The sequence below is a fragment of the Uranotaenia lowii genome, chromosome 1, assembly GCF_029784155.1.
Source record: "Uranotaenia lowii strain MFRU-FL chromosome 1, ASM2978415v1, whole genome shotgun sequence".
In the NCBI taxonomy this organism is placed as follows: domain Eukaryota; kingdom Metazoa; phylum Arthropoda; class Insecta; order Diptera; family Culicidae; genus Uranotaenia; species Uranotaenia lowii.
In genome coordinates, this window is record NC_073691.1 from 176,531,521 (window position 1) to 176,662,012 (window position 130,492).

At 37.5% G+C, this 130,492-nt stretch overlaps 3 protein-coding genes across 3 annotated transcripts in view; all 3 read right to left on the reverse strand.

Annotated features, from left to right (window-relative positions):
* Nucleotides 1-1,221: 1,221 nt before the first annotated feature.
* Nucleotides 1,222-72,083, reverse strand: LOC129737543 (synaptic vesicle glycoprotein 2C-like). The gene is made up of 11 exons (XM_055728708.1): nucleotides 71,513-72,083; nucleotides 57,234-57,431; nucleotides 40,505-40,667; nucleotides 40,011-40,192; nucleotides 26,076-26,260; nucleotides 25,788-25,987; nucleotides 24,176-24,428; nucleotides 23,910-24,021; nucleotides 13,915-14,074; nucleotides 2,715-2,842; nucleotides 1,222-1,514 (listed from the first exon to the last, which is right to left on the reverse strand). The coding sequence occupies exons 1-11, from the start codon at nucleotides 71,577-71,579 to the stop codon at nucleotides 1,459-1,461; spliced, it is 1,704 nt and encodes a 567-aa protein (XP_055584683.1). The 5' UTR covers nucleotides 71,580-72,083; the 3' UTR covers nucleotides 1,222-1,458.
* A 1,480-nt stretch (nucleotides 72,084-73,563) lies between these two features.
* On the reverse strand, nucleotides 73,564-80,683 carry LOC129738174 (uncharacterized). Its single transcript, XM_055729366.1, has 4 exons — nucleotides 80,545-80,683; nucleotides 80,126-80,306; nucleotides 74,743-76,156; nucleotides 73,564-73,632 (listed from the first exon to the last, which is right to left on the reverse strand). Exons 1-4 carry the CDS (start codon nucleotides 80,681-80,683, stop codon nucleotides 73,564-73,566), a joined length of 1,803 nt encoding a protein of 600 aa, XP_055585341.1.
* Nucleotides 80,684-97,801: 17,118 nt separating this feature from the next.
* LOC129737563 (tachykinin-like peptides receptor 86C) overlaps nucleotides 97,802-130,492 on the reverse strand; it is a 264,810-nt gene continuing 232,119 nt past the window's right edge. The window contains exons 8-10 of the mRNA XM_055728725.1: nucleotides 106,950-107,146; nucleotides 106,392-106,525; nucleotides 97,802-99,650 (exon numbers count right to left, since the gene is read on the reverse strand). Of these exons, the coding sequence (XP_055584700.1) occupies nucleotides 99,280-99,650; nucleotides 106,392-106,525; nucleotides 106,950-107,146 (702 nt within the window). The 3' untranslated portion in view covers nucleotides 97,802-99,279. The remainder of the gene's footprint in view (nucleotides 99,651-106,391; nucleotides 106,526-106,949; nucleotides 107,147-130,492) is intronic.

A 130,492-nucleotide genomic window follows, 5' to 3' on the forward strand; every position in this document is an offset into this window, starting at 1 on the left:
AATTGTCCAAAGCATGTGGAGAACCAAAACAAACAGTGTTTTGGTTCTGCTCGGTGCAGCAAATAAGTTCTGTTGGTGGATCGTTCCGATCCACAAAACCCTGCCTGTCGAAGATTCCAAACGGTGAGTATAAACAGATTTTTAGTTTACAGGCTTAAAACGATTCATACAATTTATAGTTTTACAAAGGTTCAAAATTAACACTTAAACATTTCCGAAATGGTCCAACCCGAGGGATTGCAGTGGAGAGAGAATTCTTTGCATTTGGAACGGTAATGATCAAAATTCAACAACTGCTTAACTCTAACAAATCGCAACAATTTGCAACAATCAGCACATTTTCATTCTCTCTGAGCACCGGTTTCTCTCATTTTAACTTAAACCTTCTAATTCTCTTTAACAAATTGTAACAAATTACCACAAATTCAATCATTGGCAGGAAAATTTGTTTGATCATTGACGATGATTCTCCGTTTATCTCAGTCCCCTGGTCCAACCTATTCCTCTTGTGAAGCGTAGACGTGGTTGATATCGATCGACGTAATAAGAATAGGTACTCTCAGGATAGTTTAGCAATGATAATGAAAGCAATGATAATGAAAGCGATTTGCCCAGAACCCACCTACATACCATCTTCTTCGACTTTCTAATCCATTCAACAGCTGACAACATTCTCCGGGCGTTGTTTCTCCGGAATGTTGTTTAGTCAAATCATTAGCATTCGAGCTTCTTTTTAACTAGACCGCTCATGGTTCGAGTAAGGGATTCAGTCGCCAGGATGAAGAGGAAAAATTTGCATCCAACTTTCGCAGCCCTCCGGCTAGCTGAGTGATGCTGGGTTGATTCCATTTCCGAAAAGAGCTCTAATTATGTTATCGTTTTGGGAAAGTTTCCCGCTCGGGTTTCGTCTTCGTCAGATCCCAGGCTATCAGTTGAGCAGGGTTGAAGGAATGTTGGCCCGGAGTTAAACAAGCTATTTGGGTTGGCTTAATGGAGAACGACGAAGGATTTCGTCTTGTGTAAATACAACTGCCAAGAGTGTGCTGCGCCGACCAGGGGAATTATGCAAAACGTATTAACTGAAATATATGTTAATTTGAGGATTACCGCGTTTTTCTGTCTCATTACCACGGGGTGCTACCGAGTGCTAAGGAAAATCTAGGTGAAGGATTTCTTTCGTTGATTAAAATTGAAACTGCTACAAAAGGTGTATACTAACAGAAAGGGCTCTAATTAAAGTTTACAACAGAACTACGTCGAGCGCTGTAAAGATATCACACTTTTTTTTTAATTTACGAAGGATTATGTTTACCGGTTTTTTTCTTTCATTTCTCGACTCCCATCCTGGTGCCGGATTTCAGAACCAGACACGCGTACGCGGTCTCTGCTTACGACTGTTTAGCATAATGGGAACGTGCTTGGTGCTTTTCCACACCGGAAGTAGTTATGTTGCTAGAGCTATTGCAGAGGTTTTTTCAGCGTCTTGGGAATCGTCGTGGCAAGGAGACTCACGGCTGCAATTACAAGCAATGACATCCGCATCCGGCCAAACACGGGTTGGATGGGTGAGTTTTCATTTTAGTAAAAGTTAAAACGCATCTGAACGGAATGAAGCAAAACTTTGCTTATAGTTAGTTTGACGAATGGGCCGTGAACTGATGTGAACTTTTTAATTAATGATAAATTTTCATGTTGGATGGTGAAAAGCCTATTTTCATGATAAGTTTAAGTTAGGTGGGGTTAATTCTATAAATAACAACTTTGTAGAACATTTAAAATCATTTTGACGCACGTGAATAAAAGTTACAGGGATTTCCAAAAACCTACATTTTTTTAATAAAATATCAATGGAAAGATAACAGCAAAACCATTTTTTATATTTTCATGGTGACCTTTTTATATTTTCATGGTGATGGAAAATTTTAGAGAAACATTAGGGTTAAAGAAAAGTAAGAACATAAGCCGCAAATAACATGAATTTCTCAAAACCCTTTTAAATTAAAAACTACAGTGACAGTGACAGGGACACTACTTTAGACCCTTTAAGCGGTGGTTTTTAACTAATCAGGTTTTTCTCATTAATGGACGGGAGGTTGATATCCTTCAAGAAATTTGTTTATAGTTCAAGATCTCATCTGAAAGTTCAAAATGAATTTTCAACATACATAGGTTTCGCCGTTATTGAAAGATTTGAAAAGATATGGATGATCTAAATTACCATCTTTGAACTTCCTGTTTCTATTTTGGTACTGTTCTGGTACCTTTCATTGGACCTAGAACTAAAATTTCTATAAAAAGTATGAATTTTCGAAAATACATAAACAAACAAATTCTCAATCAAATGTTCTCATAAAACAATATTCAAACACTATATTGAAAAACACTTAAATTTTTGTTATGAATATCTCAAACATTTTCCCTCCTCACTAGCTCTGTCTATTCTATTTTGTTCATTTATAGAGAATTTTAACCAACTTGGCCATTCGTCCTCTGAATTGGTTTCAAACCCACCCGGTGGTTTGGGTAGAAGCAATTTGCATGGGAAACTATAAAAATTTGTCTAATGGAATGGAACAAAACGAAAAACAAAAAAAAAAATATGAAAGTTAGTTCACAGTGATGATGGAAGCGATGAACATTCTGATACTGCATGCTGATTGACGGATGCCATCGCCCCGGTCAGGGTCCGATATTCTCGTCTCGCTATTACTCACCAATTTGTATGGTGCCAATCATCAGGAATGGCGGCCAACAGCCCAGGGACATCAGGTACGGAAACAGCACGTTGCCAATGATGGATCCGGTCCGGCCGCACATCATAGTCAGCGAAACGACCATCGTCCTAGGGAGAAATTGTGGGAAAAATTCCGGGGTGTTAACTTACATGTTAAACTAGCTAGGCAACGCATAGAGCCTGGAAATTGACGGGTGTTCACCAAAAATACCTTTCCGTAAAAAAGGATAGAAGTTATTTAAAATGGGAAGTGTATTTCAACACAAAACAACATTTGAATTCAGTCAAACTTTTTTGATAACCATAGAGGAGAGTGAAAAACCATGTACTTTGTTTTAGCAAGATTCAGGGTCAGAAGGTTGGCGGAAAAATAACTATTAAGAACTCTTATATCTTCTTCCATTTGTTGTTCGTTATTCGTTGCTTAGGTTTTTTAGTAGTCACAGGCTCGCAAGGCCCGCAGCTAACCCCACTATCTCGCAGGAGGACCGTCGTGATGTTGCTGTTTTGGGTCCCGAACACCACCAGGACGCTGTTGCACTCCGTACGCCGCCCCTAACATGGAGAACAGACGCGTACGAAGCCCCCTAACTCATTCTGCATGCGACCAAAGCATCCACCGGGGTTGGGTACCCGATCTCCGCTAAGGTTGCTCGCACCCCAGCTAGCACCACGGGGAGGTAGAGAATCGGAGTTGCAGACAAGAGGTGATATGACCACTACCCGAAGGTTGGGTGTATGGGGTCTCGAGTTGCACATTGTCTACTTCACTAGCCTACGTACCTACGGACCTACGTACACTCGGAGTATTCGAGCGACGAGTGTTAAGAACCATCTTTGGCGGCGTACAGGAGAACGGAGTGTGGAGGCGAAGGATGAACCACGAGCTCGCGCGACTCTACGGCGAACCCAGTATCCAGAAGGTGGTGAAGGCTGGCCGGATACGCTGGGCTGGACATGTTGCGAGAATGCCGGACGACTGTCCTGCAAAACAGGTGTTCGCTACGAATCCGGTAGGAACAAGACGAGCGGGGGCGCAACGAGCGAGGTGGTTAGACCAAGTGGAGCGTGATCTGGCGAACGTGGGGTGCCCGAGAAATTGGAGAACGGTTGCCATGGACCGAGTGAATTTTAGGAATTATGTTCGTCAAGTTATGTCGTAAGACGGAATACTATGTAAATAAAAAAATAAAATAAATATCTTCTTCCATATGGTTGATAATGATATTGGAACAGTTTGCGGGATAAAAGAGAGCTGTGTCATCTTCAAACAGGCGAGGTGTACCGTGTAACGGCAACTTACCGAGATCGTTTAGGTAAAGTAGGAAGAGTAAGGGTCCAATATTGCTGCCTTGCGGAACAGCAACCTCCAGCTTTTCTAGGGAGCTCTTTTCTTCTCGTAAGCAGACGGATTGCTTTCTATTTGACACATAGCTGCGTATTTAGTCGTTGACTAAACCTTTAATGCCATAGCACTCAAGTTGTTCAACAATATTTCGTGGTTTAAAGTGTCAAAGGCTTTTTTAAGGTCGAGAAAAAGACGGCCGACATTTTTTTTCGTGTCTATTTCTTGAACGACAGAATCCATCAGCTCGCAGATAGCTGTAAGCGTTCTAGATCCTGATTTGAAACCATATTGTAAATGGTGAAAAACGTTGTTTCGTTTAAAAAGCTATGCATTCTGCTTATCAAATGCTTCTCAAAAATTTTGCTGAAAACGCTTAAGGTTGAAATGGGTCGGTAATTATTTACATCGAGTTGATCACCAAAATAGGGTTTACTCTTGCAGTTTTGAGGCGTTCTGGATAAACTCCTGTCTCTATGATTTTGTTGAAGCATTTCGCAAGAATTTTGGCAAAATGTATGCAGTGATTTTTGAGTACTTGTGGCGAGATATTGTCTGGACCACTACTTTTTTTGTTTTCCCAAGATTCAATGGCAACAGTGACCTCGTTAACTGAAGCAGGTCGCAGAAACAATGAGTTAGAAACTCGGTTAATATGCAAGAAAGTGTTCAAATCAGGGTTTCTAGTAATAATGTTTGCGAGAGATTTTCCGATGCTGGTAAAGTAATTGTTAAATGTAATATAAACTTCATGTTGGTTTTCCTCGACGGTGTTATCAACTCTCAAGAAGATGTCGGATTTAGTCTTCGACCTTCCGAGTCTTGAGTTTATTTTTTTTTTTCATAGTTTTGAATCGGATGTATTGCTCAAAATATTTTCATAGTGAGTACTCTTGCATTTCCACTTACAAACTTCTACTTTTTTCTTTCAAATGTGTAGTTTCCGAAGTGTCCAAAGATCAAAATTTATCCACGGACAGTGATTTTAAGCTCAATCGATTTCCTACCTTTTTGCCTTTCTAACAGAAAGGTTTGGTTATCGGTCGATTTGAGAGATCATTAATTATGGGTCTTAGACATACCTTTATAGGTACCTATCGACTCAGCTCGACGAGTTCTGTTGATGTCCGTGGATTTGTATGTGCCATTTTAAAAATGTCAAGAACGTTTTTGCGAAACTGGGCTGCACAATTAAAATGATTTTAGTCTCAAAAGAATGCTGGTTTTTCTACACAACCCTTTCAAAAACGGGAAAAAACAAAATAGTTGAAACCGTTTTCTTTACGAAATACATATCATACTTATTATGGCATAAAAAAAAGTTGCTAGTGGCGCCTCGAAGCAGCAGCACCAGCAATCATTTATAAATTAGAGATAATCAAAATAAAAAATTAAAATTTATTGACTCGGGAATCGAACCAAAAACCTTCAGATCCCAAGGCTCATACGCTATCCAATAAACCATCAGCACGCTTGACATAGAATGGCTCAAACTCAAATACGTAAAAGGCATTACTAAGACGCACCGTGGTCTGGGCAGTTTCTCAGTCTGCTGGGGCAAATACGGCAACAGTGTTTATATCTTACACTTCTTGCTTTGCAATGCAGCAAATGGCGGATGGGCGTTTCCTTCAGAGTCCGCCATGCCTATTAGACACTATAATTTCATATATGAAATTATAGTGTCTATAGCCATGCCGGGTGTCAACAAAATGCAGAGCCGTACAGAAAACTGCGTTGGGGGGGGGGGGAATTTATATGAAGATTTTATGACCTTCGTTTTTTTTAACCCGTGTTGAAGAATGAATTTATGTTTTTTTTTTCATTTCTACATACTCATACATAATTTAGATTCAATTTCAGATGCAGAATTCAGATTCAGTTTTCAAATTCAGAATACAGGTTTAGGAATCAGAATTCAGGATTCAGAATTCAGAATTCAAAATTCAGAATTCAAAATTCAGATTCAGAACTCATATTCAGATTCAGAATTCAGATTCAGAATTCAGATTCAGAATTCAGATTCAGAATTCAGATTCAGAATTCAGATTCAGAATTCAGATTCAGAATTCAGATTCAGAATTCAGATTCAGAATTCAGATTCAGAATTCAGATTCAGAATTCAGATTCAGAATTCAGATTCAGAATTCAGATTCAGAATTCAGATTCAGAATTCAGATTCAGAATTCAGATTCAGAATTCAGATTCAGAATTCAGATTCAGAATTCAGATTCAGAATTCAGATTCAGAATTCAGATTCAGAATTCAGATTCAGAATTCAGATTCAGAATTCAGATTCAGAATTCAGATTCAGAATTCAGATTCAGAATTCAGATTCAGAATTCAGATTCAGAATTCAGATTCAGAATTCAGATTCAGAATTCAGATTCAGAATTCAGATTCAGAATTCAGATTCAGAATTCAGATTCAGAATTCAGATTCAGAATTCAGATTCAGAATTCAGATTCAGAATTCAGATTCAGAATTCAGATTCAGAATTCAGATTCAGAATTCAGATTCAGAATTCAGATTCAGAATTCAGATTCAGAATTCAGATTCAGAATTCAGATTCAGAATTCAGATTCAGAATTCAGATTCAGAATTCAGATTCAGAATTCAGATTCAGAATTCAGATTCAGAATTCAGATTCAGAATTCAGATTCAGAATTCAGATTCAGAATTCAGATTCAGAATTCAGATTCAGAATTCAGATTCAGAATTCAGATTGAGAATTCAGATTCAGAATTCAGATTCAGAATTCAGATTCAGAATTCAGATTCAGAATTCAGATTCAGAATTCAGATTCAGAATTCAGATTCAGAATTCAGATTCAGAATTCAGATTCAGAATTCAGATTCAGAATTCAGATTCAGAATTCAGATTCAGAATTCAGATTCAGAATTCAGATTCAGAATTCAGATTCAGAATTCAGATTCAGAATTCAGATTCAGAATTCAGATTCAGAATTCAGATTCAGAATTCAGATTCAGAATTCAGATTCAGAATTCAGATTCAGAATTCAGATTCAGAATTCAGATTCAGAATTCAGATTCAGAATTCAGATTCAGAATTCAGATTCAGAATTCAGATTCAGAATTCAGATTCAGAATTCAGATTCAGAATTCAGATTCAGAATTCAGAATTCAGATTCAGAATTCAGATTCAGAATTCAGATTCAGAATTCAGATTCAGAATTCAGATTCAGAATTCAGATTCAGAATTCAGATTCAGAATTCAGATTCAGAATTCAGATTCAGAATTCAGATTCAGAATTCAGATTCAGAATTCAGATTCAGAATTCAGATTCAGAATTCAGATTCAGAATTCAGATTCAGAATTCAGATTCAGAATTCAGATTCAGAATTCAGATTCAGAATTCAGATTCAGAATTCAGATTCAGAATTCAGATTCAGAATTCAGATTCAGAATTCAGATTCAGAATTCAGATTCAGAATTCAGATTCAGAATTCAGATTCAGAATTCAGATTCAGAATTCAGATTCAGAATTCAGATTCAGAATTCAGATTCAGAATTCAGATTCAGAATTCAGATTCAGAATTCAGATTCAGAATTCAGATTCAGAATTCAGATTCAGAATTCAGATTCAGAATTCAGATTCAGAATTCAGATTCAGAATTCAGATTCAGAATTCAGATTCAGAATTCAGATTCAGAATTCAGATTCAGAATTCAGATTCAGAATTCAGATTCAGAATTCAGATTCAGAATTCAGATTCAGAATTCAGATTCAGAATTCAGATTCAGAATTCAGATTCAGAATTCAGATTCAGAATTCAGATTCAGAATTCAGATTCAGAATTCAGATTCAGAATTCAGATTCAGAATTCAGATTCAGAATTCAGATTCAGAATTCAGATTCAGAATTCAGATTCAGAATTCAGATTCAGAATTCAGATTCAGAATTCAGATTCAGAATTCAGATTCAGAATTCAGATTCAGAATTCAGATTCAGAATTCAGATTCAGAATTCAGATTCAGAATTCAGATTCAGAATTCAGATTCAGAATTTAGATTCAGATTCAGAATTCAGATTGAGAATTCAGATTTAGAATTCTGATTAAGAATTCGGATTAAAGATCAACCTGGAATTTGAAATTGGAAATTATATTAAAATATTAGACCAAGTGTTGTAACTCAAAATTCAACCTTCAGAATAAGATTTCAGATTTAGTTTCCAGAATGAGATTAATCATTTAATAGTCGTATTATTTTCCCCTCCTTTTGTGAGAATTTTTTCTTTTATGCATGGTTGAGCTCTAAAAAAGGTATCATGCTAGGCCACGTGTCACGGCTATCCATCAATATTGTAGTTGGTTTTACTTATTCAGTAAAAAAAAGCATAAAAAAACAGTAAGATTCGAACCGTGACCAGGATCGTGAAAGATCTGGTTGCTACCACGGCACCATTTCAGCGTGTTATAAGTCTTGGAAATTCAACTGTTTAAATACCATTCTTTCCATACATAAAATGAACTCCTTACATACCAGTTCGCTTTTCCCCAAAAAACGTACTATGCATCATTTTTTTATATTGAGATTGGAATTTTTCGTGTTTGAATATCTGAAATCATACTTATATGATGCAGAGGGAAGGAATCTATCATGTGTATTCTATATTATTTTATATATTTCCAAATATAACTTACACTCTGTTAGAAAGGCTCCAATCCACTGTTAAGTGTATTAAATCGGGTTTTTTTAACAGGCTTTGAACAAGGAGTTGTAGGTGGAAGTGATGTTTTGAATGCACAAGTCTGCATCATCTACAGCACTAATTCCTCTCATATAACTTTCAAACCCCTCGTTAAATTCAGGGTGGTTTGTAATAGTTTTAGTCAATGTTTTAAGGAAGACAACAAAGAATCAAAGTTGTCATAGAAAACATTAAAAGGGAATGAAGGTGGTCTGTAAATACCATGTATGTCAATAATTTGACCGTTTATGGACAGTGCGGCAATGCTGTGGAATCCGTCGATAGTAATATTGTTGTTGGTTCTGGGTATTGAGGAGCTCTTGAATTTGAGGTATTTGATGAGCTCTTTAATTTATCAAAACAAACGTATTGCACTTCTCATCTTTTTCCTATCCCTTAGGGGAACCAAATAATTATAGAATTTTTCTTGTATTTCAATAACCTTCCAAATTTGTTACCATCTACCCGAGAGTAGCACTCGAGATACTAAAAATAAAATGTATGGGAGCTCCTTTTCCCCCTTCTTATCAAATCAGTGAAAGGTGGAAGAAGCCTTAAACAATCAAAGAAAAAAATTCTACTCAAATGCCCTCTGCTATTAAGTTTGAATAATAAGTTGGTTCAAATTGGTTCGAATGGTTCAAAAATATTGTATGAAAACCTCTCTCCTCGATCCTCTCTTCCCGTTGGAGAGAGGGAGGGATCTCGAAACATATAAAAAAACATTTCTCGTACTCAAATATACTTCCATGATAAATTTGATTTGTTTTGTTCTATTAGTTCTCGAGTGATGTATAAAAAGGAGACATCCTCCTTCTTCTTATTCTCCCAGTGAAAAAACAGATGGGTCCCAAACATGGTCGAAATTTGACTCATATACCTCATTTCTACATCATTTTGAGCCAAATTTCATCAAAATAGTTTGAAAATCGTTCGGAATCTGTATGAAAAAAATTGTAAGAGACCCACCCCCCATTTCATTTTTCAACAAAGGGATTTTCATTACAATCACTCATCCAAATATAAAAAAAGACTTGTCAACCAGTATAATGAATCATTTAATTGTGCCGCCAAAGCTGTTATAAATCTTTTATTAAAAATGTTAGCTGTTATAAAACAAAAAAAGCAATATTTAGACCATATTTTAAGCATATTTTCTACTGCCAGTCAAGATTTTAGGTAAAATGTGTATGTAATAATATCCTAAAATAAATACGCCCCGTCAAATCTTTAGAATAAGGAAATTTCAATGAAATGTTTATTTTAATGGGAAAAATAAAATTAAATATATTTCGCAAAAAACAATTTTCAATAAATATCATTGAAAAACATGACATTGCAAACATAACGGAATTGATTGAAAATAGGCCTGACAAAAATATTTTGAAGTACTGGATATTGTGAATCCATTAACATGCCGTCATTTTGGGCCCTTCGATTTTGCAACCAACATGGCGTAAGTCAATTCAATGCTTAAAAGCTTTATTATGAATGCCAGACGAATGGCCAACTAGTTTTGTAAAACTTTTATGAGAGCCATATAAAAAGCTAAAACTTGACGTTTCTTCACAAGCCACGCGTTACGTGTTACACGTATAAGATGAGTTCCTCATTTCTGAGTTGTTTATCATTAGTACAGTAAATGAGAACAGACTTTTTAAATGAAATAAATAAGGGAATGATTGTGAATGTCCGTTACCATAAGTTGAAGTCGAATTTAGTTTTGTTATGCCATCTTGATATTCAATAAGGCGACTTACGCTTAATTTTAAAATTACTCTGAAGGACTCAAAATCGCATGAAACCCCCACAATATGGTATTAGGGTGAAAGAGCTAAACTAGAAAATTTAAATTTCAGTAACTGACGCCATCTTGAAATCCCAGATGGCGACTTCCCCTGAATTTAAAAATGCTGTTAATAACTTAAAAGAGCATGGAAGCCACTCAATATGGGTATTGGGTGTAAGTGCTAAACTAGAAGGAGTAAAGTTTCTCTTTCTGACGCCATCTGGAAATCCAAGATGGCGGCTTACACTTAATTTTAAAATGTTCTAAACGAGAAGAAACAAAATTTAGTTTTCTGTCGCCATCTTGAAACCCTAGATGACAGCATTCGCTTAACTTTAAAGTGCTGTTAATCCTCGAAAATCGCATGAAATCCCCTCAATATTGGTATTGGGTGAAAGAGCTAAGCTAGAAGACATAAAATTTAGATTTCTGACGCCATTAAGAAATCCAAGATGGCGGCTTCCGCTCAAATTCAAAATACTGTCAATGACTAAAAATCGTATGAAACCTTTAACATATGGGTATTAGGTGAAATGGCTAAACGAGTAGAAGTTAAATTTCGCTATCTGACGCCACCAAAAATGGTGAATTCCGCTGATCATTTAAATTTCATGCGATTTTCAGTGATTCACAGTTAAGTGTAAACCGCCATCTTTGATTTAAAGATGGCGTCAGAAAGCGAAATTTCACCTCTACTCATTTAGTTCTCTCACCCAATACTCATATTGTGGGAGTTTCATACAATTTTCAGTGATTTATAGGATTTAAAAGATCAGCTAATATCAATATTCCGGGGGTTTCATAAAATTTTCAGCCATTTACAGCATTTTCAAGTTGAGCGGATGAAACCATCTTGGTTTTCAAGAAGGCGTCGGACAACCAAATTGAACTTCTAACCTAGTTTAGCCCTTTCATCTAATACCCATGATGTGGATGTTTCATGAGATTGTCAGCCATTGGAAGCTTTGAAAAGAAAAACGGAAGCTACCATAAGGTTGCCAGAATTTTTTTCACTCCCATCCGGGCCTAGCAATTCCGGGCATTTTTTCAAAAAAACCTGGCAAAATCCGGGCATGGATTTCAATTTTTCAAATCCAAAAACCGGGCAAAAACCGGGCAAAATTTAGGTGTTATTATACATAAAAGCAAAGAAGAAATGCAAAAAATATGATATTAATATTTTATTAATGTGATTGCAGACTTCCAAAAACTTTTTGGAACACTTAAATATTTAAAGGTTTATAAAAGTAAATCAGCGAAATTATTTGAAACAACCGTTGAAAATTTCCATACCGTTTATCGATTTTGCTGAAACTTACTCAAAAACTTTGATTTTTTTTGGGTTTCTTTGTGAAAATTGTAAAAAAATCCGGGCAATATCCGGACTTTTTTCACGATATCCGGGCAACCGGGCCGGACCGGACTTTCTCGAAATTTTGCATCAAATATCCGGGCAAACCCGGATAAAACCGGGCAATCTGGCAAGCTTAAGCTACCATCTAGGAATAATAATGACGTCGAGCAATAAATTTTTTTCTCCTACTAGTCGGGCCCTTTCGCTCAATACTCACATTGTAAAGATATTTATACGACTTCCTGTGATTTGAAGTATTTTGAAGATTTTTATATATATTTTATGTAGAACTCAAAAATAACACACATGACTGTTCAAAAATGTGTAAAAATGGGAATTCCAATTCAAATATGTGCAGTCTAGTCTGAGCGTGTCCTATTTTGGCATCCTGATCACAACTGTCACCTAATTTTAATACGGTTTTAAAATCATGCACTGCGTGCCTTTATAAAACAGGCAAAAAAAGTTTGATATAAATTTCTTAGTTTATGTTTTATTGGAGTTTTAATAAAGCATTCAGAACTCTTCCTATATTTAGTGAAAGCTTTATTAGCGAATTACATGAAAACAAATAGTTGAATCAAGAATCTAAGCATTTTTCATGACCATAATAAAACATTTATAAGACTAGCTGCTTATAAAACGCCAGAATAATACCATAATAAAACTTACAAATGCCAGATGGTAAATCTTTGTTACTTGGAATATTATTTAATTTTTGTACAGGAGCTCCCCTTCCAGGAGGGCTCTGAAACAATTAAAGAACCCATTACCGGTCACATGCCAAATTTCGGTCTAGTAGTTTCTTAGTCTATAGAGAACAGACAGATAGAGAAACATTCACTTTCATACAAACAGACATGATTTTCAAGTATCCTTCATACATATTGAAGGGTGCCATGAATATTTTAAATTTTTTCAGTACATTTCTCTATTTTAAAAAATTCAAAAACTAGATCTGTTGAGAAAAACTGGCTGAATTTCATATTTACATAGATCTGTAAATTTTAGAGATCTGAATTTTCCAATGCGTTTTCAATGAATGTTTCGAATGTCGAAGTTTGATAAAATATCCTGAATATTTTTAAACAATTGTTTTAAAGTCTCGTCGGGGGATGAAATCGGTATAAATCGACTTGGACTTGAATGTGCTCAAAGTGCATACTGAAAAGATAACGTTCATCAGCTTTGAATAAACCCATGACTGTACAGGATGGTGGAGTTCTATTTCAAAATCAACGAAGATAGAAGTTGCTTTGCAAAGTAGGGTGGGTCGTTTGGCAATTTTTTCAAATTTCAAAAATTTCCGTTCTGGTCAAAACGAACGAAAGAATTTTTGCAGATTTCTAAAATGAGATTAAGAAACCCGGGTTTTGATTTGAAATTTGCATGGATAAAAACGCACAAATTTCTTCAGAGAATTTCAGTTCTTGGTTTTTCATAAATATTTTGTTCTCACGCAGTGAAGATGAAATTCCAATATATAAAGCCTACTGGAAAATTTTCTGGCTACAATTTTGCCGTAGACGGCAAAGCGGTAGGTGTAGCGAGAAAATAGTTATAACGCCCCAAACAGAGCATTCTTTTTTCATGAAAAGAACCTAGCAACACTGAAAGATTTTCCGTTCAATTTTCGGAAATATTTTGTTAACAAGAAAATTATTGACTTTAGAGCGTTGAAATGCTCTGATGAAGTGATTTTCATAAGATTCTCTATCACTAGGAAATAAAATAGGGTTACCAGAAGTAAAGAGTCACCAGATGGCATGATTCCATACAATAAATTTTCCATGCTAAATTTCTAATCAGAGTCCGGGTACCTTAAATCTCATTTTAAAAATCTGCAAGAATTCTGTCATTAGTTTTGACCAATAAGAACACTTCCAAAACTACAGGGTTTTTGAAATTCAAAAAAGTTGCAAAACGACGCACCCTATTGCACAGTGTTAGGAAACAAAAAAATAGAATCAAAAACCTACCGCATCGACGTCGGGAACATGGCAACTACCGATCCGATGAGGGCCGTTGAGGCGATGCTGGCCAGCGTGATGTAGGCGGATGACAGGGCCAGGATGCTGGCGGATGTTTTCGTCCAATAGAGGGCTAGCCCACAGAGACCGGCCATGGATAGGCCGTAAACTGAAATGGATTATGGGAGAGAGCATCAGAAATATTTAGCTGCAAGAGTTTGGATGTGCGGTTGGTCAGGATGAGATTCCCAGTTTTTTGTTCTACAAATTTCCCTCGGTTTCGATCATAAAGTGTAAAGGTCTGCATTCGGTGGTTTTCTCGGTAGCAAAATCGAAACGAGTGCTCGATTTCATAAAAAAAACTGCTGCTGCTGCAAATGTTCCTGTCGTCGCCTGAAAGCCACTCCATCGACCGACCGGATTTGATTGATGAATGTGTTCTGGTTTTTGAAAGGGTTGTTATGGCCATTGAGTTAGAAATGAAAACCAGCTTTGCCCTCCCAAAGGTGATAACCTCTGAATGGCATAGTTGAAAATATAGGAATAATACTTTCCAAATAGGTCAGCTTTCATCAGAACAATAATATTCACACTTTGTTCATATGATTCAATTTTTTGTTGTTTCAAACTTCTAAATAGGTACCAAAAAGGACCAATTAAGCATGGATAATAAATGAATTCATCATCGGTTGTTTCCATAGGAAACAGTCAATTGCTAGTTATGAATTCAATTAATATGTGCCTCAAAGCTCACAGTTATTTCGAAAATGAATGCAACGCATCACGTGGCTCGCAACCGGAAGCTGGCAGTGGCGTCGATGCCGAATTTTCTGACCTTATCAGTAAAACAAAAATTATTCTCCGTATTAACCATGCAACCGGCCTTGTTAAAACTTGAATCGCCAGAAAACGTCGAGTTAACTGTCAACTAGAACAATTATTCAAACTAAACAAGAAAAATATTTTATGGAGGTTTATTCCAATTGGATAATTTATCCCAGAAACAAGAAAATTATTTAAAAAAAAACTGCCATCAATGAGGATCGAACTCTCAACAATTTTCTACCTTCAGCTTGACCCGTCTTACAGCTTAACCAGTGTACAATCTGAGCCAGATAATGAACGAGGGTTAATTGTCAAAGTATTTCTGCACGGCTCATCACGGGATTTGGCCGGCGATTTGCCAATATGATGGGAAAAGATATTAGAAACTAGAAACTGTTTCTTGTTGTCCTATTTACTGCCTGCTTACATACACACGCCCAGCATTGACCAAGCGGATCAATTCATTCATTCATCGTTTCCATCAGTGCTGAAAGTTATATGAAAGCACGGATGTAAAAAGCTCAAACTGAAATGAAAACGAAAACAAATAGAAAAGCTTCTGATCAGCCCAGTCATTCTCGTATTTACGGCAAGCTTTGTGAATATGTCTATCAGTCGGTAGATAGCTTACTCTTAAACCAGAACAAACTTGTTTCACACGACTGCTACGAAAGCGTCTTTCGCATAGGCATTTCTGTCACTCACTGTTTTCGATCAGTGAATGCAGCTTTAGCATTCAGTCAGTGTCAGCAAAAGTTGTTGATAATTGCAGCAGGCATTTTTCAGGCCATTTTTCCAAATTGTGAATTTGGACTCGAAAAAAAAACACTACTTGAAACCCGCTACTGAAAAACGAGACTATACGATTATTGAGAACGGGAACGGAAGGTTATGAATATGAACTTCTTTAGGTCCATAAAATCGGATAAATATGACAAATTATGACAAATGTGGTAAAAATATGACCATAAAATGACAAAAATTTGACAAATATGACATATGATAAATATATTATGACATAACAATATGACAAATATGATAAAATTATTATAAAAAATGGAAATTAAAATGATAAACATGACAAAATTACATATGGCAAATTTGGTAAAAATATGAAAACAATCTGACATATACCATATTTGTCATATTTTTATCACTATGTCATATTTTTCCATAGTTTTCTCAGTCGGAATTGTGTCATTTTATTTTCAAGTTTTTCTCATATTTTAATCATAATTTTGTGATATTTGTCAATTTTTTTTCATAATTCTTTCATATTTGAACCACATTTGTAAAATATAGCAATGTCGTGTTTTGTGATTGAATTGTCAATTATATGTCCTAATTTCTTCTTGTTTTGTCATTGTATTGTCTTATTTTTGTAAATTTTTTTTAGCTTTACCACATCTATACATATTAAAATGAATGTTTGTCTGTCTATATGTTCTCTATAGACTTGGAAACAACTGCATCAATCATTGTGAAAATTGGTATATGAGGGCTTTTCGAGGCGGAGATGGTTCCTGAAATACTTTCAAATGGCTCCGAATTGAAGGAAGGGGATCTCATACAAAATTAATAAAAATATGACATAATTCGAACAATTTAGAGAAACAACTAAACCGATCAACGTGAAACTTGGTGTGACGCTGTTTCCAAGACTGGGGATGGTTTTCAAAATACTCTCAAACCCCTCCGAATCCAAAAATAGGGGGCTCCTATACAAAATTAACAAAATATTTACATAATTCGAACCATTTTCATAAACTACTGAACCGATAAACGTTAAATTTTATGTCTAGCCATTTTCAAGACCGGAAATGATCTCTATAGGGGAAAGGTTTCCTAAACGGGCCTATAGGGTTAAATGACCCTACGGCCGTTTGACGAAATGGCTGACAAGACAACAAATCTAATCAATGCATTTTGAGGGTGATACGCTTTGAACAAAAGGCAAGAAAAAAATTTATGAATAAACTAACTCAAAAAAATTTAAAAATTCGTGCAAGGTTTTGATACCTTTTGATGTAATATTTTGACTTTTAAAATTTTTTCATAAAGAAGCACAAAACAAAAAGTTGGGTGGATTTTGTTTCTTATTCAAATGAACCTCAGAAGTAAAACAAATTTAAGACATAGATTTTTATAAAACTTCAGCTTTGTCGTATGAATGTTATCAGTTTCTAGCAATTCCAATGAAATTATACGGAAGTATCGCAAAAAAAACTGAAATTTTACCTAAAACATAAATAGGCGCGTTTAGCCCGCACGGTTTGAGGTTCGGCGTTTTTGACAACAGTTATAATAAAATCAATTTCTCAAAAACGGAAAGAGATTTCAACATAAAAATAACTCCAATGTATAGAAAACAGATGTCTGCTCATGTGTATATAGTTTTTGTACACATATTCGATATAATATTTGATTAAATCATTATTCTGCTTAATAGGCGCATATAGCCCGCTCCTCCCCTAATACTTTCAAACCCCTCTGTTAACGCGTAAATTCAAGCCACGCTAAGGCGTGAGCCACTTTGAAGAGTATCTTTAGCACCAACTGATGTGTGCTCTAAGTTTACACACAGCTGATAAAAACCCGATCAGCTGACGACCAATCAGTCTTAAGCAACCATAAAAGGAATCGGACATGTGGATGCTGGAGGGAGCAAATAAAGTTTAAGTCAAAACGTTTAAGTTCCGTTGTTTAAGTTTAGTAATAAAATGACCAATCATTGAAGACATAATAAAAGTGTTATTCTAAGTCAATCCGTGCTTCTCAGTTCGATCCGAAAGTGCAAAATTAAGTTGCTTCAAATCTCAACACCCTCCGAATACTAAAAAGAGGGGCTCCCATACAAAATAACCAGAAATTTTACACAATTCGAACAATTTTCGGAAACTTCTGAACCGATCAACGTGAAATTTTGTGTGTAGCCGTTTTATAAGTGTTGGTTTTATAATAGAATCCAAGAAAAGGAGACCCAGCAAACATTTCAGAGGGTATATCGCAGAAACAACAGAATTATTTAAACAAATATACCTGTTGAAAAGATTGTATTAAACTTGCCAGAATAGCATATAGCTACAAAAGTGGAGGCGATATATCTACAATGACAAGATTTTAACGATTCGAATTCCCCCACAAGAAGCAAAATATACAATTTTAAGTAATTAGAGTAAAACGAAAAAAAAATTTCGGACCGAGATTTGAACACCAGTCCTCCGAGTTGGCTGTCCGGTATCTTACCACGATGCCAACTCATCAGTTGATATGATTCGCGCTATAGCTCTATATGTAAGATTTCCTGTTCACGAACTGGTCAAAGGAAAAAAGAAGGAAGGATCGCCCATTTATCGTAGGTAAATCAGTTCACTCAAATTGTAAATGTCGAATTAGCATATTCTCAACTATTTGGAGACATATTTACGAGTTCACTCAGCTGCTATCCGATTCAACTTTTTTCGGGCGAAGCTTGTCGTAAATGAATGATAGAAAATAACTCAATGCCAACTTGTTTGCGATGGTTATTGAAAATGTCTTAATAGGGTAAATGTACCTAAGACAACGGCTTAAGGAAGCTTTTTTCATCAATTCAATAGAATTGCCTTCCATGTAGATTTAAAACTGATATTTATTCATTGAACTATATTTCGAATACTGTTTTATGAAACTATGAAGGAAATAGATTAATCCATTACGTACTTTTGAGTCAATTTATGATTTATTTTCCTCATTCAAGTTCCTTCATTGTCGTACCAGGTTCCTAATTCCGTCGTACAAGGAGACCGAAATTGTCTCAATTTATTCCACCCTCTTCAGAAATACATTTGAAACTTTGCGGTTCCGGTTCACGCAATTGGCATCAGCTTACATCGAACGGTTCAACCGCGCAGCATAACAGCAGAAGTTCTCTCGAGTAACCAGTCGCAATAAGCTATGAAACTAGGATAGCTTTATTGTAAAAAGGTCTACCATTGCTTGGCTAATGCATCTGCAGGCAGCAAAATATTATACCTTCTATTCAATTATACCGAAATTGTCTCAAACTATTCCTCCCTCATGAGGTATAGATTTGAAATTTTGCGGTTGCGGTTCATATAAATGCGATTATTTACTTCGCACGGATCGACCGCGCAGAATAACTGCAAAGTTCGAATAAGATCTAAGTCGCAATAAAATTGACTTGCCAAGAAATCCCAAGGTAGCGTTTTTGTAGGTAGGTACCATTGCTTGCCTAAGGCAATTGCAGGCAGCACAATATTAGACCGTACAAATTGAATCCACCCTGTAAATGTATTTTGTACCAACACACTCTCCAACGGACAGAGCTGCCATGATCCAAGATTTGTCTGTAAAATATGATTTTATAACATTCAAACAGACATTTTTCACAAATTAAATGGCACAAATTTACACAGTAACTGCATATATTTAAAGAACATCAACATTTGTAATAGTACTATATGTTTTTCTACGCAATGAGACTGAATAGTAAGACATTTGAAGAGAGGCAGAATCACACTTGCGTTTTGTCAACATGTGTATTCTTATGCATGTGGGAACCCTGGCGAAGGATATCGACACAAAGCAAAGCCACGTTGATGCGAGTAATTAGACTGGTTCAGCTCATCTAGTCAAGTATTTTTGCGAGCGATAAAAATTTTTGCAAAAATGTTTTTGGAAATTGACGCTTCGTTATTCCAACATTTTGTTGTTTGGGTTCAAATTTTTGGGAAATGACGTAGAGTAATCCAACTGAAATTAAACTTTTCGACTTTTTTCATTCAAATTGTAATATGTCAAAAACGACAAAACATCTTTTGTTGAAAATTCACCGAGAATTTCTAAAAATGCAGCAAATATGAGTCAAGTATTAAAACTTATACGGTAGAAATCAGAATATAAGCGGGTTTGATTTTGTTGAATTTTGAACGATTATATGTACAAAAAATCATATCTACCGATTTTTTATCCAAACTTGTATTTAGATCCAAACCAGAGACTCATGAACTCTTATTTCAAAGTTTAAATGATCCATTCGTCCAAATTCTCTTGTCATTTTGACCTTCAACGGGAATTTTTTGCATCGTTTTTCTATGCATCGTAAAGATTCAATAAAAATCGAGGTTTTCGGTCCAGGAATTGAAATTTTGTCCTCGAGTTGATCCCAATTTAGAGAATTTCTGTAAACTGCAGACCATTCTGTAGAGCAAAGCGTTTGGTCGTATGTGAGATATTGCAGTTTGAATGCAAAAAGTTTAAAAAGTCTTATTTTTAAACAATTGATGTATCTCATGTTTCAAACACTTGAGAAAGGTTTAGTGCCATCAGATAATAGAACAAAAAATAATCAAATCTTAAAATATGAAATAATTTTGAAGAAACAATGTCATTGGAGTTGAATGTTAGAAATGTGAAAGTTGGAGATATTCTTGCGTGCACCCAAACGTCTATTTTATAAGGCACGATACTGTTAGTAAATATTTTGTAAAACACCAACCACTAAGCTAAAAAATCCATCAATTCTTTGTTAATTTGAAACCATGCATCTAAGCAATGCTGAATACATTCAAGTAATTTATTAATATAAATAGACTTTTTGCACTTATCTCCCAGCGCATCAAGTTCCTAGCTTCAAAATAAACAAAATTACTGTATTGTGTTGTGATTACTTGGAAACCCATTATGTTTATACTCTATGAGTCCGACTGTGTTCAGCAAATAGTAAAAATGAACCGGTCTAATTCCAATTCTTGCAAAACGGTTTCCTATTCCTGTCGCCAAATTACGACGAATGATGGGGCCCGAGCGGTTCGATTTCAATCGAATATTGGCAAATTTATATAGCTCAGATTAGTTTGAAATCATTTTTCTAATTTTATTTCAACACATATCTGTCGAATTTTATGATTTTGATCGTTATATGCATTGACAGGAAGCGATAAAACAAAGAAACACGTTGGGGGGATCACTAAGTTCGTTTTACAATATGGCGGAGTGCGTCAATAATTCAATTCACTTCGCGATTTCAATATCAAATAAATTAAGAAATAGTTTTAAAAGTGACAAATTTGTGATAGAAAATAAATTCACAAGCTTAAGTTTATCAAGTGAAGTAGCCAATTAAAGTGGAAAGTGATTTTTCGGCTCTAAAACATGCATTCTTGAATTGCGACGAATCAGAGGGATACGACGGAGGGGGGTACACCTACCCTATATTCGATTTGGATTATCATTTCGATTATTTCATGTTAGCTGGGGGGAGGGGGGGGGGGGGGTCTCGTACAAAATTAATGAAAAAATTGACAAAATTTTAACAATCCTCGAGGATTATGGTTAAAAATTGATACACGTAAGTGTTTTGACTTCATGAGACAATCTATTGAATCTACAAACAACTTTTAACTAAATTGAATTACATATTGTATTGATAGACGCTTCCATTTTAATAATAGAAGACCCTCATATTCAATAAATGTAACATACATTTTACTAATAAAAACAATGTCTTAGTGTTTTAACATTTAGTGTCTTAGATCCCTCCTGGTTCCTTCCTTAGATGCGATGAAAAGTAGTTCGCTTTAAATTTTGTTAACATTCAGTGCCGATATTTAAATTCCAATAATTTGAACGCACCTAATTTTTCCATGGAAGGGAAAGCAAAGTATAACGGGTCAGCTAGTTTTTTATATTTTTGTCATATTTGTTACAAGGAATATAATAAAGAAGTGCCGAGAACCATATTAGATTTTTTGTGACGTCACAAAAACGATTATATTGACATTTTAAAGAAAATCACATTTTAAAACGAAAATGAATTCAGATTTCATTTTTATTGTGTTGTGTAAGGCTTCTAATTGATTATGTTGCGAAGTTTGTTTATCCTTTAAAGATTGCATTTTTTTTTTTACTTAGTCATTTCGAAGCTAAAATTGCAAAAATGAATAAAAATCAGCTTTAAAAAGATTAAGCTGGTATTTATTGAGTGTTGAACTGATTGGTATGATTTTTATCCAATCGATTCACAATAAAGAAATCTTATGTAGAACACTTAACATCGATAAATGATTGTTAACTCAGTTTACTAAAAAAAACCAATAAAATATTGCGGTTTTGGTAGTTTTTGATTACTTTTTGAATTGAGGAGCTATGACTGAACTGACTCGATAAATTTCATGGAATATTTTGAACTTATTTTAAGGTTTTACAAAATTGAGTTGGACAAATCCACAAATTTCTCGAAATTCAAATGTCTATTTTATAGAAAAGTTATTCAGAAATCCACATTTTTTTGTACTGATCTTGAAAAACAACAATCCTTCATTCTTCTTAACATGCTTACAAAGTGGAAAATTTCCAGCAGATTCTCCGAGTTATCAACGAAAAAGACAAGTTAAGTTTAAAGATTTGTCGTAATTTCGTCGCAGACTCTACCAATACTAGAGTAGGGCTGCTTTGGCACTACCTTCTTTAAATACTCCTTGTATTTGTTAAATTTATTTTTAAAATTTTGTCATACTTTTGTCATTTCATGAATTACTTGTGTCGATTTTTTTTTTCATTATCATATAAATTATTTGTCATATTTGCCAATGGCGTTGAAACATTTAGAACAAATGATTAGAGTAAGGCTGAAATTTGGGTGCAGTGGTCCTGTATTATTTCGTCCGAGAGCTCGCGTCCCACGTTGGGCGCCAAATATAACGAGAGGCTCGACACGCTTCCGGTTTAAGCAGGTGGCTTAAGCGCCTCTTCCGCTTGGAAGACCACTTACCCTTTTTTATCTTGCCCAGCTTATGAGACTCGGTCGCGAGTTCCTTTTGATTTTCTATTTTGGGAAAGAAGCGGAAGGGACTCCAAAAAGGGATCCGTACTTTGACCCTTAAGTGCTGCCCCGAAGTCTAGACAAAACCCGGGATAAATCCGTGGAAATGGGAGTTAGCTGTTCGTTACGAAAGCAATCTAGGGGTTCGAATCATCGGACAAGACCAAACCCATTACCTGGACCAGAAAAGAAGGATCAATTGGATTCACGGCCAATCTCAGCAGCAAAGTAACAAAGCAAATTTATCCCGAAACAACGAACAACGTGTGACTCCCTTCCCAGTTACCCCAATCAGACTATCATCGTTAAAGTATTCAGCTGTAGCTTACAATTATTAATTCGATTTATTGTTGATTCATGTGTGTCGTGTTGGTTTTACATTCTACAGTTAGGCCTAACAAATTCTTTCCTCTATTCGAAATTCAACCTAGCAGTGCATTTTGGTGGAGACGCTTAGTTTCTCCCAAAATGTCTTAGCGATTTTACGTCGAACAAATCGTTTAATATTGTTTAGTTTTCGACTTTGTGTACCCGTAACAATTTTAGGCACATTATTTAGCTTCTATCGGCATTGAAATTCTGCAACCTCTTCTTCGGGAGCATATGTATTTATTGTTGAAGTCCTCTGTTTCTGAAACTGAATAATTTCGTGGCAAATTGTACGTCTGCGTAGCTTGGATAAGTCAGTAAGTACACCCATAAATCAGACTCTACTCCACTAATAATAAACTTCCTTGGAGGTGGAATTATCGGTATAAGATTCTATACCGTACCGGCATTAACAAACTTTCTTATAAAGGACAGTGTCCTCCCAGCGCAACCGAATTGCATATTTCTGAGAGAAACCAATTAAAACATATTCCATACCCTATCTTAAGACAAAGCAGGATGGAAACAATCAGCCAGAAAGGATATTGTCGAATATTGTACCGATCGCAGTATGTGCATGTAAACCCGCAACAGAAAAAAACATTTATTGTTGCCAAGATGAGCTGTGCGTGTGTATGTAAACCGGCCGGCAAAAGAAAACAGTTTCTAGTTTCCCATTCCTGCCCCATTCTCATCATTTCATTTTTGGCACAGAGATTTGCTAAATTGGCATTGGATTTTTCCAACCTCTTTTATGGGTGTAGAGGCCCAAAAGACAAGTTCAACTTCTTTAGACGCCCTCCCTTCAGGCCAGGATTTCCGGCTGAACTGGACAACGGTATGCAGCGTACGTTCGCAAACGGCATAACTGCCGATGATGGTGTGTATCAAGAATTAATGCAGTTCACGTTTACGGCTACTATACAGTTAGCATCGGCATCGCAAGGATGAATCGTTCGATATGCCACTAAACCAACTAACTTACCGAGGATGTTCCGGTTGCCGATGGCATTAATCAACACTGTCGTGACCAGGTAGGCAAACAGCCCGACGCAGCCGATGATTAGTGACTTCAGGTACATGCTCCCTTCGGTGGTCTGTTGTTGTGTACTTCCGGGAAAACGGGCGCAAAAGAGAGAAAAGGAATATTCCCCTTGAGTAGGTTTCAGTTAGTCATACGCCAGGACCCGGATCTGGTCCGAGGGTCTTGTCCATTTGCATAGAAAGTCTGAAGCAATTAGCAATTCATACCGCTTCGCACAGTATAACAGTGCCCAGGTCTAGTTCCTCCATGTCGAAAGCCGCCAGTGGTCTCACTTCTAGTGTCGTCGTCGTCGTCGTCGCAGAGCTTCCGGTTTCCAGCAGCATGTTTGTTTTGTTCACTTTGTAGGCCAACATCTCGCACAGGCTGGCACTGTCTCTCGAAAATCCGGCATTCCGGTCCTGGTCAAACTCATCGATGATTGTGAACAGCTGAGGCACCCATAGCCGGAACGTATTGAGTCTGTGAAATGGCACCAGACAAGACAAACGTAAAATGGCAGAATTAATTTACCATGTCCTTCAGCCGACTGGCCTGCCGGATTGTGCCGATGCACTGAGGCCGGTTTTCCTGCCGGCTTATTTAGACAGGGAAAAGTTGAACCCGGATGAGCTGTCTCCAACCTTATATTGATGGTAATCAAAGATTGGCTACTGAATGATTTGTTGATTGAAATTGATGAAGACGGATGGAAAAGTTAAGTAGTGGATTATTTGCCTCTCTCAGAATTTGTGCCGGTTGAGTAATTGAACACTGGAAACTTTGAACTTTCCACCTAAAACCTGTTTACATCAATTCCTATAATAAAGCACCCTCACTTTCACAAATTAGTTCCGAGCTAGTCCTCACCCTTCCTGTTTTTTTTAGTAACGTGAACTTTTCAGTCAGCTTAAAATAAACAAACAACCCTTTTCATTTTCATCCAACTCGAGTGACTTCAAAAGGCTTAAGAAACTGAACGATATTGGATCGTTCATAATTAAAGACCGGAGTTGCTTGCACCATAGCAGCTGATGCTGTGAGCTGACGTTGCAGTTTTTCCTGGTCTCCTCATCATGGTAAAATGATATCACACAACTTGTAGCGTGCATTTTCGACTTCTTATACCGTTTGAGAAGCTTATGCCGGAGCAAGGAAAAGAAACGACACAATTCTAAGAATTTTAAACTGACTGGAAAGTTCAATTAAATATTTGAGGAAGGCACAGATCAAAACCCATGGTCAAAATGGTCGAAATTGTCAAAATTGTCAAAGTTGTCAAAATTGTCAAAATTTTCAAAATTTTAAGAATCGTCAAAATTGTCAAAATTGTCAAAATTGTCAAAATTGTCAAAATTGTCAAAATTGTCAAAATTGTCAAAATTGTCAAAATTGTCAAAATTGTCAAAATTGTCAAAATTGTCCAAATTGTCAAAATTGTCAAAATTGTCAAAATTGTCAAAATTGTCAAAATTATCAAAATTGTCAAAATTGTCAAAATTGTCAATATTGTCAATATTGTCAAAATTGGAAAATTGGAAAATTGACAAAATTTTAAAAACTGTAAAAATTGTCAAAATTGTCAAAATATTCAACTTGTTGAATATAAGATTTTTAATATTTTCAAATTAAAATTAAAATCTAATATTTTTCAATAGAGTAACAGCTGGAAGTGTCTTCGAATCACTCACTCAATTAATGTTTTACGATGCTATCTGCCCATTTCCGGAACGGAAATCTTGAAAACTTTCGAGAGCTGCAAAAAAGCAACTGAATGAATTCTGCACAGGACAAACGAGATTCGAAGACGAAAATGGGAAAAAGATACACTTAACTTCTTACCCTAACAGGATGCCAAATTGGATGCTGTACGCTAGGAGCGAGTTTCGAAGATGCGGTCTCCGGAACATGACCGTCAACAGCTGGAGCCCACCGGATGGGGCCTTGGGCTTGGCCGAATCTTCCGGACCGGGTTTGCTGTTCGAAACTGATGTTGGTTCCGGCGATGGCTGCAGCATCAGCTCGTTGACAAGTTCCTTGATCTGTCCGAACGAGGGAAAAAATAGAGATAATCGACAGAAAAGAAAACTTTTAAGTTATTGCTTCCGACAAAAAGTTTCGCCGCATTACCGGATACTCGTGGCGGCTTCGTCCGGAGTTGAGAGCATACAGCGTTCGGAACACTTCCAGAGCCCGCTCGTTGTGGCCCTTGGACATCAGGAATTTGGGACTTTCGGGCAGGAAGAGCACCAGGATGCCGCTGAGGAGGCTCGGCACACAACTCACAGCCAGGAAGATTTGCCACGAATGAATCACTGGAAGGATGATGGAAAAGTGGAGATTAGATAAGTTTCGTGCATAATAGTCATAATTAAGACCGGCGTTGAATGAATTAAAAAAATATATGTAGAATAAAAAATATACAAACAATTTTTGAAGTTATCGCATTATTTTCAATGTATCTGTACCCCAAAAATCCCAAATCATTCCATACTTTTGACTTGTGAAAAGTGAAATATAGTTAAGAAATGTCCATTGAATAATTTGCCTTGATATGGTATTTGTGAGAACTATTTTTATTTTTAACGAAGGCTAAAGGTAGGAACTAGCAAACGGGCAAGATTAGGAACAGGGGCCAAGATTGAGAACATCTCAATCAGTATTTTGAAGGTATTTTTTATTAATTTCAAAGAAAGTTATTTATGCAATAGAAGGAAAGATTTTACCAGCGCAAGTGGAATAGTTATCCAACGAGGCTTGTCGAAATTTTAAATAATTTGAACAGCTTTGTAAAGTAGGCTGGTGTTTACTTCAAATAATACACTGAACTCAAATTCACTCTAGAAATGCTCATGAGAACTTACTTAAAAGTGAGGGAAAGCGAATTTCGTCCTTTCAAGTGGCTCTTGTACATTGCACTTGTCTCTCACTAAAGTTTCAAGTGAACGATCCGATAACACTCATTCATCACTTGAATTTGAAGTGACTTCAAATTCTATCGTCGGTATGGGAATTTTGGTTTCGATTGAACTCAACGGAGCATGTAAGTAAAGCAAAATAATAATTTGTTGGATTTATAGCAATGAAATTTTTTTAGAGCTTGTTGAAAATATTGCTCAGAACAATCAGCGATTCACCAAGCAACTAGAACTGGAGATAGGGAAGAGCTGCAATTTTCATGAGAAATGATCAACCAGCGTGGCGAGCATTGCAATGTTTGTTGAATGTTGTTATAATAAATCAATCAATGCACAGTGGTGCAGAACATCAATCTAGCTGTACGAAATTAATAGCGCCCAGGGATGAAGAGATAGACATTTGATGTCTTCAGCAGCAATGTTCAGTTTTACATGGAGCATATTCTAGTATCAAAATTTCTGCCGAGGGGTCCACCGACACACTATGGGGCAGTTTCATACAATGAGGCGGTAAAAAGTACGCTTAGGTGTTTTGGACTCCTTTGTAATTTTTGAAAGTTTTGTATAAAAATTCCTATTTTAACTAACTTATAATAAATTCATACAAAAACTCTTTATAAACAACTTATAAAGAAGGATGCTTAGTGTTATTTTTGACCCTACTTTTTATTTCTTTTGAAAACCGAATTTTGGTCTTATTGATCATTAAATGATAAATATCATCGAGACATTTCATAAAACTCAAGAGAAAAATATGTGAAATGATTGATCAATCATGAGAAACATTTTTATTAACAAACCAACATCAACCTTGTTGAATTTCTACTTATTAATGGGTTTACCCATTTGCATGATGTTTTCAGCTCTATTTGACTATAACTAAAAAAAACGGTGCTTTAAGGTGCCTGGAATCTTTTTCATTGTATTTTATGGACCTTAAACTAGATCTTGATATTAAAAAGAGTATGGGGATATGCGGGGATTTTTTTTGGCAAGGCTTTAAAGTTTTTGACTTTTGAAATAAATGATTATTTATTCATTTTTATCATAGATAAATTTAGTGTGCTAAAACTTTGAATAATTCAAATGAAAGCTTTTAATTTAACCTTTCAAATGGTGTATTTTAAATTTAAGAGAAAAAAATGTTTTGCCTAGAAATATATGTGATTTAAATTTTTTTTTTTCACCATTTTATTATTACTATAAATTATTCAAAGTCTGATGTCTGTGGTGCGTTCAGTATCCAAGATAATGAGTTGAAAACTGGGAATATCTTTGTCAAATATTAAGTTATTAACTAGTAAAAATAAAAAAGCGATCCGATAAAGTTCAGTTTTTGACTTTTTGCCGCCTCAAACCCCATAGTGCGATAGCGAAATAATAATGCGACCTTTTTCGATTTTGAAATTAGGGCTTTTATGTCTTCGACAAAGTTGTTTATCTGATCAAAATACAATTGCTTATCATCAAATATAATCACAAAAAAGGAAGTGTTGCAAAAATGTGCACTTTTCGATGAACGAGCCTTCCAAAATTCCCAATAAAATACCCTAAATGCTTTCTACAGAGCTTCAGAAACTTCTAAACCCATCATAATGTATGAGACAATTGTAAACGTTGTTTCAAAAACAGCGAACCATTTTATCCAATCTACAACGTGTCAGGTTAAAACAACTGTTTTTTCATGAGATTTTTTTTAACATTGAATGTAACTCCTGAGGGTGATGTGATAGGACTTTGACGTATTCAACAAACTTATGTATTTTGATCAGATAAACAACTTTGTCGAAGACGTAAAAGCCCTAATTTGAAAAACAAAAAAGTTCGCATTTTTATCTTGCCTTCGCACTAAGGGGTTTGAGGCGGCAAAAAGTCAAAAATTAACTTCATCGTAATGGCATTTGTAGCTTTATATTTTACTAAGATATCCTCAATTTTTCAGACCATTATCATTAGCACTTATCGTTTCACAGACATCAGACTAAGAAAATTTTGAAAAATATACTTTAGATCGAATAATATTCAAATCAATTTTTGTCCTTTAATTGAAATGCTACACCAACTTCCAAAACATCGTTAGAAAGCTTATTTTCTAAGCTTTTTTTCGAAATCTTTTTTATTTTTACACGGTTAACAAAAAAGTGTAAAAGTGAGTAATTTTATGATTTATTCAAAAGGTTTAAACATTTTGTTCTCTAAGAAAAAAGCCTTACGTTTCCCAAACCTTTTTTTGACTTTTAAACATAGCTAAAGATCTGATAATTCGAATGCAAGAAAAAAAAGTTGCATATATTTGCATCCTTCTAAGTAATAATAAAAACAAAAAAATGGGTAATTTTTGACCATTTTGGAAAAATAGTATGTTTTATGTTAAACATCATTAAGCAAACATTGTTCATAACGGGTGTTAAATATAAAATGAGATTTTTTTCAATCACATATAAAAAAATTGTTATTTTTTTTCATCGATTTCAGTATTTTTTATTAATAACATAATGTATTTTCTTCAAAAAAATGTCAGTGAATGTTTGAGTAAGGGCCGTGGTCTGATGTTCGACGCAACATTGTCGCGATGCTCTCAAAAGAACGTTGTACGGCACTTACGTCCATTTTCCGGAAACAATTCCGGATTCTTGTAGTCAGTTGCTTCGTGTCCTTGGCCCTCTAATTGTTTTTATACACTAGGGCACTGAGTGAGCCAAAGAAATCCTCTATTGGGCGGCACTGGGGCAAGTTTGTTGGGTTACGATATGCGTTTTGGACAGCGGAAAATAGCTTTCGTCATCCAGAACAAATGACGTCTGGCGGTATTTTTCGGTGATCCACCGACACTGTGATTTAACCGTCTCAATCTGCTCCTCCGTGTACTTCGGCGACCTCGTCTTCTTCCTACAGAAGATTCCTTCCATCTTGAGGGTACGATGGATCAATACGTGGGAGCAGCCATATTTCCGACCGGCGTCACGCAGGCTGGTTGCGTCCTTGTTGTCAAACAGCTTCTTTAACGATGTCTTCCTCTGCTTCGTCATTATCGTCACCGGACGTTCAGGGAACCCAGGATACGATATACCGTACTGACAGGTACATTTTCTTCGTTAAAATGTGCCACCGTAAACTTTTTTCCTTGCTGGAAATGCTTTTCGTAGAACCGTACAATGCGTTCGCGGAACACGTGCTGTTTCGAAGCCATCTTTGCTTTGACTAAATTCAAACTAGCAAAACCAAACACGCCTACTGTTTCTAGGGAGCCCAAAGAGCAATTTTCTTGGAGAAAGAAAATTTTACGCTCTTTATTTGAATTACTGAAAGGTATTGAAAACATTCTCATTTTTTATTTAACACCCGTTACATCGAATTGCGATGAAAATTTGTACATGAGTGCGCAAATGCGTGTTTTAAGGGACGAGCAATCAATGCCAGGTTTCAAATTAAGGGTTAGGGTCAAAGGGGTCGTCCATATCAACCTTTTAATGTTTTTTTTAAAATATTGACGTTATTCTACATTGCAATGAGATAAAAATTTCCTCATATGAGTTTTGAGGGATGCTCTATAGATTTCAGGTTTCAAATTTTGAGTTAGGGGTCGGTTAAAAGGGGTCGTCCATATTATCAGTTCACAGTTTTTGCAATATTATCTTTATTGTGCATAGGATTGTAATGAAAATTGACACATGGGAGTCTTATATTAAAAATTATTGATTACAGGTATGAAGTTTTCGTTCGTGGTTGAGAAAGGGGTCGTCCATGTTAGTTGTTCTCTGATTTTGCGATATTGTCGTAATTATGCATCGGATTGAAATGAAAATTTGCACATGGGTGTTTTGAACAACCAGCAATTGATTTAAATTATCTAATTTTAAGTAAGGGTTCGACCAAAGGGGTCGTCCATACGAATTTATCACTATCTTTGCGATATTGTGGCTAATACAGATTAGATTGAGATGGAAATTTTAACATGGGAGTTTAAAGGGACGGGTAATTGATTACAGGTGTCAAATTTTGGATCAGAGATCGGCAAAGGGGGTCGTTCATATTAATTGTTAACTGTTTTTGCTATATTGTTGTGATTACAGTTCAGATTGAGATCAAATTTTATACACGGGAGGTTTGATAGACGGGCAATTGATTTCAGGTCCACAATTTTGGTTAAGGGATCAGAAAAAAGGGGTCATGTATGTATGTATGTATGTATTGGTCCCCCATCGGTAGCAAGGTCTAGCCTATGTCTGTGTGGCTTGGCCTTCGAATTGCTTCTCAGGCTTCCACGGCCGATGGTTCGTCGAGGGAAGTCACCCAACCTTCAGAGACCTACAATGATTGGCAATCCACTCCGCTTGCAAAAGTCTCTTCAGATTAATCCCAGATGCATTCCCTCTGAAATATATAATTATTTATACAATGAAACACATCTTACCTGTCGGCAAACTTATGGGATTCGAACTCAAAAGTTTTTCTTTTACCGATACCGGGAATCGAACCCAGTACGCCTGGGTTACGAGACTCGCGCCTCCTATCCACTAGACCACATCAGCGCTCAGGATCGAAAAAAGGGGTCATCCGTAAGAAATATTCACTGTTATCGCGATATTGTCATGATTATACATCGGATTGTGATGAAAACAAGTACATGGGAGTTTCACAGCACAATTGCTCGTGATTTCAGAAGTCTAATTTTGGGGCCGGGCTTAGCAAAAAGGGTCGTTCCTATTAATTACTCAATGTTTCGGTAATAATTACCTTACTATGCATCGAGTCGAGACGGAAATTCATACACGCAAACTTAAAGAATAATCGATTTCTGATTCCAAATACTGATTCAAAGGACAAAAAATAACGGCATCACTGATGAAAAAGTCCTAAAATAAATTTCTTAGGCAACGTTTTATATTTTGGCAACACTAGGCAAAACAAACAAAACAAAGTCAGTCATTGATCTATTTTTGTGAGCGCCAGACGTGTCCGAGTTAATCACGACACAGTCAACGTCTGTGCCCATTGCTGTGGCTTTTCTCTTAGCTTCGAAGAGAGTCAACCGGTTCATCGGAAACTAGACCCTCATCGAAGCGGATTTGTTACGTGACCGCTAACATTGGAGCAACGAATGCCGACAGTGTTGCCAAATAAAATCTGCTGATGCCGTCAAATAATCTCGGAAATCGATAGCCTCAATTTTTGTTTTGATAGTAAGTTGCTTCAAAGCTAAAATTTAATAATATTTTATTATTGTGAACTTTTATTTTAGTGCCTTTGTAATCACGGAAATGCCAGCGGATATAGATTAAGGTAACATCTATTATTTTCAGATCGGTCGTTTGGGGTTCAATCAGCGCTTTCTAGTTGATTTTGAATGTAAGATTAATTAAATCTGACTGATTCAATTTCATTTTTGGTGGAAATCTTACCAAAATCTATTAGAACAAGTGGCAATTTTCCTCGACTTGCTGTTACAGAGATTGTGGCCAAAACTTCCAACTATAAAGAGTAAAGTGAAGTTAAAAATAACACATGAATTAAGTTCTCTCGAATACCTACGTTTGGAACTCACATTTCATTTTCAACCAGCTTACGCTGGGCTTCGTCAATAGCTTTTGTTCTATCAAATTAATTTTTAAAAATCTACTTCACTTTTCCTAGCTAGTACACAAAAACGGGTTGACCCGCGGAGCAAACAAATTTTCCCTTGCATCAATGGCAGCAGCAAAACCGTCATCTGCAGCGGTTCAATTTTGCTGCCGGAAATGCAAAAAAAAATCTTGATGCAAACATCAACAATCGCTGCAGGAAGCAGCGAGTGAAATAAAATAACTTCGTTCAGACCGGATAAAAAAATGGTTCGCTCTCCTCAGGTAGCTTTGCATAAATTTTATGCAATTCAATTGAATTGTATAATGTCTTAAAATTTATGATATAGAGGGTTTATTATGTTTTTTTTTTAATTCAGTCGGGAACAAACGCTGTACCCTTGCCTTTCTAATTTCATGAATTGAAGCTTTTCAAGAGCAATATTTGAAACTAATGCTGAATTTACCTTTTAAAATAAAACCACTGCAGCCCAAACGATGGCCATTTACGTTTTCGTTTTGATAAGAAGCTTCCATCTTTTTTTGTAGCTCCACTAAAATATGATGTGAACTGCTGCATTCCTACTCAGATCCTGAATCTTGAGTTTTTTTCAGGTAGAAACCTTTAAAGCAAGAAGTGCAAAAAAACGCACTGATGCAATCTTGACTCTTTTTGATCGAAATCTGTAAACACCCACACAGGAATAGTAAAAAGCTAAGAGTGAGATGCATGGCTATCAAGTTTTTCTTCAGCTCCAGGGATGATGGAAAGGATGCTTTTTTCAAGCTTCCATCAACACCAGCTTGTTCATCGTTGAGTGGAAGAAAAAGTGACATCCCATCCTATCCTTCAGTCTGTTTTATTAACCAGTTGAAAGTTGAAGGAAATTTTGTTTTTTATGCTGCCTTTGCTTGTTGCTGACATTGATTGAACCCAACAAAGCTCATCGAAACAGAAATTAATAACATATGGCACCTCTCCAGTATGAGATTATAGAAGATCTAAATAATATCTTACTTGAAGAAAATTTTCTCAAACACTTTCAGGATGTCACGATGAGTTATTCTTGTGGAAAATTATAGCCGAGAGAATTGCTTATCTAATGTTCAAGCGTTTTTCCTAAAACCATAAATTTTCAAAAGAGTCAGAAGTGTGAAAATTGTGAAATATTCGACATTTAGAAGCTTTTTCCAAAGGTTAAAAAAAACAGTAAGTTTGTCAAAATTGTCCAATTCTAAAAATTGTCTCAAATTTGAAAATTATGACAATAGTATCAACTGTAAAAATTGTTGAAATAATCATAAAGTTCTGAGATTTTGAGCACGATTTCTTGCAGTTGTTGAATTGTCATTTCTATTCTAGGGTTAATTTATGAAAAGAATTCCAACAAACAGATTGATGACAAATGAAATACGTCAGTCGGGTTTTGAAACGTTTTTTTCTCTCTCACCATTCATTCGTGTGGAGTTGCGTCCATCAAATTTTCTGGAATCGCGAGCATGAAAAAAAGTAAGAGGATGCTATAAAATGGTTCCGAAAGTGGAATAAATTGGCCCACGGGATTTACATTGCTGTCGCTGAGGCAATAAATGCCAATTTTGTACTTGGGGGTGCAAAAAAATGACAAACCAACGAAAGGGGCAGCGTGAAAATCACTGGAATTGTCATTTGGTTGACAGGTTCATGGGTGGAGTGGATGGAAAGGGAAGGGAATATGATATTTCTACGTCAGAAGTGAATGAAATCAATTTTCATGTGCCGGGCACAAAGTATGGATGTGCGGAATTTTCTCACGCTTGTGCAGTCGTGCCAGTATTAAAGGGCTTTTGAATGAGATTGAATTTCCCACCCGGATGCAATCTGCCGATCGGATTTCCAGCATAATTTACCGGTGACCATGTGGAAGTTCCTTCGAAAACCAAAAAAAAAAATTATGGAATAGCGGGGGAAATAATTTCTGTTTCCTGTGGTTTTACCCAAGAAATATGTGTCGATTTTTTGTGACGCAATTTTCATTGATATCATTGAAAAGCAATGCCGAACAACAACAAATAGCATTTTTAAACAATATTCTTGGAAAAAAATCTATATAATTACCAAGCTCATCAAGTTTTCACGAATAATAGTTAGAATTCAAAGAAAAATATGGGCATAAATATGTACAATTTTAAAAATACTAACAGAACAGCAAAGTTCTGAGAGTCTGTGAAAATATTCAAAATTCTGTGATCTGTGACACAGATTCTGTAATGAAAATTTGCTTCTGTGAAATAACACATTTTTCTGTTATCATGTAGACAGACAAACATTCATTGATACGTTCCAATTTTTCTAAGCGGCAGTTCATTTTGCGCTGAAACGTGTCCTCATCGTTTCAAATATATGTAAGACCAAGGCGTGATTCTACACCTCGTCAGAATGAGGACACTCTTGAAACTTACTTTACTGACGGAAGTTGATTCGGCGGAAGTCTGCATCGCGCAAGGCTAGGGACAATACTAACGGAAGTCTGCATCGCGTTGCATTTTCAGACTCCAATTCAGCGGAAGTCTTCATCGCGCGAAGCTAAGAACTTTTCTGACGGAAGTCTGTATAGCCTCAGATTTCACCGAACAAGGTGGAAGTCTTCATCGCGCCAATCTAAGGACAATACTATCGGAAGTCTGCACCACGTTAGATTTTCGAACTCCAATTCAGCGGAAGTCTCATCGCGCCAAGCTAAGAACTGTACTGACGAAAGTCTGCATCACGTCAGATTTCACCAAGCTAGGGACAATACTATCGGAAGTCTGCACCGCGTTAAATTTTCGAACTACAATTCAGCGGAAGTCTTCATCGCGTCTGTATCGCATCAAACTTCACCGAATAAGGCGGAAGTCTTCATCTCGCCAAGCTAGGAACAATGCTCACGGAAGTCTGCATAGCGTTAGATTTTCGAACTCCAATTAAGCGGAAGTCTTCATCGCGCCAAGCTAAGAACAGTACTGACTGAAGTCTGCATCACGCCAAGCTAAAAACAGTTCTGACGGAAATCTATATCGCATCAGATTTCAGCGAATGAGACGGAAGTCTTCATCGCCCCAAGCTAGGGACAATACTTAAGGAAGTCAGTGGAAGTTTTTATCGCGCCAAGCTAAGAGCAGTACTGACGGAAGTCTGCATCGCGATCGATTTCACCGAATGAGGTGGAACTCCTCATCGCGTCATGCTAGAGAAATATGTATTAACGGAAGTCTGTATCGCATCAGACTTCACCAAATAAGGCGGAAGTCTTCATCTCGCCAAGCTAGTGTCAATACTTACGGAAGTCAGCATAGCGTTAGATTTTCGAACTCCAATTCAGCGGAAGTCTTTATCGCGCCAAGATAAGAACAATACTAACAAGTCTGCATCGCGTTAGATTTCATCGCATCAGGCGGAAGTCTGCATCGCGCCAAGCTAAGAACAGTACTGACGTAAGTTTGTATCGCATCAGATTTCACCGAATAAGGTGGAAGTCTTCATCGCGCCAAGCTAGGGACAACACTTATAGAAGTCTGCATCGCGTTAGATTTTCGAACTCCAATTCAGCGGGAGTCTTTATCGCGTTAAGCTAAGAACAGTACTGACGGAAGTCTGCATCGCATCAGATTTTACCGAATAAGGCGGAAGTCTTCATCGCACCAAGCTAGGGTCAATATGTACTAACGGAAGTCTGTATCGCATCAAATTTCAGCGAATAAGGCGGAAGTCTTCATCGCGCCAAGCTAGGGACAATACTTACGGAAGTCTGCATAGCGTTAGATTTTCGAACTCCAATTCAGCGGAAGTCTTAATCGTGCCAAGCTAAGAACAGTACTGACAGAAGTCTGCATCACGTCAGATTTCATCGCATAAGGCGGAAGTCTGCATCACGCCAAGCTAAGAACAGTACTGACGGAAGTTTGTATCGCATCAGATTTCACCGAATAAGGTGGAAGTCTTCATCGCGCCAAGCTAGGGACAACACTAATGAAAGTCTGCATAGCGTTAGATTTTCGAACTCCAATTCAGCGGAAGTCTTCATCGCGCCAAGGTAAGAACAGTACTGACGGAAGTCAGCATCGCGTCAGATTTCATCGCATAAGGCGGAAGTCTTCATTGTGCCAAGCTTTGAACAATACTTACGAAAGTCTGCATCGCATCAGATTTCATCGAATAAGGTGGGAGTCTTCATCGCGCCAAACTAGGCACAATACTAGCGGATATCTGCATCGCGTTGGATTTTCAGACCCCAATTCAGTGGAAGTCTTCATCAAACCAAGGTAAGAACAGTAGTGACGGAAGTCGGCATTGCGTCAGATTTCATCGCATAAGACATAAGTTTTATCGCTCCAAGGTAAAAACAGTACTGACGGAAGTCTGCATCGCGTCAGATTTCATCGCATAAGGCGGAAGTCTGGATCGCGCCAAGCTAGGTACAATACTTACGGAAGTCTGCATCGTGTTGGATTTTAGAACTCCAATTCAGCGGAAGTCTTCATCGCGCCGAGCTAAGACCAGTACTGACGAAAGTCTGCATCGCGTTTGATTTCATCGCATAAGGCGGAAGTCTGCATCGCGCCAAGCTTAGAACAGTACTGACGAAAGTTTGCATCGCGTTTGATTTCATCGCATCAGGCGGAAGTCTTCATCGCGCCAAGCTAAGGACAGAACTGACGGAAGTTTGTACCGCATCAGATTTCACCGAATAAGGTGGAAATCTTCAACGCGCCAAGCTAGGGACGATACTAACAGAAGTCTATATCGCGTTAGATTTTCGAACTCCATTTCAGCGGAAGTCTTCATCGCACCAAGCTAAGAACAGAACTGACGGAAGTCTGCATCGCGTCAGATTTCATCGAATAAGGTGAATGTCTTCATTGCGTCAAACTAGGAAAATCTTGAAACTTACTTTACTGACGGAAGTCTGCATCGAGTCAGATTTTTTGGAAGTAATTTTCTTTATTGCGTCAAGCTTAGAACTCATGGAAATCTGCATCGCGTCAGATTTTATGAAATAAGCGGAAGTCAACGGAAGTCCTTACTGGAAGGGGGAGGGGGTCTCCAAAACAAAAGACAAATGTTTGCATATCTCGAGAACCGATCAAGCAAATGGTAACAAATTTGGCATGGTTTGGTATTTGGGTACGAGCAACGCTTCTATCAATAATTTGAACCCCTCCATTCTTTCATAGGGAAGATAGGAACCCAGACAACCAGAAGTCGTATTTTCTTTTACAGATTACATCGTATAGAATGTTATTTATACTCATTTTCGTATATCTGCACCTGCAATGTGCGGTCCATGCATATTCTTTATCGTTTTAAAAGCATTGCATGATTTTATTGTGACAAGAAGTATTTATGTACATATGAACTCGACCTTTGTGTACGACAATTCGCAAAAAAATCCGTGACACGACCGATATACGGTGATCAGCCGTGATTGAGAGATTTTGTCGTGCTATGCATGAAATAATTCGAAATAAAAACGTATATAACTGCATTGATTCGTAATAATGTGCATGCAATCGTATACCTTTGCAAATTAATTCGCCCGTCTGATTTTCGTAAAACGTATTTGCTGGCAATCGTAAAAGAATACAAAAAAGTTCAATAAAATCGTTTATGATAATGGGACATCGATGATTGGACTCATATTAAAGGAGGCTTCAAAATGTTGGTCTATTTTTAGATCATCGATGACGTGTTCTACGATTAAAAAGATTTAAGTTATAGAAATATACGATTTGCTTTTGGTTTAATGCCTTTGAAGCAAATCCCCTTGAATTTATATATTCCAGATAGCGTCGAGGAACCATCATGAGCTGCTGATCGAATCGTCAGGGGATCAAGTCCAGGCGCTAACAATAAATTCATGAACGTGGAAAAAATAAGCAATCAGGCAAATAATGAATGTGTACGATATAAACTTGAATTTGACAGCAAAAAAACACATTTCTTTGAAACAATCTTATTTTTATTATTTTTTGGGGATGATTAAACCAATTGGTTTAAAATCCCAAAAAAAATATATATTTTTTCAACTGACGGAAAATGGGAGCCCTGCACTCAAGTCGCAAAAGACGACCAAATAAGTCGTCAAACTTTCCATATTGTTACGAAAAATGTCGTATTTTACAACCTCAATCATCTATATGATGATGTGAATTGTCATAGTATATTCCAAATAGAATCAGGGTAGTCGTAAATGATGCGCATGACAAGTCGTGCAAATCGTAATTTAATACAATCCAAATCAAGAATATGTTTGCTAATGTACCTATATGGCCTCCAAAATGATACGTATATCAATGATCCAGAAATCAATCAAAATAAACTTTCAGGATGCGATTCTTGTAGGAAAAAATCTTATTTAACACTGCAGTATTACCAATCATCACAGCGTCGGCAGATTGTCATGCAAACGCTTCGGTAACTAGATTTATACATGCAAACTAAAGTTAAATGATATGGTTACAAGACGACGCAAGGCGACGTCTATCAGAGGTGATTGAGATGCCTGCTGATAGATTCTGAACGTCGATCACTCAGTTAACATTGGTTACTTGACTACAAACTTTTGTTGATTTTTGTATCGGTGAAGCTTTCAATCAGTTTGCTATCAGACGTCCAGAAGAGAAGATGAATGTATGTAATGTAATGAGCTGACAGAAACGTTACCAGTGCTACCCCCTAGAACCGGAGTGCCCGGGGAAATTGCCCCCATTCCCCCCCCCCTTCCCCTCCCTTAATCCTGCCTTGCACATTTATCTGGGATTACATTTGCCTTTAACATTTTGAACCTACAAAATCAAAATCTATCTCGTATCTGGCAGTTGGCACACGGGTTGGAAGGTTATGAAAGTTACCGAAAAAACACCGTCAATCAGTTATCTTCCCCTTTCCACCTAGTAGAGCCTCGGTGCATTTGAACCGCAGTAATTCTAAAAGTAATTTCAGTACCTATAAGGTCGTTAGAACGATGCATAACAATTTACAGGTTAAAAACTGACATAGTAACTTGGGGGAAGAATAAAGAAATGACGGATGATAGCTTTCAAGAGCCGATCAGTAATCATACCTATCAATGCTGAGTGTGGAAGGCTATGGACGTTGGAGGCGCCTCTCATTGCTGAGATACTCGAATGCTACTGGTATAAATTTGTTTTCACTCCGAAGCAACGGCGCTGTGTATTGGATATCAACACGATGCTAACTTAGTGACGAACGTTTCAATCGCACTAGCAACGAACGAAACAACATGACTGCTTTGCTTTAATCATCGATTTCTATTTGTCAGCTATCATTGAAAATGAGCGATTTCCAAAACACTGACGTATATACTGGTTTTGCTACATTATATACGATATGTTTACGCGTATATTTGCACGTATAATTGCGTTGCAAATTCGAAATACCCACCAAATGGTTGTCTGGGAAAGGGAGAGTAGAGCTCCCTCAAAAAAATCATAGCTCGAGAGCGAATCGAACAAATGGAAAAAAATGGCGTTGTAGAGTATTTTATTACGAGATTTGAGTGAATGATTATTTGATTAAATATATGTTAGTTTTCTTCACTTACCAAAATTTCCACCGAACAACATGAAATCCCAGTTTTGCGGAATGATAACCCAGGCCAGAGATGGCAGCAAAATGTTGGCGATGCTGTAGAAGATGCCGACCATTATCATCACCCGGGACCGGTGCTCTAAGCTGTGGAATTCCGACAGGTACGCCATCAGCACCGCAAATGGACCACAGATGCTGTCCAGATGATGAAAAATCGAAAGGGTCATTTACAAGATGATTCAAGAGAATTGGAAATATTTTTTGAACCTAAAGAACCTAAAGACAGACCCCAAAAGCTAGTGGTAAATCACTTTCAATGAACGAACGAATAGTAACGATTCCATCAATTTTAATTAAGTTAGCCAATTTTACTCCTAATAAAAGATGGTTTATAAATCAAATTTTCCGCTTTGTTTGAAACCCGGAAGCATTCGTGTGGCAGAGAACGGGGTCATAAGTAAGCCTGCCCTTATGCTAGTAGCGGCTTTAACCTGTTATTATACTCACACAAAGCCGCCCATAAATTTAAATATCATAATGGCCAGCACGGTCTGGCTGCTAGCGCACAGCAGGTTCAGGGTCGCGTCCAGGAAAAATCCGTAAATGAGCAACTGCTTCCGGCCGTATGAATCCGACAGGAAGCCCCAGAGAAAGGCGGACGAAATCATACCTGCAAGTAAGAAAAAATAGGGTAGAAAAATTCAAGATACATAGATATAATAATAACATGGTTCTGTAACGGAAAAGTTCTAGAAGTACTCTGCAGGAAACTGCAGGATGTTTCGTTTGAGAGGAAACCCCACCGACAGTTGTAATGAAAAAGCGAACAAAAGTGGCTGTGAAGGTTTTGCTTTGGACTGACATCTCACAGATCTCGGAGTGATACTGCTTTTCGAAATCAAAAACCAACATTGCTACAACACAAATCTATTGAATACACCAATTTCTATGGATAAAACAATTTAAATTTCTAGATATCCTAAAGATTTTATGTTGTTTGCAAGTTTGCATACCTCATATTGTGAGCAATATTGCATATAAGCTGTTTTGACAATTTTGACAATTTTATCAGTTTTGACAATGTTGACAATTTTGACAGTTTTGACAGTTTTGACAGTTTTGACAGTTTTGACAATTTTGACAATTTTGACAATTTCGACAATTTTGACAATTTTGACAATTTTGACAATTTTGACAATTTTGACAATTTTGACAATTTTGACAATTTTGACAATTTTGACAATTTTGACAATTTTGACAATTTTGACAATTTTGACAATTTTGACAATTTTGACAATTTTGACAATTTTGACAATTTTGACAATTTTGACAATTTTGAAAATTTTGACAATTTTGACAATTTTGACAATTTTGACAATTTTGACAATTTTGACAATTTCGTAAGATGGTTCGCTGAAATTCTTAGTGTCAAGGCTGATCAGTTGAATTATTCAAATGGTTCTCATCTCCTAGGCTAAACAGCCATCGGTAATCAACTTCCCTGTAAGCTTTTAGTTGCCTACATAAGATAAACCAAGCACGCTAAGTGAAAATGCCCTCAGGCGTACCCATACCTATTAGCATACAACCGAATTCCTTGGCTTTTGCTGCAAAAGTTCCTTCATAGTAAGTTCCTAACTCCAAGCACTTTTGCGCTTTCCGCAATTCGAATCAGCAAATAGTGTCAAACATGCGTTATCATTGCCTTGTTACGTGGAAGTCATCCAGCTCTTCTCGTTAGCGGAAAGTTCCACTTGAGTGTCAATAATCAGACAGCAGCACTTGTGAACTTTAACAGAGCTGATGTCACGTTGAGAAGTGTTGTAACGTCATCCGGTTACTGGGTAGCGGATAAGAGGCGAAGAACCAGTTCCTAACACAACTATGTGGGAGCAGTTTCACTCACTATGGGAGCATATTTTCCCATATATTATGGTAAGGATGCTGATTATTGGGGTGTGAAGCGGAAAAGTTGCTCCATTGAATTCCCCTACACTTTCCCGGGAGACGAACAATGAAAACGCACACTAAATGGAGAAACGAAAACTCACTGCTGCTAGGGGAAGCCAGCCATTGATTTTTCTTCGTGAAATTGGATCAAGTTATTCATCCAGCTTTTGTGGGAGAAAAGTTTCCAGCCTTAAACCGGAACATTATCTTCAATTATTAATTTATGCATAGTGATGCCAGAAAAACTATTTTCAATTGAGTGTTGACTCTTTTTTGAAATTTAAAATTGATTCTTCAAGCTATTCTTAATTGAAAATGCCTTTTACAGACTCAAGCTTCGCTCCTCTTTTAGAATAAACAATTCTAAAAAGTTGATTGATGGATAAAAATTAAAAGACAGATAGACTCTTCTAGCTAGACTGAAGAGTTCGAAGTGTCCCTTCAATAAGACAAACTACAGTTGGCAAGTTAAAGAAAAGACTGCATACTGATAAGATTTGACAACGTTCATTGTCTAGTCGCCCTAGTTACATGAATCCTACTTATATTTACGAACTTATACGGTAAAACTTGAGTGGAATCGCTTTCTAGGAGACTCAAGAAAAAAAAAGTTTATCTGTTTGTCTTTCCAAATTGAAAGGGGAAACTGGGACCTTTCTTGAATCAAATTTATTGTTGAATAAAGAAAATTTAACCACTTTCAGAAAAAAACATACTCAATTCTGTCTGTTCATCTTTGGTGACAAGACCCGAAAATTATGCATATCAGAAGCTTGCACATTTCATCTAGCGATAAGGTTAACATCGTTGGTTGAGTGAATTTGCTGTTTTGCATAAAAGGGAGCTGCAGATGGATGCGTAAAGTCTGCTTCATTTAATATTGGAACAAATTCTTTTGCTCATTGTGGCGCTCCTAGTGGGCGGATTTGGAAACTTTTTTCACCCACGTGTCGGGAAATTCATTACCTTTCACCATGTATTTATGTCATAACACCAAACGATAGCATTTTGTAAACAACCGCCATGGAAGCCGAACGGAGAGATCAAATTGTGCACAGTTTTCTTACGAGTACGAGTACGAGAATTTCTTCGAAACAGCAATGAATAATTTTTTTAATTTTTTTTTATGAAAGAGTAAAGAAAATGCTACATTTGTATGAAAAACAAATTATGAATTCGTTAATAAATGACTGAACTACACGCAATTGTTTGTGTTCCAATATTAAATGAAGCAGACTTTACATCCGTCGAACTTGGTCAGCACTTGGTCGTACAGCTTTCGAGCACGGATTCTGGCCACATTGTTCTGCTTCAGCGTCCGATTTGGCTGTTTGCTGGCTCGGAATGACCTTATTCCTTCCCGGAGACGAATTCGTCGCACCGTACTGTGCGGCCTGGAACTTATTGGCCAAATCGCGGTCTGAAAGATTGGGATTCCTCTTGACGGCCTTGATGACTTTCCCACGCAGTTTCCGGTCGACAGTTCCACTCCGACGCTTCGAATGCGGCTTCCGAGCCGTCGTCAATGTTTCCTTGTACTGCTTGATAACACGCCATACGGTATTTCTGGGCATTTTAAGCTGTTTAGCTAGCTTCGATGCCGACATCAATGGATTTTCAAGAAAACTGTGCACAATTTGATCTCTCCGTTCGGCTTCCATGGCGGTTGTTTACAAAATGCTATCGTTTGGTGTTATGACATAAATACATGGTGAAAGGTTATGAATTTCCCGACACGTGGGTGAAAAAAGTTTCCAAATCCGTCCACTAGGAGCGCCACAATGAGCAAAAGAATTTGTTCCAATATTAAATGAAGCAGACTTTATATTCAGGCATAACCTAAAACATGCAAACATATTCCGGAGAAAGTACACGCTCACAAAAGAGGTCATTAACTGGGAGTAAAGTCATCAACTCAGTCAAAGGTCAGCTTTTGTGTCCCTATTCGAGTTAGTAATGAATTTGAGAATGAGGGAACAGCATGCATGCATTCATTTGATGCTGCATTCAAATTCTCTTTTCATCTTACATCTGTCGCATCTTAAGGTTAACGAGCATCTGTTTTCTGACAAAGCTCGTTGTAAATACTGATTCTGATTCACTAAGATGTGGACACAGAAAAAAATATGAGGGGTATAAAAAGCACTCGAGTACTTCAAAAGTACGTAGTAGTTACTGAAATTTCTATTTAAAAGAAAAACAATGTAAAAATATTTTTGGTTCTTAGTTGATGAAAAAGTATAATTTTAAAGTACAAAAAATTTGCTTTTATGACTTGGGGACATGGGTCCACAAATGACACAAAGAAACTCAAAAAAACATCTCATTGAAACTACGATGTATTCTTATGAGTAATTGCAAAATCCCGATTTCATTTTCACTCATTGATCTGGGACGAAAAAGTCAATTCTAAGTGGGAAGAAACGGCCGCCATCTACCATATATCAAATTAAATACTTCAAATTTATTTCGGTTGGATTTGTTTATAAGGGTTGATCTTACTCGTGGCACCAGAAAGTTCAAAAGAGATATCAGCTCTAAGAAGCAGTTAAATGAAACTGTTACGATTTTCTCCGAAATCATAGATTTACAGTGATTTGGCCTAGAACGGCTTAGAAAGCGCATTTTTAAGGCTGCTATTGCTTATTGTTTGATATGATTTGGCTTTTCGGTGGAAAAAGCCGGATTGGTTTTGGGAGTGCAGATTTTAAGGCTGCTGCTGCTAAATTATTGTTGAGAATTGGCATTCTAGTGAATAAAGATGGTATTGGCTTAGGAAGCGCAGATTTTTGAGGCTGCTGCTGCTAAGTGATTGATTTGATTGAGCCTTCCGGTGTAAAAAGACGGATTGACTTAGGATGCGCAGATTTTTAAGGCTGCGCAGCTGCTGATTGTATGTTATAATTTGGCCTTTCGATGGAAAAATCTGACTGCTGCTGCTGATTGTTTGTTTTGATTCGGCCTTCCGGTGAATAAAGACAGAATTGGCTTAGGAAGCGCAGATTTTTAAGGCTGCTGCTGCTGATTGCTTTTTGTGATTTGGCCTTTGGTGGAAAAAGGCGAATTAGCTTAGAGAGCGCAGATTTTAAAGCTAAAGTTCCTGAATATTCATTTCGTTTGGGTTTCCGGTGGAAAAAGACGAATTGACTAAGGAAGCGCAGATTCTTAAGGCTGCTGCTGTTGCTGATGTTACCGAACGAGTAACATTGATTTGATTTTTTTTTTGAATAAAGTAACTGATGGGTTGGAGTTAGGTTAAAACATTATAAATAGCTTAGATTAGAAAGACAACGGCGGATTCGAATTCGAACCAGTGGTGGTCAACGAAAAGTAGGCGAAACCGAAAAGCACATGCGTTGAACTGAGGCGTTGCTTACGCTTGAACGCAACGACCACAACCACGCGTTCTGGAAGAACGCTAATAAGCAGCGCAGCATAAAAACACGGAGGTTTCTTGGTGAGTCAAGACGCATCACCAAGCCTCTTGGTTCACGGCAGCGATTGAGTTCAGACGTGCCTTGCGATCGCTCTGATAGTTCGAGTTTCCACGGTCCGAAAACAAGATCAACGATAAGCCGTGCGCGAGGTACCGAATAGTGTGTGGTGAAACGAAACCATAGTCCGAGGTGTGCCAGCCTATTCGCGCAATACCCCCAAAACCAAGCAGCAGTTCAGTTGGTTGGACTTGCCATTATTTGCGATCAGCCTTGTGTGCGCGTGATCGATCAGCTAAACCGAACCTCATCGAAGACTGTACGCGCATAGCCATTAGCGCGTGGTTGGTTTGCACATCCGAGCCGAAGAAGAGAGACAGAACCGCATCATCTAGCCGGTAGTGCGTGGTATCGCATTATCGCCTCCATCTCATCCCGACGATCGATCCAGCCGAAGACCGAGGTACGCGCCTAGTCCAAAGCGCGTGGTCGGTCTGCCAGCCATAGGAGAGAGACCGAACCGATCAACCGTTAGTGTGGTGCGTGGTACCGCGCCGCTCCTCCCGTTCCATCCAGGCGTCGCCCGTCCCGTGGCGATTCCTACGTTCGACCGAGTGGGCGATTTCCCCGCTACCAGCCCGACCCCCGTGTGCTTTCTACCCGAGATCGTGAATTCGCCGAAATACACCAGCTTTTATAAAGGTAACTTTTGTGTTAGGAATCCTCCCATCCGAAAACTCCCCCAGCCTAACAAACGCCCTGAGACCCAGGAACAAACGAGGCCTTGAGCGCCCAAACCCGTTAGTCCCCGTGGCTTTAGACCAGGGACTGGGTGTTGCTGGGCAGCCCCTTCTGGGCTGAACCCGTTCCTGGGGAAAAAGTAAAGTTTCACCTGGCGCCCAACCAAAAAGGTTCTCAGGAGAGGAAAAATATTCTTTGAATATTTTTCCTTTCACCTGGCGGAGGGGGAGTTTTCCAAAAGTAGTTTTTGTAAAAGTAAATGTCTCCTCTGGTCTCATCAAAGGCTTATTGAAGTGAATTTTTGATTTTTATTTCGCGGTGGGAAAGCCACAAAATAACAAGGCTGATTGTTCTGAAAAGGAACATTTAAACACGCGGTAAATTGGTTATCCGAAGCTGAGTGACACGTGAATGTTGACCTTCAAGTGAACGGGGCGTAAAAGTGATTCGCTTTCTATTTATTGGCAATTTTTGTGACGACAGCTTCCACGTGCATTTGTGATTTTGTGTTTTTTTTTTTTCGAGAAGACAAACATGCGTTCGCGTCGTTCATCCATTTCCGGTACCGATTTCGCGGTGGTGTATAGTGCGATGTGTCCTACAGATTTACAATCGGAGGAGCTCGACTATGAGCTTCTTCTCCGCAAAGTTATCGTCGCGGAAGATGCGTCGCGTCAAAAACGGGCGAGTTTGCTTAAGCAAATTTTGCGAGATGAAGCCGACGGGGAGAATTTTGAGCTTCACTACGACATCGATCCCGAAATAGATTTTGAAATTTGTAAGAAAAATTACCGCGAAATTCATCAAATGGTAACCTCGTTGCCCAGAAGTCAGACGTCGCATTTGAAAGCTCGTTTACTCCACTTAGGTCATCGATTAGCCGTCATAAAAAACCACGCGATCGGTGATATTCGATTTGAAAGTGACCTCGTGTTCCGAAAAGTTTTAGACCTTTTAAATGAAGGTTTCGGGTCGGCACAATCGCGTATCGGTGACGATGACGAGTCTGAGAGGTTAGGCAATCATAGATACACGTTCGCGGAAAAACGAAAAACCGGAACTATTCCGAAACGAGTTGTTGAGCCAAAATTTGTGACGAAAGAAGAGTTCGATAGGGCGATGAAAGATGTCGGTATTTTGGTTCAAGCGTTAGCTAAGCAAAACAGCAGTATGCGTGAAGAAATAAATCAGTTGACTACTATCATTACCGTCCAGTTTCAGGCTACCGCGTCGAACCACCTTTCCAGTCTTCCGGTTCAAACTGAGACAATTCCGTGCCCGCGTTCTACCGAAATTCCGACGTTGAACAAAACCAATCCGTTTTTGTCTCCCGAGGAAGAAATTCCTCCTTGTTCAGCACCGTATTTACGTGATTCGAATCCATTTTTGGAAGAAGTACCCGCAATGTCTAATGTTCGTACTCACGAACCTTCAGAAAATCCCTATTTTAACATCAGCCCGATTCAGATAACTTCCGCGCAACCGCCGTTCGAGCAGAGTCCGCGACTTTTCCCGAGTTCTCAGAACTATTCGCGAAGAAAAGTGATTCCGGTTTCACAGTGGAAAATCAAAAAGTACTCCGGAAATGATCAAGGTTTAGGTTTGAACGAGTTCATTAATCATGTCCATCAATTAGCCATTTCTGAGCAAGCGAATTCGCTTGATTTATTCGATTCTGCTGTGCATTTGTTTGAGGGGGCAGCTCTTAATTGGTACACCGTGCATCGTCAGCAATTAACAGGGTGGGCTCATTTGGTAAATGAATTGAAAAATGAGTTTCGACACCCAGATTTAGATTCGGTTTTACGTGCAAAAATTTATTCAACTCGACAACAGAGGGGAGAATCGTTCCAGAGCTTCGTGCTACAAATGGAAAAACTTTTTCTAGCAATGAATCACCCTATTTCTGAATCAGAACGGGTGGAAATTTTGAAGTCGAATTTACGCTACGATTCACGAAAAACGTTGGTCGGGAAAAATGTTCGTTCCATGAAAGATCTTTTAAGTTTGGGGAAGGATTTAGATGCAACAGACTTTTCAGTGTTTTCCCGAGTGTTTGGTCCGACTAAAAAGGAAAATTGTGCCATCTCAGAGGGTAGAAAATCTCCTAATTTGTCTCGTCCGTTTGAAGGTTATGACCGTCCCAAAAATCCGAAAAATTTCCCTGATCAAAGTTATAAAAACCCGTTTTCAAAACCAAATCCGAAATTCGCGAAACCTACGGGTCAAAAGACGTTTGTAAATAGTGAATTCAAATCTCAAAATTACTCGAAACCCACAATGAATAAAACAGTCAACAAATCTTCAGACCCTGGATTAGGAACAAGTAGAAGTAGTAACTTTCAACGAATAGTAGCTAGCTATGTACCACCTGGGGAAGGAGAATGCTACAATTGTGGAGACCTCCATGATTTGGAAACATGTCCGATTCCTCGTAGAGTTTTCTGTTATCGGTGTGCGTTCAAAGGTTTCACCTCAGAAAACTGTCCATATTGTCGAAAAAACTTATCAAGGAAGTCCTAAAGCCGCAGGAACTTCAAGAAGCGCAAACTATAGGATTCGATTTTTTACCGGACTTAACCAATTTAGATAAATTTTACATTCCAAGACATATTGTTGAACATGAAGAAGACAAACCACAAATTCATAAAATCACCATAAGTAACATCTTTGACAATCGCCCACACATAGATTTAACCCTCTATGACATTCCGATTCAAGCTTTGCTTGATTCGGGTAGCAGCTTAACTTTTATCAACTCCAGAGTCTTTGATCGTTTGAATCGTGTTAAAATTCGTCCCTTGTCAGATAGTGTAGAGCTACGAACAGCAGATGGCTCGAATCTCGAAGTCATCGGAGAAGTTTTACTTCCTTTTAGATACAACAATAAAACCAGAATCATCAAAACCTTAGTAGCTCCTTCTTTAACAAAAGATTGTATTTGTGGGATTGACTTTTGGGAACGTTTTGGGATATATCCAGCCATCGCCACTATTTCCAAAAGTCCAGTCAAACAGCTGACGGACTCTGAAAAGCCAAGGCTTAGCCTTGAGCAGTTAGCGTCATTAGAAGAAGTCAAACGATCTTTCAAAACTGCTGACTCTGATTATCTGGACACTACCGATTTGTGTGAACACCATATTGTGATCAAAGATGAATTTAAATCAGCTAAACCAATTCGTTTATACCCCTATCCATTGGCTCCTAAAATTCAGGAAGGATTATTCGCTGAAATCGATCGATTGTTGGCAAGAGGAATAATTGAGGAGTCCAATTCGGATTGGTCTCTGAATGTAGTACCAATTCGAAAGCCATCTGGTGAAATTCGCCTCTGTCTCGACGCAAGGAAGCTCAACGAGAGAACCGTTCGTGACGCGTATCCGCTTCCTCATCCTGGACGGATTCTGAGCCGGTTACCCCGGGCAAAGTTTTTGTCGACCATAGACTTGACGGAAGCGTTCCTCCAAATACCCCTGGCACGGGAATCTCGCAAATATTGCGCATTTAGTGTTCAGGGGCGTGGGATGTTCGCCTTCCGCCGATGTCCCTATGGTCTGCTTAACAGTCCGGCTAGCTTGGCGCGGCTTATGTCCAGGGTGTTAGGAAACGGTGAGCTGGAGCCGAATGTCTTTGTGTACCTGGACGATATCGTTCTGGTCACAGAGACATTCGAGGACCACATTCGGCTTCTCTCCGAGATCTCTAAGCGTTTGCGACGGGCGAATTTGTCAATCAAGCTGGAAAAATCTCACTTCTGCCTGGAGGAAATACCTTTCCTCGGCTACATTCTTTCTTCTCGAGGTTTACAGGTAAACCCTGAGAAGATAAGACCTATTGTAGAATATGAAAGACCTGTGACAGTGACTAAGCTGAGGAGATTCCTTGGCATGTCAAACTATTATCGGCGATTCATTGCCGATTATAGTAAGATAACTGCTCCATTATCCGAACTTTTAAAAACTAAAAATAAGACCATCAAGTGGACATCTGAGGCAGAAGTAGCATTCCAAGTAATTAAAGAGAAACTGATAACATCACCTATCCTAGCAAGTGCTGATTTTGATCACGAGTTCATCTTACATACCGATGCGAGTAACCACGCTGTGGCCGGCGTGCTAACGCAACTCCTGGCTGATCAGGAGCACGTCATCGAGTATTTTTCAAAAAAACTAACAACACCAGAAAGATCCTATCATGCTACAGAAAAAGAAGGTCTTGCCGCTCTTCTCTCTATTGAACACTTTCGAGGGTACATAGAGGGTAGTCACTTTACACTTGTGACAGATTCGTCAGCGTTGACGTTTATAATGCGTTCCAAATGGAAAACATCCTCCCGACTGAGTCGGTGGAGCTTATCGTTACAACAGTATGATATGACAATCGTTCATCGCCGAGGACGAGACAACGTTGTACCCGATGCGCTTTCACGTAGTGTGATGGCCATCCAAAGTACTTCGAAGTCGTCATGGTATAATGATTTGAAATCTAAGGTCGACACCAATCCTGAAGATTACCCAGATTTTCGGTTGGATGGAAACAATCTTTTAAAATATGTTTTCCAGGACGATTTAACCGATCATCGATTTGATTGGAAAATCGTTGTTCCTGAAGATCATAAACGAGACATTCTAACCGCAGCACATGATCAATTCATGCATCAGGGTGCAGAGAAAACTCTGGCCAAAATTCGGCAACAATATTATTGGCCAGGAATTACAAAGGACGTAAAGTCGTATATCAAAAAGTGTCAGGTTTGTAAAGAAATAAAACCTCCAAACACTGCTAGAACACCGTTGATGGGAGACATGCGTACTCCGAACAGACCGTGGGAGATCATCGCTCTGGATTACATCGGACCATTGCCGCGGTCTAAAAGTGGAAAGCAATATATCTTGATCGCATTAGATCTATTCAGTAAGTGGGTACAGATAAAAGCTTTTCCTCAAATCTCGGTAAAATCACTTTCGACTGAGCTAGTAGATCATTGGTTTTATCGAAACTCCGTGCCTGCTGTAATTTTAACAGATAATGGTTCCACTTTTACCTCCAAAGAGTTCGGTTCATTAATGTCGAGATACCAGATCAAACATTGGCTTACGTCGCGTTACCATTCGCAAGCAAACCCGGTAGAGCGTGTCAACCGCGCTATCAACACAGCTATCCGTTCTTACGCGCGGACCAGTCAACGTGACTGGGACCTACGTTTATCTGAAATAGAAGTAGTAATCAATTCGACAATCCACTCATCTACGTCGTATAGTCCATTTCGCGTTGCAAGAGGTGAGGAAGTTGTGTTAAAGGGATGCGATCATAAGTTGTTCGTAAACCCAAATGAACAATCGGTAGAGAATAGACTGGAAAGAATTCGTAATGAACATCCCAAACTGTATGAAAGTGTTCGCAACAATCTTATTAAAGCTCATGAAACCTCTACTCGGAATTACAATTTACGTTCACGTAAACACGCGAAACCGTTTTCCGTCGGTGATACGGTTTATAAAAAGAACACAAAGTTGTCTAACTCCGCTGAGTTTTATAACTCAAAATTAGGTCCTCAATATTTACCTTGTACGGTGCTTAAAAGGTATGGCTCATCTTCGTATGAGTTAGCAAACGCAGACGGTCAAAACATCGGAGTTTGGCCGGCATGCTTACTGAAAGCTGCCTAGAAGACAGACAGGTTATCTGAAAATAAAGTCAAATTTTTGGATGTGACTACTCTTCGATCGTGGGAACTGATCACTCTGGCGGTTCGTGGTGCGGTTGCATCTTTTGAAAAAATCGGATAACTCGGAACATTCAATCTATTAACTCGAAATAATTTCGTAATCGTCGTGAATAAACTCAGATACGTATCTAATACATTCATCAAAATTGATGTGGAGACGTCCACGAAAATAATTTAACGCGCGCGTATCAAAAAAATTGATGATATGGTAGAAGATCTTCTTAGACCGGTTAAGAAGAAACCAATCAAAGTAATCATCAGAACTATCTCTGATTGATATATCAAATTGAGTAGAAGGCGATAAATGAGTAATCGGTTCGCGATAAATTTGGCCAATGGTCCACATCGGATAGAATTAACAGCTCTCGACTTCATTCGATTCTTTCGATCACTCAGATGGCATCAACACTCGCGAAACGATGAATATTTCTGTCCGTAAGCTCAATCACGACATTGACAACTAGCTACAGCAGGTGTTGTAAGCTCGAACAAGGCTCTCAATTCACCACTAAACGGAAAAAAAACCTCGATTCATTCATCTGTTCAATTGATGATAATTATTCGGTTTGTTTCGGTATAGGCTCAATCGATTAATGATCCTTATCCGTTTCTTCGACAACCTTTTCCGCGGTTTTCAGAATTCCGTGCACGTGCACAAAAATGATCAAATGTTTATGGAAGTTGTTGATTAATTATTTTTACAGGTCCATGAATAGTTGATCTCGTTCTCTTCTCGTGTCAATTGAAGGGTGTTGTTTGGTTGAGGATTTTGGACTTCGATTAAAAAAAAAAAAATTAAAAAAAAAAATTGTTTAAAAGTTCCTTCGAAGAATGATGGAGGCATGTTCGATTAACTGTAAATAAAAAAAAAATGATGATAATGTTGACGATTATCGAATTCACCGAAATGAGCCAATGATGTTTTTGTTTTGCTTAAATAATAAATAATTTAACGTTAAAATTCCTTTTAAATTTTTAGAGAAAAAAAAACCATTTGAATTATATAATCCCAATAGTTTTTTTTTATTTGACCAGAGGGGGACTGTTACCGAACGAGTAACATTGATTTGATTTTTTTTTTGAATAAAGTAACTGATGGGTTGGAGTTAGGTTAAAACATTATAAATAGCTTAGATTAGAAAGACAACGGCGGATTCGAATTCGAACCAGTGGTGGTCAACGAAAAGTAGGCGAAACCGAAAAGCACATGCGTTGAACTGAGGCGTTGCTTACGCTTGAACGCAACGACCACAACCACGCGTTCTGGAAGAACGCTAATAAGCAGCGCAGCATAAAAACACGGAGGTTTCTTGGTGAGTCAAGACGCATCACCAAGCCTCTTGGTTCCCGGCAGCGATTGAGTTCAGACGTGCCTTGCGATCGCTCTGATAGTTCGAGTTTCCACGGTCCGAAAACAAGATCAACGATAAGCCGTGCGCGAGGTACCGAATAGTGTGTGGTGAAACGAAACCATAGTCCGAGGTGTGCCAGCCTATTCGCGCAATACCCCCAAAACCAAGCAGCAGTTCAGTTGGTTGGACTTGCCATTATTTGCGATCAGCCTTGTGTGCGCGTGATCGATCAGCTAAACCGAACCTCATCGAAGACTGTACGCGCATAGCCATTAGCGCGTGGTTGGTTTGCACATCCGAGCCGAAGAAGAGAGACAGAACCGCATCATCTAGCCGGTAGTGCGTGGTATCGCATTATCGCCTCCATCTCATCCCGACGATCGATCCAGCCGAAGACCGAGGTACGCGCCTAGTCCAAAGCGCGTGGTCGGTCTGCCAGCCATAGGAGAGAGACCGAACCGATCAACCGTTAGTGTGGTGCGTGGTACCGCGCCGCTCCTCCCGTTCCATCCAGGCGTCGCCCGTCCCGTGGCGATTCCTACGTTCGACCGAGTGGGCGATTTCCCCGCTACCAGCCCGACCCCCGTGTGCTTTCTACCCGAGATCGTGAATTCGCCGAAATACACCAGCTTTTATAAAGGTAACTTTTGTGTTAGGAATCCTCCCATCCGAAAACTCCCCCAGCCTAACAAACGCCCTGAGACCCAGGAACAAACGAGGCCTTGAGCGCCCAAACCCGTTAGTCCCCGTGGCTTTAGACCAGGGACTGGGTGTTGCTGGGCAGCCCCTTCTGGGCTGAACCCGTTCCTGGGGAAAAAGTAAAGTTTCACTGATTGCTTGTTGTGTCTTGGTCTTCCGGTGGTTAAAAACGGAATTGGCTAAGGATGCGCATATTTTTTAAGGCTGCTGCTGCTGATTGTTTGTTTTGATTTGGCCTTCCGGTAGGAAACAACGGATTGGCTTGGGAAGTGCATATTTTAAGGCAGCTGCTGCTAATTTTTTGTTATGAATTAGGCCGGTGGAAAAGTAGGATTGGCATAAGAAGCACGAATTTCTAAGGCTGCTTCTGCTGCTGATTGTTTGTTTTGATTTGGCCTTCCGGTTAATAAAGACGGAATTGGCTAAGGAAGCGCAGGTTTTTAAGGCTGCTGCTGCTGATTGCTTGTTGTGATTTGGCCTTCCGCTATCTGAAGACGGATGGGCTTAGAATGTGCAGATTTTTGAAGCAGCTTCTGCTGATTGTTTGTTTTGATTTGGCCTTTGGTGGAAAAAGGTGGATTGGCTCAGGGAGCGCAGGTTTTAAGATTGCTGCTGCTGATTGTTCATTCTGATTGAGTTTCCGGTAAAAAAGAAGGCATGACTAAGCAAGCGCAGATTTTCGAGGCTGCTGCTGCTGCTGATTGCTTGTTATGATTCGGCCTTCTGGTAGATTTTTAGAGGTGGCTACTGCTGATTTATTGTTTTGATTTGGCCTTCCGGTAGAATAAGGCAGATTGGCTTAGGAAGCTTAGATTTTTGGGCTTCTGGTGGAAAAAGACGGATTGCCTTAGGAAGCGCAGATTTTTTTTAACGGGTGTTAAATAAAAAATGAGAATTTTTTCAATGACATATAAAAAAAATTGTTATTTTTTTTTTTATCGATTTCAGTATTTTTTATTAATGACATAATGTATTTTCTTTAAAAAAAATGTCAGTGAATGTTTGAGTAAGGGCCGTGGTCTGATGTTCGACGCAACTCTGTCGCGCTGCTCTCACAAGAACGTTGTACGGCACTTACGTCCATTTTCCGGATACAATTCCGGATTCTTGTAGTCAGTTGCTTCGAGTCCTGTGCCCTCCAATTGTTTTTATACACTAGGGTGAGCCAAAGAAATCCTCTATTGGGCGGCACTGGGGCAAGTTTGTTGGGTTACGATCTTTCGGCACGAACGGTATCTTTTTCTCCTCAAGGTACGCCAGCCAGCCAGAACGAATGACGTCCAGCGGTATTTTTTGGTCATCCACCGACACTGTGATTTAACCGTCTCAATCTGCTCCTCCGTGTACTTCGGCGACCTCGTCTTCTTCCTACAGACGATTCCTTCCATCTTGAGGGTACGATGGATCAATACGTGGGAGCAGCCATATTTCCGACCGGCGTCACGCAGGCTGGTTGCGTCCTTGTTGTCAAACAGCTTCTTTAACGATGTCTCTACTTCGTCATTATCGTCACCGGACTACCACTTCCGACCTTCCGCTCTACGTTCAGGGAACCCAGGATACGATATACCGTACTGACAGGTACATTTTCTTCCTTAAAATGTGCCACCGTTAACTTTTTTCCTTGCTGGAAATTCTCGGAGTTCGCGGAGCACGTGCTGTTTCGACGCCATCTTTGCTTAGACTAAATTCAAACTAGCAAAACCAAACACCCCTACTGTTTCTAGGGAGCCCAAAGAGCAATTATCTTGGAGAAAGAAAATTTTACGCTCTTTATTTGAGTTACTGAAAGGTATTGAAAACATTCTCATTTTTATTTAACACCCGTTAGGCTACTGCTTTTGCGGATTGTTTGTTTGATTTGGATTTCGGAAGAAAAAGCCTGATTGGCTGAGAAAGAAACTTCCAAATTGTTCCGGCCCTGGCAAAAAAAATAAAAATAAAACAGAGCGACAGGAAAAAACACACAGTTTTGGAAAGCCTTTGCCAAGAATTGAATGTAGGATTGAGATGTAGGATCGTTGAAAATATGTTTTTTGTTGAACAGAAAAACAAAAGTCGGTTAATTTTTTTTATTCTTGTTTACAGGAATTTAACCCATTAAGGTTATTCTTCCTCGATTTAGGTGGTGTAAAATGATCGAATTAAGAATATAGGTGAGAAGGAATGTAGAGATGAGATGAAGAATATGCTGTTAATTGTAATCTATTGTGATAAAAGTAATAGTTATATTCGGCATCACTGAAGATATATAAAATGAAATATATTTCTATGACAACGTGTGTTATTTTCGAAACACTAGCTAGACAAACAAACGAATCAAAGTCAATCATTGATCTATTCTTGAGAGTGACAGACGTCCCTGAGTGAATCTCTGATTTTTTATTCGTAAAATCATGACATTGTCTGTCTGTCTGTCTTTCAGCATGTTCCTTATAGGCTTGGAAACTATCAAATTTGGCACAGGGTTTTTTCAGTACCAGAATCATTCACCTATGATCATTAAAGACCCCTCCCACCATCCAGATGGTCATGGAGATGGGTAGGAGGAAGGGGGCTCCTTTTCAATTTTTCACATAGTTCCAGACTTAATCAAGCAAATTGAACCCAATTTGACAGGGAGGAGTGATAGGATACGATAAATGTCTCTATGAACCTTTGATACCCATCCCTATTTTCAATGGAGAGATAGAAAGAGGGAGGTGACTTCTTCAAAAAATATACGTAATTCGAAAACTATTCAAGGAAATGGAAACAAATTTAGCATGGGGTGGCATTTGAATACGAGTAACATTTATAATCATTTGAGACCGCTCTCTTCTTCCATTGGGAAGCTAGGAAGGGAAATGTGGGGCTCCCATACAACTTAAGATTGCATAACTCGAGAATTATTGAACAAATGGAACCATATTCCGCAAGGCTGAGTTTTTGAGTACGAAACAGGTTTCTATAGATATTTGGTGCCACTGCCTCCTGTGAGGAGATAGGAAAAGCGAGGGGGCTCTCTTATAGTTTTGTCCATTCCATGAAGTGCGAGAAATGGTCATATGATTATTTGAGACAAAGGGGGTTCCCATACATATTTTAGCTTAGCATAGCTTAAGAACTCAATCAACGGAACCAATTTTGCTGTGAGATGACTTCTGGGTACAAAAAAATGGGTACAAATATTTGGCATAACTCGAAAACATATCAAAAAAATTTAGCTCAATGTGTTATTTGGCGAAAACGAATTCAGAGATCAAGTTTCAGTAGATAATATGAAATTTGCTTGAAGCGTCACAAAGCGGTCACTCTGAGAACGTCTTTGCGTTCATTGGCCACAAACTTACCCACATAGGTGACGGCATTGAGGGTGCCCTTATCGACCAGGGACAGTTCCAGATCGCACTCGGCACTCGGCAGCACATAGCTCATGGTGGTCGTTTCGAAGACTGTCGTGGTGCAGCAGGGCAGCGCGATCAGCAGCAGCAAATAGTTGAATCGACCATATCCGGTGGCCGCGATGGCCGTCTCGAAGTCTGCCGGTCCTGAAACGGGGGTACAAGAATAACAAGAATCAGTCAGTTAGACGACTATGTTGGAGCTCGAAGGTTTCGGAAAGTTGAAATGAAAATTTTCCTTTAGATTATCTTATTGTGAAATCCTGGTACGTTGCCATGTCAATCCGAAATAAATTTTATCGTTTTATTTATTTTTGAAAATTTGGAAATATGAACTCAAACTGCTGATTGCAAGCGACTTTCAAAGCACTCTTTAAGAATGTATGTACGTCCTTAAACGAACGTCTTTAGTAGCCTGGATCCTGTCCCAGTTTTCCAAACAAACACATTTTCCAGCAGAACGATGGAATACAACAAATCTAAAAATTCATTTGAAATCAACCCTCAACAAGCAAACGGGCATCAGCTGACAACCTCCACTGCATCTTGCGTCTTCGTCGTTTTCTTCTCTATTTTCTATCAGTTTTTCACAGTTTTCTCAGTTTCCCCCCGGAGAAATAAGTTCGCGAGAATAAAATATTTAAGTAAAGCAATTTGACGTTTGTTGTTTGTCTCAAGCTATCGTTCGAACGAAAGTCGGGACCACCGTCGGAAGAAAATGGAAAAACTGTCAACAGTTTGAAATGGAATTTCAGTTTTATGATGTTTCAAAATTACAAGTAGAGAACGTAAAAATCATACTACATTTAAAAGTTCTCTAGAATGATTATCTCTAGTAAACATTCATGTTTTTTGTGCACCAACATTTTATTCCACCTCCAACGTTTCCAAACAGGATATTTTAAAATAACACTTCTTGTAAAACGGGGTAAGATTGATCACTTTTATTTCAATATTTCTCGATTATTTTTACTTTTAAGGGGAATGTGGCATGTTTCATATCTTTAAAACCAGTACTGGACTCCTATGCATGTGAAACATGGTTACAGAAATTTATAAGACTTCTTTAAACTTCATTTAAAAATTGTTTAGAATGTGATGCTTGGGGTTACCTTGATCAGTCTATTTTGACGGTTTTAACGAGTTTTCTTGATAATAACGATTACAAAGCACCTTCATAATATTATAAACTAAGGCAGTTCGTGTGTTCAGGCCGAACAACAATTAAAATCGAAAGATGGACAATGATGCTGCATAAATGCAGGGGCTAAATTTTATAACATTACTTATAAAATGTTAACTACAAAAAAAATTTGCCTTCGTTCAATTTTCTAGGCCGTCACACTATTCTCCATTGATTTTTTCTTTCTTTGGTAGGATTTCTAGCCTTTTGTTCTAGTTTTAAATATCAAAATTTTACCTCAAAATACAACAAAAACAACATCAAAACTATAACATTTCTTAGAAAGAAAGTAGAACTGTCACATAAATCAAACTGCTGTTTCTAAACGCATTGAATCCATCAGGAAGGGTGTTTGTTTGCGAGCCTTCGGGAAAATAGATATTTCAAGATTTTCGAAATTGCGTTTTTACTTACATTTGAAATTTTCAAAAACAAACCAACGTATTAAAAACTTGGAGATATTTTAACATTTGACTGAGTTATTGATGATTATGTACTACCCCGGTGATCAATGTTACCCCGTTTTACGGTACGGCTAAAATCAAGTTTTCTCGGAAACGCGTGGACTCTCAATACTTATGTTAGAGATGAAAAATATCTCACTCACTGATTTTTTTCTAATATCTGTAGTTTTCAAAGTTTGACGATTCACTTTTCCAGAAAAAACGGAAATCCAATTTACAATTTTTTTTTTATTTTTAATCTTAGGAAAAATATGGGAACTTTGAGGTATTTTCAAGTTAATTTAAAACCGAAAAGAACTGACTATTTCTATTCATTTTTTTTTAATTGTGTAATTTTGCAATTTTTAATTGCATAGTGTTCCTAAAACAGGAATATTTCGGGAATATCTGAATCCTTGATTGAATGAATGATGGAATGCAGGAAGCAAATATTTAAGCAAATAGTGAAATTTTCGAAATGTGCTAAAAGTGTCAAAATTTCTACCACTTTTTCCCAACACCAGTGAACTTGCTCTAAGTAGCATAGAAAACACAGAAATATCGACAGAACATGGCACTGTGTTGTACTATAAAAGATCACGCGGACAAAAATCGAAAAGAATCATACAAATATTTCATTAAAGTAGACACTTCGTTTAAGAAAAGCTTAAATTTCAGAACGCTCCCATTCTTAAGATATTGAAAAATGAAGGAAAACTACACAAATATAAATGTTTAAAAAAGAACAAAAAAAAGCTAATGTTGATCTCTCATAACAAAAAACTTCTGCATATAATATATTGTTGTTAATGTTAATCTCTATAAAAAACAAAGTGATGAGTGGCGTCAGAGTCATTTATAAGAAAATAAAGCATGAGAAAATGAGGAAATCAGAAAAAAAGAAAGAATCAAAGTCCGGCTGGTTTTTTCAAGTTTTACGTGGATATTTCAACAAGTTCTGAGGAGTTCAGCTACAATCTGAAGATTTGGAGCTTTTTGAGAATTTCACCATTATCAGTTTTTTAACTTACCCTTTATAAAAAAAAAGTGTTAAGGAAAACTATAACAGCACTGGCAACTCTGCACTCAGCTGGCCCATCAGGACAGCTAGACTAGGCCAAACTTATTCTTCCACGATTATTTTTTAGAAACTTGCTCTAAAAATTTCGTTTTGAGGCATAAAAAAACACTTTTACGACACAATTTGTTTTTTTAGTTGCAATTGCCAAATAAAGTGAATTAATCCGGGCAAAACCCGGGCATTTTTCAATGAAATCCGGGCATCCGGGCCGGACCGGACTGTTCTCAAATTTTGTAAGAAATATCCGGGCAAACCCGGATAAAACCGGGCAAACCCGGATAAAACCAGGCAATCTGGCAACCTTAGTTTACCATCAGCCAAAGTTATTCATAAAAAGTACACTAAGGTTTTGTTTCGCGGATCGATTTTGCTCACTTAAAAAATATTTCCTTGATACCAAAGTTATTTACATTGCATTGGTTCAACATGCTCTAAGAACGCTAAACCGAATCAGAATCTTACTATAATGCTAGGAAAATTAGAGTTATTAAGTATTGTCTAGTATAAACTATTAAAAAAGCTGCTTATTTTGAGGAAAAAAACCTATTTGTAAGTTTTCTGTGTTGAACCAATGAATTCAAATTGAGGCTGAAGGTTGATTTTTACTAGTGTAAGTCAGTGAACTTTGTAAAAGTTTTCCAAGAAAAAAAGCGGGACATTTTGAGTAAAAAGCAGGACGGCGGGACATTCAACAAAAAAGCGGGAAATGTCCCGCTTTTGCGGGACGGATGGCAACCCTAAGCTAGACTGTTCTTTGGCGGAAGCATAATTGGATGTTAACTGAAACGTCAATCCTATTACCGGCGTGTGACAAATAGGCAGTTTTAATTACAGTTTCGTTTTTAAGTCAATGAAGTTTTATATTAATAGATTTAATAATGTGTCGTTTATCTGATCATCACGTCCCGCACGGTATTTAAAAAAAAGGTAATTTTAAAACGAGCTGATCAGCTTTTTAGTTCACCCGTCTTTGACTTTGAAACTAGGCACCCTGATGGGCTACTTATATTGTCGTAACAATTCAAACGTGTTTTTTTTTTAAATAAGTGGTGGCTAGGAGTGTTTAAGAAACGAAAAGATAGGGGCCTGAGTTGTATGTATGTATGTATGTATGGTTCCCCCATCGGTAGCAAGGTCCTGCCTATGGCTGTGTGGCTTGGCCTTCGAATTTCTTCTAGGGCTTCCACGGTCCGATGGTTCGTCGAAGGAAGGCATCCAACCCTCAGAAACCTACAATGGCCGGCTACCCGTGCCGCTTGCAATTATTTCATTGGATTATCCCCAGATGCATTCCTTCTAAAAGTATATGATTGAATCTGCTAATTAAGGAAATATATTATGTTGGAACAAATTGTAAAAAAAAATAATATGAGCATATAGTATGATATTTGATATTACCACTTAAAAAATTTATATAGGTAGTAATAACTATAATGATATTTTAAAAGGATACATTTTTTATAGATACTATGACTTTTTTCAGCATTCATAATTTTGAGTATAAATTATTACAAATTTACGGCAACAGATATAAAATAAATAAAATGATATGAAAAATTACTGAGATGATTTACTAAAATGGAAACTAATTCATTTCTAGATCTTTAATTAGAAAAAAAGGACAAATGAACATTATTTTGAGGCACTGTCCTGTTGTACATTTTTAGCTGTTTTCTAGTCATGTAGGAATAAAATAGAGAGAAAGAGAGAATTGGATAGATCTCACCGGGATTTCTCCGTGTCCAACGTTCGACAGTGTTGTCCCTCGCTTGCTTGGTTCCAGCTTCCAGCAGAAAATAAATGTTTCACTGCACGAATTTCACATCTAACACACTGCTCAAATTTCTTCCAAATTCAACACCAAGACTGACCCGACACTGATTCGAATTTTTCTCTCTTTCATGCAATTTATTTCGGCTTCCGCTCATATGCAGAACACTGTCTGGTTACAGTAGAGCCCCCCTCGCTCTTAAAATTTAATAGAGCTACTCTCTTTTAACTCAAAGAGCCATTTTAACTCTCCGCTCTTGCTTTTTTTTCTCGACAGCAAAAATGCCATCTGCCTAGACCCGTCGGAAAACATTTTTCACAGCTACGAAACTGTTTTTCACAGCCCGATGTTGTTTTCTGTCTTCGTTTCCAAAATCACATCGTCCACACTTCGCACTACACTTACGCAATCACCACTTTAACCAAAATCAACAACAAAATTCGCGAAAACTTCACCAAGCCAAGCGCTAAACACGTCCGAACAGGATCGCTTGCTCTCGCGGAATGACGAAAAGATAGGGGCCTGAGTTCCACACAAAAACATACAAGCTTTCCCCTTTATTATAAACATATAATCCACTTTCAAATTGAGATCTTGAAATGGTAACTTATGATCTTAACCAGTAAACATGAATCGGCAGAGAGGTAACTCAAATCGACAGAGGGATCGTAACGATCTCTCTGGCTATTTTGTATCATCTCATCGGCAGAGAGGAACACACCACACGCGTGCCTTGGGTGAGTGCCACGAAATAATCTAAGACACGCCCTCCAGAGAAACTCGGGTTTGTTCGTGTGTTTCTCTGGAGAGCGTGTCTCAGATTATTTCGTGGCACTCACTCAAGGCACGCGTATGGTGTGTTCCTCTCTGCCGATTAGATGATGCAAAATCGCAAGAGAGATCGTTACGATCCCTCTGTCGATTTGAGTTACCTCTCTGCCGATTCATGTTTACTGGGTCGTTGCCTTTAGGTATCTCAGCAGGACAAACCGAATGAGAATATTTGCGTTCTTTGGAGTGTCGCCGAAATAAACCGTTTTATTCTAAGTTCGGTGACTCAACTCTCAATTTTTTGCATGCTCTGTCGATATTTTTGTCCGCTTGCTTGCATGTTAATCTCTCATAGTGCGTTACCACAGTTACCGTAGTTACCACAAGATTTTTTTTATTTTCATAATAAACAAGAATGAACGCAAAGAATAAGCATGAAGTAAACATGAAAAGATAGGCTGGCAGATTTTATGAGGTTTTAATTCATGTTGAAGTTCGTTTTTTCTCAAAAAAGTAAAAATAACTATCTGATCGAGCGATTCTATGTGCGTGCTTGTCTGAGCGGATCGAGTGTAAGCGGAGCCAAAAACGATGGAATTCTATACTTTGCATTCCTGAAATTTTCCAGCATGTTTTCGGCCCTAGCCATTTTTTTAAACCGGCGAAAGCCGTGCATTCAATTTTAAATTTTCTAATACAAAAATCTACCCATATCCGAACAAATCTGAGCAAAATAATCCAATATTTATTCAAAATAAAAAAGAGGAAATCTCTTGAACCTTCAATTTTTCGTCGAAGCACATCAAATCGAGTTCAATGGTTTTAAAAAACTTCTTTTTAAAAAACAAACAAGTAATTTGTAAATTACTCTAAGGGTTTATTATAGATGAATAAGGAAGATAGGGGCATAACGAGCACCCGGGGCATATTAAGCACTCCATTTTCCGAATAAAGTACGAATTTTCTCAAATCAATTTTCGTGAGGAACTGTTTTGTAGTTCTTATAGTATTAATTTTTCAGCAATTAAGAAATCTCTTTACCATCCTAACAGAAATATTAAAAAACAACTAGGTTCTCAAGTGACGAATGTATTATAATTTTCGAGCACCGGAAAATAAGCTCATATGATCATAAATCACCATGATCTATTAAATACGCACTGCAACATTATGTACACGTTGTTCCCTAATTTTAACCATCATTAAATTTTTGATTTTTCACTATAATCAATTTTAAAACACGTTTTTACTTTATCTTGTTGACCCGGGGCGTTTAGAGCGCCATTGATCCGGGCACGATGAGCATTTTGTGCCTTAGAAAACGTAACAGCAAATTCAGCTCGATGAAGTCAACTAAATTATAGAGCCACTGCTTGACAAGTTTACATCTAACGATTTAGCCTATTGGTTAGGTGTCGGAGAGGTAATCAAACGTTTCATTCTTTATGTTTCTGGTGCTTTATTTGGCGGATGTTGCTACTATCCGTAAAATGCAACAATCAAAATAGTCGATGGTAAGTGGTAAATTAAAAAACATCACCCCGAAAAGGAACCGATCTCTAGTCTTCTGATTATCTTTCCGCCACCTAACCAATAGGCTAAATCGTCACATGAAACGAGTCAAGCTGTAGCTGTATTATTCAGTTGACTTCATCGAGTTTAATTGGCTGGCAGATTCTTCGGCAGAACAAGCTCATCGTGCCCCTATTAATGGTGCTTATACTGCCCCAGTGGGGGTTCTTATTATGCCCCTAAAGTGACTGATTTTCAGCTTTCGAAAAAAAATATTAAAATACATTTTTGAACGTTTTTATCTTCTTTTTCAAGTTTAAGCTCGTAAGAAAATAGTCTTTTTTAGTGTCTGAACACGAAACAATGAAGTAACTCACGAATTATAGCGATTTTCTATGATTAAATTAGCGTCCTTCTTAAGGTGGCCATTATTCCCTCTATCTCCCCTACAACTAGTCTCAAAAGCTGTGTGTTTTGTAGGAAGGTAAAAAAAAACAATACAGAAAACAATGCAGCGAATTTTTGTCTTCCTCACCTAGCTTGGACATAGAATGCAGCTTTGAGTTCAGAATAGAAAGTGACAACTTATTGTTCAACATAATATTGTTCTTCCCCAAAAAATACCTTGAAATTAATTTTGAAACTAGCTTCAAGATGCCAAGAATGTGAAGTGTTTCTGCTTGATGGCAAGATATTCCTCTGAAAATTAATCTGAAATTTAAAGGAATTGATTTATTAGTAGTAACTTTAAAACTTTTTCAAATTTCTAAGTAAAAGCACACTGCAAGGTTTCATCAACAGTTTTTCAGTATACATGTTGTAACAACCTACTCAGCTCAAAATGAAAAATATTTACAATCTTAAAGGGAAGGGCATCTCCACCGTTCAACTCTTTATCTCAACTTTCCACTACATCATTCCGCATTTCGAAATTTTCCACTTTGGCAATCGGAACTGGTGCCCCTTTGTAAGATAAATAACTTTGGTTTGCGAGTGGCGTAAATTTCAGCTCACTGTGAAGATATAAAATAAATAAAAAAAAAAGTCAACACCACTGATCTGACGCTTGCTGACTCGAGATAAGCAACACAGAATACGGATCTATTTACTGAGAGCCTATTCTATTTGCCTGGAGCAGCTCATGCCCCATAGTTGCTTTTCATTTGGGTGACGAAAGAGTCCATTAAGTCCCATGGCCCTCGACTGGCAGTGGCCAAGAATCGTGGAAAGGGGGATTACCTACCGTTAACGTGATTTTCTCAATGAACGACAAGACAGTGACAGTGAAGCAACAAAAACAACAACAACAAGAATGGGTAAACGACTTATCTCTAGGTTGACATGGCTAAAATTAAATTTTCTCTTCACACAACCCAATCCCCAAAAATGGATCACGTTCCCAGACTAGACAATACCTCGCAGCTGATTAGCGCGCATTTGTGCTGAGTGATGTGGATCAGAAGTAATTAATTGAAGGATTTCGAAGCTCGAAGGGAAGCTGCATTGAAGAGTTTTTCCGCGAATGGCTCCGGGTAAGCTTCTGTGGCTGTTTCTGCTGTGAGCTTTAAGGATTTACTCGTTTCCTGGTGTTTTTGAGAAGTGGAATTTTTAAGGAGCTTTTCAGCGACGGATCAGTTTACATTCGGAAGATAAAATATTTATCACTATGGAATTTAAACCCAGAAGAAAGAGTAGATAATTTTTATTTGGACTCAACGTGCCGTGCGCTAGACTCACTAACTAGACTCGAACAATCTTATATGAAGCACTCCAGTTTGCCCAGTTTGATCCGAGCTTTGCTTTAGCAAAAATTACAGACAAGGGTTTTGGTCAAGTTTTGCTCGAAAATTGCCGGTTTTATGATTGGAAAATTTGAAATCAAATGCCCGGGTTTTGCTCGGTTTTTCAAAAAAAAAAAAAAAATACGTGTAACAAAAATTTTTGAATACTTACCTTTTAGGTATATAACAATGGAGTTTGTATAATAATTTCAAGACCCTCACTTTCTATGGAAGGGAGGCTCCCATACAAAATAAACTTTGAATAGGACACAATTCGAACAAATTTCAGTCGATTTTCATAAAAAATTGATACGCAAGCATAGTTAACCACAAAAACTTAATTGATATAGACCCTTAGGGTCAAGTGGGGTAATTATGAACACGGGGTAATTCCGAACAAGTGCCATACGCGCTGCTGTGGGGGATGAATTAACACAAAAAGTTCCAAAAGTGGTAGTTTAACATCCGATTGATAGCTGTAAGGTGTTTCCGATCTGTTTTCAAATCATAATGATATCATTTCAGATGTTTTAAAAAACCATTACCTCGTGAAACGGAAATCGTTTCGGACAGTGTTCAATGTTTTGAATATCAGATCATAGGAAATCCTGCTAGAATATTGTTATCAACTGTTTTACATGCAGTTTATGATGCTTTGTCTGGATTTTGAAGAAATTTTGAAAATTTTTATTCGCACTGATTCACAGTTGAGTGTTCATATTTACCCCATAGTTTCCGTCCTATGGGGTACTTATGAACACATCTTCTTATGCATTTCCTGACATTTCTTATGCTTTTTAATGGTCAAATGATTTATTCATCAACTAAGGGGGCCATTCACTAATTACCCAAGCATTTCCAGACCCCTTTCCCCCTCCTCCCCTTGTTAGTAATATCTTAAAAAACTACTCCCCCCCCCTCTTTTCTATAACATCTTAACACATTAACGACCGTGAACAAATCTTAGCCGGGAAACATCAACACTCGACATTTATATTCCAGAATCCACTGGACCAAATTCAATAAATTTCATAATTAAATTAGGTCTACAATGTGTAGAGTTTTGAATTTTTGAGAAATTGATTTTTTTTCCAAAATTGAGATTCGGATTTAGAAAAAAAGCTCTACCAGTTCTTTTCAGTCTATGCAAAAAACTTTTGAACCCCATTTTTTTTAAACTGAAAATAAAATTTCAAAAGTGTAAAAAAGTGAATAAAACAGAAATTTTGAAAAAAGTTCAATCTGTAACCAAATTTAAACAAGTCTTTATTTTGTTTAAATGAATAGTGATAAAAACTTGATTTTCGTTAATAAAAAAAGGCAGTCAAAAGTTTTACCGGTAATACCAAAACCGAAAACCTGTATCCCAGGAATAGTTCTCTAATACCGAGTACAGGTTTTACGTGCTTCCAAAACCAGGTTTTTGAGTGATTGATAAACAATAAGGTTATAAACCAGGCTTGAAGAAATGTTGAATTTGACTAAAAATTAAATTCCCCTTTGTTTACGAAAGGTTTGCTGATCGAGCTTTTATTCATAACTGTGTGAAATTTAACATTATTATGAACCTTAAATCTCTGTGGTAAACAGTAAACATATGAAAAACTTTGATAAATTCAATTGGTTAATAAGTCCACAAAGCAAAGATCAATTTTCCTGAATGTTTGGACAGCGTGCTGCAATTCAGAACATTAAAATTACAGCAAATAATAATTGTTTAGGTGTTAAATCCGGATCCAAATCTATTTTCTTACAGTCAAATTTTTTTCTTAGATACTTTTTACAATATTAATTTAAGCCTACCCCTTTTCTGATACCTGATAGATACTTTTTTCAATGTTAATTTGTTCGATTTTTCTTTTAATTTGGTGCCCAATGAACATCTTTTGGTTGAAGATTTTCTTTTTCAGTTTGTTGAGGAAAACTTCGGTAGTACTTCAATTTTTTTTTTGCAAGAATAGAACTACTTATGTGAACTTTCAGACAGGTGATAAAAAAATTTATAAGTGTAAATATTTTTCAAAACTGTCGATCATATAGAACTGACAAGAATTGTAAAAAATGACTGTTAACTTATCCAAGAAGATTGTAATGAGTGTTTTTGTGTAACAACCCTTTTAAAATATTTTCGAATTTCCTGTATATGAATAGAATTCAATTTCATGATACCTCGCACGAACGTGAAAAGCCTATCCCACGATATTTTGGTGAAGCTTTGATGTTTGCTGCGCAGGACATTTTAAACGATTGTAAAAACTATCGAGTAGCCTAACTCGTGAAAAATTGCACACGTATGGAGAGGTCCTATCAAATAAAATGTTCTGTAAAGACGTAAAGAAACGGAAAAAAGAAACCAACCAAAACGTAAAAGATGTATCAAAGAAATTAAACTCTCGAAACAAAAGATAGAAAAATATCAATTAAAAAGAACACTTAATAGCTATTTTTCTATTGTTTTACATCTTAATTTTGATTACATTTGTTTATTTTGCAAGTTTTATACATGAATTGGATTGAGTTTTTATTACAAAAAAAACCATTTTCTTGTTACTGCTAATTATTTTCATTATTTGGTGTTGAATTGAGATTTTCTGTTACCATATAACTCATATTGGACAAGTCTCGGTGTAAATATGAACAGAGTTTGGGGTAATTATGAACAAATTTTTTTTAAGTAATAAATCACCATACACTGCTTACTATGGATAAATGTAACGTATAACTACTGTTACTTTTCAAAAATTTTATACCAAGTTCGTAATCCGTGTTCATAATTACCCCCTAGAGAGTGGGGTAAATATGAACAGACGGGGTAATTATGAACAGACGTCCCAAGGACTGAGGTTGCGACCAAAAAACAAAGTTGTTCTACAGAATGATAACGAGCACGGAAACATTCATTGATGATAGCTTTTCAAAGTTTGTGATAAGAAATTAACATATGGTGGATGTAAGTGTGCCAAATGAAGAAATTTTGTTCATAATTACCCCACCTAGCCCTACGCTTCACAGTGTGAAGAGAAGAGGAAAGGAGGGGCCTCCATGTAAATTTTGTTGTAAAGCTTAAAAACTTATCAACTAATGGAACTATAATTGATATGAGAGGATTTCTGGGTATGAATACAATGGGTATAATTATTAAAGACCGCGTCCTCCTTTCAACATTTCATTTTATAGCGGTTGCTTTTGAATTATGTTGTAGTTTGATTTAAAAGCCTTCGAGATTGTTCAGTTAGTCGCTGGTCGGTGGAATTTTTGCTCGATTAGGTGTGTTGGTAATTTATTTTGCAGCATGGCCCCGTTCGCTTTTGAAACGGGGTGCTCCCATACATAATTCAAATTAAAATCAACAGAACTTATACAATGTGTTAATGAGTTTCTCTAGAGTTCTCTAGTTTCTAAAATAAGAAAACTATTGTCAAAAAGGGCATTCCACGACCTTCTTGATTAATTAGTTATCAGCCATTGGCATGGTCACCCACATGTTGTTGTTTATAGAGATGCGCTTCTTGTTTGTTAATCAATGAATTTCAGGGGAAGTCATAAAAATTTGCATAAAATTGTGTATGTAGCTCGATGTAAAACTCGATTTTTTCAGCACTCGACAAGCCTCGTTCGATAAATTTACGACTCATGGTAAAAAAATCCGCTGTCTACAACTTGTTGCATAAATAACTAATTTCATAGCAAACACTTCAATCGAGAAAAATCTATGTTAGCTTTGAAATATTTTTCTTGCGTAAAGCATGGGTGGCCAAAACTTTCAGCAAACGGGAGAAAATATATTTTTCTACAAATTAAATTTTCACAACATGAATCCGTCTGCGGATAGTTTGTGTACAGTTAAACAATGGCTTCTAAACATTCCGAAGTCAAAAGCAGTAAAAATAAAGAGAGTTCAATTGGAAAGAGGAATAAATCACAACTGGCTAATAATTGTATGAATTCATTTCAATAAAACAAAGGCAGTTTTGTCATTTTTGTTATTTTTGTCATTTTTGTCATCTTTGTCATCTTTGTCATTTTTGTCATTTTTGTCATTTTTGTCATTTTTGTCATTTTTGTCATTTTTGTCATTTTTGTCATTTTTGTCATTTTTGTCATTTTTATAATTTTTGTCATTTTTGTCATTTTTGTCATTTTTGTCATTTTTGTCATTTTTGTCATTTTTGTCATTTTTGTCATTTTTGTCATTTTTGTCATTGTTGTCATTTTTGTCATTTTTGTCATTTTTTTCTTTTTTTTCTTTTTTCATTTTTGTCATTTTTGTCATTTTTGTCATTTTTGTCATTTTTGTCATTTTTGTCATTTTTGTCATTTTTGTCATTTTTGTCATTTTTGTCATTTTTGTCATTTTTGTCAATTTTGTCATTTTTGTCATTTTTGTCAGTTTTGTCATTTTTGTCATTTTTGTCATTTTTGTCATTTTTGTCATTTTTGTCATTTTTGTCATTTTTGTCATTATTGTCATTTTTGTCATTTTTGTCATTATTGTCATTTTTGTTATTTTTGTCATTTTTGTCATTTATTCATTTCATGTTTTTGGAGTTTTGATGGAAAATTCCGAATTTGTGTTCCTGGAAGGACCCTTGAGGGGTATTTTGAGTGTAGCTTCAATACCAATCAGAGGTGCTCGGTGTCCTGATTTATCAAGATTTGTTCTGATTTTCAAGACACCGTCTTAATTTAAAAAAAAACGCTCGAATCGTCCTGACTTATTGAAAGTTTGTCTGTAAAATGTTCTGAATTGCCCAGATTTAAAAAAAAAATAATCTAAATTAAAATCGAATTTTTAACTGAATTATTCAAATAATGTTTGGATGGTGTTTTTCGATTTGAGCTGCAGGCCAGCCTTGAAGCTGCTCACGACTATTGAATTTATTAAGGTGTTAACAGCACCTGTATTTCGCCTTTTTTATGCAATCTAAGCAGAGCTGCATATCATATGCATAAATTCAAAGATGCTGAAAAATCATAATTTTTTTTTCGCGTTGTCCTTTTATTTGACAAAACCACATAGCACTCCATCTGGATCCTCGGTAACAATAAGGTTAAGATGGATTCACAGCTCCAGCAGGCTTAGAGCTAGACGAATTTCCCAAAATGGACCATTGTAACTTGTAAAAAGTAGTTATTTTCGCATCTGTGTCTGTAGGGTCAAGAATACTCTGCCTGTCAAACTCACAGGTCTACACCTAAATAACATCCCATGAAATCCATCTTGTAGGAAAAACTCTCAGCTTCAAGATGAGGTACCGGAAATGACCTAAAAATGTCACTGACATAGGTTTGGAACGTCATTAACCGAAAAAGTTCAAACGAGCATCGTCACAGACATTCGCAACTGACTGAAGAAATGTTTTAAGAGAGGCAAGTTCAGACCAATCTTTAATTATTTTTTTTAAGTTGTTGCCAAGGTTCCATAGGATATCACAATTGATTTAAATGTAAGCAGGGTAATGGTTTTCAAGCATTTTAAAATTATACGGGAACATTATTTTCACCCTGTAAAGCTTAATTTTTGCACATTTCAGTTTTAGGCCATTCTACAAAACGATTATGGTCGGTTTTGAAAATCGTTCATGAAATTTTTTCCCAAAACATCGTTGAAACCTACTCTTTAAACCATAAACAGCAAACATTATCTACCTACTTATGTACGTACAAAAAAAACACAAACGCTTACCTTCTTGGGCATTTGGATTAGATTTTCCGGTTTCCTTTTCGCTATCAATCGATGGCGCTTTAGTCATTTTGCCAAATTTTTCCAACGGCAACCGGTAAGCAATAAACGGTTTTTCGTTTTTCTGACACTTCAACTGCGATTCCCACTCTGCACCAGGAAACCAATTACAGCTTCAATTAATTTCTAATAATAAATACCACACAGAGAGTTTCAATTTCTTTTTCTCCCACCCCCTTCACAGATCCACTCAGGAGATTCGATTCACCAATTTACTAGTCAAAAAGCGACGGCTAGAACGAAGGCCAAGTATCGAACTGGGAAAACTACTGCAGCGCAGAACTAGGATGGGTTGGATGAAAACGATCTGGTCCATTTGTAGCACCGTAGTTGATGGTAGGAATGTTGTTGAAATCTCATTGCACTTGGCACCTGACTTCTATCTCTAGTTCGATCGAGATCTAGACGATGGTGACGACTTGACTTGAACGGAAAATATATATAAAAAAGCTATGACTGGCTGTGAGACGCGCTCATTCAGCTTCCCAGTAACGGACTGTTGCCGGCAGTCGGTTCGGAAGCTGATTTTGACTGGCTTGGCTTCATCCCCCTGCTTCGGTCAGCTGTTGCCGATTAATCCCTAGCCATCCCGAGCCCAAGTGGATTCAAGATAAGAGTGGTCTGGATGCAATTATCCATTTTGTGAGAGGAATTTCATCAGAAAAGAGCCATTTCCACCTTGTTATTTTCCGTGCATACGGTGTAAAGTCGTTTTCGTATTGAATCACGAACTAGAAACCTGATTGTATTTGATTGTAATAATTGTTGCGTAAATTGAAAATAGCATCAAATTGAGTCGGATTAAACATAATTTATAATGAAAACCAATTGACGCCATGTTCGTAAACATTATTAGTATGGAGCAAGAGCGGTCATATGGTGGGAGGAGGGGCTGATCACCCCTCCAAGCGCACGAAAATGCTTGAATTTCTTTAAAAACAAAAATAAAATCCTAATTGATGTTCTTTAGAATTTTCAAAAATTTTCACTCCGACGGAGTGTTTATCAAACAAAAGAGGCCAAGGTTGAAAAAAAGTCGGTCTTCAACAGTGAGTGGTTAAGATTATCTTTACTGCTTCAACTTTGTAGTTTTTTTTTTCAATTCTTCAATTCATTTAATTTTAAATTTTAGGAAGTAGGCAAATGAAATAAAAATTGAATAAGGTAGAAAAACCGAAAAAGTTTTTTTTTAACAATTATTTATTTGAAACGGCTCGAATCAGTAGGTTTGAAGGAGCCAAACTGGCTTTGATTATTACAATTGATTGCTTAAGACTAACAGTCTAACAGAAAGGGAAATGTGAAAATAAAAAAATACAGGTGGAGATCGATAGCTTTTAGAAAAAGATAGATTTCAAACATTTGGACTACATGTCTATCACTTCTAGCACATCTGTCACTGGAACGTTAGGTGGTTTACCTCGGGCCCGAAGGGAGTCAATAAGATTCGATCTGGCGACAAGGTGGGTCTCACACGACCAAACAATATTTATTTATTTATTTATTTATTTATTTATTAATCCATCGAACTAAAAGTCTAAATGGATGAGATGGGAAAAGCACTAGGCATAAAAACCCATCAATGGCAAGAACAATATATTAGCATTACAATAGTTTGTCAGGAATTAAAAATTGAAATACAGAGATTATAATATAAAATAATACTAAGATCTAACATGAGATACAGAATACAAATTAAAATCATCTTAACATTGAAGTTCGTAAGCGGTTCAACAAAGTATCTACGGTCAAATGAAAGTCAAATTCACTGCATCTATCATTAAACACTGCACACATTGCACGAATAGGCTCTTTCTGGCCGTAGAGCGTTCGATGGAATCCAAGCCGAAGAAATTCTCGGCTTCTCAGTTGTCTGGGAGTCACGTTGAAGTCTATCCTCGCAAGAATGTTTGGAGCATCAATGCATCCGAGCAGCAATTTCCCAACGAACGCCGCTTTGAGGTATTCTCGTCGATCAGCAAGAGTATCCAGTTTCAGCCAGGAGCATCGTTGCGTATATGAGGGAGATTCATCAGGTACTGGCCAGGGGCAAATCCGAAGCACTGAGCGGGTGAATTTCGCTTGTACGGATTCGATTCTATTAACCCAATTGTCATGACTAGGGCACCAGATGATAGCCGCCGATTCAAGGTGCGAGCGAACTAATGCACAGTACAAAGTCCGTAGGCAGCGTAGGTTCGTAAATTCTCTGGTCGTTCGCAGAATAAAACCTAAATTGCGGTTCGCCTTGGCAATGACATGATTCAGATGATATTCAAACGTCATTTTTGAGTCCAACAGTACACCTAAATCTTTTATAACGGAAACTCGTTCAAGCGTGGAGTTCTTCAAAGTGTAATTCCAAACCAACGGACTCTTTTTCCGCGTAAAGCTGATGGTATTGCATTTCACCACACTGACCGTTAAGCAATTCAGATCGCACCACTCCATAAATTTGTTTAAAATTTGTTGCAACTCCAAACAGTCGGTATAATTTTCAATCTTCCGATAAATTTTGAGGTCATCAGCATACAGCATTCTGCAGCCCGACGGGAGGGCGTATGTAACGTCATTGTAATAGATACAGAATAAGAGAGGTCCGATATTGCTACCTTGAGGTACTCCGGAGCTATTCTGGAACACAAAAGACTCAGCATTTCCCAGTCGCACAGTAAGAAAACGATTCGTGAGAAATGATTCGAACCAAATCACGAGTCCGTCTCCAAGCCCAAGCTTTTTCAATTTCGCTAGGAGTAAACGGTGGTCAATGCGATCAAAGGCAGCCTTGAGGTCAGTATATACTGTGTCGACTTGACCTCCTTTGTCCATGGTACGGATGCAAAATGAAGCAAACTCCAGTAAATTTGTATTTGTCGAACGTCCAGGGTAAAAGCCGTGTTGATCGAAAGAAATGTACGACTTGGCAGCGGTGAAAAGTCTCTGTGACATCAAAATTTCCAATACCTTTGAACAGGAACAAAGGGAAGTGATTCCTCTGTAATTCAGTATGTCATGCTTGTTGCCTTTCTTGTAAACTGGAAACATATATGACCTTTCCATGCACTTGGAAATTTATCAGAGTGAATAGACAGGTTGAAGATTGTCAAGAGAGGCTTCCACAGGGCATCAAGGCATTTTTTTAGAACGTTGGACGGAATTCCATCAGGACCAACAGAAGTTGACGATTTAAGCTTTGATATAGCAGCTTTAATTTCGTCTTCCGAGAAGTCAATGGTCATTAAATTGAACATACTGCTGGGAACGTTCTGAAGGGCTTCAACGATGGCAGGTGACGAGGCGTGCGATGTACTGAATACGCTGGCAAAATGTTCAGCAAAAAGGTTACAAGTCTGCTCTAAGTTGGACGATTTATGCTCGCCCAGATACATCTCCGATGGAAACCCAGTTTCTTTTCGCTTCTCATTGACGAAGGACCAAAAACGTTTCGGGTTGTGCTTTAACGTATTTTGCAAGCGCTCGACGTGTTGAGCATACCGGAAACGATTGTAGCGCTTGTAGTTGCTGCTTGCAATATTGAATCTGCGTTTATTAACCATATTTTTAGCACGTGACAAGCGTCTTATTGCGGCTGCTCTTATGCGTTTCAGCATACGCAAATGGGCATCAGACCAGGGTGGTTTACGAACAGGTCGCTTCATCGGTACGTGTTCTCCAAACGACTCGTGCAATGTAGTGGTAAAGAAGTCCACAGCAAGATCAACATCAGTAGCATTTTCAATATACGACCAGTTTGTGTGCAGCAATATTTCGGATATTTGCGTGAAATCAGCTTTGTGAAAATTTAGTGAGCATGTATCAGTTGTGCTTTCAAACGGAGTGAAACCAGGGTAGGTCAGGGTGACGAGTAGGGGTGGGTGATGATAATCCACTTCAATTAGCGGTTCCATTGGGGTTGAAACAATGCAACTATCTCCATCCAGCTCGTTCACGAAGACTAAGTCGAGTGTGCGACCACGAGAGTTGGTGACTAGATTCATCTGTCGATTACCCAGAAGATCCATCGCATCTAGGAGAGCCGAAGAACAGGTGCTGAATGCCGAAGTTGCCGGGTCAGGGTATGCAAAATTTGCAGAGGTATTTAACCAGTTCAGAAGCGGCTGATTATAATCACCAAGCAAGATGTGTCGATCGTTGGGACGTAAACAATCAGCTACAGCGGCCGCTGAGTTGAGATGAGCATCAAAAATCGACGGATTGACAGCATCATTTGGACTGATATAAATAACGCCTATGTACATTTTCTGCTCGCCCGTCTCGATAGTCACCCACAGATGTTCAATGCTTTGGTCAATCCCAGTGAGATCAGTGAGAGGGGAAGACGTAAGACGGTTGGACACAGCAACAAGAACACCACCACCTCTTCTTAGACCAGTGCTGACAGGATCACGATCGCGACGATAAACGTTGTATTGATGACCAAACAGCTGGACCGAAGTAATCTCGTCGTTCAACCACGTTTCAGTGAGCACGATGACATCATATTCGGAATCCGAAACTGCCAAAAACAGTTCCTCAATTTTGGTGCGTAAACCTCTAACATTCTGGTAGTACAACCGCAGAGTTGAGCTGGAATGTGGACAACAATCAAAGGGCGAAGATGCCTGATCATTAGAGCATAAAACATACCTGCAGTGGCAGGTTGGAAGGCCCCTTCACTAGTGTTACACACAGGGCCCAAGCGACTACGATAGCTACGACATTCTCTGGATACCGGCTCGCCTGTGGTAACAGATCGGGGACCTTCCAAAATGCCGTAAAAGATGCGCTCGGGATCAGAAGTTGCAGAAAAACGATGATTCATATTCAATTGTCGATATCCGTCAATCCGTTCCTTTGATCGGGGGTTTCGATGCTCAGAGGATTCCAAGGTTTGTTGGGCACGTTCCTTCCAGAGTTGCGAAAATCGTTTTTTGGTAGGCTCACAAACTCACGGACCTTCATACTTTGCGGCCACGATGAAAGCAGAAGAGCCTTATCCTTCAACTCAATATCCACACCAATTTTGTAAGAAACAAACGAATATCTAGAGTCGTCGACATTTCTTGGGACAAGTCGGAAAGCTTCGATATCGTTTGTTGTGTTTAAACACCGTTTCGTTATTTTCACAACATCATCGTCGGTGATTTTTGGATTGAATCCACTAAGATAAATCCAAAATCGAGGTGGTGGTAACGCAGCAGCAATGGGGCATGTCAGAAGCAAATCGCTCAGATCGATGTCACTGGTCCCGTTGGAAGTAGATGATCGCGGAACAAGGTCTACTTCAACAGGCTCGCCATTAGGACCGCAACGTCTTTTGCGAGAACGAATTGCGCGGCTCCGTTTATCAGGGTTCGAAGGAGTCTCACCAGATAGCTGAGGCTAGGTTACGTTTGGGGGGCGATCAAATTTGGCCAAAATAGCTTCATGATTTTCCCCTATTTGCTTTTGCAATGCATTCACGAGATCGGATAATTCTTCGACTTTCTTGCGAAGCTCGATAACCTCATTAGGGGGGCGCCGAATAGTATCATCCAAGAATGCATGCAAAGTTCGATTTGCAAACAGCTTTCTGCAATCAACACAAAGCCAAAGTGCCTTATGGGTGCTGAACAGCTGTTGTATGCTGCTTCGGTTTGCGTCACAACACTCCTGCTGTACGTGAAAATATTTTTCACAGCAAGAGCATTGCGCGGGTTCGATATTCAAAATATCTTTTTCGCATTTACCACATCGGGGTTTCATTATGGCTGCAACCTACTGTACGGAGTGCGTTACTCAGCTGAGAAGGCAGATGGCGACAATGAAGTGATGTTGGGTTTCAGCGGCAGATGGCGACGATGTATTCACGGTGGGAGTCTTCTCTAAACTGCACGAATGTTGTACGTCAAAATTCGAGCAGTGGTTCGGCAGAACAATAACAAACAACGATACCACGGATATACCGTATTTGCGAAGGTTAAAATAACTTGACCGGTACACTGGTGTCACTACACTCCGCAAGGTCCTTGTGCGCGATCACGAATGCTATCGATTAGTGCAGAACTTGAACGATAAGAACTTTTAAAACGTCCGGAATATACTGTTGAAATGCACGGTGGAATCAAAACAATTCGAACAGTAAACAGTAAGTAATCCAATAGATTGATCCAATAGATCAATGTCAAGGTAACCTTGGCCAAAACTACATACATTGCTGCCAGCAATATTTACACGATAGAGTACCGCGTCTAAGGAATAATGATTGAACATGAGACGGGAAAATATGCGAATAAAATACCGACTCAAGTTCAACCTATTAAACCAGGGTTTAAGACTTACCTTTGGGTTAATGGAAAGGAACCACCGACCCAACTCATCCTCGTCCCATTTTTGCTGCCAGTTGAAAAGAGAGTTTCTTCGAACCAAAAAGTAAAATTCGTTGAAGACGATTTCACGTTGGTATGTGTCACCTTCCATTGCACCCGCCTTTGCCAGTGAATCTGCCTTCTCATTGCCCACTATTGAACAATATGAGGGGACCCAAGCAACGGCAGCGTTTTGATAAAGGACTCAAAATATCCCGTATCTTCTCAAGGAAGTACGATGAATGGTTTCCGGGCTTTATTAAACGAAAAGCCTCAACAGAGCTGACAATCTCCGTTACAATATAGTAGTGTTAAACAGGCAGTGTTCGGCACGAAAGCGCTAATCCGCTATTCGCTAGTTAGTCCGCTAACTTTTTGTTAGCGGTTTAATTTTGCCGCTAAGTTTGCATTGGTTTAGCGCATTTAAAAGTTCCGCTATTGTTTGGTTCCGCTAAGTGAAGATCGCTAACTTCCATATATTTGTATCATTCTTTCGAATTCTTAGTGATAGAATAAACTTTTTTTCATTAATCAAGTCAAAGTGACATTGTGCATCATTCTGATTGCTTAATTAGATTCATTGGAGGAAAGCGTGCTAGAGTTAGAGAAAAGATGTATTTAGTATCATTTTTCTCTCTTTAAGCACTTTTTTAGGAACTTTTACAGAGGAAGATAACAATAAAAGGTGTTAAACAGTATAAAACTATTTACAGCATCTCTTCATCAGCATTTGTTTTCAAGTGGTTGAGCTATTTACTTTTCACAATACAGTTTTTTAGACATTTTACAGATCAGACATATAAAAATAAGATAAAATCACTATTGTAGCCTTCGTTCTAAGTTCAAATAGAAATTGTATAAATGTTCACGTTTGACAATGCTTCTGCAAATTTGAAAAAGAGGAAAACAGGTTAAAGATTTTAAATGAGGATTCTGTAAAATAATGCCAAAACAAAGCAAATGAATAACACAAAATAATATTTGCAACAAAAATGCATACAATCTACTTTGCACAAAACCGATAAATCGAGAGCATTTTTAACCAAAATTTAAATTAAAAAAAAGAAAGATATAGCTCCCATTTTCCATTTTGTTCTTTTGCTCTTTCTTTAATTGTTCGAAAATCGTTTGTTTTTATTTATAGAACACAGAGACTCGTTAAAACTCCTATCTTTGGCATTTTTGGTTTTGTTCATAAAATTAGAAAATACGATCAATTTATCTAATTTTAAATTAAATACATGAAACTTCATTAATTCCCCCTTGGGGAAAAATCGAAAGGGGGAAGTGCCTGACTAAAGAAAAATTTGATATTTTTTCCGGCCTTCATGTTGGTAAACAGTTAGCGATTAGCGATTAGCGCTTTAAGCTTAAAGCGATAACTTTTTTGGCACATTTAGCGTATTTAATTAGCGATCGCTAACTTTGTTTGAGTTAGCGATTTAATTAGCGGCGCTAATTTTTTAGTTAGCGATGCCGAACACTGTAAACAGGTCGTGAGGCCACGTTGTCCAGTGCCCAATGAATAGCTGCTTATTCAGCGATATACACTGAGCATGGACATTGCAGGCTATAATAGGCACTGGATACTTGGTTGAACACTCCAAACTCGGTACACTCGTCAATTAGAGAGCCATCAGTGAAGTAAAGGGTGATACGGTCAAAATTTTGGCAGACTTTCCTCAACGGTGATTGGAGGGTTAACGGTTGCAAATTTGTTTGGTATTTTGGGAGAAGTTGCTTTTGCGCGCTTCCGAGAGTTTCCTACAAAGAAGACAGGGTGTTCATCATCAGCTGTGTCTGTATCTTCATGATCAACTGACAACACAGAAAATACGTCACTGGACTGAGATTGGGTCGGTGGAGAAGCGCTCTTTAGTATGGCGGCGTAAGAATGTTTGGAACGTTCTTTCAAAGAGCGCTTCTGCTTGTCCCAGCTACCGTTAAATGCCTCGCACAACGAGATATCATGAGGTGAGCCCCCGCAATAAACGCATTTCTGCTCTATTGCTGAGCATGCTGTTTTCCCATGATTCTCCCCACAAAGAGGGCATGGGACGCAGTGTGACCCAATTTGATGCAATTTTTGCACTGCGTTGCGCGAGGCACATAAAGACGAACAAGAAGTCTTAAAATTCCATCATTCAAGACGTAGTGAGGGAGAGAGGTGCCCGCGAAGGTCACACGAAACGAGCCTGAAGGAGAATACTTTTTGACTCCATTAACGACGTTGGCAGTTTTGAGTTGACAATCCAAGATTTCGACCGGAGTCGAATCAAGACTTTTAAACTTACCGACGTCGTGGGTCTTAACATATTCCGCCTCCAGACTCGTTTCAGTTATAACACCCTCGATCTCTACGTCTCGAGACAGAATGTACAGCTGGTACTCTAATTTGAAAAAAATACTGACAAGAATTCCATTTGCAGCCTTCCAATTGGTCACAACAATGCGCAATTTGTTCGGTCTTACCTTAGTGATACTGGTTACGGAGTCCCAACTCGCCAGATCTTTTGTAATCTGAACCACATTTAAGCTTTTTCCGTTTTCTTTGGGGCCGGATAAAAACAACCCAAGGCCCACAAAAAGTTGAACTATCAGGATATGTTCGGAGCCGGGTTGTTCTACTCTCAGTTGGTGATGATGTGGATTCACTCTCTATCAGAGAAATATGAGCATTTGAAGGACCAGCTTCAGCCGACTCCTCCGGAAGCTCCTTGATGTTCCCATCATCCTCAACTGGGTTTAACCTCTCGCCTTCGTTCATATTTTAAAGCGGAAATACAAATGTCTCCCGCTCCAGAAATGAAAACGAAGAACACAATGAATAATATTATATACAGAGAAAATTTAGAAAAAGGACAGTGAAAAATGAATGAGAGAAAATTCACAAACTTGTAATCACTTTAAGCTTCTCGAGTCGTCCAGACGCGTGATAGACCTCGTTGATAGGAGCAGGCTTTGGCAAAACGGCGGCAACCGGTATTCCTTCGTTGATTGAAGATGGCCTTGATATTGAAACGTCAACAAGGGATTTCCGGGCGAGCTCCTCAATGAATTCGTTATTCGGTTACCGCAAACAGAACCGGATTAATCGGATGGTCTCCCGCAAGGTATCCAAATCCAGAATAATAGGGTGACACAATTGCTGCTCTGCTGACGATCTTGGTGCCGATTGTGATGGCAAAACAAATTGATGCTTCTGTCCAGATGTCGGGACCGCACTCTTGGGCTTGTGGGGTAATACAGTTGGCCAACCTCCACTGCTGGATGAATTCGGCAATTGACGACCGAATTGGAACTTGACTTTGATTTAGAACCTCGATAGCACGAAAAAAGCAGCGAAAAACAAACCACATCCGCACTCTCCGAGCTACTGGGATGCAAAGTACCGAACAATTTTAAATAATTTTTTTTTCGCTGATGGCAAGCAATGCATTGCCTCCGCCACGCAGTATTTTTTATTCACTTTGAGCAAGTTCACTCGTGTTGAGGGAAATTGGTAGCAATTTTGACACTTGCATCACATTCTGAAAGTTTAACCATGCAAAAATGTTTTTAAGATCTTTGGGCGTTGTATTTTTTTACAGCACTGCTTCTATTCCAGTCGTATGTGAAAGAAATGCTGCTATTTCTGCATCAAAGCATGCGAGAATACAACACGTGTTGTAAAAACTCTTGAAGACCACAGATCTTGAAATGTTTTCGCATGATAAAGTTTTCAAAATGTGCTAAAAGTGTTAAAATTTCTACCACTTTCTCTCAATACCAGTGAACTTGCTCTTAGATAGAAGAAAACAAGAATATTGTCGTGGAGTATATACTATGTATATACAGGCATGCACGGGATCATATGATATGCATTATTCTTCAACTTTTTCTATCACGTTTAACGGAACAAAAGATCTTGGGTCTTCTTGACGTAAAAAATAAGTCGGGTCTTTTATTTGCTTTTGTGGTAAGAAATTTTAATTACAGTAAAATTTCCCATACGAGTGATCTGTTTTCCAGTAGGCACTTCAGAAGCGTAGGACTTTCACTGGCAATCTAACTTTCTTGTTTTTCTTTTAAACATGGTGCCACTATTTTATGTTAACGAAATCCGAATCTTGAATTTGTTTCATAAAGTAACTGTTCTGGAACGAGAAGATCTAATTGAACCACCCTAAGCTTCAAAAAGGACCTAGTAAAAGCATCGCCATGCTGCTGGCTTTAACGGCAATTATGCGCGCCAAAAAGAACCATCGGGTATCATCGGTACCGAACCTCTTTTCCCGACCAGCCATACTAGAGTAAGTATCACAAGTAAGCTACCAGAGTTGCCTGTGTAAGGGGCCCAAAATGGGCAGAGTCCGAGGTCAGATTGGCCAGTTAGTGTATTGTGTCAGAAGTCCACTTAGAATTAGTAGAATGTTAAAGTAAGAAATACAGTCCACTTTGTAGTGTTGTGAATGATTCAGTTTAGTTAATTTTTATCGAGAAATATCTGATGCTATCCCTGAAGCCGTCAGGGGCATTCCTGAACAGTAACAAAAAAAACAACTGATATGTTTAACATAGAAGTGACAACATGTTTTTTCTTAATTTTATATCCGTTGGTGTTGTATATTATTCATGTTAAAAATCTATCAGAGATGATCCATTAATTTCATTTTTTTTATTACATTCTAAAATCTTCTATCTATATATATAAAAAGTAATTTCCGTTTGTTTGTTCGTTTGTATGTTTGTCTTCAATAGGCTCAGCTGCCTTAAGAGCTAGAGAGCTGAAATTTGGCATGGGTGCTCATTAGGACCAGGAATGATGAAAAATGTTTTTAGATTTTCGGATGACCCCTTTTGAAGGCGGTCGTCCATACAACAACGGTTTTATTCCCCCGAACCAAAAGTCATGGCACCCATTTTTTGAACCGACTTTCGTTTCCGTTCGTTTCGTTGGCGGGATTATTTTCACCATCACCATAGGCAGGCTATTAGAAACGACCATCCAGAGCTCACATGTACTGGATAGCAAATCAAAGCTTGCTCAGCATTAAAAATTTGAAAGTAAAAATTTTGGCGGGTGTTTTTTGTACCTTCTACTGTTCAAAGCACATGCTACCGGTACGAGATATTTGGATGCAATTATAAGCCTACATTTTGATTGGAAAATTAAACTAGCCTGTAGGAATATATTGACTTGAATAGTAGTGGCTTTCAAAGTGCTCTTTACCGCCGCTGGGGGGCTTTGAGGATCAACGATTTTTATATTTTTGGAATTCCTCATAGAGAAAGAAATTTTTTTTAGATTCAGAGTTATAAGTTCAAGGCTGTGATTTTAACGCTCCAATTGGAATGTTAATGGGGGATTAGAAAAATGATAAGATAATTAAATTTGAGGTTTTGAGTTTTATACAATTTGATTTCACTGGCCAATTTCTAACTTTTGAGTTATCATTGAATGGGATGTTTGTGTCCATGAAAAAAACAGAACTAAAAAAAACCTTTTTCATAATATAAAAATGGTGTTTTCGGGATGATTTGCTTTCGATAACTTCTAAAAGCTATTCGTTGAACTTTCAACATTTAAGGTAAACTAATAATAAAACAGGGCGAAATTGAAAAGCGAAAAAAAATACTCACATGCAATTGAAAACATGCAAAGTGAGTTTTCAACATGCTTCAACAAAGTTCGGAGGTTTTTTTTAAGAAATTTCTAATTAAATGAAACTTAAATACACCATTTTACAGGGAGATCATCCATATTGAAAAGTGGGATAATCTTCAACAGATATTTTCATTAGATAGGGGATGGAAATAATAAAAAAGCAGTTTAATCTTTTGAAGATAAAACTATTCAGCCAAATCTATTCAAGCTTCCTGAAAAATGATGGTTGTAAAAAATGTTTTTCATGAAAGGATGAAGGATTGGGATGAAAATTTGTACACGAGAGTTTTGAGGCAATCAATTTCAGGTATTGAATTTAGTGTAAGGGGCCGGCAAAAGGTGGGCGTCCATATTAACGTTTCAATATTTTTGCAATATCGTCGTTACCATACATCGGATTGGGATGAAAATTGGCACACGGTAGTTTTCAGGGACGGACAATCGATTATAGATGTCATATGTTTTGCCAGAGGTCTACGACAGGAGTCGTCCATTAGTTTTTTACTGCTTTTAGCAATATTGACGTTACTATGCAATAGATTTCCTTGAAAGTTTGCGCACGGAAGTTTTGAGGGAAGGAAATTAATTTCAGATATCAAAGATTGTATAAGAGGCCACCGAAAGGGGTTTAACTTTTTGGCAATAATTGCGTTGTTATGAAACTGTCGAGTCGAAATTCATACACGGGGTTTTTTGGCACGTTCAATTGATTTCTGATTTAAAATTTAGTAGCAGACGACAGAAAAGTGAACGTCCAATATTTTTGCAATAATAACAACAATGATTATGGAAGTGCATCTGGAAAATGCTTGACAATTGGCGTATTTATACAACAAGTTGAAAGCGAAACGGAGTTCGTATGGGATCAGCTAGTTATAAATAAAAATTTAAAGTAATGTTAAAAGAAAAAAAAACGTTTTTTTCATTGTTTTTCATCAATCATTTGTAAAAAAATTATTACCATTTCTTTCGATTCAGTTCAAGTAGAATTAGAAATCTAAAATGAGAGTTTGAAATTCAAGAGAAAATTCATGACAATATAGATCCAAAAGCTCCATACCTTAAAATCAAATCGAGACAAGTTAACTGTTGTACTTTGCGACCCGTTTAAATCCACCTACGGGTGCTCCTTTTGCCCCTAGCTAGTGAGTTTAAGCGAAAAAGAACTGTTCCAAAAATGAATTCAATTATACATATAGTAGACTCACCATTATTTCTATAATTGGTTCTAAATAGTTGCACGAATTACAAGTTGCACAAACCATCTTGGGTTGGATCCTAGATTAACAAACGCTGCAAGTCACACACCGATAATCGCCTTCCTGCCACAGATAATAATGATTATCTAAACCACCAACCAATCCAGAGACTATCCAACAACTTCCTCCTCCGCTTTGCTATAACTATTGCTATAGCTATTAGTTGTACCTAGTTACCTGTATATCTCTTCTCGTTATCGTCAACTAAAATCATCTCAATGAAGATGCTTCGAGTCTAGTCATCTGGATGTAGATTTATCAAGTGATTTCGTTTCAGCACTGTTGATCAAGTTAATCCGGGGTGCTTTGCTCTAATTGACTTTCGTTGAGCTGACACAGAGTGACTTTTCCAAGCTGCTACCTATAAATCTAGGGAGGATAAGTTTCAGGCACGAGGTTAATCCCATCACATGCGTTGCACGTTCTGATGAAATGTGAATATTATTCCTGGTATTTTAAAGATACTGTAGCGTCGAAAAGAAAGCCACTCAGTTGAGAAACAAAATTTGAAACGAATCCATTAGAAACCTTTGCCTGCAAATTGCGTGATTCACGAAAAGTTTGACTTCTGATCCCTCGGCTGAAGAGCCATCGCCTGGTCGTTCTCTTAATTGAGGCCGTAAATGCTCCTTTATTAGAAATTTCACCGAAAAGCGATAACAGCACCCAAGAAATGCTCCCATTATCGAGTCTCATTAGCAAAACGACTTTTAACCCATCATTCCCATTTTTTTTTCAATTTCTCCGAAAATTGTTTCAAATAGTCGGAAAAAATGGGTTAGCTTAGAAAGAACTAAAAATTATTGTTATTTTTTAACTACATGAAACGAAGGAGTAAACCATTATCCGACCTAAAAATAATTAAACGGCATATCAATTATCAAAAAAAAAATCAACTTGATCATGGGAACCCATTCGTTAAAAGTTTCCATCCAAACTGAGCGACTTTAGAACAGGAGCTTGACATGTCTGAAATCGAATCACACCATATCCAATCAAAAGTTTGTTCATTTTTTTTCTGTTTCACTCGGAATCAACCTCTCATCTAAATGAGCAATTTAATTGAACGACGATGAGACCGAATGATAAAATTTGATATTCCCATCACAGTAGTGGTCGGCAACCTGTGGCGCTTTGAACGTGAAGCTGTGGCTCTCTAACTCTAAAGTCTGTTTCACATAGAATCTGATCGCATCTTTTCATTTACTGTAGCGCCCCTAGTTGTCACATCGCGAATCTATTGACCGTGTTTTGATCCGGATGGTTTGTTTACTTAGAGCACCTGCAACGGTTCAGGTCTAAATATTGGTTTTAGGTATACCAGTTTTAGCAAAATTTTAAATTTTGGAATCGGCTAAAACACGCGCTCCCCACCGGTGTGATAGCAAATTTAAAACGGGTACACTTTTATTGCAGACACTCAATAATTGAAAAGAAAAAACTCATTTTAATTGAAAAATTGCTTAGTTTTGAGTTTTACACCGTCTTAATTGTACCAGGATTTCATTACCTTAAAGTCTTTTTAATAAAGTTTGTTCGAAACAAGTAGAAATGGATTGACGATTGAATACCTTTCTTTTTCCAAATGACTTCGACCGATTTCTTCCAGGCCGTAACGAGCCCCCATGTCGAGCTTTGTCTAATTTGACTAGTTTCAGCTTGCTTCATTGACAACGACCTGACTAGTTTCGACCAAAACTTTGGCTCATTGAACAACTACCAGTTGGCAGAAACCAGTTGAAACCGATTTTTATCTATGATTGAACGAAGCTTAAAAAGCCAAAATGCCTATACGCAGCGAGAAAAAAAGCTTAATTGAAACAAAAAAAACCTTTTTCTTTAAAAAATTGACTCATTTTGGGGTGTTGATTCCAAATATTAATTTAGTTTACCAGTTCTTGTTTATAGGTAAAAATTCATTAAACATATTTGTGCTTTTGTTTGGGCAAACTAAACAGATTGACAAACATGCTCCTTTTATGTATTCTTAAGTAGAATTTTCATGATTATCAGTAGTTTGTAATGTAGCAGACGGCTTTTTAGCCAGAAATTGAAAGGAATTTTTTCTAAGAATCATGTCAGTTTAGTCAATGTTATCGATCAATATATCATATTTCATGGTTTTTATATTAAAATGGTGAAATATGATGGATTATAAATATTGTTAATAACTTTTGACAAAAACCGGTCATTACACGGATATTCAATTTTTTAAATTTTTTTTAAAAGTTTATTGTTGTTTTGCAATAATTTCATTAGAATGTTTCTGTTATTGAAAATGAAAGTTCATATAACGTTTGAACTCGAGAAACGCTGACTGGGCTCACTAATTCGTTGAGGCCAAAAGCTATTTATTGAAATATGAAGTCAAGAATAGTTTGACATGAATTATTTATACATGATACATGGTTTTTGTTAACATGTTTTCTCAATTTGTGTTACGTATTGACCGGTTTTGGCGAGAAAAAACATTCAAATAACTTCTCAAAAAGAAACAATTATTACACCCAATGCTACCCAAACATGTGTGAAAATAATCATCATTGGCTAAAATTTTCTCACCGTGAGCCCCAAACGTCTAAATCGGTCTGTCGTATATTTTGAAATCCTGTTCCAAATTTGCTTGAATTTGGAACAAAGGCGTATAACTGTTGGGAATTTTGAAATCGATAACTGTGCTAAAACAGCTATTTACGCCACCGGTGCCAGCCGAAATGTTTTAGCGTGGTCGAAAACCGTGTTTTGCACCTACCGTTGGGACAGCCCTTAGTGGTGAAAATTTCATCAAGATTGAAGCAGTCAGTCAAAAGTTATCGACGCGTCGATGGAAGGCGAGAGAAAATTCTGCACACTCACGTAGAGAAACCGACGTGGTCAGGGGTAAAGATCGCGAAATTCCTGAAATATCCAAAATCGACTGAAAATTCGGTGCTGCAACGTAACCGGGAGACCCTTACGGTGGATCGAGCAAAACAAACCAGGCGTAAAAGTGGAACATATGACCGGAAGCTGCGAGCAAGATAATTCGATCAGTTCACAATAATCCTAGAATCTCCTTGCGTGATTTGACGAAAAAGTTAAAGACGAACCACAGTACAGCTCGACGAATTTGTTTGCGAGATGGCTAGCGGTCGTATCATGCAAGCAAACACCCCAACAGGATGCTGAAACAAAACCTGGTTGCCAAAACCAGGGCGAGGAAGTTGTACGAGAAAGTGTTGACCAAGTACAACAGATGCATTTTGATGGACGACGAAACTTACGTCAAAATGGATTTTGGACAAATACGCGGTAACAAATTGTACCTTGCGAAGCGTAAAGGGAATTTTGTGGGTAGATTCAAGTTTGCTTTCGCAGATAAATTTGCTCGTAAGTTGATGATTTGGCAAGGGATCTGTAGTTGTGGGAAGAAGACTAAGATTTTCATCACTAGGGTCACAATGAATGGAAATGTTTACAAAGAAGAATGTCTCCAGAAGAGGGTTTTGCCATTCATTTGGTTCCACAAAGGTCCGATGAAGTTCTGGCCGGACCTGGAAAGCTGCCACTACAGCCGGGATGTCGTTAAGTGGTACAAGGAGAACAAGATCGATTTTGATGAATAAAGAATCAATCCACCAATCTGTCCGGATTTTCGTCCCATCGAGAAATAATGGGCAATAGTTAAGGGCAAACTGAAGAAATGTGGCAGAACCATGAAAAAAATTGCTCAAATGGAAAAGTGGTGGAACAAGATGGCGAATGAGGTTACCAGCAGTACTGTGCAGAAAATGATGGGTGGTATCACAAAATAAATTCGAAAATTCATCCGAAAAGTTGACGAATGATTTTTATGTATTTTTTTCCTTAAAGTGACATAAAAACCTTACAAAATGACATTTTTACTTTTGTTGTACGTTATTTCTTTGCAGAGAAATGATCTATTTTATCCGACCAGATTCTATGTGAAACAGACTTTATGCTCAATAATAAAAATATTTAAGAAAAATATTGAAACTGCTAATAATTGGATGAAAACAGACACGACATGTTTTCCCGTTTGAAAGGTGCGCCAAATTACATCTTCAATACCCCTTAAAAACATTCCACGGAGGAAAGAAAAAGTTTTTTTTCGTAGAAATTTAAATTTCCTTCAAGTTATGCGAAAAATGAAAGAGAGCCCTTATCATATCCCCCAAAGGAAGACAGAGAGGATCTCAACAATCCAAAGAAATTTTTCTCGTATCCAAAATCCCTATGTTCGATTTGTTCTGTAGGATTAGCGAAAAAAATTGAAAGGCCCCCTCCTCACTAGAAGAAGGGAGATGACCCAAATGATCGTAGAAACATTTATCGTACCCAAATATCCTCCCATGCCAGATATGGAACTATTTACATTATTAGCTCTCCAATTATTCGAACATGTTTCTTTTATTCGGGAGACTCCCTGTCCCTTCTAAAGAGTTTCACGTAAATCAGATCAGATACAGACAGACAAAATTCATTAATCTATACTTGTGTAGATTTCTACAAAAAAAAGGAAAAAAATCATAACTATACAATAGGGTGCACCAAAAATGGGGCTATGTTTCGAACTGCTGGAAGTATCAAATTTCAGTATAGGGGGAAGTGTTCCTAAATGCGCATGTTGGGTAATATGCGCATACAGCCGATAGACGATATGGCTAGAGATTCATCATATCTAATCTGTGCAGTTTGAGGGTAATACGCTTTTAACACATGGCAAGGAAAAATTAAATTGTTGTATAAAGTCGAAAAAATTTAAAAATTCAAACAAGATTTTTGTCAGTTTTGTTATAAAATATTGAACTTTAATTATTGTGCGCACAGGTTCTGTGAACAACTATATAAATGGTTTTTCTTTCTTATTCATCTGGAAATCGGAAATTCAACAAATTGAAGCTTTTGGCAAAGTTGTAGATGATAAGATATTGGAATAACAGACAGATTCTGAATGCCCATATCAAGGCAGGTTAAATGCCTATATCAAGAAAAATAGATAAGTCTTATAAATTTTTTACTTTTTATCATTTAAACATTAAATCTACGCTCAAATCACGATCTTACAGCGAAAAAAGATGAACTTCATACTGATCCGATAAAAATACAATATGAACAAAATATTACCATGAAATATGGCCATATCCATACTTAACTATGTTTCATGCAAAAGAACTAGTGATGTAAAAAAAATCACCAAAATTTGAGCCTTGACGTATGCTTAACATCCGTTTCTACCATTTTCAATTAAATAATTTCAAAATATTGCAAGTGTAAATGAAATATAGCTTAAAACATGAATATGCGCATTTAGCCCGCCGGTTTCGGAAATCGGCTATTTTGACTTCTTTTACTATAAAATTATTTTCACAAAAACTGTAAAAGATTTTAACAGAAAAATTGCTCTAACGTATAGAAAACAGATGTCCACTCATGTGCATATAGTTTTCAGACTCCTATCTATTGGAATATGGGAGAAAATGAGTGCTTTCCTTAATATGCGCATATAGCCCGCCTCTCCCCTAATTGGTTAACTCTAACGGGTCGCTCAACGAGCCTCAGATCGAATCTTTGTCATAACTTAGTAGGTTTTCTAGCGTGTGAACAACCAAACCAATCCTAAGCAAACCACAGAAAGAATACTATGTTATGACAGAATTTCTATCTCATAACCATTGGCATTACATACTTGAGTTCTATCCACTAATCCTTCTATCCAAGTCATAGCCCATTTTTAAATTTCCCGTGTTTAGACGTTCCCGGAGAAGCCGTTCTCATCTATAATAATGTTTTTCTTTTGAACTTTGAAATATGTAAAATGTAGTTTTTGGCTTTTCCGATAAACAATGTTGCCAATCCCTGTCCTAGCGGCATCCTTCGATTCAAGATTAGATGAGATTCGAAGAGATGTCAATTACAGAAACAAATAACTCTAATCTTATTATGTTTTCGTGTTTCTTACCTTCAATAGCTCTCGTTAATCCTTCAAACGAATTCCGTATGAACAGAATCGGTACTCTTATCTTGTCAATTAACTACGTGTCTGTTTTCTATCGATTGTGCTAAGGTATTCTGAAAAATGTGGAAGACTTCACCGAAGAGCTAAGGCATTTTAAACCATCCATTGGTCATCATATTAAATGAAGCAGAATCAAGTTTTGATTGTGATCAACTCTGAAAAGTTTTAAATCATGGTTTGTGATAACGATTCTATTGAGATTTATACCATCGATAATCAACAGTGGGCCCGCGTTGTTTTTCGTTACATTAGTATGGTAACATTAATCATTTTCATGTTGAACACAAATTTTTTTTTATATTTTAAAAAATGATAGAGGTTATAAAATTAAAAAAAACAATTTTGATTCAGTGGGCCCATCGTTAGTACCCCATCTGGATTAATTCACCGGCAGCCAATTCATCATCAGGAAGAAAACCGCAAGAATACATCAAATCAACTACGACAGGTCACGTTCCAACGTATGTTTGTGTCCAGGCAAGATGGAAACTCCGAGAGTGAAAAGTTTACCAGCAGAGCCCCAGCAGCAGCAGCAGAAGCAAATGCCCGAGTGATTTATATTTTTCTTTGCTCGATGACAGCGCAAACACAGCAAGAAAACCGAAATGAAACTCGCAAACAACAACAGTAAACCATACGGCTACACGAGGCGAGTGAAACAACAAATTCAATTCCACTTTGCTAAAGTTGATTTCCACACGTTGTTCCCAGCGGATAAAATGGCTCACAACATTTAACCACTGATTGTGACGGGCACCGGAAGTGAGAGATCTGATGGAATCACGACACACTGATGGGATGTCAATTTAATAACCTAGAGAAAGATTCCACGGATTGAGCTTAACTTGAAAAAGAACTTCCTCGTCATTCACCCAGCTTTGACCGAATAAATCTACACAGAGAAAATGTCAAAATAATAAAAACAGACACGATTATTCCACTTTAAACAATTATAAAACCTTTCAAAATTGTCAAAATAGTCAAAAGTTTAAAAAATTGTTAAAATTGTTAAAATTGTCAAAATTGTCAAAATTGTCAACTTTGTCAAAATTTTCAAAATTGTCAAAATTGTCAAAATTGTCAAAATTGTCAAAATTGTCAAAATTGTCAAACTTGTCAAAATTGTCAAAATTGTCAAAATTGTTAAAATTGTCAAAATTGTCAAAATTGTCAAAATTGTCAAAATTGTCAAAATTGTCAAAATTGTCAAAATTGTCAAAATTGTCAAAATTGTCAAAATTGTCAAAATTGTCAAAATTGGCAAAATTGTCAAAATTGTCAAAATTGTCAAAATTGTCTAAATTGTCAAAATCGTCAAAATTGTCAGAATTATCAAAATTTTCAAAATTGTCAAAATTGTCAAAATTGTCAAAATTGTCAAAATTGTCAAAATTGTCAAAATTGTCAAATTTGTCAAAATTGTCAAAATTGTCAAAATTGTCAAAATTGTCAAAATTGTCAAAATTGTCAAAATTGTCAAAATTGTCAAAATTGTCAAAATTGTCAAAATTGTCAAAATTGTCAAAATTGTCAAAATTGTCAAAATTGTCAAAATTGTCAAAATTGTCAAAATTGTCAAAATTGTCAAAATTGTCAAAATTGTCAAAATTGTCAAAATTGTCAAAATTGTCAAAATTGTCAAAATTGTCCAAATTATCAAAATTGTCAAAATTGTCCAAATTGTCAAAATTATCAAAATTGTCAAAATTGTCAAAATTGTCAAAATTGTCAAAATTGTCAAAATTGTCAAAATTGTCAAAATTGTCAAAATTGTCAAAATTGTCAAAATTGTCAAAATTGTCAAAATTGTCAAAATTGTCAAAATTGTCAAAATTGTCAAAATTGTCAAAATTGTCAAAATTGTCAAAATTGTCAAAATTGTCAAAATTGTCAAAATTGTCAAAATTGTCAAAATTGTCAAAATTGTCAAAATTGTCAAAATTGTCAAAATTGTCAAAATTGTCAAAATTGTCAAAATTGTCAAAATTGTCACAATTGTCAAAATTGTCAAAATTGTCAAAATTGTCAAAATGGTCAAAACGTATATCAAATTTCAAATACTTTCCCTGAAAGTATATTCGCTTAAAAGTTTCGTTGTAATCGTCAAACGTTGAAAATTGCTCAATTTGTAATGCATTTGCCAGTCTTGACCGCAGTTCAAAAGGAACAAACCAGAAGAGCTGTCAAAAGAACCATAAAACTAGAAATGCGGAAAAATGTGCACTCCAGAGAACATATAAAGGAAATTTGGTTTCTCCGTTCGCCTTTCAAAAGCAGCTAGCTGAGCTAGTTCATTAACATGACATACATACATAAGGTCCAGGAGTTGGATGCGGAACTCTTGGAAAATGCGAACGTTCTTTCCGTCTTTTTTTTTCTGTACACTGACATCTGCTTGGGTTGACGAAATTTTGAAAGGTAGGAATTTTATCGTGAAAACGGACAACTTTATTGAGGTCAGAGTCGAGTTTATTAAATTTATCAAGACTGTCAATCAGAATTGTTTTTTGGCAAGCGTACCGCAAGGCAGTCAACTAGGACCTTGACTGTTATTGACCATTTTCAATTGCCATTTACAGTATAAAAGTTTAAAAAGTCTCATCCAACAGTTTTTGGGTGTACAGCTTTCCACTTGAGCGACAAGGAGCTGATTATCCGTACCTACTACTGAAAAAAACGATCGAATGTTGTATTTTCTTTTTTTTTTTTTCGAGAAGAAATGCACATAAAACATCGTTGTCAGTTGGCACAGTTGAGTGGTACAACGTGAGGATGGATGCAAATTGTCAAACGGTTGGTTGGATTCTTCAAGGTTTTACCTTTAACGAACGCCAAACAAACTAAGTAGCTCCTTGTGTGTGTATGTGTGTGAGGGGAATGATTGTGGAGATGATAAGCTAACTTTTTGCGGATTTGCACCATCATTGGAAAACTTGCTTCGTCTTGCAGCGGCCACAGTAATGTCCTTCCTGTGAATTGCATACGAAAAGCGTTCCCAGGGAAATTCCTTACAAATTGGTTGTTTTGTGGAGGAAGATGATTAGACAATAAACTGCATTGTAAGGTTTAATATAGATGAGCTGGTATCGAGTCAGATCTGATTCAGGAAACATAAGATTAGGATTAAATGTTCGAAGAGAAATTAAAAAAACACGAAACAATTAGATAATTAAGTAAGTAAGTAAGTAAGTAAGTAAGTAAGTAAGTAAGTAAGTAAGTAAGTAAGTAAGTAAGTAAGTAAGTAAGTAAGTAAGTAAGTAAGTAAGTAAGTAAGTAAGTAAGTAAGTAAGTAAGTAAGTAAGTAAGTAAGTAAGTAAGTAAGTAAGTAAGTAAGTAAGTAGGTAAGTAAGTAGGTAAGTAAGTAAGTAAGTAAGTAAGTAAGTAAGTAAGTAAGTAAGTAAGTAAGTAAGTAAGTAAGTAAGTAAGTAAGTAAGTAAGTAAGTAAGTAAGTAAGTAAGTAAGTAAGTAAGTAAGTAAGTAAGTAAGTAAGTAAGTAAGTAAGTAAGTAAGTAAGTAAGTAAGTAAGTAAGTAAGTAAGTAAGTAAGTAAGTAAGTAAGTAAGTAAGTAAAATTCTTGAAGTCCGCAAAACGATTTGATTCTTTCCTTTAAAAATATCTTAAATTCAATTTAGTAAATCTTTTATAAACAATTCTTAAAAAATCAATTTTTTACTGAATTGGAAAAAGTAAACAAAGAGAAAACTTGGTTAATTGTCTTTGCAGATGTTGAAATAACTTGGGGTCTTGGATAAAGTTGATAAAAATCATTATTTCAAAATATTTTGTCAATTTTTGAAAGTTTTATGGGAAAAGTGCAGAATTATCTTAAATAATATTTATCTATCTATTTTTCAAAGTGCAGGGCGCTAAAATCAATCAAAAATTAGCTCTTCAACTCTTTGCATCTCAAAAAAGGTGAATTTTGTGGCCTTGTGTTATTTATCATGTTGAAAATGCAGGTTAAGAGTTATCTTTATTCAGTTTCGCCTGTGAGGTCATTAGTATACAATTACATCAATTAGCGATAGCTAATTGTCACTTTCCACTTCTTATATTCCCTAACCGGGAAAGTACTTATTTATCAATGAGTTAAATGATACTTCTACCCAGAATAACTGGCAACCCAGTTGTGTTACCACGAACCCAATTTGAGTAGTCTCACTTAACCGTGTGATGATGTAAACATTTGTACCGTGTTTATCATCATCACCTGCCATCAGCAATTATTGATCTATTGTTCTCGATTGCGAATTGGACAAAGCAAGAGGAACCAAAACAAACAAGGTTTTGGTTCTGCTCGTGGCAGCAGAAGTCAGCTGCTGCTGTTGCGGTTGCCGGAGGGCACCGTAAGTTTCAACATATCAAAACTCTTTTAAATGCGGAGTTGAAGAAATAAAGAAAAATTGACGCTGAAATTGGTTTCTTGAATAATGTATAAGTATATAATAAGTAAGGATACAAACGATTTTTTTTATTATAATATTCAAGAAACAACTACTACTTTCCATGTGATACGTGGCGTTTTATCAGTTCAAATTCATGACGTAATTAATGGTGGATGCACACGTGTGCATCCATCTACAATCTCGACGAAATAAAAAAAAAATCCGCTTACCTCTTGGGAGCCCTTTCAGCATAGATGGAATGGAAAACGATTCCCCTTTTCCGGTGCTCGAGTTTCCATGCAGCATCATGCAAATTTCGGTAAATTCCTACAGATATTTGATCAAGCATAGCTGAAAGCTGCTGGAAACAGGACCAAATATTTGAATTCGGTGAAAAAGGATTTTGCATAACTGATAGGAACGCCATCTGGTGTTTGGCATACTCCGATTAAAATTTACTCTATGCTTTACGATGGCGAAGAAGAAATTAAAATGCAACAAAAGACTACTCCTCCTCTACTACTTCCGTCTAAAATTTTGATCTCGGTAAGACGTTCGGGATTTTTCTCACTAAATTTTCAAAAACATCTGTCATAAATTTTCACTATTTTTTCGATTTATTTCCAGCTTCTGAACTTCTTTGGCCTCATCCATAAACACTAGAAACGTCTCAAACATCCACACAAAACCTACAATAGCTTACATATGAAATGTTAGTTTCGTTTTCTTTCTCATAAACCACATCTAAAGAATGGCAAGTTATTTTCAACATTGATTAAACTATCGACCTAAACTCATGCGCGCTTTAGACCGGAACATCGAATAAAATACTGCTGAATTCCGATTCTAGTTTTTTTTTTGGTTGCAATCAGTATGTTACGCAACATTCCTTCCGAATCAACAAACGTCTACCAACTACCAACGATTTCTATAGTTTTTGGATTTTTTTTTCTACTGAGTGTATTGTATTTCGCACTTAAAGTCTAATATCACCATACGGACAGGAGAAAAGGAGCTTTCTCGAAATGTTTTTGATTTCTTCTATTGAACCAACTTCAACTTTTCTTCACAATGTTCATCACACTTTTTATTTTTCCTCTGTAAATATTGGTAAATATTATTCTACGTATTTCATCAACTAGTTTTTTATTATTTCAAGTTGAGTCTTCGGCTGGAATATGATCCAGTTCATTTATTTCTCACTAGCAAAGACCTTTATAGCACAAGAAATTCAGCATAAGTATTTTGTTTTCTTTGAACATTCCAGGTGAGTTTATTCGCTATTTTTATTCTTTTTCCGGAATTGAGCAAATGGCGAAGGATCAGCCTTTTTCGATCATGATTAACATTTAAAGAATCATAATATTGGTAACTCCGCTTTCGTTAAGCCAACTACTCATCTAAAACGATGAAATTGAATTTTTTTTAATAATCCCGCAGGTTGTTTCCAAACCGCGTCTGAATGCTAAATTCGAAAAATTGTGATAATTTTGACAATTTTGGCAATTTTTTGACACTTTCGACAATGCAGACAATTTTGACAATTTTGACAATTTTGACAATTTTGTCAATTTCAACAATTTTGACAATTTTGACAATTTTGACAATTTTGACAATTTTGACAATTTTGACAATTTTGACAATTTTGACAATTTTGACAATTTTGACAATTTTGACAATTTTGACAATTTCGACAATTTTGACAATTTTGACAATTTTGACAATTTTGACAATTTTGACAATTTTGACAATTTTGACAATTTTGACAATTTTGACAATTTTGACAATTTTGACAATTTTGACAACTTTGACAATTTTGACAATTTTGACAATTTTGACAATTTTGACAATTTTGACAATTTTGACAATTTTGACAATTTTGACAATTTTGACAATTGTGACAATTTTGACAATTTTAAAAATTTTGACAATTTTGACAATTTTGATTATTTTGAAAATTTTGACCATTTTGCCAATTTCGACAATTTTGACAATTTTAACAATTTTGACAATTTTGACAATTTTGACAATTTTGACAATTTTGACAATTTTGACAATTTTGACAATTTTGACAGTTTTGACAATTTTGACAATTTTGACAATTTTGACAATTTTGACAATTTTGACAATTTTGACAATTTTGACAATTTTGACAATTTTGACAATTTTGACAATTTTGACAATTTTGACAATTTTGACAATTTTGACAATTTTGACAATTTTGACAATTTTGACAATTTTGACAATTTTGACAATTTTGACAATTTTGACAATTTTGACAATTTTGACAATTTTGACAATTTTGACAATTTTGACAATTTTGACAATTTTGACAATTTTGAAAATTTTGACAATTTTGACAATTTTGACAATTTTGACAATTTTGACAATTTTGACAATTTTGACAATTTTGACAACTTTGACAATTTTTTCAATTTTGACAATTTTGACAATTTTGACAATTTTGACAATTTTGACAATTTTGACAATTTTGATAATTTTGACAATTTTGACAATTTTGACAATTTTGACAATATTGACATTTTTTTTAACAATGTCAATATTGTTTGCAGTTTTAATCTTAATCATCCATATCCAAATATGATTGGATTCATATGGCTCAATGAGAAGCTAAAAAAATAATTAGTTCAGTATCTGAGTTCTTATTCACTCAAACTTATGGTTTTGATTGATGGTTTTGTGAATTTCGATGCTCTCACTAATGAGCTTGAAATAAATTTTCTAATTGATAAGGCAGATTGATGTATGGATTACACAGGTCCGCAAATTGAAAGAAATATTCCATCACCAGTGCCAACTAAATAACATCATTTTTCATAAATTATGACCCAAGTTATGCGATAATTCTCCTGGGTTCTTCCATTCATCATCATCATAATCATCCATCAGTTTTTTTCTAATGGGAGTAAACATAATGGTAAAGCGTCAAAATATACGAACCGAATGTTTTTTTTTTGCCAGTTTATAATTTCTCTAGAAGAAAATTTTCCGCTGAACAACTTCGTCGAAGACCGGAACTTCCTATCTTATTACACAAAAAAGTTATCAGGTGTTGAATGGGGGTATGTCTTTTGATATTGAAAAACAATAAACTGAATTGACATCACTGCTGGTTGCCTAGCAAGGTATTGCATGACTTACTTTTCATGCAATACTTCGCAAGGCCCCAGCAGTGATTTCAATGGAATTTATTGTTCATCAATGCCAAAAGACATACCCCCGTTTAACAGCTAAAAACTTTTTTGTATAATAAGATACGAAGTTACGGTTTTCTACAAAGTTGTTTTGCGGAAAATTTACTTAAGAAAATTAATAAAATGGCTCCAAACCCATTAGCCGGCTCGGTTCCACAGAAGAAACAAAAATGATGTTGATTTTTCAGTACTAAATATTCAATTTTCCTATCCAAACCTTAGTTCAAACTTACTCATATAAACGTTACTTTAAAATTTTGCAAAATATCATAGATGAGTTTAAAACCAAAACAAATTTTTCTAGACTTCACTTTGAAAAATTCAAAAATGACCCCAAATCGACTCAGTCTACTGTTAATGCTTTTTTTTGTAAGAAAATTGATGCACACTTTAGTGCCACCTAGCCAAAAAAATTGACTTGATCATAAGACACCATAAAAAGGTTCAATAAAAATTTACGAAAATTGAAATAAGTTAGCTCTGGAGGAAATTTCGTGTTGACCAGTGTTATCTGACGGGGTGCCAAGAATTTACCGGCCTCTAACCACTCATTCGAGGCCGCTCATTATCTGCATGGTTTCGAGCATCCGGCTCCAAATGGATGGTCTAATTAAGGTTCACGTTTCTCCTTCATTTGCCAGGTCTGCGGGATGGATGATTTGATTCTGCGGAGTACCGATTTGTTCAATTAATACACAACCTTTTATCCGACTATACAATTTCCCCTCAACACAGCACCTTAATCTCCTCAACTCTAAGTTAAAGTATGGGTTGAGCGGCTTCTGCTACTGCTTATGTGAACTACCTACTAGAAACTCGCTTAGTCGTACTGCGGATGTCAGGAGTACTCGTGGCTGTGGCTACTGGAGGAATGTTGCGAATTGTGTTGATGCTGGGACGAGGACCCCTGGGAGGAATTCCCGTGTCGAGGCAGGAAGTTAAGGGCCTGCAGCTCACTGATGTCCGTCGTCTGATGCAGTGGCTCGTGCTTGTTGTTGTTTTCCAGCACATTGACGACGCTGACCACGGACCGTTTTGTGCCGGCCCCAATTCCTGCTCCTCCTCCCCCACCGATGACACCATGATGGAGCGGATAAGAACCGGGCCCTCCATTTCCGCTTCCGGCTGCCGCCGTCGGACGCATTCGGTACTCCTCGGCACTGTGGTATTGCGGTCGCCACCGGACCGAAAGTGACCGATGATGGTGATCTGTGGAAAGGCGAAAATGGAAATACCATGTTAGAAGATGAGGTGCTGAACAGCAGCGGCCTGCCAATCCCATGCCAATGGAAAGGTGCCGACGTGGACGCCATGGGCGTTTCTGAATGTCGAACTAGTTGATTGACGTCATTCGGTAATCGTTCTGTTGCATCTGTTTGGTTCAGCGGACGGGCAAGTTTCTTGCTGTAGGAACAAATGCGTGAATTACAGCTTCCCAAACTAAATGGGCAGAATGAATACAATGGATCGATTTAGTTGGACATGTCTTATATTTTGACCCTTTGTCCTACCATCTTATTTTTGACGAAAAAGTTCTACTTCTCATGCTTTGCTCATGCTCATTACAGTTACGTTTCGCTTTTTTTTAACATACATAGGATTTGATTTTAATCGAATTTTAAACGAAGCCATTATATTTTTTGTTTCAATGAATTTTCCGTTTTTTTTTTGTCAAAAACTGCATTCAAAACTAACTCAACACATCCGATCAGATTAATATCGATCTGAAACTTTGCGATAATTTTAATATTCATTATCGCTGGCTGCTTACTTATTCAGTTTTAAGAATCTGAAATGGCTTGCAGAACTCGAACGTCTCCTCAAATGTCAAAAGCCACCAAGTGTGTCTTTAGTTTGCCTATGTAGAAATACGCCTATGTAATTGAAAACTTAACAAGGATTTAATAAAATTCATAGAAATCATCATGTAAAAGCTGAACTATCTAATCTTATTGTTTGGAAATTTTGGACAGGTAAAGATTTAAAAACCGAATTCACAATCAGAGTTCAAGTAAAAAAAAAGTGAATGCTAAATAAAAGAGTTTTTGATATCTAACAAAACAACTTCTTCTGATATTGAAATCTTCTTTGCTCGCTCCCGAATCATGAGATATCTTATAACATTTCAGCTTTAATTTCATCCGTTCTGATGCTGTGGCTTGATTATTTAATAGGATTTGGTACCTAGTTCTGAATTGAACATTGGAAAGCTCGGTCGTCGGTCAGCTTTCTATGAAGGCCACTTGTTTTTTTTTTGCCCGAAACCGCAACGCAACGTTTCCCGAAAGGCGGAAGAAGCCAAGCGTTTTAACCTTTTGCATCGCGTGGGATTCCGGCCACCGACTTCCTTCCCCGGAGATTACTTAGGGTGAGATTACGGGATAAAATTTGATTGTCAGTCGTACGGAACGCTGGACTTGGTCCAACCAAAGTCTGTTTTGGGCAGCCGGAAGTCAATGCTCAGCAGTCGGCGGAGAGAGATTGTTTGGATTTCTTAACAACCCACTTACGTAGAATCCAGGAGGGACAATAAAAATCTATGCGTGTGTGTAGGGGTGGCATTTTTATTTTGGAAGAAGTAAGATTTCGAATAAAGTGGAAATTTTTCGGTTCAACAGCCTTTTGCTTCCAGAGCATGAACAGGTTATTATACCTTCACCTAGGAGGGTATGAGCAAAAAAAAAAGGCAGAGGAAAGTTCCGTGAGAGGAAAATTCAAAGTTTATATAGCCAACGATTTCGAGCAATACCTTCTGGTTGATGTTTACGAACCAAAACTTTTGAATCTCTATCCCGCGGTTCCTTAGCGTAAATTCAAACCAAAACTGCCTTAAACAGAATAGCCTAATTTTCGTAAATAACCTTTACGCTTAGCTGTCATTTTTTTTTTATAAAGTCTACACTGCCGGCCTAAAGTATAAGATCAGTTCCTTAAAATATAGATGCTCTTGAGGGTTACCCAGCATAATTTTCATGTCCAATGTGTATTTTTTAAGTATCCAGGTTCAAGTGATGAAAATAAAAATTGTTTTTTAAGTCGCTTGAAAGTTTTATATGAGACACAATTCTGACCAGAAATATCATAAACATGAAGGAAAAGTGTTCCATATTTACCATGATTTAATTTTCCGCATATAACAACCAAAATTAAATCCGTTCATTAAACAGATCATGTGAACTTTAATTAAACAAACATTATAGTTATTTAAATATATCTTCGAAGAATTCAGGTAAAACTCCATTTTTTATTGTATACCCAATTTGGACATCTTGTGTGGATGTGCCAAAGCTGTAAAATGATGGTATCTAAAGCCCGCTTTTCCAACGTTTTAGTATCAACAAACGTTGCTAATAACACCCTGCTCGACTCCTTGAAAGAATCTCTTAAAAATTAGATCCGTGAGAGTATTCTTCAAGTAGTTCGAAATGAACTCCGAGCAAATCCTCTTCCGGTAAACGTTTGCGCAACTCCAGTCCTCAATCCGAGAAATAGGTCATCTGTGAGTTCAGCCGTTGTTTCATCTGCCAATCTTAAGGGTCGCCGTGAAAAACCAATAGTTGTGGACAACGTTACTAAACGGCAACAAAAATTGTTAGGTGCTGTAGGTACCGGTGCAGCCAATAATGAAATCGCCACCAACAACAATCTTTATTCAACACCTCCGTCATTTTGGTTGTATCTCTCTGGCATTCTTCCTAACGCTCCCGATGATAGTGTTCTGCAATTCGTTCGCTCTCAACTTGGAACTGATGAAGTCCAGCTCAAAAAGTTGGTGCAAAATCGCTCTATCGTTAACCGTCAACTAACCGTATACTATCAGAATGCAGGTGGTATGCGTACAAAAACCAATCAATTTCTACTCGCACTCAAGGATTATGTAAATAAGGTAGTGTCGAGAGCTTTATTGGATTTTTTTGTGACGTCAAAAAAACGATTGTATCGAAAATTCATATGAGAATGGTAGGAATTTCAAAGAAAACCACATTTTAGAACAAAATCGAATTCCAATTTCATTTTGATTTTGTTGTAAGGCCTCTATTTCACTATGTTATCAAATTTTTTTTAACCTTTGAAGATTGCATTATGTTTTTTTTTTCTTAATTTATTATTGAATGCAATGTCGGCTTGAAGCTAAAACGTGCAAAAATGAAGAAAATATCAGTTTCGAAAAGGTCTAGCTGGTAAATATTGAAAGTTCAACTGATTGTAATGATTTTAATCCAACCGGTTTACCATATACAATTCTTATGTAGAACAATTAAAATCAATTCATGATTGTTAACCCAGTTTACTGAAATGCCAATAAAAGGTTGTGGTTTTGTATAAAAAATTGTATTTTGATCACTTTATTGTAATAAGGAGCTTAAACGGCACTGATTTGAACATTTTCATGGAAATCTTCGAGATAATTTTTAAGTTTTGCAAATTTCAGTGGTGAAAATCCACAATTTTTTCGAACTTCGATGGTCTTTTTTAAAGAAAAATTATTCGAAAATGCAATTTTTTAAGCACCCATCTTGAAGAGCAAGAATCCTTCTACAATAACATGTTTTCAAAGTGGGAAATTTCCAGCAGATTCTTCGAATTATTATCGAAAAAGAAAAATTTCCTAATAAATCAACAGATTTTTCGTGATTGTGACGTCTCAGCCTGTACCAATACTAAAGCAAGGCTGCCTTGGCACTACCTTCTTTAAATATTCCTTGACTCGCACTATCCTCATGTGAATACGCTTGTCATGATCACAGAAACTTGGTTGAAAGATGACATAGCAAGCTCTGAATTAGCTTTGAAATACAGTATTTACCGCAATGATAGAAATTCTAATACAAGTCAGCTGAGACGAGGTGGAGGCGTATTGATTGCAGTAAAGCATGGCATCGATGCAGTCTCTGTAGCAGTACCTGAATGTGATCATTTAGAGCAAATCGTTGTGCGAATCAAGGATCAATGCCGTTTCGTCTGCTTGTGCTGTGGTTACTTCAGACCTAATAGCGAAACTACTCTATATTCGTCCCATATGTCAGCAATTGATCGTTTAACGAGCTCCGCAACTAGCAAGAGATTATCACCGTAGCCGGGGATTGTAACCTACCGAACTTAAACTGGAGTTTTGACGAGGATACTAATAGTTTTCTGCCAGTAAACGCCTCAACTGAACAGGAACTGGCTGTAATTGAGTGCACTATTGCATCTGGTTTATCTCAGATGTGCTCTCTCGTTAACGCAAATGGCAGAATTCTCAACTTAATATTCTTGAATAGACCAGATCTTGCGAAAATTGTAAAACCACCACACGCCATTTTCAACACCGATCGACCTCATCACCCTTCAATTTTATTAATTGACAATCCTTACGGAGCTTGTAGTATGGACACAGTTCACCCCGTATCTTGTGAATTAGATTTTATGCACTGTGATGCCGATCGTGCGATAGAATCGTTAGCCTAAACAAATTGGATCTCTACTTTTGCCAATCTGGATATCGACAGTGCACTTTCTATATTCTATGACCACCTTTGGGGTATACTTCGTGAGTGCACCCCTCCCAGACGACCAAACCGACATAAGCCGTTTAAGCTTCCTTGGTGGAACTCGGAACTTCGTAGAAGCCGCAACTCAGTTCGGAAAGCTCGCAAACGTTACTTCAAGGATAAATCTGATCATAACAAGACTATGGTTTAGAAGTTGAGTACTCAGCCCTGCGAAACACTGCCTTTAAACGATACATATTAAACATCGAACGCAACGTAAAGCAAAATCCATCGAGTTTTTAGAAATTTATGAACAACCGTCGCCTCAAAAATTCGATTCCATTTTCTGTATCGTTTTATGGACGCACCTCGAGTAGCATCAAGGAATCGGCTGACTTATTTTCGGAATTCATCAGCAGCGTCTAATCCTGATTGCTCTGATACCTATTTTGGAACTCTGCCGAACTATGACGTCAGGCTCCCGCAACCTCTATTTACCGATCAGGAAGTGCTAAACGTTCTCAGTTCGCTCGATCCATCGAAAGGTCCAGGTCCAGATGGCATTCCATCGTCATTGGTTCCGAGATTAGCTGTACCTCTTGCAACACCGCTTTGTTTAATTTTCAACCGATCAATCTCAGAAGGTGTTTTTCCTAGCCATTGGAAAATCGCTTCTATATCGCCGATTCATAAGTCTGGGAATGCGCATCGTGTGGAGAACTACCGGCCAATTTCAATCCTCTGATGTTTTTCAAAAGTGCTGGAAGTTTTGATGTACGAAAGGCTCTATTCAGCAGCTACTTCGATGTTTGCCGAAGTCCAGCACGGGTTTATCCGGAAGAGATCAACGTTGACCAACTTGATGTGCTATGCCAGTGACCTGCATACTGCAACTGATAAAAAACTGCAAGTGGACTCAATATACGTCGACTTTGCCAAGGCCTTCGACAAAGTACCTCATATGGTCGTGATGGAGAAAATAAAACGTTATGGTTTCCCTAAATGGGTAAGCAACAGGTTGCACTCTTACCTGCTTAATCGTCAAGGCTGCGTAAATATCCGTGGAATTCACTCCACTATGTTTACTATGCCGTCTGGTGTTCGGCAAGGTATTCACTTAGGACCACTTATTTCGTGATTTTCATAAACGACTTAGCAACTGTCTTTCAATCGCCTACTACTGTTCGCAGATGATTTGAAAATCTACCGGATCGTTGACTCAAGAGTGGACTGCGCTGCGCTTCAAGAAGACATTAACAGACTTCTCGCATGGTGTGAAAAACATGGAATGGAAGTAAACGCCGATAAGTGCAAGTGCATCAGCTTTTTTAGAACCAGAAACTCTTTGGTCTTCGATTACGCTTTTGGTGGCACTCAGACCGAAAGAGTTAAGGATCTTGGAGTTACCTTTGATCAGAAGCTCTCGTTTAATCAGCATATCGCAACAACAACAGCTAAAGCCTTCGCATTGTTTGGATTCCTGCGACTAGTTTATCAATAGCTAATTCAGTTCGGAACATTTAGGATATATGAAACCAAATGAAACAATTAAAATAAACGCTTATGTGGTTTAGATGCTGCATAAATCAAGAGGCTAAATTTTTTAACAATTCTAATAAAACTTTAACTGCAAAAACAAATGAGAGTTTGCTTTCATTCAATTTCCTAGGCCCCTCGCACTATTCCTCTTTCTTTTTTCCTTCAATTTTTACCATTTCATAGAGTTTCTAGCCTTCTGTCCTAGACTGGCCTAATCTGGAAAAATGTCCCTCTTTTTTAAATACCAAAAATTTACATCAAACTACATCAAACTACATCAAAAACTTCACCGAAACTATACATTTACGAAGGAAAAAAGCTGAACTCTCACATAAATCTCACTGTTTGCTTCTAAACATGTTTATTTCATCAGGAAGGGTATTTGTTCGCGAGCCTTCGAAAAATAGATATTTCAAGGTTTTGAACTAGCATTTTTACTAACATTTGATATTTTCTGAAACAAACCAAGTTTTTCCCAACATGAAACTCAACTTATAGGTTTTTAAACTTAGAAAAAAGTTTTGAGATATTTTAACTTTAGGCTTAGTTATTGATGATCATGTGGAAAAATTTCATGTTGATCAAAGTTACCCCGGTGATCAATGTTAACCCGGATAACGATACATTTTTATTAGCTGAATGCATTCAAATCATGATCTTAGTCGCAAAAACAACAGAAGACATTTTGACTGGAGGACATATATTAAAAAAAAAAAGATTAATATTTGTAGATTTATCCGAGCTGTATAGTGACTGGAAAATGGATTTAATACTTTTTGTTCACCTTGAATCAGAATAAGTCTTTGTGGAATAAAGTATCAAAAATTGGCTGAGATAAAAAGGAACCAAATATTTGTATTTTCAAGAAACTTTCGATCGGTAATGTACACACTTGCATATGTACCTTCTTCGATACTGAAAGAACCACAATACTTACACGACCGATGCCGACCGAGTTCCGAGTTGGAGTTTTTGTTGTACAGCACCCCCTGCGGCATCCCGTTGGACATCCGGGATTTCAGGAACTGCAGACAGCAGAAGCAGATGATTTCCTGGAAGTAAACCCGGAACCTGTTTGCGAGATGGGATGGAAATCGAAACAGAAGAAAGAAAATTGAAAAATTCCTTCTCGGCCCTACTCATGCAGTAAAGTACTTTGGTATTTAGGAAATAACGGGTGTCCGATGAAAAGTGATTTTTTGAAACGAAAACAAACACATAGATAGGACTCAATGGAACTTGATGTTTCTTCGAGAAGAATAACTGATATTTTTTTTTTTTGTTTTTCCTAGTGTTGCCAACATAACAAACGTTGCCATAGAAATTTAAAAAAGATAGAGGTGAAATGAACTTTTTCACTTAGAGGAAAGACCTGTTTCTAGAGAGTCAAGAGAGTAATTTCCATAGTGAAAGGAAGTTTTAAGCGTTTTACAGAATGGTATTGAAATTATTCTCATTTTCCATTGAACACCCGTTAAACAGTAAGAGAACCCACCGGCTGTTCATCCAGTAGTAGATGATCGGATTGACCATGGCATTGGACATGGCCAGCCAGTAGAATCCGAGGTACAGTTGCTGCACGTAGCTGCTGGAGGTCATCTGATTGTTGTGGTAGGCGTACACGAAAAATAGATGGTACGGGAGCCAGCAGATGCCGAAAATCGTAACCACGATGATGAACATTCGCACAACCTGGAAAAAGGGAAGAAAAAGGCATCCTAAATAACCAGTGAGTATAGCACCCCGGCGATGTTTCCGGTTGAGTATTATTGAAATTTGTGAACAAGATGGGGCTTTATCATTTGTGAAACTGTTTGCAAACAACGCTGAACAAGGTTCAAAGACAATGTTACTGAATTCGTAAATTGAACTGAGTATTGCGTTATAGTCGTTTCTTCCTGATACTTAATCAAATACTTTTGATGCAAAGCCATTGGCAGGTTTTTCTCCAAATGCTCTGATTAATTGAACGAATAACGATAGTTTCGGCAAAATCCTTAAAAAAATAAAAAGATGTATTGAGTGGTGGTACAGTTTGTAAGTAAATGGTTATTATATTGATATTAGGATGATGGAGTTTCAACAAAGCTACTAAACAAACATAATTCAAATTATATTTCTCTGGAACATTTTTTAAACGCAGTCTTTATAGTTCAATCAGAAACTCGATGCTAATGGAAGTTACTTTTTTTAACTTTGAAACGGCATGCTTCAAAATCATAGGACAGAAGCTGAAATTTTATTTATCTGAAAACTTACATGCTTTAACTAGAATCTTCCTTGTAGAAAAAGCAACTCGATTTCAACGTCCATAATATTTTTTTTTAATTTCCCAACCCCATACCCCATACAACCAGAGGACAAAGACAAAAGCTAACGATAAATTGGAAGTTGAGTCATGGAAAGTGTAGAACGGAGTATGAGAAGAAAGGAGTAGGTAGAGTAGAGTAAATTAAAAAAAGTTAAAAGTAGATTAGAGCACAGTAGAGCAGAGTTGAGTAGTGTAGAGTTGAGTTGAGTAGAACAGAGCACATCTGAGAAGAGAACAGTAGACCAGAGCAGAGTAGAGTAGAGTAGGGTAGAGAAAGGTAAAGTTGAGTAAAATAGAGTAGAGCAAAGTACAGTAGAGTAAATTAGAAGAGGGTAGGGTAGAGTAGAGTAGAGAAAAGAAAAGAAAAGTAGAGTACAGTAGAATACTGTAGAGTGAGTAGAATAGAATAAAATATAGTAGAGCAGAGTAGAGTAGAGTAAAGTAGAGCAGTGCAGATAAGAGTACAGTAGAGCAGAGTAGAGTAGAGTAGAGTAAAGAAGAGCAGTGCAGAGTAGAATCGAGTAGAGTAGAGTAAAGTAAAGCAGAACAGAGTAGAGAAGAGTACAATAAGGTAGAATAGAGTAGGATAGAGTAAAGTGGAGTAGAAAAAAGTAGAAAAAAGTAGAGAAGAGTAGAGAAGAGCAGAGAAGAGTAGAGAAAAGTATTGTACAGTAGAGTTCAGAAAAGTTTTTTTTAATATCTTTATTATAGAGATTTTCAGCTATAATAAAGATATTAAAAAAAAAACTTTACTGTACTCTACTGTACTGTACAGTAAAGTTCAGTAGAGTACAGTAAATTAAAGTAAAGTAGAGTAAAGTAGGGTAGATTAGAGTAGAGTAGAGTAGAGTAGAATAGAGTAATGTAAAGTGGAGAAAAGGAGAGTCGAGTAGAGTAGAGTAGAGTAGAGTAGAATAAAGGAGAGCACAACAGAGTATAATAGAGTAAAGTAGAGAAGAGTAGAGGAAAGAAGAATACAGTAGAGTACTGTAAAGTTCAGTAGAGTACAGTAAAGTAAAGAAGAGTAGAGTTGAGTAGAGTAGAGTAGAGTAGAATAGAGTAGGGTAGAGTAAAGAAGAGTAGAGTAGAGTAGAGTGAAGTAAAGTAGAGTAGAATAGAGTAGAGTAGAGTAGAGTAGAGAAGAGTAGAGTAGAGTAGAGTAGAGTAGAGTAAAGTTGAGTGGAGAAAAGAAGAGTAGAGTAGAGTAGAAGTAGAGTAGAAAAGAGTAAAGTAGAGTAGAGTAGAGTAGAGTAGAGATAAGGAGAGTAGAGTTGAGTTGTGTAGAGTAGAGTAGAGTAGAGTAGAGTAGAGTAGAAGAGAGTATTGTAGAATAGAGTAGAGTAGAGTAGAGTAGAGTAGAGTAGAGTAGAGTAGAGTAGAGTAGAGTAGAGTAGAGTAGAGTAGAGGAGAGTAAAGTAGAGTAGAGTAGAGGAGGGTAGTAGAGTAGAGTAGAGTAGAATAGAGTAGAGTAGAGTAGAGTAGAGTAGAGTAGAGTAGAATTGAGTAGAGTAGAGTAGAGTAGAGTAGAGTAGAATAGAGTATAGTAGAGTAGAGTAGAGTAGAGTAGAGATAAGGAGAGTAGAGTTAAATAGAGAAGAGTAGAGTAGAGTGGAGTAGTGTAGTGTAGAGTAGAGTAGAGTAGAGTAGAGTAGAGTAAAGTTGAGTGGAGAAAAGGAGAATAGAGTAGAAGTAGAGTAGAGTAGAGTAAAGTAGAGTAGAGTAGAGTAGAGTAGAGCATCACTGGCATCACTGATATGGTGATTGGTTGTGGTTTGCAAAGCTCCTTGTAAAATTATTCAAACTAAGTGTTATTTATTATCTTTTATTTAAATATTTCTTGTTAAACTAAAGAATAAGTGTCCCTAGTGAACATATATGTGAAATTTCATCATTATTTTATCGTTTTCTACTTTTAATAGCTATCATAAATCTCAACAATACATTTTTTTAACTCGTGGTTTGTATACTTGTATTGCGTGTTGAGGTAAGCTGTGAACAAATTACTCTATATTCGAGCAGTTCCGATCAGTGAGTAGGTACTGGACATCAGGTGAGTCTCAGTAGTTCTTTTAAGTGAACAGCTCACGACTCACTACGTATGTTTTAATACAAAAAATTGATACGATTAATCACGATGATTTGCTCCTTTCGTTCCGATCTCCACTGATTCGGCATAACACTGGAATTAACCGCATAAAAATAAACAACAACAACAACAAAAAACACCGACATACGTAAGTGTCCTGGAATCGCTGTTGAGACTCGGCTAGCAAAAGTGCGTGCTGGTGTAGATTTAGCATTCTGAAAAGAAGCACACAATTGTTGGCACACACTCTATCGTGGGCCGACAGTTGATGGTTCTGGCCCCTTATAAGCAACGAACGAAAGCTATTGTTTTAAGTCCAATAAGTTCTGGCCCGGCAAAAGATTCTGTATCTGTTGCAAGTAAATGGAACGCAACTAGAACATTATCGAGTAGCGCATTTACTGCAATATGTTTTATCGCGAAAGCCTAAGTTTGATTACCATTAAAAGCTGAATGTATGAGAACTGATGTAAGAACTGTTGCCCCTGATGCTGAATGGATGTATGATACCTCGCGTAGAAAATTCGTTCTGACGCTGAATGGGTGTTTTATGTCTCGCATAGGAGTGTAACCTATATTAATGATTATCTGACGCTGAATGGATTCTTGAATCCCGCGTAGATTGCTTTTGCGTGAAAGTATTCAAGGTATTGAAACTTATTTAGCGTTGTTATGATTTTTTCACCTCTGGGAGAACTCTGTTTCACATCTTTTATCCTAATTTGTTTCCCTCTGATACCCGTTTTAAACCATCAGCTGTCATTTTCCACATTTTAAAATTCCTCTATTCTTGATTGCTCGGAATGTTTTGTAACCTTTTCAATTTACGTTAGTTTTTATTTATTATTATTGTTTGTTTACTTGTCATTCACATATTATTAGCGGTATTATTCAAAATTTCATTTCGTAAATAATCCATTTGAATTTATTTGAGCCCAGTAAAACTACTTTGGTTTCGAATTCGAATTGCTTTCAGATTATTGTGATATAAAAAAAACATTTAAAAATGGCAAACATAATTGATAGTGTTGATTCGATTTGCACGGACTGCAATAAAATTGAAAAAAATCCAAACTCTCTTTTAACGTGCGCTTATTGCTTTTCTTGTGTACACTTTCGATGCCGTAACATTGTGGGAAGTGCCGCTCGGAAGATACGGGATAGTATTTACTTCTGTAGTCCTAACTGCTCTGAAATTTACGCTAAAATTATACAAATAAATCAATTATCATCTAGCTCATCTATAATTTCTGCTATAAGCGCGGAGCTCAAAACAACCGTGCAGAGTGCTGTGGCAACGGAGATGCAGGTAATAAAGAACGAGTTCAAATCGGTCACTGCTGCAATTGAGGCTTCTCAAGACTTTCTATCTTCGAAGTTTGAAGAAATTCAAACCGACTTCAAAGATTTGAAAGTCGAGAATGAGAACCTCAAGAGCGAAGTTTCCGATTTGAAAAGCTCTCAGGCATTACTTACGAACAAAGTGCATAAGTTGGAAGTTAACTTGAATAAAATCAATAATGACTCAATATCTAAAAATGCTATGTTTTTTGGGATTCCATCTACCAACAACGAAGATACTGTTGAGCTAGTTTGCAAAACATGTCGTACATTTGGGTTTGATATTAAACCGGATCAACTTGAAAACGTTACCAGATTGTACTCTTCGAAAAAAACTGTAGATCGTTTAGCACCTATAAAAATAGTTTTCAAGGATATTTCAGTTAAAGAAGCTCTATTTCTTAAAAAAAAAACTTTTGGTAAACTAAGTTCTTCCACAGTAGACCCGAACTTTGTAATTGATGGTAAAAGTTTCAACGTTACCCTGCGAGACGAATTAACTTCATTTTCTATGGAACTTTTGAACGATCTTCGCGAGTCTCAACAAATTTTAGGTTTGCAATACGTTTGGCCAGGTAGGAGAGGAGCAATACTTGTAAAGAAAGATACTAATTCTAAACCTGAAATAGTTAAAGATAGAAATGATCTGGCTCGGTGAAGAGCAAATATCTGGCTAACTCTGAAGTCAATGTTTCACTATCTAGCCATTTGACACCATCCCCTAAACGTAAAAGATCATAATCTACACACATTTGTTTATTATTTTAATATAAAAATTTTCTAGTTTTTCTCTTAACATATTTGTAATTCATCCAAAATGGATCAAGTTATTAATAAATATCATGTAACTGTAGACGATTTCAATTCTTCAGTTCAAATCAGTCATCAAAATAATTTGTGTATCTTTCAGTGGAACATTTGTAGCATGAATAACTTTGAAAAATTCGACAGCATTTTGCTAACTGTTGAATCTATAAATGCGTGTATTGATGTGATTGTTATAAGCGAAACGTGGTTGAAGGAAGAAAATTGTTCGTTGTATAACATACCTGGATATAATTCATATTTTTCATGTAGAGAGCAGTCGTACGGAGGCCTTGCAGTGTACGTTAAACAAAATTTAAACTGTAGAGTTACAAAAAACTTATGTCTTGAAGGTTTCCACTGCATTGGCATTGAAATAAAAATAAAAGACCAAATTTTCGATGTGTATGGTGTATACAAACCTCCATCGTTTCCTGTTATGAATTTTTTTTCAATTCTTGAAAATTTGTTGTCTTCCGTTCCCCAGAATCACTCTTGTTTCTTGGTTGGTGACATCAACCTACCTGTTAACATGACTAGCAATAGTAACGTACAAAAATACATATCACTTTTAGAATCCTACGGTTTTGTATGTTCGAACACACTGTTCACAAGACCCAGGAGTAAAAATGTTCTTGATCACGTTATTTGCAAGCACAGTGATTTAGCACTCGTTAGAAACGACACTATCGGCAATAATATTAGTGACCACTCTCAAGTTATTACGACTCTAAGATTGTCCTCAAATAAATGTAAAACTATTCTGCATAAAAATATCATCGATCGTGCAAGATTAAACAGTTTATTCTCTGATTACCTTAAAAGTGTACAAATTATCGAAAATCCTGAGAATTGTTTGAAAGAAATATGTACCGTTTACGATAGACTAGTATCGGAATGTACCAAACAAATAACACGAGAAATGAAATTGAAAGGAAAGCCTTGCCCATGGATGTCTTTTGATCTATGTACATTAATCAAAATAAAAAATAATTATATAAAACGTTTAAAACGGAATCCCCAAGATTCACACTTACAAGAAATGTTAAAACATATCTCTAAGAAGGTAGAACAATGTAAGAAGAAATGTAAAGCTTCCTACTATGAAAATTTGCTCAGCAACACAACAAGCTCCAAAGTGTGGAAAGGCATTAACTCAATTTTAGGAAAAGGTAATTCTAATAATGGAATGAAACTTAAAGTTAATAATATCCTTCTCAAGACAAACCCCGAAGTATGCGAAGCTTTTAACAATCACTTCACGAAAATTGGTAAAGATCTAGCAACAACTATTCATAACGATCCTGAATCTGACCCGTTATCCTTTACTAATCGTGTCTCTAACTCCATTTTCCTATATCCGGGAACAAAAAACGAAGTGGTCTTAATTATAAATTCTCTTAAAAACAAAAAATGCTGTGGCCACGATCAGATCCCTAATTACTTATTAAAGGGAAACTGCGATGATTTCTCTCGAATTCTTTGTCAATGCTTTAACAAAATCGTAGAAACAGGACAGTATCCTGACTTTCTCAAAATAGCAAGAGTCGTACCAATTTTCAAGTCAGGAGACAGTCTTGATGTTAACAACTACCGTCCGATTACTACTTTAAGTATTTTCAGCAAAGTATTTGAAAAAATGTTGATTAATAGGATGAATAAATTCTTGGAAGAAAATAATATCCTTTATAATCTACAGTATGGATTTCGAGCTGGTTCTAGCACCTCAATTGCTACCTGTGAACTTGTCGACACGATAATCGAAAACATAGATTCAAAAAACATAGTCGGGGCTTTGTTTTTAGACCTGAAAAAGGCTTTTGACACCTTGAACCACGATATACTGTTAAAAAAACTAGATTCTTATGGGATTCGGGGAATCGCGAACGATGTTATTCGCAGTTATCTGTCAGGTCGAAAACAATATGTATCAGTGAATAATACCAACAGTTCTTTACAAAACATGAGCATTGGAGTCCCTCAAGGGAGTAATATTGGACCGCTGCTATTTCTGCTTTATGTCAATGATATCCAGAACATTCCCTTACATGGCATCCCAAGACTGTTTGCAGACGATACGGCCCTTTTTTATCCAGGGAAATGTCCTAGGCTTATTGTTAAGCAAATTGAAGAAGATCTTACAGTTCTTTTGAGATATTTTAATGCAAATCTTCTTACTCTAAATTTTCCGGAAACAAAATATATGGTGTTTCATTCAGCAAGAAAAATAGTTCCCAGTCATGAAGATCCTGTAGTCAATGATAACGTGATTGAGAAAGTTGTGAACTTCAAATACCTTGGGCTATTATTAGATGACACCTTATCATGGAAATATCATATAATGCAATTGGAAAGCAAGGTCTCATCACTGTGTGGAATCCTTTGGCGTATAAAGCAATTTGTGCCACGTCATGTCTTACTAAAATTCTATCACGCATTTGTCAATTCTATTCTAAATTATTTAATCATTCTTTGGGGAAGAGCATCTGTATCCCTACTAACACGCCTACAAACACTGCAGAACCGTTGCCTGAAAACAATATTTAATCTTCCATTACTGTTTCCAACTTTCCATCTTTATTCTGAAAGATCCCACAATATTTTGCCCCTTACAGAAATGTGTGACTTACAAACCATCTTATTTGTGTTTGATAATCTTCATTCTTCAACCAATAGAAATATGAGCTTTACCATGGGAGTCCGAACCCATAATACCCGACAATCAAGTCATCTTCAGCGTAGTAGATCATCGACTACACTAGGTCAACGAAGAATCTCCTTCATTGGGCCTACCAAATATAATAGTTTACCCAATCGAATCAAAATCATCAACAGTCGATCCGCCTTTAAAACAAATTTGATACAATATCTCAAAGGAATTCATGTTCGTTAACCACCAACCATCGTATCAGTCATAGTAATTTTAGTTTTTTTTGTTTACCTTTAAATATTTTATTTTAGTTCAGTTTTTTTTTTTTAATTTAGTTTTAAGACAGCTTTAGTTTTAATTTTTTCTTCATATCTTTTAACCTAATTTTAATTTTGTAAATTTTTGTCGTATTCTGTGGATCTCTTAAAAGGATATATTTCCACTGAGATTCACACGTTAACGTAAATTTAGATATTTTTTCTCGTCCATTCCTTCGCATATAGCTTAAAAAAAAATTTGGTTCCCAGCATGAGTAGAGTCTTGTTCGCGTTTTGTTATTTGTATGCTGTCGACATGCTGGGAACAGTAGCGTCCATTACCAGGGGACTCAATTGAGTTTTTTGGTGTGGGGGAGTGTGGCGGGCAATTTAAAGGTAAAAAAAAAAAAAAAAAAAAAAAAAAAAAAAAAAAAAAAAAAAAAAAAGGAGAGTAGAGTTGAGTAGTGTAGAGTAGAGTAGAGAAGAGTAGAGTAGTGTAAAGTAGAATATAGTAGAGTAGAGTAGAGTAGAGTAGAGTAGTACAGAGTAGAGAAGAGTAGAGTAGAGATAAGGAGAGTAGAGTTAAATAGAGTAGAGTAGAGTAGAGTAGAGTAGAGTAGAGTTGAGTAGAGTAGAGTAGAGTGGAGTAGAGTAGAGTAGAGTAGAGTAGAGTGAAGTTGAGTGGAGAAAAGGAGAGTAGAGTAGAGTACAAGTAGAGTAGATAAGAGTAGAGTAGAGTAGAGTAGAGTAGAATAGGATAAAGTAGAATAGAGTAGAGTAGAGTAGAGATAAGGAGAGTAGAGTTAAATGGAGTAGAGTAGAGTAGAATAGAGTAGAGTAGAGTAGAGTAGAGTGAAGTAGTGTAGCGTAGAGTAGAGTAGAGTAGAGTAGAGTAGAGTAGAGTAGAGTAAAGTAGAGCAGAACAGAGTATAATAGAGTAAAGTAGAGAAGAGTAGAGAAAAGAAGAATACAGTAGAGTACAGTAAAGTTCAGTAGAGTACAGCAAAGTTAAGTAGAGTTGAGTTGAGTAGAGTAGAGTAGAGAAGAGTAGAATAGAGTAGGGTAGAGTAAAGTAGAGTAGAGTAGAGTAGAGTAGAGTAAAGTAGAGTAGAGTAGAGTAGAGTAGAGTAGAGTAGAGTAGAGTAGAGTAGAGTATAGTAGAGTAGAGTTGAGTAGAGTAGAGTGAAGATGAGTGGAGAAAAGGAGAGTAGAGTAGAGTAGAGTAGAGTAAAGTAGAGTAGAGTTGAGTAGAGTAGAGATAAGGAGAGTAGAGTAGAGTAGTGTAGAGTAGAGTAGTGTAAAGTAGAATATAGTAGAGTAGAGTAGAGTAGAGTAGAGTAGAGTAGAGTAGAATAGAGCACTGTAGAATAAAGTGGAGTAAAGTAGAGTAGAGTAGAGTAGAGGAGAGTAGAGTAGAGTAGAGGAGGGTAGAGTAGAGTTGAGTAGAGTAGAGTAGAGTAGAGTATAGTAGAGTTGAGTAGAGTAGAGTAGAGTAGAGTAGAGTAGAGTAGAGTAGAGTAGTTTAGAGTAGAGTTGAGTAGAGTAGAGTAGAGTAGAATAAAGTAAAGTAGAGCAGAACAGAGTATAACAGAGTAAAGTAGAGTAGATTTATGCTTAGAAGAGAAAAGTTGAGTAGAGTAGGGTAGAGTAGAGAAGGATAGAGTAGCAAACACGCTCCTTTTTTCAAACATAAAATTTAGCTATTTTGGTTCAAAACAGCAGGTCGGTGGCAGCCTTAAACTTTGAGTTTGACTGGGTATTCGCAAAGTTAGTTCGGTGGGTGAACTCAAAATTAAGATTGTTTCACTTTTTTCGGGTCGTGAAAAAAAAAGGTTTCAAGGTTCATTTATGGATTTTAAGTATGAGCAATTACTTAGTAATTGAATAGCTTTAGCAAGGTTCAGGAATTGCCGCAAGCTGAGGACTGACGCGACTCTGGGCTGCCATCCGTTAGACCATCACTGGGTGCAATAGCATTTTGTTAGGATTGTTGTGGATGTTTACTGCTGGTTTTGTTTGATGTTCCTATCCCTAGGCGCAGGATGCCCAGTGCCGTCAGTTGATTGTTGCATTCCAATAACTTCAGGATTCGGTTCTCCAACCGTGAAATTCCTTCAAAGACCGCTCCGAGATTCTGGATCAAACAGTTTGTCAATTTCTTCTTGTGAAAAGACGTGATAAATTTCACATGATGATGACTACCAGAAAATATGTTGTTACATTTTTCATGACTACCCGATCAGGAGGGAAAAACTAAATTATATCAAGATGAGATATTTTGATACTAATATTTTCCTATCTAAATGAGTTATTATTCAGTACTCGTAGGATGTTAAAATATCTCAAATTATATTAAAAAATCTATGCGAGCATAGCTAAATTATATCAATTTTAGATATGCTCCTTACAAGATTATATCTCGTTCAGATAGCATAGTTTGATATTGGGCAGAACAAAACATATCACAATTATAACTTATCAAGATATGAGTGCTTCGAGAAAATTTTCTAGTGGAATGTCAATCACCCACATAATTTGCTAAAACCATGCCCCATTTTTGGTTTCCCAAAACTTGGATTCAATTTTATGAATCTGTTGAACAAAACTCATAAACGTACGGTTTGGGCCGATGACTTCGATGTCCGTGTTTCAGAAAAAGTTGTACGTATATGAAAATAAGATATAATCATTTAATTTTAGGACTGTCCGAAAAAAATCTTGATCATTGAAAATGAGCTCAACCCCATTCAAGTCTGTCAATCAGAATAAAATATAATTCAGATTGGAGAAACTTTAAATCGAAAATTCGTAGTACCTAATTATAACTGAATCAGATGTTAATACACAGCAAAAATTATTTCCTGTAAAATTACGCAAATGTCCTGTAACAAAAAGGAGCAGGACATTCACCGTAATTTTACAGGTCGAAAAACAAATTACGTGACAATTAATTTTCAGTGCTGTAATAATAAAAGAATCTTCGTTAACTTTCAAGGAAAACAATTGAAAATTACAGGTTTTGTTAATTACAGGTTGATTTATTTTAAAGGTTGCAGTTTCAGTGACACGTAATAGTCAAATTTTTTTTCTGTGTATCTTGGTGAGATACGCTTGAGTTATTATTTTGATATGCTCTCCTGATCGGGTAATGTTCGGCAAAATTTTGCTGCATCGATCCGGTTCTCGTTCAAACAGAATGAACCAAAAAGCGCTTTCACCCACGATAGGCTTTAAACGGCAGGAAAAAAGGATCAGTTTTAAGTTCGAAGTTCGAAATCCATTTTGAACCGTCGCAAATAGGAAAAGGAAACGGAACTTTGAGTTCATAGAATCGAATCATGGTCAAACTTAAATTTGAGTTTGAAAAAAGGAGCGTATGGAGAAGATAAAAGTACAGGAGAGTAGGGAAACGTTTAGTAGAGTAGAGTACAGTAGATTAGAGTAAGGCAGAGTACGGTAAAGTAGAGTAAGGTAGAGAAAAATAGATTACAGTTCAGTAGAAGAGAGTAGAGTAGAGTAGAGTAGAGTAGAGTAGAGTAGAGTAGAGTAGAGTAGAGTAGAGTAGAGTAGAGTAAAGTAGAGTAGAGTAGAGTAGAGTAGAGTAGAGTAGAGTAGAGTAGAGTAGAGTAGAGTAGAGTAGAGTAGAGTAGAGTAGAATAGAGTAGAGTAGAGTAGAGTAGAGTAGAGTAGAGTAGAGTAGAGTAGAGTAAAGTTGAGTGGAGAAAAGGAGAGTAGAGTAGAGTAGAGATAAAGAGAGTATAGTAGATAAGAGTAGAGAAGAGTAGAGTATAGTAGGGGAGAATTAGAGTAAAGCAGAGTAGAGTAGAGTAGAGCAGAGTAGAGTAGAGGGAGGAATTTCTTCATTTTTTATGGGAGTTTAACCCGTTAGGGTCATTCTTCTTCGATTACAATAAGGAAGAATAAGGTGTATTAGAGGAGAGCAGAGAAAAGTAGAGAAAAATAGTGAAAAGTGATCAGCCAGTCCGATCTGCCATAACTTGTAAGACAACTATGTTATGGTCAAAAAAAACTTGCATATTTTTTGAACAGTCAGACTATTTGGTGAAAATCATCAGAAAATGATGAAACTCTGGCTAAAGTTCTAAAGAAGTTAGTCCCCAAAAATATTTCAACTGAATATCTATAAAGCAAGTTCAACTCATTAGCTTCCAAATCAGCTTACCAGATAAACAATACGTTGTTTGATAACAGAAATACGCGTGAAACTGCATGTTTTCAAAGACTGATCCCAAACTTTTGGCCGTTACACCATGCTACGTGGTGATCCCAAACGTTTGAACGATGATTTAAGTAGCTATTTTATATATTTTAAGTACATTGCTAATTTTTCGCACAGAATTAATAAAATGTATTATGTTGAGTATGAAAAAAGGATTTGGATGCAACTCGAATTTTGAAATTTGGTCCATCCCACCCTGAGATGACCGGCTTTTTTTTATTTAAAGTTCGGTTTTGGAAAAGTGTATCAACTTTAAGCTAAATTTAAGTCATATAAACTCAATAATAACATTTTATCAAATACATCCAATGAAGTTTTTGCTCACGATCTCTTGAATGAGATCAAAAGAATTCCAATATGTTATAAGATGGCTGAGATATGGCCGATCAAAATTTTCATGTTTTTGACGGGATGATCCCAAACTTTTGGCCAGCAATGTATATTAAGGTTTAGTAACAGTTTTTCTTTAACAACTCTTTACCGCAACGAATATTTTATGAATGTAGCAGATCACTATCAATTGCTAACAAATCATTTCGATAACTAGAAAAGTTTCTGGACAAGGTATTAGATGTAATGGAACGAACGAAGAACAGATGTTTCATCTTCGGACAAATGGAACCGACGTTGCTTGCCCTACGTAAGTATGTTAATCAGGGATAATTAGAGCAAATTACCAGCGCCGAACATTGTTTCGCGATTCTAATTAGAATACAAATCAAAACATTCATCGAAAGCAGCCATCAATCAGGACGAGGAGAGATTATCCGTGCGCCGCCTTGCAGATTTCGGTCCAACGCATTTATAGCTCCCGCATTTCCCGAAACTGATGATGTAATGCCCTCCTCCACTCGCCAACGTAATTCCCGGTTTTAATCCCAGATCACTAAGGAATTCGGAGAAAATTAACAGAAAACTTTTACCACTTTGCATCGTTCGGTTGCGGTAAATTGTTGCGCCTTGTTTGGGGATCTGTTAATTTGAGCGCTGGTAAGGGGCCTTAATTGCAAATCACCTTTGCGCGATTCGATTCTGGGATCTGTTTGATCAGTTCTTCTTCAACTGATTGTTCAAGAGCATTTTAACTTAGCACTATCACTATCTATCTTAGACCAATTTCAAGCAAACCTCAACTAAAGTACCGAATTTGTCTTTAAATCATTGGGAAATAATATTCGGTAGTTTCGTTGAAAGAAATTGAAAAGTGCGATGGTGAAGCGTTGGGAATTCACGATTCCAATCGGTTATTTTTCGATAACTTTTAGTTCAAAGAAAAAACGTTTGATTTAAATTGATGATTTTATTAAATGAAATAATTTTTGTAAATGAGACCTCACGCTGAAATGAGCCCATTAGTTTTTGAAGTTTGTCATTAGAGAGCAAAATATCAAAAACCTCAAATGGATCCTTCGTTCAAAAGTATTTGCATTTCAGTTCAAGCTATTTTTGCCTTCCAATATTAATGGTGTAAATAATCCAGCCTCATAATCTCTTTTGAGTCCGTAATCTGTTCCATCATAGAGAAAACAATTTTCTTGCCTCACCGTGAATTTTTCCGGATTTTCAGTCTTGCCGATAGCTAAGTCTGATGCTGAACGATTTTTGGGGTTTTTTTTTTATAGGATGCCTCTTTACGAGACTTAGGAACCGGCTGCTGCTACTGACTCAGACGTTTAATGGTGCATTTTACCGGCATGTTAAATGGGGTTTTTCCCAAGTTTAGAACCATATTCATTTAGCTCCCCTTCCAGTCAGGCAAACTTCCGCCACTTTCTCTTCTAGCCTGTTGCCTTCATAATCGAAGAAAATTTAATTTCATCGACCCGAAAATGGGAGCTTGTCTCTCTTCCCCACCAACAATGCCAAACGCGCTTAGTGGTCGGGTGGTGAATGAAACTCAATCATGGGGGGATAAGACTGGCATTTTCACCAGACCCACCGGGCAGGCTGGGAAGTTTTTTTTTTTTTTCAAAGGAAGGGATTATCGTTTCGAGAGCAACTTAGTAAGCATCTCTGTCGCGATGGGATACCGGACGGCTTTGTTGCTGAAGTGATTCCGGGAAAACTCTCGGATACTTACCTTCTGTGTTGCTGAAAGCAATCTCCAATCGAAGGTGAATGTTGAAACAGAGCCTTAAGATGAGCTTTGGTAAAGGTTAAGTAAATGAAAAGTTGAAACCGAAATCTATTGACAAGAAAGATTATCCATGAAAAGATTTGAAACTTGAGGAAATCGATAACGTCAATGACATTATCTTTCAATCAAAACACCATACTAAGCCAGAAATAACACGTCCCGTTTCAATCGAAAAAGTTCACTTCTGTCTTCTGTCTCTTCTGTCTTTTCTGTCTCTTCAGTCTCTTATGTCTCTTCTGTCTCTTCTGTCTCTCCTGTCTCTTATGTCTCTTCTGTCTCTTCTGCCTTTTCTGTCTCTTCTGTCTCTTCTGTCTGTTCTGTATTTTCTGTCTCTTCTATCTCTTCTGTCTCTTCTGTCTCTCCTGTCTCTCCTGTCTCTTCTGCCTCTTCTGTTTTTTCTGTCTCCTGTCTTCTGTCTTCTGTCTTCTGTCTTCTGTCTTCTGTCTTCTGTCTTCTGTCTTCTGTCTTCTGTCTTCTGTCTTCTGTCTTCTGTCTTCTGTCTTCTGTCTTCTGTCTTCTGTCTTCTGTCTTCTGTCTTCTGTCTTCTGTCTTTTGTCTTTTGTCTTCTGTCTTCTGTCTTCTGTCTTCTGTCTTCTGTCTTCTGTCTTCTGTCTTCTGTCTTCTGTCTTCTGTCTTCTGTCTTCTGTCTTCTGTCTTCTGTCTTCTGTCTTCTGTCTTCTGTCTTCTGTCTTCTGTCTTCTGTCTTCTGTCTTCTGTCTTCTGTCTTCTGTCTTCTGTCTTCTGTCTTCTGTCTTCTGTCTTCTGTCTTCTGTCTTCTGTCTTCTGTCTTCTGTCTTCTGTCTTCTGTCTTCTGTCTTCTGTCTTCTGTCTTCTGTCTTCTGTCTTCTGTCTTCTGTCTTCTGTCTTCTGTCTTCTGTCTTCTGTCTTCTGTCTTCTGTCTTCTGTCTTCTGTCTTCTGTCTTCTGTCTTCTGTCTTCTGTCTTCTGTCTTCTGTCTTTTGTCTTCTGTCTTCTGTCTTCTGTCTTCTGTCTTCTGTCTTCTGTCTTCTGTCTTCTGTCTTCTGTCTTCTGTCTTCTGTCTTCTGTCTTCTGTCTTCTGTCTTCTGTCTTCTGTCTTCTGTCTTCTGTCTTCTGTCTTCTGTCTTCTGTCTTCTGTCTTCTGTCTTCTGTCTTCTGTCTTCTGTCTTCTGTCTTCTGTCTTCTGTCTTCTGTCTTCTGTCTTCTGTCTTCTGTCTTCTGTCTTCTGTCTTCTGTCTTCTGTCTTCTGTCTTCTGTCTTCTGTCTTCTGTCTTCTGTCTTCTGTCTTCTGTCTTCTGTCTTCTGTCTTCTGTCTTCTGTCTTCTGTCTTCTGTCTTCTGTCTTCTGTCTTCTGTCTTCTGTCTTCTGTCTTCTGTCTTCTGTCTTCTGTCTTCTGTCTTCTGTCTTCTGTCTTCTGTCTTCTGTCTTCTGTCTTCTGTCTTCTGTCTTCTGTCTTCTGTCTTCTGTCTTCTGTCTTCTGTCTTCTGTCTTCTGTCTTCTGTCTTCTGTCTTCTGTCTTCTGTCTCTGTCTTCTGTCTTCTGTCTTCTGTCTTCTGTCTTCTGTCTTCTGTCTTCTGTCTTCTGTCTTCTGTCTTCTGTCTTCTGTCTTCTGTCTTCTGTCTTCTGTCTTCTGTCTTCTGTCTTCTGTCTTCTGTCTTCTGTCTTCTGTCTTCTGTCTTCTGTCTTCTGTCTTCTGTCTTCTGTCTTCTGTCTTCTGTCTTCTGTCTTCTGTCTTCTGTCTTCTGTCTTCTGTCTTCTGTCTTCTGTCTTCTGTCTTCTGTCTTCTGTCTTCTGTCTTCTGTCTTCTGTCTTCTGTCTTCTGTCTTCTGTCTTCTGTCTTCTGTCTTCTGTCTTCTGTCTTCTGTCTTCTGTCTTCTGTCTTCTGTCTTCTGTCTTCTGTCTTCTGTCTTCTGTCTTCTGTCTTCTGTCTTCTGTCTTCTGTCTTCTGTCTTCTGTCTTCTGTCTTCTGTCTTCTGTCTTCTGTCTTCTGTCTTCTGTCTTCTGTCTTCTGTCTTCTGTCTTCTGTCTTCTGTCTTCTGTCTTCTGTCTTCTGTCTTCTGTCTTCTGTCTTCTGTCTTCTGTCTTCTGTCTTCTGTCTTCTGTCTTCTGTCTTCTGTCTTCTGTCTTCTGTCTTCTGTCTTCTGTCTTCTGTCTTCTGTCTTCTGTCTTCTGTCTTCTGTCTTCTGTCTTCTGTCTTCTGTCTTCTGTCTTCTGTCTTCTGTCTTCTGTCTTCTGTCTTCTGTCTTCTGTCTTCTGTCTTCTGTCTTCTGTCTTCTGTCTTCTGTCTTCTGTCTTCTGTCTTCTGTCTTCTGTCTTCTGTCTTCTGTCTTCTGTCTTCTGTCTTCTGTCTTCTGTCTTCTGTCTTCTGTCTTCTGTCTTCTGTCTTCTGTCTTCTGTCTTCTGTCTTCTGTCTTCTGTCTTCTGTCTTCTGTCTTCTGTCTTCTGTCTTCTGTCTTCTGTCTTCTGTCTTCTGTCTTCTGTCTTCTGTCTTCTGTCTTCTGTCTTCTGTCTTCTGTCTTCTGTCTTCTGTCTTCTGTCTTCTGTCTTCTGTCTTCTGTCTTCTGTCTTCTGTCTTCTGTCTTCTGTCTTCTGTCTTCTGTCTTCTGTCTTCTGTCTTCTGTCTTCTGTCTTCTGTCTTCTGTCTTCTGTCTTCTGTCTTCTGTCTTCTGTCTTCTGTCTTCTGTCTTCTGTCTTCTGTCTTCTGTCTTCTGTCTTCTGTCTTCTGTCTTCTGTCTTCTGTCTTCTGTCTTCTGTCTTCTGTCTTCTGTCTTCTGTCTTCTGTCTTCTGTCTTCTGTCTTCTGTCTTCTGTCTTCTGTCTTCTGTCTTCTGTCTTCTGTCTTCTGTCTTCTGTCTTCTGTCTTCTGTCTTCTGTCTTCTGTCTTCTGTCTTCTGTCTTCTGTCTTCTGTCTTCTGTCTTCTGTCTTCTGTCTTCTGTCTTCTGTCTTCTGTCTTCTGTCTTCTGTCTTCTGTCTTCTGTCTTCTGTCTTCTGTCTTCTGTCTTCTGTCTTCTGTCTTCTGTCTTCTGTCTTCTGTCTTCTGTCTTCTGTCTTCTGTCTTCTGTCTTCTGTCTTCTGTCTTCTGTCTTCTGTCTTCTGTCTTCTGTCTTCTGTCTTCTGTCTTCTGTCTTCTGTCTTCTGTCTTCTGTCTTCTGTCTTCTGTCTTCTGTCTTCTGTCTTCTGTCTTCTGTCTTCTGTCTTCTGTCTTCTGTCTTCTGTCTTCTGTCTTCTGTCTTCTGTCTTCTGTCTTCTGTCTTCTGTCTTCTGTCTTCTGTCTTCTGTCTTCTGTCTTCTGTCTTCTGTCTTCTGTCTTCTGTCTTCTGTCTTCTGTCTTCTGTCTTCTGTCTTCTGTCTTCTGTCTTCTGTCTTCTGTCTTCTGTCTTCTGTCTTCTGTCTTCTGTCTTCTGTCTTCTGTCTTCTGTCTTCTGTCTTCTGTCTTCTGTCTTCTGTCTTCTGTCTTCTGTCTTCTGTCTTCTGTCTTCTGTCTTCTGTCTTCTGTCTTCTGTCTTCTGTCTTCTGTCTTCTGTCTTCTGTCTTCTGTCTTCTGTCTTCTGTCTTCTGTCTTCTGTCTTCTGTCTTCTGTCTTCTGTCTTCTGTCTTCTGTCTTCTGTCTTCTGTCTTCTGTCTTCTGTCTTCTGTCTTCTGTCTTCTGTCTTCTGTCTTCTGTCTTCTGTCTTCTGTCTTCTGTCTTCTGTCTTCTGTCTTCTGTCTTCTGTCTTCTGTCTTCTGTCTTCTGTCTTCTGTCTTCTGTCTTCTGTCTTCTGTCTTCTGTCTTCTGTCTTCTGTCTTCTGTCTTCTGTCTTCTGTCTTCTGTCTTCTGTCTTCTGTCTTCTGTCTTCTGTCTTCTGTCTTCTGTCTTCTGTCTTCTGTCTTCTGTCTTCTGTCTTCTGTCTTCTGTCTTCTGTCTTCTGTCTTCTGTCTTCTGTCTTCTGTCTTCTGTCTTCTGTCTTCTGTCTTCTGTCTTCTGTCTTCTGTCTTCTGTCTTCTGTCTTCTGTCTTCTGTCTTCTGTCTTCTGTCTTCTGTCTTCTGTCTTCTGTCTTCTGTCTTCTGTCTTCTGTCTTCTGTCTTCTGTCTTCTGTCTTCTGTCTTCTGTCTTCTGTCTTCTGTCTTCTGTCTTCTGTCTTCTGTCTTCTGTCTTCTGTCTTCTGTCTTCTGTCTTCTGTCTTCTGTCTTCTGTCTTCTGTCTTCTGTCTTCTGTCTTCTGTCTTCTGTCTTCTGTCTTCTGTCTTCTGTCTTCTGTCTTCTGTCTTCTGTCTTCTGTCTTCTGTCTTCTGTCTTCTGTCTTCTGTCTTCTGTCTTCTGTCTTCTGTCTTCTGTCTTCTGTCTTCTGTCTTCTGTCTTCTGTCTTCTGTCTTCTGTCTTCTGTCTTCTGTCTTCTGTCTTCTGTCTTCTGTCTTCTGTCTTCTGTCTTCTGTCTTCTGTCTTCTGTCTTCTGTCTTCTGTCTTCTGTCTTCTGTCTTCTGTCTTCTGTCTTCTGTCTTCTGTCTTCTGTCTTCTGTCTTCTGTCTTCTGTCTTCTGTCTTCTGTCTTCTGTCTTCTGTCTTCTGTCTTCTGTCTTCTGTCTTCTGTCTTCTGTCTTCTGTCTTCTGTCTTCTGTCTTCTGTCTTCTGTCTTCTGTCTTCTGTCTTCTGTCTTCTGTCTTCTGTCTTCTGTCTTCTGTCTTCTGTCTTCTGTCTTCTGTCTTCTGTCTTCTGTCTTCTGTCTTCTGTCTTCTGTCTTCTGTCTTCTGTCTTCTGTCTTCTGTCTTCTGTCTTCTGTCTTCTGTCTTCTGTCTTCTGTCTTCTGTCTTCTGTCTTCTGTCTTCTGTCTTCTGTCTTCTGTCTTCTGTCTTCTGTCTTCTGTCTTCTGTCTTCTGTCTTCTGTCTTCTGTCTTCTGTCTTCTGTCTTCTGTCTTCTGTCTTCTGTCTTCTGTCTTCTGTCTTCTGTCTTCTGTCTTCTGTCTTCTGTCTTCTGTCTTCTGTCTTCTGTCTTCTGTCTTCTGTCTTCTGTCTTCTGTCTTCTGTCTTCTGTCTTCTGTCTCTGTCTTCTGTCTTCTGTCTTCTGTCTTCTGTCTTCTGTCTTCTGTCTTCTGTCTTCTGTCTTCTGTCTTCTGTCTTCTGTCTTCTGTCTTCTGTCTTCTGTCTTCTGTCTTCTGTCTTCTGTCTTCTGTCTTCTGTCTTCTGTCTTCTGTCTTCTGTCTTCTGTCTTCTGTCTTCTGTCTTCTGTCTTCTGTCTTCTGTCTTCTGTCTTCTGTCTTCTGTCTTCTGTCTTCTGTCTTCTGTCTTCTGTCTTCTGTCTTCTGTCTTCTGTCTTCTGTCTTCTGTCTTCTGTCTTCTGTCTTCTGTCTTCTGTCTTCTGTCTTCTGTCTTCTGTCTTCTGTCTTCTGTCTTCTGTCTTCTGTCTTCTGTCTTCTGTCTTCTGTCTTCTGTCTTCTGTCTTCTGTCTTCTGTCTTCTGTCTTCTGTCTTCTGTCTTCTGTCTTCTGTCTTCTGTCTTCTGTCTTCTGTCTTCTGTCTTCTGTCTTCTGTCTTCTGTCTTCTGTCTTCTGTCTTCTGTCTTCTGTCTTCTGTCTTCTGTCTTCTGTCTTCTGTCTTCTGTCTTCTGTCTTCTGTCTTCTGTCTTCTGTCTTCTGTCTTCTGTCTTCTGTCTTCTGTCTTCTGTCTTCTCTGTCTTCTGTCTTCTGTCTTCTGTCTTCTGTCTTCTGTCTTCTGTCTTCTGTCTTCTGTCTTCTGTCTTCTGTCTTCTGTCTTCTGTCTTCTGTCTTCTGTCTTCTGTCTTCTGTCTTCTGTCTTCTGTCTTCTGTCTTCTGTCTTCTGTCTTCTGTCTTCTGTCTTCTGTCTTCTGTCTTCTGTCTTCTGTCTTCTGTCTTCTGTCTTCTGTCTTCTGTCTTCTGTCTTCTGTCTTCTGTCTTCTGTCTTCTGTCTTCTGTCTTCTGTCTTCTGTCTTCTGTCTTCTGTCTTCTGTCTTCTGTCTTCTGTCTTCTGTCTTCTGTCTTCTGTCTTCTGTCTTCTGTCTTCTGTCTTCTGTCTTCTGTCTTCTGTCTTCTGTCTTCTGTCTCTGTCTTCTGTCTTCTGTCTTCTGTCTTCTGTCTTCTGTCTTCTGTCTTCTGTCTTCTGTCTTCTGTCTTCTGTCTTCTGTCTTCTGTCTTCTGTCTTCTGTCTTCTGTCTTCTGTCTTCTGTCTTCTGTCTTCTGTCTTCTGTCTTCTGTCTTCTGTCTTCTGTCTTCTGTCTTCTGTCTTCTGTCTTCTGTCTTCTGTCTTCTGTCTTCTGTCTTCTGTCTTCTGTCTTCTGTCTTCTGTCTTCTGTCTTCTGTCTTCTGTCTTCTGTCTTCTGTCTTCTGTCTTCTGTCTTCTGTCTTCTGTCTTCTGTCTTCTGTCTTCTGTCTTCTGTCTTCTGTCTTCTGTCTTCTGTCTTCTGTCTTCTGTCTTCTGTCTTCTGTCTTCTGTCTTCTGTCTTCTGTCTTCTGTCTCTGTCTTCTGTCTTCTGTCTTCTGTCTTCTGTCTTCTGTCTTCTGTCTTCTGTCTTCTGTCTTCTGTCTTCTGTCTTCTGTCTTCTGTCTTCTGTCTTCTGTCTTCTGTCTTCTGTCTTCTGTCTTCTGTCTTCTGTCTTCTGTCTTCTGTCTTCTGTCTTCTGTCTTCTGTCTTCTGTCTTCTGTCTTCTGTCTTCTGTCTTCTGTCTTCTGTCTTCTGTCTTCTGTCTTCTGTCTTCTGTCTTCTGTCTTCTGTCTTCTGTCTTCTGTCTTCTGTCTTCTGTCTTCTGTCTTCTGTCTTCTGTCTTCTGTCTTCTGTCTTCTGTCTTCTGTCTTCTGTCTTCTGTCTTCTGTCTTCTGTCTTCTGTCTTCTGTCTTCTGTCTTCTGTCTTCTGTCTTCTGTCTTCTGTCTTCTGTCTTCTGTCTTCTGTCTTCTGTCTTCTGTCTTCTGTCTTCTGTCTTCTGTCTTCTGTCTTCTGTCTTCTGTCTTCTGTCTTCTGTCTTCTGTCTTCTGTCTTCTGTCTTCTGTCTTCTGTCTTCTGTCTTCTGTCTTCTGTCTTCTGTCTTCTGTCTTCTGTCTTCTGTCTTCTGTCTTCTGTCTTCTGTCTTCTGTCTTCTGTCTTCTGTCTTCTGTCTTCTGTCTTCTGTCTTCTGTCTTCTGTCTTCTGTCTTCTGTCTTCTGTCTTCTGTCTTCTGTCTTCTGTCTTCTGTCTTCTGTCTTCTGTCTTCTGTCTTCTGTCTTCTGTCTTCTGTCTTCTGTCTTCTGTCTTCTGTCTTCTGTCTTCTGTCTTCTGTCTTCTGTCTTCTGTCTTCTGTCTTCTGTCTTCTGTCTTCTGTCTTCTGTCTTCTGTCTTCTGTCTTCTGTCTTCTGTCTTCTGTCTTCTGTCTTCTGTCTTCTGTCTTCTGTCTTCTGTCTTCTGTCTTCTGTCTTCTGTCTTCTGTCTTCTGTCTTCTGTCTTCTGTCTTCTGTCTCTGTCTTCTGTCTTCTGTCTTCTGTCTTCTGTCTTCTGTCTTCTGTCTTCTGTCTTCTGTCTTCTGTCTTCTGTCTTCTGTCTTCTGTCTTCTGTCTTCTGTCTTCTGTCTTCTGTCTTCTGTCTTCTGTCTTCTGTCTTCTGTCTTCTGTCTTCTGTCTTCTGTCTTCTGTCTTCTGTCTTCTGTCTTCTGTCTTCTGTCTTCTGTCTTCTGTCTTCTGTCTTCTGTCTTCTGTCTTCTGTCTTCTGTCTTCTGTCTTCTGTCTTCTGTCTTCTGTCTTCTGTCTTCTGTCTTCTGTCTTCTGTCTTCTGTCTTCTGTCTTCTGTCTTCTGTCTTCTGTCTTCTGTCTTCTGTCTTCTGTCTTCTGTCTTCTGTCTTCTGTCTTCTGTCTTCTGTCTTCTGTCTTCTGTCTTCTGTCTTCTGTCTTCTGTCTTCTGTCTTCTGTCTTCTCTGTCTTCTGTCTTCTGTCTTCTGTCTTCTGTCTTCTGTCTTCTGTCTTCTGTCTTCTGTCTTCTGTCTTCTGTCTTCTGTCTTCTGTCTTCTGTCTTCTGTCTTCTGTCTTCTGTCTTCTGTCTTCTGTCTTCTGTCTTCTGTCTTCTGTCTTCTGTCTTCTGTCTTCTGTCTTCTGTCTTCTGTCTTCTGTCTTCTGTCTTCTGTCTTCTGTCTTCTGTCTTCTGTCTTCTGTCTTCTGTCTTCTGTCTTCTGTCTTCTGTCTTCTGTCTTCTGTCTTCTGTCTTCTGTCTTCTGTCTTCTGTCTTCTGTCTTCTGTCTTCTGTCTTCTGTCTTCTGTCTTCTGTCTTCTGTCTTCTGTCTTCTGTCTTCTGTCTTCTGTCTTCTGTCTTCTGTCTTCTGTCTTCTGTCTTCTGTCTTCTGTCTTCTGTCTTCTGTCTTCTGTCTTCTGTCTTCTGTCTTCTGTCTTCTGTCTTCTGTCTTCTGTCTTCTGTCTTCTGTCTTCTGTCTTCTGTCTTCTGTCTTCTGTCTTCTGTCTTCTGTCTTCTGTCTTCTGTCTTCTGTCTTCTGTCTTCTGTCTTCTGTCTTCTGTCTTCTGTCTTCTGTCTTCTGTCTTCTGTCTTCTGTCTTCTGTCTTCTGTCTTCTGTCTTCTGTCTTCTGTCTTCTGTCTTCTGTCTTCTGTCTTCTGTCTTCTGTCTTCTGTCTTCTGTCTTCTGTCTTCTGTCTTCTGTCTTCTGTCTTCTGTCTTCTGTCTTCTGTCTTCTGTCTTCTGTCTTCTGTCTTCTGTCTTCTGTCTTCTGTCTTCTGTCTTCTGTCTTCTGTCTTCTGTCTTCTGTCTTCTGTCTTCTGTCTTCTTCTGTCTTCTGTCTTCTGTCTTCTGTCTTCTGTCTTCTGTCTTCTGTCTTCTGTCTTCTGTCTTCTGTCTTCTGTCTTCTGTCTTCTGTCTTCTGTCTTCTGTCTTCTGTCTCTGTCTTCTGTCTTCTGTCTTCTGTCTTCTGTCTTCTGTCTTCTGTCTTCTGTCTTCTGTCTTCTGTCTTCTGTCTTCTGTCTTCTGTCTTCTGTCTTCTGTCTTCTGTCTTCTGTCTTCTGTCTTCTGTCTTCTGTCTTCTGTCTTCTGTCTTCTGTCTTCTGTCTTCTGTCTTCTGTCTTCTGTCTTCTGTCTTCTGTCTTCTGTCTTCTGTCTTCTGTCTTCTGTCTTCTGTCTTCTGTCTTCTGTCTTCTGTCTTCTGTCTTCTGTCTTCTGTCTTCTGTCTTCTGTCTTCTGTCTTCTGTCTTCTGTCTTCTGTCTTCTGTCTTCTGTCTTCTGTCTTCTGTCTTCTGTCTTCTGTCTTCTGTCTTCTGTCTTCTGTCTTCTTCTGTCTTCTGT

Bases quoted from the DNA above. Each gene is read 5' to 3' on its own strand.
- LOC129737543 (XM_055728708.1), bottom strand. From the start codon at position 71,579: ATGACTAAAGCGCCATCGATTGATAGCGAAAAGGAAACCGGAAAATCT. The intron at 25,988-26,075 runs GTAATGCGGCGA...TCGTTCGGACAG, and splicing joins GAAGCCGCCACGAGTATCCG to ATCAAGGAACTTGTCAACGA. The intron at 24,022-24,175 runs GTATGAATTGCT...ACACAACAACAG, and splicing joins CTGTTATACTGTGCGAAGCG to ACCACCGAAGGGAGCATGTA.
- LOC129738174 (XM_055729366.1), bottom strand. From the start codon at position 80,683: ATGAACGAAGGCGAGAGGTTAAACCCAGTTGAGGATGATGGGAACATC. The intron at 76,157-80,125 runs GTATTCTCCTTC...TCCACATTCCAG, and splicing joins GTCGTTAATGGAGTCAAAAA to CTCAACTCTGCGGTTGTACT. The intron at 73,633-74,742 runs GTTGGTCCTGAT...TCACCCGCTCAG, and splicing joins AGCTTAAATCGTCAACTTCT to TGCTTCGGATTTGCCCCTGG.